We start from the raw sequence: 144,179 nt of genomic DNA, 5'->3' as shown, positions 1-144,179 counted from the left end.
AAAATTTATCTCGATTGTTAGATAATAATATATTGTGTCAAAATGATCTTGAGTTTTAAATGAGATGAACATTTACAGTTACTTGCAAAATGTTTAATTTAAAGACTTTTGTTTGCTTTGTTTAAATCTAAAAGTTGAAGACATGAAATTGTCTGCATAAAAATACTTGAACCAAGTGAAGGAATCGATTCCAATTGATTATAAACACAATAAAACGCTTAAATTGTCGTTCGAAGCAATGACATGTAGTTGTCCTATCAATTATTCATGTAACACAGCTCTGATTTACGGCGGCGCCAATCGGGTTTTATGAAGAATGGGACTACCGTACCAAAGATTGTGCAATTTTTCCACGAAACATGTTCGTATTTATTGTGTCGTAAACAAAACATTGTAGTCAAATGAATGTGGCATAGTTGAATACAATTGCAGGAGTGGTCTGAAAGCAGTACCTTTAAATTTATTGTTATTCGCTATATGAGGAGTGTAAAATGAAACTAGAGGAATGTGAGCTTCGCAAAGCTTTATATTTTATTTCAGCGCTGACTTAAATGGCTATTGAGATTTTAAGAGCATCGTTATGGAAAAAATGGGCTTAATGAATATGCGTAAAGTTCTGTCTCAGATTTGACTGTGCAGTCTACACAGGCTAATATGGAATGACACTTGTTAGACTCTAGTTTTGTTCCTGTTAAGTTGTGCATATGTATTACATCAATCTTGTCCTGATCAACTTCAAAACCGATATCGGTGAATCGATTTTGATCCCTCCTGTTTGAATACCTTATTCTCTCCAAAAGCAGATTATGCCTCTATATTTATTGTGCCAACTACAATTATCTTCCCTATTATTAGCAGCAAAGAAAGCGCGTGCACACGATCTTCTTTTCAAAACCGACACAACTTTGATAATTTAAAAACTATTCACCGGCATAAGTACCAGAACATAAACGAAATTAGAGATTTGTATACTTGGAAATAATTTTCTGCAGTACAATGGTAAATTAATTCATGTACGAAAGACATATGTATTACACTGGTTGGTAATCTCCACTCATCTTTTCCGATATGATCATACGACACATAGGCATCATGTTTTAGTTTTGCAACAATTGCAACTAAATGTGTCGACATTGGCGTAAACGTGTCGTTAATAGTTGACGTAATGCCTCAGTCACGAATAATCCGGTCGCCGGTCGATTAATCTGATCTCCAGGCATCAGGAAGGCTGGAAAAGTCGGAGCCGTCCGCCGTGCGGCTGGAGCATCATCATGTAAATTGGACGACAACCGGTCGACATTCGGACGGCTATCATCGGGGTATCGACCCAGCACGGCAACAATGGCGCAAAGTTTTAATAAATAGAGCGTTGTCCGGAAGGCAATCTTGCGGGCAACGGCCGTGCTCCGTGCGGGCGAAGGGCGTACACCGCAAGGTAAGTGTGTCGCGCCGTTTGGAAAATGAAGAAATGTATTTATTATGCGCGTAGTCCATAGACTTTCAGACTTCAAGGCTGTTGAATGGTCATGAACAGAGAGCAGCGAGTCACAAAGCTGAGGGAGAGGCTAGCAATAGGCAGACACCGCCTCAACATTGTAGTTGCTGATATGGTAGCAGTGGAAGAACCATAGCGACGTCAAAGACGATGGTGGGTCAAGCCTTGGATTCAGAGACGATCCCTCTACGGACTAAACGAGATCCTTTCGCATGAACTTCGTCTCGAGAACCCTGCCTATTTGATAAGCAAATTCTTGGAGGATTGCATTTCTCTTCGCACTGTCTATGAAATCCTTGAACGTCAGGTCATACATAGAGTGTTTTCTTCAAAGAACTGGGTCATTGCTTCAGCTTGCTAAGGATTTATCTGTTGCTGCGATGGCTCTTCTTTCTTTTGGTCATGCTGTCAATCATCGGGCTGATTCAGCTGATCTACTGTTTAGGATATGGCATTTGCCTTGCTGTGACATTTCTCTTTGGTATCTTGACTTGAAAATGGAAGCTGTGGGTGTTTGGCGTAGAATCTAGCCACGTGATCTAACCACGTGCATGAACCGGAATCTTTCGGCCTCATGACAAGCTCCGTCCCGCAGATGTAAATGTCCCGGGGAAATACCTTGATTTTTCCGATACACGTACAATGAATCCGATGTCGGTTGATCGCCGGGCAATAACCATGCGTTGATCGTCCGATCATTTTTCGAACTCAACTCGATTTCTTCCCAGGCCCGACGTCGGGTAGAATTTTAAGTGAGACTAAAAATTAACCGGAGGCCGCCCGATGCTACAAAATGATACGGTGTCTGTGCGATCTTGGCCGGCCGCCATCCTGATGAGCGGAAAAATACCTCGTCCGCTGATCGGACGGTGATCGGTCTCTATTTGTGACTGACTTATAAACAGCACTTGATTTTATGTACTATAAAACGATAGTTCATAGATTTTGTTTAACATTGTAAATCTTCATGGTCTTGTTTAAGACTGTGAAAAATACATATATTTTGGGACGACGACACTTTACGCACATGCATTAAACCCTAATAAGCATGTGCGGACTTTACAGGCTAATTTGGGACGACGACACTTTACGCACATGCATTAAACCCTAACAAGCATGTGCGGACTTTACAGGCTAATTTGGGACGACGACACTTTACGCACATGCATTAAACCCTTATAAGCATGTGCGGACTTTACAGGCTAATTTGGGACGACGACACTTTACGCACATGCATTAAACCCTTATAAGCATGTGCGGACTTTACAGGCTAATTTGGGACGACGACACTTTAAGCACATGCATTAAACCCTTATAAGCATGTGCGGACTTTACAGGCTAATTTGGGACGACGACATTCTACGCACATGCATTAAACCCGTATAAGCATTTGCGGACTTTACAGGCTAATTTGGGACGACGACACTTTACGCACATGCATTAAACCCTAATAAGCATGTGCGGACTTTACAGGCTTATTCGGGACGACGACACTCTACGCACATGCATTTAGCCACGTTTTCACAGAGCGCGACTAACATTCATATTACCCTGCGTTTAACATACAAATATACTTATTCGTTTTAAGTGTATATGAAATCGTTCAAATGTAGTCCCATTTAAGTAATTAAAAACAAGTGCAAATCGCCAGCTCATGAATGGTATTTCACTTTCACTACCAATAAAGAACAATCCTGACAGCCGACAAAAGACATGATAACTTGCCTTAAGAATGCGCCATGGTCTGCAAAATAGCTTGCTATTCCACTACTGGGGAAATACATTTGGGCTTCGTTCTGAGAAAATGGGCTTATTGCATGTGCGTCAAGTGTTATCCCAGATTAGCATGTGTAAAGCAAATAGGCGACTGACGACACTTTCCAATTTAATGGAAGTTTAAGTAAAAAGGAAGTTTTCTTAACGAGCATCCAAATTGGGCAGACAGTGTCGTCCTTGATTAGCCTGTGCGGGTTGCACATGGGACGACACTTCATGCACATGCATTAAGTCCAGTTTTCCCTTTACGAGGCTCATTGGGCGACTTTAAATACAGAAAAAAAAAGAAATAAAAAGAACCTTTTGTCACGCAGTGCAAACGAAACTGTCGTATTTGAAGATCAAACACAAAAATCAACAGCGACTCTTGAACAAATATTGTACCCTTCAGTCGTAATCAAGAAGTGTTGTATGGAAACTAGGAAAATTATCACCAAGTATTCACTTCCTTATTCACGCAAAATTAGCTGAAACGTTGAGAAATGTAAATTTACCTGCAATTTCAGACCAGACATAAATCATTCTAATAGTTAAGTCTTTTGTCGTCGGGTTTGTCACTTGAATAGTCGACAATACATGTAAATGCATAATGTATTATATGACATTGGACTCCCTTTAACTTGTGCAGCAGATTAAAAAAAACATTGCTGAAAGCTGTGGTTTACAAATGATAGAAAGCTTATAACGTACTAGTAAACCAATGCAGAAAAATACTTTACAGTATGTGATCGTTGATTACAGCATATAAAGTAATATAACTGCATGAACTTCCAGTTAAAGGCGAAATGTTTATCGATCAGTGTATTTATGTAGGGAATATAACGTGTTGATCATTTAGAGATGATGATAATGATTAAACTGAAGCTAAATTTACAGAAATATCAAATGAAGACACGAGTGATTATGACTTAAATAAAAACTTAAAACAAACGAGCCGCGCTCTTGGAAAGGGGGCTTTGTGAATTTGCGTTAAGTTTCATCCCAGATTTGCCTGTGCAGTCCGGCAATCAGGGACGACAATTTCCGCCTTAATGGAATTTTTCTTTTAAGGAAGTCTCTTCTAAACGCATAAGTCTAAGCGGAGAGTGTCGTTCCTGATAAGCTCCTGCGGTTTGCACAGGCTAATCTGAGACCACACTTTACGCAATGCATTAAGCCCAGTTTTCCCAGAGTATACATTGTTCGATTGATCGGAACTGGTGAATTAGAGTCTTATCGTAGATCAACTATAACAAAAAGTACAATGTCACAGACAATACAGCAGCCCTCACCGAGTAACTGTTGGAATAAGAACAGGATCTCCAAGATGTCAGAACCCGTACAGCTTTAAGTGATTTCAGGATGCAGAATTTAGTTTTCAATATATTATGAGGGCAATTGCACCACCTCCTTTTCATTCTATATATTTCCTTAGTATCGGGGGCTACCGTTTCCAAACCCCCGCTTTTTCGATAGTGGTAAACAACTGCGTACCGGTAAAGTACTACAGCAATCACAAATTTGGTCCGACGAAAGAAACAGAAATAACGTGCATATTTACAATATGCAACTCAACCTAAATACCCAGTTTAATCAATAAAAAAACAAACTATTTGACTTATCTCAGGATACAGATAAAAAAGTATATTTGTGTTACCAATTCGGCAGCCATAGCAACAACAAAATGGTCTTACAAACAAGTAAAATTATGTGAAAATTCCCCATTTACATTTGAGTTTGACAATGTTTTGAGTTATCGCGCGATTTGAACGACCTGGGGGCCAGGGGGACAGGCATACCCTTAATCCTCTCCGGTTACACCGGTGGGGGACTAAAACGGCAAGTTAATGTTAGTATAAAAACTACACACAGCAGTTTCACTTTACAAAGTTAAGGGTAGACCAATTGACATATTCGACTATACAACTTGTGTTACGATTAAAACACTACCATAAAGAGGTGCAACATATTATTGTTATCATTACGTCGTTATAAAAACTGTCAAATTGAAAAGATAACCCAAAATGTAAAACTAACAACGCACAATGAGTAAGTTGTCTCCCTTTCACGCAAGTATCTTTAATCTTAGATCGCATTGAAATTGCACGCTGCATGTATGAAGATAGATTACTACAAATGAAACTCTTTTTTGTAAACAGGCTAGTGTATGACTGCAGCAATTATCCATCTGGCTTCAAGAAATAAAATCAGTAAAACAAAATAAATGATTTTCCACTTTTTGTTTGTCCAGCCACTTATGGTAACATCCCTTATGACTTGGTGTCCAACTTTTAGAGAAAAGTAAACATGCATTGATTTCATAATTTCCTACTGCAATGTCAAGCCAACTTCAATTACTTACATTTTCAGAAAGAAGAAGAAAAACTTGAGAATAGTTCAATGCAAAAAAGCGCGATTTGACATTTACATGAATTAGTGATGCAGTTCTGGAAGACAAACTGAAAACAGGCATGTTTAGAAAAGAATGTACTTTTTGCACTTTCAATAATTATGTTTTGTGCAAACCTTTTTTCATTGCAAAAAAACTAGACAACAATAATGTGTTATCACGAAATGAAGGGTTAGACTGTAAGTTATGTACCTGGGCAATTAACTTGTAAGAAACACATTGATTTACCTTCGTTAGATAAAATAATATATTTATTATTTTAATATTCTGGTGGTGCTTATAACAAAGTGCTAGGGTAAATGGTATAAGCAAAACACACATGCATCAATCACTAAGTAATATTCAATTAAAGCTTTTCCGCGTAAAGGATGTTGTGTATAAAGCGGTAACCATAGCAAAAACAAATATGGTCTTAAAGTTTTTATATTGTGTTTAAATGCAAAAAAAGTTGTTTCCCCATGTTTGTTCATTTGTAACGGATGTGGCTTTTAAGACATCAATACTTTTCAAACGAAAATATGCACACCATTTCGACAGTGCTTAGACTCTATTACAACACATTCATAAGTATATGTACACAAAATCGAAAATCCCATGGTTTACTTTCATTCATGAATTGGGCAAAAAAGCCCATGGTAAAACAAATCCCAAAGGAAAACCAAAAATCCCATGCGAAAGTATAAAAAAAAACAGTGGAAGGCCAAGTTTTCAGGAAAAAAAATCAATTATTGATAATATAAATTCATTTTATAGCATTATTTATTAAATAGAAATATATACAAGAAAAAGGGTAAATTAATTGGGGAAATTTAGGGTTCGCAAAGTATTTTCCGGTTAACGTTAATGGCCAAGAGACGAATATGGCCCACAAACTTAATAGGATATTGTAATGCATGCTACTATTTGGTAATGCACAGCAAAGAATAAATAACTGACAAAATAAATTTTAAATTCATCCCATCAAAGCATTCCACAGAAACGACTTTGATATTTGTCAATTGTTCTTTTATCTGATTGTTTATGCTTTAAAACCAATGACAACCTGGTACGGCATAAATATTGATGCAATATTAAAATGACAATATTATTTTTTGTTACAACTGCATAGAATATAGTTAGTTTGCTTATAGTTTCCCTCGGCGTTAATTATATTTACTTGGCTACCAATGCCAATACTTGCTATGTATTCATCATAGTCGGTCGTAAAAGTATTCAGCTCAACATTCTTTCATTTAAATCCCACCAGTCCTGTACGCCATTCCCGTCCATGTACATCCGCAAGGCTATTTCCCATAAAATATCTTGCTGGCGTTCCTCTATTTTCTTCATATTTCTGTCAGTCAAATCAAGGCCCAAATTCTTATCTGTACACAGCTCTCTTCTTATCATATCTTTTAACTGAAGCAGTTCAAGCTCTGTCCTCATTTTGCTGTACCATTGCAAGGGTTGCTTGTAAGAAATTATGGCTTTTCTTATTTTCATGAATCGCAGTAGTAGTTTTGGCCCTTCATTCATCATTTCAGTAATAGTTTTTACCCACGTTTGCTGCTGTTCATCATCTAATCCACAGTGTGCCATCAAATTTCTCTCAGGTATCATATAATATTGTAGTTGTCTAGAAGAAACAACTGCTCGTAACTCGCTCAGCCCTTCATGAAGCCAGTGTAACAAACTCCTTTCATGAAACAAGTATTGTGGGTTGCTCTCCGCTTGCCATAGCACAATATCCTTTACAACGTACGACGACACCTCTTTCTTTTGGGGCTTAAGTACCTCTTTTACGACCATTTTCAATAAAACATATATTTTAACCTGTGTGTCATTTAGATTGCTCACTAATTCATTCTCGCCAGTGTTAAAGCAAATTCTGAACTCTTCGTCTTTATGTTCACTCCCTTTAAAACCTGTCGGGACTAAAAAGGCTCCTTGTGAAACGACTTTCTGAACAATCTCCGTTGGGGGCCAATGGCGTGGTTGTCTTTTTGCCCACCTTTCCAGTATGCTGGGACAGTAACAAGGTATTGCGTGTACCGTATCTTGATGGTACGCTCCAACCGAGACGGGTATTGAGGGCCCCGCGCGTGGATAACTTACGGCAGATGGCGGCATTGGGGCCTTCTGGAATTCAGTAACAAGTTTAAGATTGCTAAAAATTCTATTTCCACTTGGATCCACGACAATAGAATTGGAAAATGCAGGGTGGTGTCCTGGAGCTATTCTCACTAGGAGTTGTTTACAGTGACCTGCATAGCATGATCTAGTATCCATTTTGAATATTGAAATATTGTTTGCGATTGCGTTAGGGTCAACACCGGTTTCTAGACACACAACTCTGGAATGTAATATAATACAGTCCGTGTCACTTTCAAAGAAGCTCGTAAGTCCTTCTAATTTGCTCCCAACGGTGACGCACATTACTTTGTCTTTGCTTTCGCGTCTATTCAGCACTTTATCCCTAAATCTGTAACTCTCTCTGCGAAACCGTCTGATATCTGGTCCATATCCTAGACAGTTCAGAATCGTGTTCACCTCCACGGAGAAATTCTCATTCTGAAATTAGAAAAATGGTAAGCGTTATTTATTAGCGGGATATTTTCCTTTATTAAATAGGCATTGATCACTTGCCTTAAATACAGACTTAAGTCAACATTTAAATCATTGTCTGATATTGTTGTATAATTCATTTTTATATTTTAATTTAAAACTAATAATGTATGACCTTAAATATAAAAACATATTTTAAAAAGACAATTGTTAATATTTATAAACTTATAAACACTTTCATAGGGTAATCATGGACGACACTTTCCGCCTTAACTGGATTTCGCATAGAAGAGACTTCCTTTAAGAAAAAAATACCATAAAAGCGGAAAAGTGTCGTCCCTGATTGCGCCTTTTTTAGGCGTAAAACAATAACCTTTACTTTTCATGTTCACTGCAATTTGTCAAAACCATACGACTTACTTGATAGCGATTACTGTCAACGCTGTTTTGCCTCTGAAATCGAGAAGACATGTCATGGCTGGAACCACATTCCGCCATTTCGTTTGTTTCTGCACGAAAGAATGTAGCATTAATAAAATGTTATATGTTGTACAAAATGTTTTGCAACAGTGATTTTTATGCCTTTTTTCCGACACATGCTGCGATGGTATTATTCATTTAACACATTAAGTCTAAACGCCAACGTAATCATCAACGATTTGAACCTTTATTATGCTACTGATACACATTTTTAACGTAGCATACGAACGACTGTGAAAAAAACCCACACACCTTAACACTTCAAGTACTTAGAAATTTGAACGGAAAGTATAAAAAAAATGAGTGCATATGCATCTTGAATTATACTTATAATTCAGTGATAAGCTTGAACATAATAATAACTCAATAGTCAATATAAGTACTGTTCCTTAAATCCAAATACCGATAAAAAGGAAAAGTCTACCACGGACTTACATTTACGCGCTATACCAGATTTTCAAAAATGCTTAACACAGAGGTCCAGGAATTGATTGCAGTTACTTGTATATAAACCAGAACACACTTAAAAACAGCGAATAAACAAATTAAAGGGGCCTTTTCACAGATTTTGTCATGTTTTGAAGTTTGTTATTAAATGCTTTATATTGATAAATGTAAACATTAAATTTTAAAAGCTCCAGTAAAAAATCAAAAATAAAATTTAAAAAAGGAAAAAAAGTAACCCGCAGCAGGGCTCGAACCAGTGACCCCCGGAATCCTTAAGTAAAAACGCATTAGCCAACAGAGCTATCCTGCCAAGCATACATATGCTGCGTATATTATACCTTATATAAGCAATCTTCGTAGTTTCACAAATTTAAACGACAACAACAGAACTCTCCAAATTTTTCAATCGTTTCCCGTTGCAACGCTTTATAATGTTTACGTTTTTTAATCGTCAAAAGATGCATATAATGGCTATAAAAGACCATGGCAAATGTTCAGTAACACTCTTTACTCACAAATATCATAACTAAACCGAAAATTTGCGAATATGAAACAACTTTTTTCAATTTTGTCAATTTACCAAAGCGTGAAAAGATCCCTTTAAAGAGAACATTTCATGATTGAAAACCGTCCGTCACGCTTGTAAATTGTAATGAAATGTATTTCAACGGGTCAATAGATTTACATAATGGTATTTATCAAAACAACAAACACAAATTTAAAGATTTCGTTTAAAATAGCATTCGCATTCAGATCAACTAGTACATACATATTTAACGGCATATACTTCGTGTTTTTGCATGAAAATCCTTGCTATGTAATACTTGTATTTAATTGTATTACACGTAATTGCATTGACAGTTTACACAAACGGAATAATTAGAAGTAACAGTTGCTGTTATGCACTTTCGATTTCAATTTACTTGAACGTCCGCAGATAAAACGTAATAATGGAACGAACCTCAATAGACGAAAAATGTCAATATTCTCTTTGGAACGAATTAACGTTAAGACAAGCATATTCCGTTGAAAGCATCGATGATTTGTATATCCTGTATTATACAATGTGTATTATTGTGTGTTAATAATATAATTCCAAATCTAAAAGATTACACGCAGTGCTATTGTTTTCACAAAAGGCCGTGAATTCCCTGTTACTGCTAGTTGTAAGCTTTGTTTCGATGTGCGAGTAGAGTTGTCGTTGCATGCTCTCATATTAACACTCCTGCCCATTTACACAGTCGGCATTCCGCTAAATTTGCTAATGTAAACAAATGTACAAAGTAAGTGACATAGTGCATTGCTTATACGTATAATAAGTAGAGAGAAGCGACGGGAAGTTTTGTTGGAGTTATCGATAACATTAAGTTCACCGTATTGTTGTTTAACTAGTTGTATACAGAAAGAGCAGTGTTCTCCATTTAATACTTAAACTTCCTGGTAAAGAATAGAATGTGATTAAATCTGTTGTAATGATGACAGTGATTTAATATAGTTTAACTATAGTAGTAGTCGTTTGCACACGGACCAATTGGTGTCACAGCAGCTTTCCGATGGTTTATAAAGAAATAACAGTGAATTACAACTGAGATGTAAATGTTTAAAACAGTGAATTATCGATAAATTTCATTGTTTTACCGGAACTATTTTTAGATATCTTTTGTGTCCCCAGTTTGACCCCCAATTTTACCAATGACAACTACTCTGCATTAAATGTTTATAAAATTAGCATCCTTTGAACATACATGTCATATTATGTCGGGGCGCCCTACGGTGAATTATATTGTTCGGAATTGCAAACATACAAACATAATCTTCTGTATGCACACAATAAGAGAACGTTTGTTGGATTTGGAGGAATACTCACGTTAATTCACTCGTGATCAAACACAAATATTTTTTTCTCTCGTGGCTGCGCCACTCGTACAAATATCATTTTCTATGATCACTCGTGAATTAAAATCGATATTCCACCAAATCCAACAAATATCCTCTATGCGCATGTAATTGTGACTGTTTATAGATCTATGGTAAATGCCAGTACAGGGAAACATACCCATGAGGTAAACCTTTTAGGAAAGGTGCACCCAGTGCGAGGCTCGAACTCACTACAGTTGGAACATTATAATGGTTATCTACCAATATAGCTAGTTTGCTCATGTATACTACACTACTTCGTTTAACCGACATCCAGAAACTACTGCCTTTTATTTCAGACAAATAACAAGTAAACCCAGGACAAAATGTGCACTCAGTGTCGGGCTCGATTCCTTGACTGCCAGAAAACTAACACGCCACTTTTCCAGCTGATTTAACCGAGTGTCAGCTTGTTACCCAAGTGTAAAATGTGGCATGTCAGATTCAGCTGCTGAACAAGGGTTATTTCTGAGTGATTATGTGTCAACCATATAATAAGGGCAGGAGAATCATAAAGAATTATTGTTGAAAAATGCGATATTTTGGATGATCAAACATACTACTTTTGACAATCAACAGGCGCCCATTGATACTGTTCGTGGCTTTTGTCTTTCTTCTACACATCAGCTGCAATTGGGCATTACAGTGATTACATGGATATGTACAAAGATTGCAAACATCCATGATTATAACGAATCTGGGACCCATACGTTAAAATATGAGGTAATCTGCATGAAAATTATTACGCAGTTCTACTAGAGGTAGTGCTTCACAGGTTTTGTACAGATATTTACTTTTAGCGGAACTGTTCACAGACTTAGATTGGAAAACTATATCATTTTTATCTGACAAGACGCATGTAATTGTATTGGCGTTTCAGTATTTGTTTCGCATATTTTAATTTTTGCATTAAACAATAGTTGAACAAGTCCCTTACAATGGTAGCATACTTGTTTGGATATTAACAGAGTCAAATAAAGACGTGGATTTATGTGGACGGTTCAGGAATCTAACCGTACGTTATCAGATTTATAGTCCAGAGATCCTCCCAAGGAGCTTGCCGACCCGTATCTTGGAAGCGTTCACGGTGCTTTTCTGTGTAAGGTGTATCTGTATAACCCTTTGCATGCTGGGAAATTTGTCGTCTGCTAAAATGTCGTCTGCTGAATTTGTAAAATAAGCATTTTCTTCATTTTTTTCAAAGAATACTATCAGAATAGCAAACAGTTTGGATCCAGATGAGACGCCACGTTCTGTGGCGTCTCATCTGGATCCAAACTGTTTGCAAAGGCCTTTAAAATTCGGTTCCCGCACTGAAAGGGTTAACGGAGCACTGATAATAGCTCATATTGTAAACTGCCCATAGGCGAGGCTGGCATCAGACTAAATTAATAATGGCTCTTATAGGCAGTTCAATAATCAACAATTCAGGTAGGCAGCACATTTAACTGAACGGGAATTAAAGCGAATTCAATAATGTACATGTAAAATACTAAATTCAAATATTGATAATATTGCGCAGAGCGATCTTCAATGAAAGTTATAGACCGTTAGGAACGGAAATGTATTTTTTGTGTTTTTATCGATTGAATAACTCTGATTTCTGTAGAAACGTTTAGTAGGGCAAAGAGTCTTAATACTGCTGGTCATAAAGATCAACACCCTTAAATGATGTTATAATCAAATAATTTACAGCCAAATATATATAATAACATTTTTTTTAAACCAATCTATACATTATTGAAAAAAAAACATCTTCCGCCTTGAAAAATAATTATATTTTAATACAATTTATTTTTTAACAATATGATTCATTTGTTTTGAAATATTTAATTTTTGATTAAATGAATCGCGCTAGCGTCGAAACTATTATCTTCAAGCGGATGTGGAAAAACTAAATTTTACCCTTCTATTGCATTGCACGACGCATCTATAAACAAAGTATAAATTTAGCTGCCCCACAAATACAGAAATATTATCATTAAAAATTTTCCTAAAATTATAGGCATTACAAAAAACTCATTTACTAGAACAATAACACTTCGAGTCGAGCGGTTGGATTTAATAAATTAATTCTCCGGAATTACTTGTTAAGTAAAAATTATCCAAAGGCGACTAACACTATGTTTTGGATTAGAAGTGCAGTTTCATTTACTAAGAGTAGGTTGTATGTTTTGTACATTACAAAATATCGCACTGTTATGGAAATAAGCGGACACCTTCCCACTGTCATCAAACGTTTCAAAAGACAAGACAAGAAAAACAGGTAATACAATGCTTTAAGTGTTTTAATCAAGGCATCAAACAAGGTTTTTCTAACAACAGTATTTATCGTAAAGTCAAAATTGAAAGCACTACACAGAAAAATGCAATATACACGGAATGAAGATCATAACAAAAACTTAAGCATACGCATCTTAAATGTTTAAAAAATAAAACATCCAAATCAAAACCAAATTATAAGTGAAAAAAAAAATTATAAAAAGGTATATCAACATAGTCATTGTAATAGGGGAATGGTAATGGCGTGTACATACCTGTGTATTCTATTTGTTGCAAATAATTCTTTTGACGTGCTAGATGTATTATGTTGTTTTGTAACCCTTTTAACAGTAAGCTAGTGCTCAGCACAGACATACCACTTTGACCATTTTGTTCGTAATGGCAGGAATGTAAACACGATGAAATTTTATTATTTAATGTCACTAATAATAGTTCAATAAAACAGAGATCATGAGAGGAATAGGCTCACACTCAATTGTTCGTACTGAAAGTTATAATATCACTATCTAGCGATTAAGCGATTGCAAATTGATATACTAATTATTCGTAGTTTTCAGACTGCTGTTTGAATTCAGAGCGTGTAAAATCGCAAAAAAAATGGATGTATGCTTGGTCTTATTTTAAGCAAGTATATACGATCATCGTTCCACAGTTTTAATAAATGTAGAACGTTGATGAATGAAAAAAATAGAATAAAGGTTCAGAGAGAGTGATACCCGACAATTAACGTAATAAGAGTTCTTTACAATTACAAATAATTCTCAACTGTTAAGTCGAAAACACATGGATGTACAAACGATATGTACACTATAGGGAAATCCCCACGAGTATGTGCAGACACCTTATTGTAAGTTGCAGATCTTTTAATGGCAAGGAATTAATCGTTGTCTAACCCTTTGCATGCTGGGAAATTTGTCGTCTGCTAAAATGTCGTCTGCTGAATTTCTAAAATAAGCATTTTCTTCGATTTTTTTTTTCAAAGAATACTATCAGAATCGCAAACAGTTTGGATCCTGATGAGACGCCACGTTCTGTGGCGTCTCATCTGGATCCAAACTGTTTGCAAAGGCCTTCAAAATTCGGTCCCCGCACTGAAAGGGTTAACAGTGATACAGCTTATAGAGGTTTCGATAATATAATAACACTTAATTCTATCGCTGACTGCCTCTCAATACCGGAAATAATCATACGAATAACCTTATTATACCTTGCTGTCCTTATTTATGACAAAGAACCAATTTCCAAAAGTAAAACAACTTAAAGAGGTTTCAAAATCAAACTTATAAGTAATATAGGAATTATGACCATTTAAATATATAATATTTTATTAACTTAGTCCTTAGTGACGTAGAATGTTTGTATCAGACCCAGGGACTGCTTTAGTTCAACGGTTCCGCAAACATGTGTTAACTATTGAACTTTAGTTCTGCATTTATAAATGGATGTTTTAATCTTCAACTAGCACCTAAGTTAAGGCGTTGTATTCTCCTTCCATTATTTTGTCACAGTCTAACACCAGATTCGAATTAAAAGGTTTATGAAGTGATGTGAATTTGTGCAAACGTACCTTTACACAATGCAATAACAATTTGGAGTATTAAAATGTACAAACATACATGTACCAAAGCATGCTTTCGGAATTTCAATATAATTTTAAGTTACTTGTCGTAACTTTTCATCAGAACAAAGTTTTGAAAGCCTATTTGTTGATATCATACACCACCAATACATCACAAAAACCTTCTCTGTTTTCGAAAGACATAAAGCCTACAACATGATCGACTCGTGAATATGTTAAGGAGTCGCTAGTCTCGCTACCTCTGTGTTCATCCACTGTCAATGCACTTGATATTTATGCATTGAATGATTGAAGAAAACATCTGTCCATTATATACTTATCATGGCATATAAATTGTTTATGTTGGCACGTGTATTACAATTGCGTCAAACATCGCACTTAATTCGTGCATAAAAACATTTACTTTTAATTCCAATACGACTTAAAAATACACAATCTTCATCACAATCATCGTTTTCCTCATGTCGGACGTCATGTGCAGAACAAAAATCAAAGCATTTTAATGCAATACTCGAATATATAGATTTTCCGATCTCCTCTTTTAAAGCCATGTATTCATCCAACACACGGTCATCATAACCGAAAACAAGCTTTATTTCCAAAGGTTGATTCATGCTATTGACTTTGTGCAACAATGCTTTCACACCTTGACATGATAATACGGAATATGTAAAATATGCGAAAATAACAGAGCGCGGTATCGGAATGTCTATATACTCGTCAAATGTAATTCGTAGCTTTTGAACTGTACTAAGCGTTGCTAGTAGGTTTGTTAATTAACCGTATTTGTTGATATGATACAAAAATAGGCGATGTATATTCATGCCCATCAATGAGTCATAGAGACCCTCACTGTCTCCATACGAATTCACACTTAAAACATTACTGACACACATATAAGTTTGTGATTCACTAACTCGTTGTTTAACCGATGCCAAATCTTTTTGTTCGTCTGCGTTGACTGATTGGATGAAACATTCTTCCAATGTTATGTTAACATGATGATCAAATAAGGAGAGTTTCTTGAGCAAAAGACTCAGCCATACAGCCGAAACTGTAATTTTTGCTAATGTTATGTTTTCTATTGACGATGGCAGGCTGGTATCATGACATGCCAATGCAGATGGCAGGTTGATTTCTTGAAAAGCTGTTACAGATGACAAGTTGATTTCTTGATATGCTTTTGCTGACGGCAAGTCGATGTCTTCATTCGCTAGTGACGATGGAAATTGGATATCATGAAACGTTGTTTCAGATTGGTTGGTCCACGGGAATAACATTTCTATCGGAAATGTATCTGTTGCATCGAGACTTCTACTAGAATATCGTAAAGTAAATATTTTCAGTTTCTGTAGCTTTGTTATGACTTTTGGGTCAGTTACAAATACATCCATTCGAATTGGTGTCTTTGTATTCGTTGACGAAGACAATACAATTTTTCTAAACGTTATGTCTAAGTGTTCTAGGCAATGAGCAGATGATAAAAGAATGTCCGTTAAGTTCAATTCTTCTGATAGAAAATGATTGCCAATTTCAGTTACATAAACATCACCAATATCTAACCTTCTAAGATTTGCTTTGTTAAAATCAAAGAGACATTCTATTGAATGACGCATCTGCATAAACTTGCTGCCTTTGTAAATGCTCAATAAGGGAGGAAAACCGTTTTCCATGAACAAAGGATGCAGAATTGCGTCCAAATCAATATCACTGATTTTAAGTTTAATTAAATCTTTAGTATTGTTATCCTTTGCCTCCATGAAACCAGCTATAATTAAATCCTGAAAAGTATAGAAATCAGCAGTAGTCATGCGGTCGTCCATCAAACAAGAAAGCGCATATGCTGCCTGGATGTCTAGTCCGCAAACAAATACAAATGTCTGTGAAATACTAAACAAGTCTTCGGGAAAGTGATCCAGATATTTGGATACGACGTCATCAATGACGTTTTTATTTCGGACGATGTAATATGCTGCTAAGAATTCCTGCATGCTCTTGTTTGCGAATGAAAATGTGGATGACGTAATAGCAACGGCTGACCGTTTTCTTTCAGTTAAAAGTCCAGACGTCAGGGAAAATGTCTTGTGTGGCTCAAACCCGTATCTTGCAATTTGTCTGTCGGTGAACACTAAGGAAAACTCTTTTTCCAAAGAAAACAAGAGATAAAATGCCAACATTGAAATTGCATCTAAATGATCAATATTTTGATGTACGTATCTTGTGTTTTGAAAGCATAAAACTGGTGGATTTGGAAAGAAGCTTACTTCATCGCTGACCTTCTTAAGTAGACCATCTAGCAGAATGCTAAAAAGTTTGCATATTGAACCGTCAACACGTTCATCTTCCGCCCATAACGAAACAATTTTTTTCAGCAACAATGGCTCTGACAACAATTCTTCAAGTTTATTCGATTTTACGTTCTGTTCAAAAAGATCATGTATATAATATGAATTTTTCGGTACCATCCTACAAAGGGTAAATACATCCTTTACCCCATCTAATAGAAATAAACCGTCAATTTGTGAGTCTCGTATACGTTCGTCTGCCAGTTTCCATGACCGTGTTGTTGTTAACAAGGTGCACTGGTTGTGGCACCCCACCATCAACGGTTGGGCTAGTTTTCCTTTCATAGCCGTCCACTCATCAAGGCCATCTTGAACGACAGGACATTTTTCCCTTTCCATTATTCGTTGAAGAAGTATGTAGGCTTTTTCACGGTCATCGTCGAAATATACCATATCGATAATTTGTTCTTTAATCATCTTTGGTACTTCACGCTCACCGATAGAATCTCTCAAAGTGACGAGAAAGACGAAACTGAATCTAGCCAGCGATGCAAAATCATTAAAATCGGTTTCATCTACATCAGTTTTACATGACAACTGAAACACTTTACACCAATCAAGCACTAACTTTGCAACAAACGTTGTTTTACCAGTACCTGCGTCACCTTCTAAAAATATCCGTCCATTTAACTTGCCATTGGTGTCAAAAAGATCCTTGTAAAGACTTATTTCATTTCTCTCGGCTTGCTCATCTTTCTTCTGAAAAATGGATTTAACGTTGTCATGTTTTTTCAAGGTTGGCTTATTCATTCGGATTCGGAATATTTTTGCGGTAGCATACAGGTTATCCAACGTTGTAGAACTATCGAAACTTGGATTTAAAGGCGATAAAGCGACATGCTTAAGAGTATTGTTGTAGTGCTGAACAAGACGTCGACGTAGCTCTGAAATAAAATATAAATGTTATTAACGCGGAAAATATTTATGAAGTACGTATTATTTTCTAATGATATGTTTCTTAATGGTAATATGTCTGTCCTTTTTTGATCAACGTGTAAATAATTTCGAACACTATTTAAAAATAGACTCATACGGTATACTTGAGAAAAAAATATTAATACATTATGTTAACAACGTTTAACTTAAAGCTAATAAATTGATAATCCGTTACAATGCAAATGTTCGAATAGACATAAATACATATTAACATGTATGATATATATTCAATAACCAAACAAACGAATACAACTCGTTATAAGATTCATATTATATTTGTCTAGTATTAAAACAATAGTCATGTATTTATGATGGCAAAGTGTTACCTTCAAGGCCTTGGTCGTAGTGTGCCATTGCAGAATCTATCCGCAATTGCTCGATTCCTTGCTTTGCCTCTTTGACAATGCGTTCCTGAAGCAGTGTTGCCTTTTCATCTAGACTCGTAATACTAACCAACGTTTGAGATTGTATCTTTGTTAGAACTTGTTCGCCTTCTTTTGAAATTCGCTCGCTTGCTTCCAGTTCCCTCTCCTTAATACGTTGAATACATTCTTTCATATGGGTATCAATCTCGTCTAAAACCATGTCCATTTCCTTTGAAAGTGTTTCACTTTTGTCATTTATTTTAACCAGATTTTGGTGCGCATCTTTAAGATGTTCAAGTAGTTCGTCTGGATTTATAATAAATTGTGTGTTATTCTTCAACTGAAAATATAAAAGGTGTATGTGAATGGACCTTTTATTATTATAGGCATTTATTATAAACATTCGTTCGATCCAACGCAATATAGCATAAGACTAATAATATAAAGAACATAATATAACATAAGAATAAAAGTAACCTTATATATACTATTACTGTAAGTAAACAATGCATTTAACTGTTATTGATAATTTTCTTTTTGCATAGGTTGTAGGATTTAAAAAATAAATAAAAACTATCAGTGAGCAGTTTTAAGGATAAATAGAAGGCTTCTAAAAACTATTTGAGAAAACCAAAAGCATACTTTTCCGAGTTTATTTATTGCTGAACTTGCGTTTGGGTCGTTTGCAAGGCTGACTGGATCCGAGATTAGGCTTTGTAATGTGAGAAAGATGTTCTGGAGATCTGAATCTGCGACTCGACAAGTCGAAGTGTGTCGAACGTCTCTGCCTATCTGACGAACCTAAATTAACAATAAATAAATTAATAATTGGCAAAGTCATTATAATGTGTGTTTCAGAAATCAGTGAAAATATTGTATATCTGACACTATTATCATGCATAAAGGATATGAATGTATTCTTTATAATATCGTTTTGTTTGTTATGTATATACCAACTCATTCTTATACTTAAGAATAAAGAATCGACTAAGAGCAAAAAAAAACATGTTCAGCGTTTGAATATATATATATATATATATATATATATATATATATATATATATATGCTATACATCTTGCCTGCTTTGTAAATAAATTATTCAAATAAAAAATTGTGGATAATGAGATATCAAATGTCGCGCCATGATGAACTGAAGTATACTGTTGGAACGCAACAGTTTAAACAATATGCTTTATTTTTAGACTTAAATAAAAAAATTGGTTGGTGAATACGGACCCAATATTTCAGATGGATAGAATTGCATTTATTTGCTCGACCCAATTTGAAAATATACGACTAACTAGACTTAAAAACATCAATCTTAAAGCGAGTTTAATATAATCCTACATAAAGGTCAGATTTATGGTTTAGTTGGTATGATATACTTTTGTCATGCTCGTCAATACAATCTGACTAATAGGCAATGCTTTAAATGATATTATCATGTGTACCTGTGTCAAAATGCATTCCGGACTTGAACGTGGTGCAATACTGAAGGAGAAACAAGTGTCAAAATGCGTGCAGTTAAGAAGAACACATATGACGCCATTGAAGTCAGTGCCCTGTACTGACGCTACATCAATATATCCGTCCGGAGGAAGATAGCATTTGGCGATCTCCCAGTGGTTGGCAGCCCATAACACAGCTCTTGTATTCTTCCAAGATGGATTGGAATACCTGTGATGTGAGGCGATATTTTGTTTCACTTGATCACATATTTTCATAGGACAAGGACGGGGAAGTAGTCCTGGTGCATTGTGGAAGCTACAACTTCTTGCGTTTCTACATACACCAGATGTTGGGCATTGTATTAAGTTCTGTGTCAAGCAATTTCCACAGGCTCTTCCAACATTTGCGTGCAGTTTCTGTATTTCTGAGTCAACGAACTTTTCTAGCCCTTGTTTCGTGATGATCAGTGCGATTGAAGCTTTAAACCAGTTACACGTCTCCTTGTTGCTAAACATATCATCCAGGTTTCCAGCCATGTTCTTACAATCTCTATTCTTTTTGGTCGATTGTAACTAATATTACTTTGCTATTATGTACGGAAAAACAACACGCCATGATTTTTTTATCTGAAATATATTTAATGTCTTGAATTAATAACGTAATAGGAATAATGAAAGCAAAAAAGTTCAGAATATTGAAGTTTGTTTCTCCATCTCGCTCATACACATGGATAATGGGGAGGGGGGTGTATTAAAAGTTATGATTTTTATAATCATTTGAGGAAACCTTCAATACGTAATTTTAGGCATATTGTTTAAAAGCATATAAAAAATTAATTTAATTAGTAATGGGGAAGATTTCGGCCCCAAATATGACCACATAAAATCACTGCTTTATTATAGTAAACTATTGTCACCGATGCAACTTAAGATGTATATATCTAGTAAAATGTTTAACAGAATAGTTATTAATAACTCTTATTTCGTTTTACTGATTACGAGAAATGATGAAGATTTAAAAAACGTTAAATAAATACTTATAAATGCATTTTACGATGATATCCACATTTTAAGCTTGAACAATTTATAGGGCAGAGCTATTTCTGACCGTTTTTAAAGGCCATATGTAGTCGAACAATTACTATATTGCATAATTAATAATATTAAATGACAGAATGCGTTTACATACATAAAGACACATGGATTAAATGCAAAACCGAATATAAAAGCACAATCATTAATTGAACTTAAGACTTAAGATTTTGGTGACAAAATACAATTATCTATCAAACTGCGCTTTCGTAACTGGGAAAAATATCGTTATATCAATAAACTATTCTATTGATTTTTCGTTTGTATGAAGTTCCCTCTAAACGAAAATCCTGTCTCTAAGGAAAACGTCGTCCCTGTTTAGCCTGTACGGGCTGCAATAAGTTATCTGGTTAGACACTTTACGCACATGCATGTAGCGTTGTTATCCCAGAGCGAGTTGTATATCTTTGTTTCCTTATTGACAGCCATATTAATTTCCTGTACGTTATAACTTCCTTGTCATCGTCAGTCGGGCAATTTTCAAATACGACAAAATTTGTGTTTACGGTCCATCGTGCAGACCCTTGTAAATAATATCTTTTGAATTTAATTAAACTTCAATTATGAGAATTTCGCTTTCGATTAGATAACACCATCAGCTATAGTACATATAAAATATTGTTGGTTTGGTATATAATCAATGCAAATTCAAACGTAAGTGATTTTCTCACAAGCATCATTTGACGAAGAACCATTGGAAATACGTTATTTTATATCAATTTCGGACGTCTTTAAGATAAATAATTGGTAACCAGATGGATATCCCCCTCCCACGATTTGTGGATAACATAAGGAATATATATATATATATATATATATATATATATATATATATATATATATATATATATATATATATATATATATAATTATTTATTTATATATATATATATATAACGAATGACGATGCTTCAACAGATCAATTCAATTCTGTGTATTTTAAAATGTATTAGATAAAAACAATAAACAATAAAATACAAAATTAACGCTTAATATACGAACATCGATATGGCCATACATTGTGCAATAAATGAAAGTGGTTTAAACAGTTTTATGCAAAACTAGTTGGCATTGTTAATTTTAATCTTTTTTTTTCTTCCGTGTAACTCGAGCAGCCTCCAAGTTTGTAAACAAGTTGTCCTTGAATTGATGTCAGTAATACACATAGCGTAATACAATATGTAGGAAATGTATACGTTCTTTGTTATCAGAAAATTGTTTTCAACGAAATATACTCGGTATGTTTATTTTCTTCCATGCGCAGGTTTGGAACAGACTTGATATTTTTATTAGAATGTGTATTATGTTCGCGACTGGTTATTCATTAAATTTTACATACAAACTGTATATTTAAGTTGAAAATTCTTAAGTGTTGTTTCGATGTAGTCTCTATTAGTCTCTGTCAGTTACATACAATAAAGAAATTTTTATATACAAACATGAAAACATACACAGTTACATTAAAACATAAGCAAAATACACATTTGGACAACGTATTGCCATTATGATAATGAGAACTAGAGCCAATAATAGTTACATATAACTTGTTTTAAGTTTTATGATAGTTTAACTATGAAACATTAAATTTAATTATAAATTAAGACGATGCAATATATAACTTTATAACTTTATAAGGTTTTGTTTTATCAAGGAAGTGAAGCAACTCAATTTAGCAACAATTTTAAATCATATTGAGATACCACACAAAACTACAATAAAATAAAATAAATCTTACCGACTGAACCCCTACATTAACCGTCCTTTCCCGCACTACAAATAAAGCGAAAACACAAGACACAGTTATGTAATGAGCTAGACAGTCGCGTGACAGTGGCGTAGCTAGAACGTTTAGTACTTGTTAGAAAAGTTCCCGTATTTAAAACGCTTCTCAAGAAACCTTTCTAAATTTTCATACATAAATACTAGTTCAAAAGTTTGTGTCTAATGCATGTATACAATGTTTACATTACAATTATTATAACAGGTCCATATTTAAATTATGCTAAGCGTTGATTGTTTTAAAAGCCATCACTTAACTTTCACTTTCACATAGAAAGTTTTGATCAGAAAATGTCAACTTAAAATTTCCATACGCGACTTTATGCTTACCGGCCCCATGCAAGTCACTGCTTGATTTAAAACATGCAATTTGACTAATTGTAATGCATATAGGTGGAATAGTAAATATATTGTTATCAAACATTTTCACCATGCTATATAAATTTCATGATTTAGGTCAATGCTTATCAAGGCCGACTTAAGCGCAGACAATGTGTGACTATATGTGCATGTATGCATGTTCTTTCATTTGTTGTTAATAAGTATTTAAGTATGATTTAGGTTTTTAGTTTCAATTTTTTGTCTGTAACAATGGCAAACGTTCACAAATAAGTAACATATCCTAACATATACTTACGGCATTACATTTCAATAGTTTCAACAAGTTTTCTTTTTCTTCTGCAAACGTATGTTACCGGTCGCTTTAAAGTATCATTAGTTAATTAGACCAGTCGACGGCTATTGTTTGTCAGAAATATACATGCCAGTTCAATACATTTACTTGTATTCCTCATTTCCTATATAAAGGACCATAGATAAATTTCAATGTAGACAGCTAAGTTGAATTTAGATTGTGTTTCCATGAATATTCTTTTCTTTAAGAAAAGGTAATGTACGCATGAACTCAAAAAAGTTCAAAGCATTCAAGAAGAACTAGTATGTCGCTGTTTATAGTTATTCAAGTTATGTGGTTAAACTTAAAGTATCAACATACGCTTTTTTTTCCTACTTTTGTGTTGTATCAGGCTATTGTTTTTATAAATATAACGAAATCCCTACAGTTGTATTGTGATAAATCTACATTGACATTATGAACGATTTGATTTCTCCAATTCATTGCCCAATTTGCAATGGTGGGTGAGCGCGCATCACGTCCAATTGTGTGTAACGTTTAGATTAGTGAGCATGCGATTTGGTTTATCTGGTTATTAACCGCACTGCATACTATTTTCGGGCACATTCGCATGTTTACGACATTTTCTTTCTTTTGTGTTATTGTCGTAAGCTATTTTTGGGCAGTTGTAACAGTAATGTGGAACATCTGACTTGTAAACAAAAATAGAACTACGCTGGTAGTTCTATAGTCCACCTTGCTCTCGACAGAATACGAGTTCGATCAAAGTATGCGAGTAGCATTTTATCTTTATCAATTTACACCATGTACCAGAGAAACATAATAAAAAATGTCTTAGCGGGTTTCGATAAAAGTTAGTATTAGTATATTTTATCTTCCTACAGCCTTGAGTCTTACCTGCGATATTGTAGAGGTTGGCGGGAGACAGTCGTCAAAGCACCGAGGAACTTTTGCAAGGTGCTCCAGTCGTCTGGATAGTCCACACAGAAGTAGCTTCGCGGTCACATCGTGTTGCGGAAGTGATGCATATTAAGAGGCCAGATACATGTAAAACATTTTAAACCATAAATAGTAACTAAATAAAATGTGTTTTTCATTTAAGGTTTAAAGAGCTTATACAGCAAATATAAAAATGAAAAAAAACAAAACATTTTGACAGCAGTTTACATTTAAAGTAATTTTAGGATGTTAAATATGTTTGAAATAAATTATCTGAAAGCTTTCCGTTTTCTTGGACGTTGGGATGGGCAAACGGAATGAGTTTTTTTATACATGTACTCCCACAAGTATAAAAAACATATTGTGTATTGGAGCATATAATAATGCTTGCGCGCGGCATAAACCATTGAAAAAAATCCAAATACCCAACGCTAAAAACACAAAGTACATTCTTGGCCAAGTACCTATAAGTGAAGCACGGTCGATTACCTGTGTAATACCGGAACAACAGAGACCGGTAGTACATTCATATGGTCCGTACCCCTGTGACTAAACTCACCTTCTAGGCTATGACTATTTCCGACATTTACTACAGGTTGATAAATCGGCATGGTTACATACCATAGATAAACACTGGAGAATGCTTGCAGTGTTGTCATTATTAACCGATTGGCGATCCATATCATCGGTTGAAAATCTCGAAAAATCGGTTGTTTTTTATCCGATAGTGAATTAAATTAAGTGGTGTCACACCGCATTGTTTTTATGAAACATCGTTGACGATTCGTTGGTCTAAAACAAAAGAGCCAATCAGAAGCGTTGTAACAGAAATATTTAACACCGCGCCGTTTTTGATTAAAACATCGTTGACGATTCGTCGGTCTAAAACGAAAGAGCCAATCAGAAGCGTTGTAACAGAAATCAATGTAAATTCAGCATGGAGTCTGCGTGGAAAGAAACGAAAAATAAACCTTTGAGATTTCGGATTTAAAGAGAAATCTAGTTAGAAAGAAAATGACACAGTTGATTTTTCTTCCTGTTTATATTGTTAGTTATTGTTCAATAACTATCTGTTATATTTGTTTTGGTTCTCGTTATCTTTTTTGCGCTGTTTTAGATCGGCTTCGTTCACGATTGTTGTGACTTTTCTTAGTGCCGTTTGTTGTTATGGTCTGATCGCTGAAAAGGGGGTAAGTTTTCCGCATTATCAGAATTGAACTTTCGAATTGTATTCAACTTTTTATATTTTTCCACAATCACCCTTGCTTGAAGTTGTTGTTTTGTAGTTATTACTTTGTTGCGTTTTTTCCCCATATAGATCTAGTTTTAAATTAAGTAAGGATTGAAAGCTTCTTACATTATTACTTCGTTTTGCCATTGTAATGGAGCAGAGGACAAATGAGGAGGACCCCTAGACCCCCGGCTTAATCTGTTGCTTTATTACAAAAATCTGTTGTTCCAAATAATAATGAAAACACTGTGCTTGTCTTATTGAGATACATGCACACCTGCTCAAAGTAAAAGATAAATGGGGACGGGGATTAATATTACCACGAAGCGAAGCAATTGTGTATATGTTATGTGACTTCTGTATCCTTAAATCGTGCGACCCTTATCATCCCCTCCCAGCGTTCGATTTGTATTAACATTTTGGGAAATTTTTTATACTTGTGAGAAAAGTTAGTATGGCTCGGCAAACAATACCTACATATAGCTATGCCTTTCACGTGTTTTCCATGGGATGAATTCAATTTGTAAACCGACTGATTGGATTACAGATATAATACGAACAGGACATAAATACAACGCATAGAAATGTTGAGTCATAGGATAAGTTATACCTCGACACTACCGATCCGAATGTACACAATAAATCGCATGGGGAAAAAACGCTAATGTAAAATAAATAAATCGTGTGTCAAATTAGGATTTATGCCAAATATGGAGTAAATAGATTACATAGAGTCGGCAATAAGCTTAACTACTGGGTAACATCTATATTGCTAAGTATACTTATACGAAAATAGAGCTCGAACATCGAACCCCCCGATCCGTTGGCAAACTCTGTAAAAAGAAGGCCATGGGGAAGGAAAATTAAAACGTTAAAGAGAATGATGATGAAGCTGTCCGGTGAGCGCAGTGGTTGGCTCACGTGCTTTTCACCTAGGCAACCCGGGTTCAATCCCCGTTCCTGGAAGAATGTGAGGTTTGGTTGATGGTCATCACAACGAACTTATTAGGTTTCCTCCAGCTTCCTCCCCCCCCCCCCCCCCCACAGACAACACCACTCAAAAATTGAAGATCTTTCAGTAACAACTAAATAGCTTCAAATATGCAGCTAAAGTTAAAAAATTAGCAAATCTAATAAATTAACAAGGTGGGATTGCGGAGCACAGTCTTCGTCTAAATATGATACAGCCTCAGTGGCGGAAGGACCTCATAAACATTCAAATACACACACACAAAGGGCCCTTACATACAGGCCTCCGTCCTACCGTCACTCTGGGCGAAGATATTGCTCATATATGTCTAAACTAACTCGCACACATGGCATAATCATGCTTTGATTTCAGCATGCGTGTTACTTGTAATATTCTATTTAGCAAGTTGACACTCGATTAGATATAGTTTATAGTAGTTTAATTGACAATGAGTTGACCAAAACTGTTTGTACATTAACAAATATCACCCTGTTTTCATGGAATCAAGCGGGCACCTCCCCGATGTGATCAAATATTCGAAAATATAGGACAACAACAAAGGTAATTAAATGCCTCCTAGTGTTTAAATAAAATGCATCGCAATTTTTTTTCTCAATAATTATGTCGAAATTAAAACATCCAAAGCAAAAGTATTATATAAGGGAAAAATAGTTTTATGTATTTACATTGTATTGTCATTTTTATAGGGGAATGGCATTATTCATAACGGAGTATACATAAATATTTGTTCTTCAAATTGTATATTTGACGATCTAAATGTCTTATGATGTTGTGTAACCCTTTTAACACTAAGCTAACGCTCATTATATACTTGTCAGTTTGACCATTTCCTTCATAATCGCATGAACGCCATCAAAATGGAATTCAATCCTTCAATTGTATTCATAATATTGTCTGTAAAACAGGCCTTATTAGATGAATATGCACACACTGTATGTTTATTACTGTTAAACTTTTAATATCTATAGTAATTTAAACCACTCAATTCTATCCACCGCAGTACTGGCATAAAGTTAAAAAAAATAAGCTTCACGTGTCTAGAGATATAATATTTCACTTCTTTTTTTACTTCATGAAAATAACCTCAAATTAATGGTATTTCTTTATCATCGTGAAAAGCGCATGCGCAAAAACGGATGTTGGCAAATGATTTGATGTTTTGGTTAGGTAAACATGTAATTCGCACGGATCAAAATGGTATGCAATGTTCAGCGTTGGATAATGTATGTAATATTAATCAGTATGCGCCCGCATGTAATTTACTTATATCGCTTACAAAAGTTAGCATTTCTTCACTGTTTACCGACTGCTTTTTAAATTTCAGATGATTAAACTTTACAAAAAAATTGATGAAAGCTGTGTTTAAAGCGAGTGTATACGAGCTTAGTAGTACATTTTGGAATAATAAAACGGTGATGAATATGAACTTAACTAATGGTTCGAATAAGTGGTACCCGACAATGAACGAAAAAATTGTTATATGAAATTCCAAATAATTTTGCTTTTTTTCATTATTAATGCAATTAATACAATCGATTTAGGAACAGCAGAAATAGAATCAGGGGAGAAGTTATTGTCGCAATAAGGTTGACATTATAGTTTAACTCAAGTAATAAATTAATTATACAATACATGACAATAGATATAATACACACATGTACACAGTAAAACGTCATTTGCACGAGCAGGAGAGAAACCTTCAAATACAAGTCCGTACTTTATTTTAGCAGGGACCCAATTTCCAAACAGTGAGAAGCCTTAGACAGGTTTCGATAACACAATAACACGTAACTCTACCACTGAAAGCCTCGGAAGACGTAAAATATGACAATATTGAAATATGAAAGGGGATATAAACTACTGCATCAAGACAGAACAATATACACTTATTTCATGGATGCGCGGTGAACAGTCAAAACTGTTTCCCAAGGTATCAGGGATGACTTTGGTACTGTTCCGAATGTCAGCCCTGATACCGAGGGACAACAGTTTTGACTGTTCACCAAGCATCCATGAAATAAGTGTTTTATTACCTGATCAAATTTCCAACATAGAAATAACAGCAAGCTAAATTTTTATTTACACACAACAGTAATCGATAAAATAAATAATTTTGACTTTTAAACTGTAAAATGACGTCATTTTTTCGACGAAATGACGTCATTATTCCAACGGGCAACAGTTCAAACTGTTGACCGGTCAACAGTTCGATATTCACCGGTAACAGTTTAAAACATTGCAAATTTCTTTTTCGACGAGGAAATAGCACAAAATAATTAATTATCATTTATATAAGACATCAGGTAATAATTCAAACTGTTCAAACTGTTGACCGGTCAACAGTTCGATATTCACCGGTAACAGTTTAAAACATTGCAAATTTCTTTTTCGACGAGGAAATAGCAAAAAATAAATAATTATCATTTATATAAGACATCAGGTAATAAACCAAACTGTTGTACTACCAAAACTGTTGCACAATAAGAAGAGTAACCTTATTGTACGATACTGTCAATTATTGACCTCCAAAATATATCATATTTGATAAATGTTACGTAGTCCTTAGTAACGTAGAATGGTTGCACCAGACCCGGGGACTGTTCAACTTTCCGCAAAAATTATGTAACTATTACAGCTTAGTGAGGCATTTATCAATATATGTTTTAATCATACACTTGACATTCCATGACAATGTATAAATTTACGAACCTCCTCTTGGACATATACAGAGCCACGGGCGTGAGAGTAGATATGGAAACGTTTTAATCAAATCGCGCATACATTTAATCACCAATCTTCTTATTTTAGGCTCATCACATTATTGTGTATTTTATTTTCTTATTATTCTCCAATGTTTTCTTCACAGCCTGCCACCAGCTTCAAATAAATTTATCCAGCGAGAAAACTTTGTGCAAAAGTACCTTTACACGATGCAATAACAATGCGGAAAATGTAAAATGTGAAAACATACCAGAGCATGCTTTCGGAATGTCAACATATTTTAAAGATATTTTTCGCAACTTTCCAACAGAAAAAAGATTTGAAAGCCTATTTGTTGATACCATACAAGTAAAGACTCTGTGTATTCAACCCCAACAAAACATCACATAAACCATCCCATTTTCCATACGACAAAAACCTTTATACATTCCCGATACATTAATATGTTTTGGATTCACTACCTCTGTCCTTATGCACTGCCAAATACGCGTGCTATTTCGCGTTGAATGATTGAAGAAAACATCTGCACATTATATACCTATCATAAAAGTAACGTAAATTCATAATTTTGGCGCGTTTATCATAACTGCATCAACAATCACACTTAATTCGTGCATAAATACATTTATTTTTATTTGTAATTCCAACAAAACATTAACATTAATAACTTTTATCACGAACATCGTTATCATCACGTCGGACGTTATGTGCAGATCAGAAAGCAAAGCATTTTAATGCAACATTCGCATATTTTAATTTTCAAAACTCCTCTTTTAATCCTTTACCACTTAGATACGTTTTTTTACGCATTTGTTGTCCATTAGAAAGTTAAATTTAATTTAAGACCTTTCTTTACAAATTCAAGTTTAAAAGTTTCATTTCCAACCCTTAGATACTGATGAATGACAAACAGCATAAAACCTGAACAGGCACACGTATTTAATGTAATTCGGAAAATCTAATCTTGACATGCTGAATGTCCTCTTCCGTCAATTTGAACGTTCGTTGTGGTCGCCCAGTGGTCAATGGTTCCGAAACTTGGCATATTACATCTGTGGAATCAATCCAAATCTTGTCTTCTTTTCTGGGCCAGCGAAACAGGTCTTTTTTTGTTGCAAAAACGTAACTTCGATGTTCTCATATTCTGTATCAACCTGTAAAATTTTGCCAACGTACCATATATTTCCATACTTAGCCGCTACAAAGTTTCCAACTTCAAATGGACACGTCTGAGCTTCTGGTGTAGTTATGTGTTTGTCTGACTCTGGAATTGGAGTTTCGAGCTCTTGAATGTGAGTTTCTGGTTCTGCAATGAGAGTGCTTGGCTCTGGAATGGGGTATCAAACACTGGAATTTAAGTTTGTTGCTCTGGGTCAATTTGTTGGCTGGTAGAGCTCACAACTATAGTTTGTGGATGCCAATGACGGCAGTTATAGATACAGCAAATACAAATTTCGCAGTAACAACTCTTTTCGCCTACTAAGACTTCGTTATTACATTGGCCAACTACTGCGTGTATTTTCATGGTGCCTTTTATAGTTTTCAATTAAATTTGCTGTTTTGCTACTACTTGGCATTCTTGAGATGACTCAAACAAAAATATGACATTTGCTATTGTGCAATAAGGTAACTGAGTCCAGGCATAAAAGTCCTGTGCATTTTGAATAACGGTCTCTCCGGTTCGGACAGCCTCGTCAGCTAGCCGTTTATTAGTTCCATCGAGGCCATCGCAAGGCCCCTTTCCATGACCTGCCTCGAACAAATTCCAAACAGCTTTTACTCCGAACAAAGCTTCATGGTTGGCTACTGTTTGGAAAATTGACTTATTTCGGTATTGAATTTCAGGACTTTCAGTCCAATAGTGAAATGTTTGGAACATTGGATTTGATGTCGGGTACAATTATTTCCATGAAACATTGAACCGTTGTTGTATTATGGCCCGTTTCATCCGAAACCAAGACTAGACTTCTGTGGTTAATCTGGTTGTCTTCATTTCCCCTGTAATAATAAGCAACAGGATGCAGCGTTACTGCAGACTGAGACCAATATGCAGACTGAACCTCGTCAACACTTCTACAGGTATAATTTTCTGTAAAGTTCATTTGAAGTAGTACATTATTGGCTCCCAGATTTTATTTTAGTATTCTTATTTCAGTATACTGTTTACGCACTCTTTCTACGTGAGCAACAAACTCTTCAGTTCTATTTTTTTCAAATGTTGGGACAAAGTTTCTGTTGACAGTTCAACCTCAACGATTTTTGTCACCATCCTTGTTCTGCCGTTCTGCCTTTATCGCCCACCGTAACGCGTTTCCACTGACTATATTTCAATTTCCCTGTCATGTTCATTCTTACGGCTCCCATATGACTTTCCTCTTTGATAACTGTTTCAGGATTGAATGGAATATCTAATCCAGAAGACTTCAGTGCTTTTAAACATACAGCAACATGTTGGTGTTTTGTACAGAGACAACTACTCCAAGCTGTAAAAGACGTTAGTTTGATGTAGTTTGGTCTGATTCGACAAAACGAAGCAAAAGATAGTTTTACATCTGGATTTTCACCGATATATTTTCTATGTAGGTTTTTCAGGTAGTCGTTGAGAGTTCTTGTCTGATGGGTTTTACCTTTGAACTTGAGTTTTTCTTTCTTTTCCGGGTTCTGTCTAGAGTTGTCATTTCGGGACATGAATTCCATCACTGATGTTCGGTACTTTTCAATTTCTCGTCGCCTTTTTACCTTACATGCTCAGGTTAATGTTAAACTTTGGCGGCTTATGCATGTGTTCTGATTTAATTTTTGTTATGAGTCGGTATTTTTTCAGAAGTCGAATCGACAGCGATCTACTTGACGACTTGGACTTATCTTTTCTGCTTGCTCTAATTTCGGTTAATGCTGTTTTTGCAAGGAGTAGCTGACGTTTGACATGTTGCGGTATCTTAGAAGTAGAACTCATATCTTTGAGTTGATACTTTGTCAAAGATTTTATTGACATAGTGGTGGTCTTAGTATCGATAGATAGCGCTGAACGTTGCATTAGTATTTTCATTCTTTGAATTGCTCTCATTTTGGTATTGTATTTCTTTTCCAGTTCAAGGTGTTCGCCTGCAACTTTTTACACTCTTGTTTCTTCTTTTCAAGAGCCTTCGTTACTCGAATTCTTGCTTCCGCCTTTCGTCTTGGAAACGGCATGTTAACCACAAGTTCTTATAAATATTGAAGGTACACGATCTTCAACAATAGACAAATACATAATATTAATACATGCCATGACCAATGCGTCCCAACAATATATACCAGAGTTCAAGCTTTTTTTTTTTAATATTATAACGGGTATTTGAACATTATATACATACTTTGGAATTTTTACAAGCTTAAGATTTATGAAAATATGTTATGTTAATGGTTTAATAATCGTACGGTGAAATATAAATGAAGTTGTTCACTATTATTTGACATGCATTAAGCCCCATTTGCCCTGAACGCAACCAATATGTACAGATTTCAATGACAAACTGGCCAATGTCGTCGCACAAGCTGTTAAACACTTTTGATTACATACACACACTAATTGTCTGCAGTGCACCAGTGGTGAAGTATAAACAGGCTAATCAGTGTGCACAGGCAGATGCGGCGGTTATCATTCTTAGCGTAGTTAATAGCAGACCAACTTGCAAAACTTGCTTAAATTAACCTTAGTTGTTCGCAAGCGAACAACTAAAAAACCACGTACGTATGCCAAATACTTCTGTTCACAGAACATTATTGTATTTCAGCTAATATGAAAATGATGATGATGATGATGACGACGACGACGACGATGCTTCTGCTGCTGATGATGATGAAGAAGGAGAAGAAGAATAATAAGATGATTATGATGATGATGATGATGATGATGTTGCTGATGTTGCCGATGCTGATTATATTCAATATCACGACCGCAATTGAACATAGTCGGAGAAGTGGACCGCTAAACATTAGAACTGACGTGTATACATGTACAACGAACAAGCATAATAGGCTTCATTTTAAACGAGTGTTCTGGTTAAAAATAAGTAGCTTTTCTTCGCATTGACTGGGTTAGATAAAGACCGCACGAGCACATCGGCAATCGAAATAGAGCGAATTCTGTACCCCGCAAATTCATGTGCTGAACATAACGTTGAGAAAATAAGAACATAGTCATTACGTTATTCTTACACAATTTCTTACGTGTCATAAATTACCAGAAAATTGAAGTCGTAACACCATTATACGTTTGCCTTACATATACGTATCGAAGGCAATTTTACGTGAAGTTTTCAGTGGTAAACCTCAATCATGACTTTGGGCAAAATATGCATTGACAATTTTGGCATTTATACCTGTTTTAACTGCCACGCTTAAAATAATCGCATTACATGAAAGCTTTTAAATGACGACGAAAATGATCACCTGAACACTATTATTATATTAAAGACTTAAATAATCAACTGACATATTCGCGCCTGTAACTAAAGAAGCCTCTTTAAGCAAATATTCAGCAATCAATACAACCATGACCTACTTGAATACAATGGCTGTTTATACAAGTTAACATGGATATAATGTGATTGACAAAGCTACTGAAAAACACACTAAGGCGGGTTGGCGCTAACAAGTAACAGGATACAAGATTGTAACTATAATGTAAAGCCTGTTGTTCATGAATGTTCCTTATTTTTGATCATACAAATAGTTTTCCGAAAAGGCTCGATGTATAATACAACGCATATTGCAAACATTTACAATGGCAGGAAAATAATATGATAGGAAGAAATACGTATTAAATATCCTTGTATAATAACACATCAGACCACCATGACATGCAACTGTTTGTCATTAACTGTTATTCTTCCTGCTGTCATTGACAATTAAGAAACTATATTCAGCCTGCTGGTATGCAAACTATATGAATGTAAAGCAGGCTTGGCTGGGATATTGTTTCATCAGACCGCTATTCCCAGGCGTTGTATCAGATTGCAAAGATACAATGCGTATCAACTGTTTGTTTGAAAACTAAGGGCGCATTGTCATGTTTTCAGCTCTAACATGCACGTAGGTCATGCTTAAGTACGGTATACTTTTTCGCAATGAAATTGAGGCATTGACATAAATTCTTGCATTTATAAGTGGGTTTTAACATGCGATTTAGTTGCAGTTTCATAACATGTAACCGCTGCGTGCTGTAAACATGAAGCTTGTAATATGATCCGCGGGAAAAATCTATGCCTGTTAAAGGGAGCTTACACATTTGAATGATATACGAAAACGAATGAGGATTATTGCCAATATATGAAGGTGTGTTCCCCCATTTACATGTGATACTACATGTTTGTGCTTTGTTATTCACATATCCATAATACTTTTAATAAGTATATGGAAAAGACGATCATATAAAGAACAACATGGTAGATAATAGGACGAGACTTAATGTCATTTGCAGTACATAGGACCGACACATTTTTATGAAAAAAACAACAACAAAAAACAACAACAAATGCAACAGGAATTCAAAACCATAAATAAATATATAATTTAAAAATGTTATGTGTTTCTATTATAAAATTACTCGATTTTATTAGGCTCGTTTCAAACAGAAAATGATAACTCGGCGCACTTAATAAGTTATCGCATCCTGTTACGTGTATATACCAGTAAAGCCTGTCTCATTGGAAAAGAATATAAATACACATCTTAAAAACTTTAAGTGGACTATCAATAACGTAAGTAATGGCCAGCTTGTAGGGGAATTTTCTTGTCGTTTGTTTATTTTAGAGTGTGCAAATCTAGTATCAGTTTAACGATCTGTATGTCCGGTTCCATAAATTGGAATAACTAATTTATAGTTCTTTTTGATGACGTAATACGATAACATGCAAAACAAATTCTCACCCTTCTTCCAAATATGGCCTATTTGCATGTATTTTTAAAACCCGGTAACGAACCTGACATAACAAACCTTTCAGTCAACTACACTAACGAAATTAGGAGAGCGCTCGATTTCACAATACAATGATTTTGTTTAACCGAATTTAAATGGTTAACAACTTAATCTAAATTACATTTAGGTTTATAAGCATGCAAATTTAAGACTTAAGATCAGATTAAGAGTAACGAACCTTTCAATGAAAAGTCAAAATTCGTAATTTGAAGGAACAAACATATATTAATTGCGTTTCTTTGCATTTTTCAAGTTTCTTGTTTTATCTTGACAGGGAATATGATCAGTACGTTCACGTATTTCAAAGTTAAAATATGTATTAATGTATTAAAGAAAGGAACTGTTCCATGCCAATATAATGTAACGAACCTTTCTTCTTATTTACAGACAAACCGTTTTTATATGCTTGTAGCAAAAACAACCATTGTCCCCTTTTTTTTATTTTTTAGGCTATATACAATATAAATTGCGTATTAAAATTATACCATTTTTATAGGTGTACTTTGTTCAATAAAAGTAATGCGTGCGCTTAAACATGACACTGTTGACTAACAACAGTAAGAAACCTGTCAAAATGACATATTTAAGTTTAAACATTGATTTTGTTTTGTTGTGCACCTAAAAAATGTTAAACTTAGTTTCTAGTTAGGTTATGTAAACTGTAAAGCGCCTAGATATTAAATATTCGTTGCACGATTTATAGAAAAGCTCGCCGACATCGGGTACATGAAATTGTATCATGTTATTGAGAACGGGCGATACGTGTAAGTAAAATTTAACCTCTTTTCAACTCAAATAAAACAATAATAAAAGGGAATAAAAACGCACTCAATTTTATTACCATTTAATTACTCAATGGTAGAAAGGAGACCAGAACAACACAGTTACACCTTTTTGAGGAACAATATCATGCAATTACGAACAAGTGTCAACTACATCCCTTCTTTTTACAAAAAAAAGGTTAAAGAATATAACATCATATAGTTAATACTTTAGATCGTCATCATGCAAAAAGATCTACAGGAAGAAGCAGCAATATTGGGTGCAATAAAAAATATTGCATAGCTTGGTTGTTAATGTGACTGCAATATACTATGAAAATAATTTATAAGAAAGTGAGTGTTATACCTAAAAAGAATAACCGTATAGAATGAAGCGATAATTTATCAAAACATAACATAACATAACATAACATTTATTAGGCATAAAACAGCATATTGCAAATTTATAGCCTATACACGGTATGTGTTTGTGAGAAAGCAACATTATACTAGTTATGATAAGAAGCTGCGTGATCTATACACGCGTATATTATTCAAAGTAAACAAAAAACCGTCGGAGACGGGTGATGCTCCCCAAACGTTTTTTGTCACAATATTGCACGATATATTCAGATAAAAGGAAACGTCTTGAGGGGCATAACTTTGGACAAAATAATACGATGGATGGTTTAGCAACTTAAAAATTTCAAAGGGCCATAACTCTCTAAATAAATCACCTAACCAGAACCCACAAAAAACATGCGCATCTCCTCAAGGTAGTTAAGCTTCCATTAAAGCTTCAATGAATTCCAGTCAGTAGTTGGGGAAAAATAGCCCGGACAAGAATTGCACTATATGTACAGTTTACAGAAAATTTCAAAGGGCCATAACTATGATGGGTGGGAAATTTCATTAGTTCAATGCAAGCGAGATAAGAATTCATAAAGCATTATCGAGATTTAACCTTATAAGAGCTAAATGCAATTATTCGACAGTTACAGCAAGCGATGTTCACAGACAATACTTCGAAAAATTATAAACAAACAATAGTCAAAAATAAGAAGAGCGGATATGAGTTTATTGTTTTGATGTATACATTCCCACCATGATTTGCATTGCAATATAATAATGCTTTCCTGTGTTCAGTCGTGCAATCTTAACAATACTCCATTTATATGCCTAGAATGCAATAAGCTATCCAGTGATTACAAATGTCAATTTTTTTTCTCATTATTTAGACATGATGTTTGAACATTTTTCAACTTATGTGCCGATTTTGTTAATTTAATTGTGAAAAATATGTAATTACTAAAAAAATAACGAACTCTCAAATTTTGTTTGTAAAAGAATTAAACGTGTATTTTTTTGGCAAAGTCCCTTATTTTCATACAAGTACATTCTCTTGATAAAAAGCGAAATGAATGAGGGTGGTTGAAAATTTAGCAAACTGTAAAAATCACAAAACATTAATGAGGGTAGTCAAAACTTTCACAAGCTGGTAAATCGCAAAACAATTTAAGAGACTTAAGACCTGTTGTGTACATCGATTATCGATGTTATTGTGTGTATATTAATAGTTATTATTGCCGAGAGTTTTTTTGTTTTGTTTGCGCTCACTGGTTTATAATCGATCTTGCAGGTTAACTAACATGCATGTGAGAAAAAACAATATGTTGTAATTGTAATATTATTATCACTATGAACTGTAATAAATTCCATAATATCTGAGATAAAAGAAGAAAAAAACACATAGAGGATATTTTTTGGATCCGGTGGATTATCGATTTTAATTCACGAGTGATCATAGAAAATAATATTTTCAAGAGTGGCGCAGCCACGAGTGAAAATATATATTTTCTTTGATCACGAGTGAATTAAAATCGATAATCCACCGAATCCAACAAATCTTCTTTTTATTTAATGCATTTTGCACAGTTTATATACATTGTTCAAGAGTTTAACTAAAGAATTTTGCTGGGATAATGACGTCATTTCACAGTAAACAATGAAAATTATCGATAATTCTCACTGACAATAGTAATCCTACTCCAACCGATAATGTGCGATTTAAACTGCGTTGCATACCACCAGACTTTATGCAAAATGAAAGGGTGGCAACAGCTATTATTTCCATCATCTCACAGATCGAAAGTGCACGAGAAAACCAGGAAGATATAGACTCGATATATAGCAATTTGTGTAACGCCATCACAGACGAAATGAAGGCTCATATTCCAACCTATAATGCCAGTAAAAAAACTAATAAACGGCGAAAAGTGTCAAAGCCATACTGGTGTGACGAGTTACAGCAATTATGGGACGTTTTGCGCATCAAAGAACGCTCGTTTGTGAAGTACAAGGGAAATAATCAACAGAAATCGATACTTCGGTTAGATTATGTTAATGCCAGAAACAGGTTCGACAAACAATTACGACAATCAGAACGCGTATATAGAGCGGCACAAGCATTCGAAATAGAGGATATGTCATGTAACAATCCTACGGAGTTTTGGCGAAAAATACAAAATCTTGGGCCTAGAAAAGACAATTCCATACCAATAGAAATAGTGGACAATGGTAACATAATAAGAAATGAGCGAACAGTGTTTGAGAGATGGAGATTGGACTTTAGTAATTTGTACAACGGGGATAACAACGGCGATTTTAATGAGGAACATTATGACCGAGCGAAACTTCATAAACATCTATTGGAAATGAACATGCAGGACCCCCTATATGTATCCAATGAACAAATGAACCGTAACATAAGTATTGAAGAATTAACGACTATTATTATGCACGCACGGTCTGGTTCGGCGTGTGGTCACGATAACATACCATATGAAGTGCTAAAATTCCAGGCGGTCATAGTTACATTGCAACACTTATTTCAATTGATATTTGATAGCAGTTTAATTCCATCCTGCTGGAGAAAAGCCATTATTTGTCCTATACTCAAGGACCACAACTCTGATAGACGTGTGCCGCTTAACTACCGAGGAGTAAGCTTACTGACATGCACAAGCAAACTTTATAGTGCTTTCTTGAACAAAAGAATTACAACATATCTGGATAACGATGATATATTAGCGGACGAGCAGAATGGATTCCGGGCTGGGAGATCTTGCGAAGACCACATTTACACTTTGAACAGCATTATAAGGAACAATAACTCGGTATTTGCTTCTTTTATTGATTTTAAAAAATGCTTCGATTTTATAGACCGCGATATGCTGCTCTACAAATTGCTGCTACATAGAATTGATGGAAAGGTCTATAACTCCATACGAAATATATACACAAGTGCCACATCGTGTATACGTATAAATAATAAATTAACAGACTGGTTCAGCTGCGATTCAGGGGTCAAACAGGGGTGTTGTTTATCGCCGACTTTGTTCGCTATCTTTGCTAATGACCTTGTGAAAGAAATCAATGACCTTGACCTAGGTATTTCAGTGGGAGAGGCAAACGTGTCCATTCTTATGTATGCGGAAGATATTGTGCTAGTTTCAAACAACGAGGAAAAGTTACAAATCATGCTTAATACCCTCCACGACTGGTGCAAACGTTGGCGCGTGATAATTAACACCAATAAGTCGAAAACCGTTCACTTCCGGCGGGGCAGAACATCTCGGACGGATAAGGAATTCCGAGTTGGTGAAAACATCCTGGAAACAGTAGCGCAGTACCGATACCTTGGAGTGATTTTCGATGAACGAAACGACTTCAGTGCGAACTGCGAGGCGTTGGCAAAGGGTGCAGGTCGGGCGCTTGGAAGCTTAATTAGCAAGATTCATAACATGAAACACTTCCGGTTCCAATCGTTTGAAAAACTATACACCGCATGCATTACACCAATTCTTGAATATAGTGCTTCGGTGTGGGGCTCTAAGACAAATCAATCACTTGACAATGTACACAAACGAGCATTAAGATATTTCATGGGCGTGCATAGATTTACCCCACTACCGGCACTTTATGGAGACTCTGGCTGGAAACCAACCTTGTATGGAAGATGGGTATGTGTCCTCAGGTTCTGGAATAGGCTAATTAAAATGGATGACAATAGACTCACCAAAAAAGTGTTTAATTTTGATTATACCAAATGTGTGAATAATTGGTCAAGCGACGTTAAGCAGATACTATCAACGTTAGGGATTATCGATCGGTTTCACGCTAAATCATGTATCGATCTGGATGCAGCAAAATCTTTGATGACCCAACATTATATAGTCAAATGGTCACAAGACGTGTTGAACATGCCAAAACTGAGAACATACACAACATTCAAATCGGAATTTAAGTGTGAAGACTATGTGAGGATGAACCTCTCAAAACATGAACGCTCATTACTATGTCAGTTTAGATCGGGAATATTACCACTGAGAATAGAGACAGGAAGATACGCTGGTGAACCAGTTGATAATCGAACATGTAGGTTTTGTGATCTAACGACCGTAGAAGATGAGAAACATTTCCTACTTGTATGTGATTTATATAACAATATCAGGAACGACGTGTTTGGTGATATTCTCATAAATCACGACTTTATCCATCTTAACCCAGAACAAAGGTTTTGTCATATATTAAATGTATACCCAAGGAAGACTGCAAAGTTCATTGTTAAAGCATATTTGCTCAGGCAGTCCGTAATGTATCCACTGTAAATTTGAATCTGTATCAGTGCTGTAACTCTTATTGATAAAAGTATATTAGCTTTTTGATATTACAGTATACCCAATTGTTTTATGCTGCTTTTTCTATGAATAACTATAATATTTTAAACATTGACGACATAATCGGGACCACTTGAAGCTGTATATATTTGCTGTATATATGCTATCTGTTTTCTCAGTCCCACTCGTACATCACTTGTTATGACATAGAACTGTATATATATGCTTTACGTGTAGATTGAGCTTAACAGCTAAGGTGACTTATAGGTCCAATGGGCCGGGTGCTTTTTTATATGTATATATTATTGTTTATACCATACGAAATGCACATGTCACTATAATAAACTATTTACTTACTTACTTTATTTTGCGAATGTATTTACAAGACGAGAATACGAACATGTGTAATGTCTTTTGTCTGTTGTGAGGTAATAAAAAAACAAAAACAAGATAAAATCAGTTTTAAAATGTATTGTTTGAGTTATATACTCACGATATAAATATTATATGTGGACATAAACACAATAAAACAGTTTTTGTGAGCACTAAAACTAGTAAACAATAGATGCATTTTCTGAAGGTAGGCGTACATGATGAAAAGGACAACAATGTATGAACACTTTAAATATAACAAGATAACCGTGAGCACATTGTGTATTAGCAAAACTTTTAGGAATTGATAAACACACCACCTCGATTAAACACCAAATGCAACAAACACGTGTGAGATCAATATTTAATCAACAACTATATTATAAATATCCTAAGCAACTTATTACGCTGCCTAATTTGATAAAAAATATATAACTAGTTCACAACACTTGGATTTGAACAAACAAATATGAGATGAATATTTGATAAACAATTATTACATAATTAATATCTAAACACTTATAACTTGTTTTGACAGTTTATATCAAATGCAGAAAAATTGCACAAAATATGTACAAGACAAAAGTGTATTTGAAAATGTTAAGCAAAAAGTTTTAAATAAAATGTTTAAAATTTTTAGTATAACTAATTAAAGCAAAATGATTTTAGGAAAATAATTTTACATATGAAAATAATTTTAAGAATTTGAAAGTAAAAAAGAAGAAAAAGTTGAAAGGAAAATATTTGTTAAGGTGTATGTTTTAGAAGAATGTTTTTGAAACTAAGCTTAGAAATTTATTTACGAGTGAATTATTTTTGTAGAAAAGCAATGTTTTAGGAGAAAGTTTTTGAAAATAAGTTAAAGATTTTTTTTCTGAATGAAGTGTTATAAAAATGTTATGACTAAGAAATAGTTTTAAGGAAAAATATTTTTGAAACAGTAGAAAAATGTTTAGGAAATATGTACACAAACAAGAGTTGAACTTATTTTAAGGTGAATGTTTTTTTTTTAAAAAGTTAAAGAAATTTATTTAAAAGTGAAACGTTGTTTAGAAAAACAATATTTAGGAAATTTTATTTCAGTGTGAAAAGTTTTTTTAGAAATGTTATTGAAAAATCTATTATAAAAAAGTTGTTAAAAGTATTTACAGAAGAAAAAAGAAAAGATTTGCAAAACAAAAACCCAATATCAAGAAAGCATTAACACAAAAGTTATTTAAGAGTGAAAAGTATTATAAAAATATTTGATAGAAAAAGGTTTGATGAAAAATAGTTTGAAGCAGTAGTTTATCTTCGATGTTGTTATATTTTCAGCCTTCAGAGGCTGGTGGCGGTATTGTGTTTTTATTATTATTTTAAGAAACCTTGTTTAAGACCTTTCTTATACTTAGATTCTTAAACATCCTCTGTACTTATAAAGTAAACGTGTATGTTCATCAATTGAGAATTCTGCAGGTTATACTAAATTTTTACAGACCATTATCTGACAAGCTGCCTTTTAGCATTATATCATTTGTAAACCACAGCGTTTTGCCGTATTTTTCACATCTGCTTGCGCACCATATGGAGTGTCAATGTCACATTATAAATTATGCTTCTATTGAACAAACAAAAAAAATCAAATCACTAAAAAAAAAACAGTCGACAAAAGACCGAACTATGAGAATAATTTCGGTCAGGTTTGAAATTGCACGTGAATTTTACAGTTCTCCGTGTATCATCTAATTGTGCGTGAATACGAAAGTGAATATTTGAAGATAATTGCGTAATTGCTCGATCACACTTGTTGATTTGAACTGAAGAATACAATATTTGTTTAAGAGTGGCTGTTGATTATTTTCAAATTCGAGAGTTTCGTTTGCACAGCGTGACAGAACGCTCCTGTTATTTTGCTTTTTGTCAGTTCTGTATTTGAAGTCACCAATTGAGCCTCGTTCTGGGAAAACTGGACATAATGCATGGGCGTTATGTGTCGTTCCAGATTAGCCTGTGTAGCCCGCACAGGCTTTTCTGAGACGACACTATCCGTATATACTGGTTTTTCGTTTAGAAGAGACTTCCTTGTCACGGAAAATTCAATCAATACGGAAAGTGTCGTCCCTGATCAGCCTGTGCGGACTTCACGGGATAATCTTTGACAACACACGCAATAAGCCCAATTTTCCCAGAACGAGGCCCAAATGTGTTTTCTCAGTTGTGGAATAGCAAGCTATTTGCAGACCATGACACATTATCCAGTCGAGTAATCATGTCTTTTGTTGGGATTCAGGGACGACACTTTCCGCTTTCATTGTCTTTTTCGTTTAAATGATTCGTTTACTAGCGAGAGCTCTGTATGAACGGAAAGTGCCCTACCAGATCAGCCTGTAAGGACTGCTTACGGTAAACTGGGACGATACTTTACGCACATGCTTTAAGCCCAGTTTTCCCAGAACGAGGCTGAAATGAATAAACACAAAAGTAACATGCTTACTCTTTAAACGATTATGAGGCGAATGTATCAGCGCAGCCCTTCCGTTATAGCGTGTAAGTAAAATATAATAATATGATTTCAAAGCTTTACACACGCAAACAAACGAGCTTCTTTTAAATTCCGTTATCATTAAAGCTTTTTTTGCAGTTTGTAGTACTTTAATATCATTTAAAAACGCATATGTTTACGTGTCTATAAGCATAAAACGACGCCTGTTTCAAATACAATTCAACGTTACTAAGTCGTGTTTTTATGACTAAACTGTAATTTTTTTAAATTTTTTTTAATGTTTTTTTTTAACACGTCAGACACATTTCTTTTTCTAAATCAGTTGTCATATAGTTAATAGATAACATTGCACCACAAATGTTATTGGACAATGTCGAACGAATTACTCAAAACCTGCGCATGTTGAGAAAGCTAGAAAATATATTATTTGTATGTCTTTTTTTTTACAATCTCAAACCAAACCACGAAAATGAACAAGAAATAATAAATAAAATAAACAACAAATCTCGTAATGGTACAATAAATCAAAGGCTGTTTACGACCATGAAATTTTAAATGTGAGCCGATATCGAAACATTAAGTCGCATTTGTTGCAGAACGAAAAATTCTATGTGTCGTATGATCATATCTGAAAAGATTAGTTGTGATTATCAAACAGTGTACATGTCTTTCGTACATGTACATATATACATTTTCGACCGTACAGTAGAAAATTATTTGTAATTATAAAATTCTAAATGAGTTGATATTCTTATACTACATCTTCACAACTGTTATTCCATTTTTTTGTTCATCAACGTTTTATCTGTTTAAATAAAAGAGATCGTATGTACTCGCCTTTATTGCTGCTAATAATTGGATACATAATTGGAGCTGGAACAATACATTATAGAGGCTCTTGTAAAAATATAAGGTATTTAAACATGAGGAAACCAAACCTATTTACCGATATTGGTTTTGAAATCGACCAGGATAATATTGTTGAAATACAAAAGCACAACTTTGCATTAACAAACAAAATGCAGTCCCCACAGGCTAATCAATGGCGACACTTTCCGCTATGCAGTCCCCACAGGCTAATCAATGACGACACTTTCCGCTATGCAGTCCCCACAGGCTAATCAATGGCGACACTTTCCGCTATGCAGTCCCCACAGGCTAATCAATGACGACACTTTCCGCTATGCAGTCCCCACAGGCTAATCAATGGCGACACTTTCCGCTATGCAGTCCGCACAGGCTAATCAATGACGACACTTTCCGCTATGCAGTCCCCACAGGCTAATCAATGGCGACACTTTCCGCTATGCAGTCCGCACAGGCTAATCAATGACGACACTTTCCGCTATGCAGTCCCCACAGGCTAATCAATGACGACACTTTCCGCTATGCAGTCCCCACAGGCTAATCAATGACGACACTTTCCGCTATGCAGTCCCCACAGGCTAATCAATGGCGACACTTTCCGCTATGCAGTCCCCACAGGCTAATCAATGGCGACACTTTCCGCTATGCAGTCCCCACAGGCTAATCAATGACGACACTTTCCGCTATGCAGTCCCCACAGGCTAATCAATGGCGACACTTTCCGCTATGCAGTCCCCACAGGCTAATCAATGGCGACACTTTCCGCTATGCAGTCCCCACAGGCTAATCAATGACGACACTTTCCGCTATGCAGTCCCCACAGGCTAATCAATGGCGACACTTTCCGCTATTTTGGTATTTTTCATTTAAGGCAAGTTTCTTCTTGGCAAAAATTCAGTTTAGGCGAAAAGTGTTGTCCTTGATAAGCCTGAGCGGACTGCACTGATTTATCTGGGACGACACTTTACGCACTTTCATAAAGCCCTTTGTTTCCAAGAGCGAGGCTCATATAGTTTTCCCAGTAATTGAACACTGTCGAAAGAAAGACGAGACGCGTGCCCATCGTGCATCTATTGTTGATGGACATGATACCAGCAAATTGGAGCTTAGTACTTATCATTTAACGAGCGCTTGTGAAGGCTACATAAAATACAGTCCACTCTCGTAATCTCGAAGTCGGCGGGAACAAGAATAAAAATCGAGATAACGAGAGTTAAAGATATCCGATTAGGCGTTTTCAAAGAAAAAGCAGACGAAAATTTACCTTGTTTTTAACATCTAAATACCTGCTTAGTGGTCTAACTAAAGCCGCCGTCACCGTGTGGCATAATACTCTCTATCTGATATATACGCGTTTTTACGAGACACGATTAATTTTGCTATTTAAATGCTTAAAATGACGTTTTAAGTATTACAGAATTGCATGAACACATGCGGTTATATTTTTTCTAAACTGTCGAGTAAACATCCGGTAATGCTGCTATTTAAAGTTGTGATGCAATTGACGTCCAATCAAGAAGATTTTTCAATCTGAACATGCGTAAATCCCGTTCAGGAAAACTGAACTGTACATGTACATCTTGTATTTGAAATGCAAAGTTCAATCGATTATTAGTACAGGATCAAATGAAAATGAAAAGCCATTTTGAGTCTTGTCTTTATTATCTTTATTACTCAACATCCCCAGATCTAGATACAGGCTGTGTATTAATTGTAGTAAATTGATGTTAAAGTGACAGTTAAAGTGATAGGCCTTACTCAAGTGTTTAGGGCTAACGACATTACACACGTGTGATCATTGATGCAATTAACGGATCAATTTCCTACCGCACAGTATCGGGAGCAGCCGGGCGAAACGGGACGGTGAAGTATCAAAGAAAAAAATTCTCACCTTTTGCCGACACTGGAACAGTTATTCGCACTTCGAGATAAACTACAGTAAATACATGTAAAATCGGGACTCAGGACAAAATTTTATATCGAGATATCGAATTATTCGACATAACGAAAATCGAGATATGCGATGTTTATTTTTTTATAGATAAGATGGAAAATAGTTGGGACATTGAACTAACTCCGACATATCGAGAATATCGAGATATCCGATTTCGAGATAACGAGAGTGGACTGTAGTTATTTCATTATTTAACTGAAAAAACCATTTTGCTTATGGCATGCATATCTGGAAGTGTAAATTGTTTAAGCCTCATTCTGGGAAAACTGGGCTTAATGTATGTAAAGTTTCGTCACAGATTAGCCTGTGCGAACTACACACTTTTCGCTTAAACTGGATTTTCGCTTAGAAGAGAACCTAGGCTAATCAGGGTCGACACTTTCCGATTTTATGGATTTGAAGGAAGTAACTTCTTAACGAAAACAAAAGTTAGGCGGAAACTGTTGTCCCATATAAGCCTGTGATTACTGCACAGGCTAATCGGGGACGACACTTCACGCACATGCATTAATATGAGAATTCCATGAACGATGCTAAATATCTTCAATTCTAGTGTTCCTCGTAAAAATGTAATCACAAATGTAGATGTAACAACGTATATGAATAATTATGTAAATTTTAATCCCCATGTGTACGCAACTGTTATTGGTGGATATAAAAAAAAAGTTGTTGTAAGTTTGCATTCCTTGAAATTAGAAAATTTGCTAAATTCGAGTAGGCTTTTAATACGCCCGCAGCATAATATTCTCAACAAACCCAAGTCAGAGCGATCTTAGTCACCAACGCTGAAACATCATACATCTTGGCTTAGCACGCATTTCTGTTGTTTAATTATTCAAATGGAAACGATGTAAGGGTTTTGATTATAATTGACTGCTGTACATAAACATCTGTTCATACGCAGTAAAAATACACGCATCATATAGAGCATTTCATTGCATTTAGTTTAAAAGGTACTTGTTTCAGACCACTCCTACTAATTTATTCAACCATGTCACATCATTTTACTACAATATTTGTTTATTACTCAATTTATACGAACATGTTTCGCGGAAAAAAATAATAGCATGTGCAATTGGACATTCTCTGGTACGATATTCACAATCTCCATAAAACTCGTCTAAGCGCGGCCGTAAACCGAGCTGTGTAAAATGAATAATATATAGGAAAACTGCATTTCGATTCTGCGTACGACAATTAGAAGCGTTTGATTGTGTTAATAATCAATGCGAATCGATTACTCTGTTTGGTTAAAGTTATTTTATCTAGACAAACTCATGTCTGATTGACTTTTTAATTTAAACAACACAGAAATAAGTCTCTAAATGGAAATGTTTGCAATGTACACACAGAGAAGTCTGTTAAACAGTACTTATGTATAGAACATACTCTTAATCAGAACTTATCTATAGAATATACTCTTCAAAGTACTTTTACCCAGAGCATACTCTTAAACAGAACTTATCGACAGAACATTCTCTTAAACAGTACGTATACACAGAGCATACTCTTAAACAGAACTTATCCACAGAGCATACTCTTAAACAGAACTTATCCACAGAGCATACTCTTAAACAGAACTTATCCACAGAGCATACTCTTAAACAGAACTTATACACAGAACATACTCTTAGACAGTACGTATACACAGAACATACTCTTAGACAGTACGTTTAGACAGAACATATTCTTAGATAGTACTTATACACAGAACATACTCATAGACAGTACGTATACACAGAACATACTCTAAGACAGTACTTATCCACAGAACATACTCTTAGACAGTACGTTTAGACAGAACATACTCTTAGACAGTACGTTTAGACAGAACATATTCTTAGATAGTACTTATACACAGAACATACTCATAGACAGTACGTATACACAGAACATACTCTTAGACAGTACGTGTACACAGAACATACTCTTAAACAGTATGTATACACAGAACATACTCTTAAATGAAAATTTTACGTAGAGCATTTCACTCGCTACAAGAACATTAAATGACAATGTGTGTCGTGCATTAACTTACATATCCACGATGACTCGATAGCGTGATTCGCTGATGATAATCATCTGGCATATTTCGTTAACAGATTTTTGTTGGTCGAGTAAACAACTTAGAATAAAAGCTTCATTCTTTACGGTCTCGAAAGATGATCATATCTTTTGTAAAGTCTCATTTCAACGATTTTTCACGAAGATGAACTTAAACAATACACCGGTTGGTGTGGATATCTATTATAACCGAATTGTTGACCTTTAGAACGCAACCGTTATATTTATTTATCTGTTCACATGAGGTAGCTTTTTAAACGTCTTAAAACAAGTCCTTAATATTCGCTTACAACAAACATGTTCACTTATACTATCCAAGACTTATCAAATATGTATAATTGAATACATGTTGGTATGTTCTACATGTTTTAACCAATCTGGGGGAACAAACAAAGCTGATCCGTTAAACATGGGGAACAAACACAGCTGATCCGTTAAACATCCTATCAAATCCACATACAATATGAGCCTTTCTTAGGGAAAGCAATGCTAACCCATTTATGCCTAGTGGACTCTCTCATCCTTCTAAATTGGATCAATTTATTTTCAAAATTAGGGATGTCTAGTATACTTATTTCTATATTTAGAATATATCTTACAGAAATTCCTATAAGCAAACAGCGTAGACCCGGATGAGACGCCGCATCATGCGGCGTCTCATCTGGGTCTACACTGTTTGCAAAGTCCTTTTTTCAGGACGCTAGGCATAAATGGGTTAATACATGTACGCAGAGTGTTGTCCCACATTAGAGTGTGCAGTCCGCACTGGCCAAGCAGCGACGACACTGTTCGCTTTTAAGATATTTATTGTTAAATGGAAATCTCTTCTTAGCGAAAGTAGTGTGGACGGAAAGTTTCGCCCCTGAATGGAGACTTCTTTAAGAAGAGATTTCCTTCAATCAAAACATACCATAACAGCGGAAAGTGCCGTAGCTAATTTTCCTGTTTTGAGTGCACCGCATATGCATTTAACCCCGTTTTTTCCAGAACGAGGCACATTTTTTAATGCGCAATGTCACAAGCGAATGGATATGTTAACACCTGTTCTGCTCAGTATTCACCTGCTCTGATCAGTTGAACAAGGAAACGTGCAGTGCAAATAACCATGTGACAAAACCCGTTTAGCACGTCTGCCAATGACATAAGCGCTACCCGCTTAATTAGGACACCATTGTCTACCTACTGTTATTGGCAAAATATTGCTCTACCCGTTCAATGAATTACCTCAAGTGTTCGTATCCAAATAGTTAAATGTTTCAATACGAGGAGTTTTAACTCTACCAGGGGTAATTGTCTAGTTGCTGATGCGGTATCAATTTTGAATGGACTTAAATAACAAATAGAAAGAAAATTATTTCTTTTTACTTGTGGCAAATAAGCGATTTTCAGCTTTTTTTTTGTTTTCATTGGAATTTAAACTGTTCATTTTCTCTTGAATCTGGATTTGTTATATAATATGACATTGACATAAGAAGGGACTGTTTCGCGCTGAAAATGTTGACGCCGGTTTTACTACTCGGAGTTTCTATGCTGGCTGCGCTTGTGGTTCCCACTAATGCGCGTAAGTATGACCACTGTTATATTAACTGCATTCTGACAACACCGGGCTATTATGCATGCGCATAAAGTGTCGTCCCATATTAGACTGGTAGTCCATACACGCTGATCAGGAAGGACACTTTCCGATTATATGGTATTTTTCGTGAAAGACATTTCTCTTCTTAGCGGCAATCGAGTTTAGGCGGAAAGTGTCGTCCTTTATTAGCCTGTGCGGACTTCACAGTCTGATCTGGGACGACACTTAACACACATGCAATTAGTCCGGTTTTCATAGAGCAAGGCTCATATCATGATCAACTGATGTTAACATCGCATGTTCCTATTAGTATCGACATAATTACCATCTTCTCGTTTCAGTTATCATTCTGATGCTTAATGTATTTAAAATAAAATATTGTAGCATTATTATCTTGCAAATTGTGCAGACAAATTGAATGGGTGTCAGTTGTTACATAATGTGCAGTAATTTAAGCTAAGTTTAAATTTCAGTCAAGTCTACAAACAGCTAACTTATTAAAATGATTTATGTCTGATATAAAATTACATGAGTTGCGTATCTCACAATTTATCATAAAGTTTTGTCACTGATTTTGCGTGATATAAAAGTGTATATTTGCAGATAATCGTGTAATTACACTATAGCACTTTTTGATTTGAACAAAAGGTTATACAAACAATAAATTGCCGGTTTTTTTGTTGATTTTTGTTTTTGATCTTCAAATACGAGAGTTTGATTTACACATCGTGACAAAACGCTCTTTTGTGCTTTTTTCGCTTATGGATTGTCTGTCAATGTCAACAAAAATGTCGTCAATGACAATCGATTTAGCACTTCCGCATTTGAAAGAGCTATTCATACTTGAATTGGTTTGTTTAAGTGAATGGTAACTATCCTTATGTCGTGTCCACTCTAAACTCGAATAAAACCTAAATATTGTTGGAGAAATACGTAAAACTGAATATTTGCAAAATCGCATTTTCATTTCAAGAACTAAACACGTAAACAACAAACTGCTGATAAAGCCAAGACATTTTTTCATGATACTTTTCTCCGGTTATGCCTGTATATTTCAAATGTTTAGTAATTTGAACATACAGCAGTCAAAAATAAAAATGGATGCAGGTATATCATTATTGTTCTGAAAATGTATCCGCTGATTTTGTTTTAATATATACATTAAATGATTTAATTTATATTTAAATTTGTTTAGTAATGTTGATTCTAGAACAATGACGCGAATTACGTAAACATTGATTTGCCGGAACCACGCATAGGGCGTGTTTCCGGTCGCGCATGCGAACAGAAACTTCAATCGCGACAAGATAACTGAATATGTGTATCGTAACAGCAAAATATTTGAAGACAATGACACATTATTCAGTCGAGTAAACATGTCTTTTGTCGGGGAGTCTAGATTGAGCCCATTGTTTCTTATCGATCGTTAAATGCCATTCAAAACCACATTGTCGTGCATAGTTTTACATAACTCTGATTTTTTGTTTGCACGTAGAATTATTTAAATGAGTCGATATTGGTATGATTTGAAAATACAATACATTTCATTATAATACTCAATACTCGAGCATGCATAGTCTAGATAAAAACTGAAGTACTATATTTAAACACATCGTATTAGCAATATATAACACATGCATTAGTACACGTTTCTGTTCAACGTATGCGAATTTAGTAATTTTTTACGCAAAACGCATTTTCACTAGTGCATTTAAATGAAATTTTAAACGCGGTCGCAACAGAAATCGCGTTACTAATTAGCAGCTTTGGTTAAATTGGGCCAGGCTTCAGTCATGTGCGTTCCCAGTTTAGCGTTCTATCAGAGACGACACTTGCCGCTTTTATATAATTTTTCGTTTAAAGAAAGTCTCATCTGAATCAAAATCCACTCGATCTAGGCCGAAAGTATCGTCGGATTGCACAGGCTAATTTAGGACGAGATTTAACGCACACCCGTTGTTTACGCGCGGTGTAATTTAAATCCTTCAGGATATTGTGAATTGTAAGAAGGACCCGGACACACGAAACAATTCCACGTAATATAGTCACGTTTTTTTATCCGGATAGTGTTTCAACACGCTATAGAAAATATCGCATTCATGTCATTGCGTAAATAAAAAAAATAAAGCCGGTGTTTTATGGGAACATTAAGTGCGCATGAGTCAAACCATGCGCATGAAAAATAAGTTTTAATTGCTTCTAATTATAGCGCACGTAATTATCGCTGTAACAATACATGTTGAGCCTATCTGCTTTTTGAAAAGAATTATGCATTCAATCATGAGGGGACAATATTGATCCATAGATAGTGATTTTGTCATCGACCAGGATAATTTTGAGTACATAAATAAGCACAACTAAACACGAACAACACTATATTGAAATTTGAATTCTAGCGAAATTAACATCCGGCACATTATTGTTAATAAAGTAACTGGATGGTGACGTGGACCTCTTTCCAAATTAGACATTTGTACATATTGGCCTATTGGTATGCAGGTCAACGTGTTTTGAAAAATATTATCTTTGATAAGTATTTATTGTTGCGTGACGAGTATTTTTTGTTCTAATAAACCTTTAGATGAATATTTAACTGAATTGTTATTTATACAAAGTACATGAATTACTATCGATGACGGGACTGCTGAGTTGAAACATTACAGAGACGCGCGCGTATTTTGTCGGCGTTTCATAAACGCTATTAGGGATGGATAAAAAAATATTAGCCACATTGTATCTTTTTTCCTAACGATTTCATATGCATTTAATATTGGTACTAAGTTTTAATCAAAGTACTGACAGTACTGGTGTGACGATGCTTTTGAGAGGATGGATATAAAAGCATCAAGTTAAGTTTATCTACATCACCACAATCACCACAATTGTGTATGTTGGTACGAAAAAAAAAGTTGGTACCAAAATTTTGCGAAAAAAATTTGGGTATGAAAACAAATTTGGGTACGAAAAAATATTTGAGAACAAAAAAAATGGGACCGAAACAAATTTGGGTACGAACACAAAATTGGGGATGAAAAAAAAATGGGTACGAAAAAAAAAATTGGTACGAAAAAAATTGGGTACGAAAAATTTTAGGTACGGAAAAAAATTGGGGGAACGGGAAAGTAGTACCTGTGGGGAACTTGACCCACACTCGCACATTTTCGGCCCTTTCCGTCAAACATCAGATAAGTTCCTCGAAGGCAATAGCATCAATACACATTTCGGAAGCGGTAATGCGGTCCTACCTACGAACGTCAAAATGTAAGCGAAATATGTACACAAGTCTGTCAGGAAAGATTTAATTAACGAAGAAAATCGTGTATTGATGTAAGTTTTTTGAAGAAATGTGCAGAAAGTATATTAACCAAGACCTGTGTTTGTGAAACACAATGCCCCCTGCTGCGCAGCTTTGAAGCCATATATTTTACCTTTGACCTTGAAGGATGACCTTGACCTTTCACCACTCAAAATGTGCAGCTCCATGACATACACATGCATGCCGAATATGGAGTTGCTATCTTCAATATTGCAAAATTTGACCTTTGACCTTGACCTTGAAGGATGACCTTGACCTTTCACCAATCAATATGTGCAGCTGTATGAGATACGCATGCACGCCAATATTGAAAAAGTTATGGCCAATGTTAGAGTTTTCGGACAGACAGACAGACAGACGCTTTATATTTGACATTTGACCTTGAAGGATGACCTTCACCTTCACCTTTCACAGCTGAAAATGTGCAGCTCTATGAGATGCACATGTATGGCAAATATCAAGTTGCTATGTTCAATATTAAAAAAGTTATGGCCATTAAAGTTTTCGGACGGACGGACAGACTGACACACTGACTGACTGACTGACTGACAGTTCAACTGATATAGGCCACCCTACCGGGCGCATAAAAAGCAATGGCGATATTTTTCTCAGCCACATAAGTGTTAATAGTTTGATATCACAAAATGAAAGTGAAAGTAGAACTGTCAAAAATGACAACCTGTCAACGTGTTGTTTTTGCTGGCACGAGAGGGTGATTACACTCAATGTGTTCACATTTTGACCATAGGCTTTGTCAATGACCTTTATAGTATGGGTAGCTTTGATATTATTTATTGCTATCATGTAACTGCATGATTGTGTATATGTTTACAATACACAAAGCATAAATAATGATATAAATATACTGATTGAGCTTATAATAATCTGATAACTATAGCCAGGTCAATTAAGGACTTAACATACAATTTTGTGTCCTGATTTCATGAAGAAATGACCATGCATGTCCTAGATTTCAAATTCAAGGCCCTGGTGTGACACATTGGTAGCATTACCGTTAAACTGTTACCAGGCTTATGAAATTAGTTTTTATTGAACTATCTTAGGAAATCTAAATCAGGCACTGATTATTCTTGTTTTAATACAGTCATAGATCAGTTGTGGCCTCTGGGTAATGACCAATTTTTGCTTACTTGTCACACCCTTAAAACTTTCCACACGTCTATAATAGCAAATCTGGATTTAGGTGATCTTCAATGGTACATTTAAACTTTAGCTCTGTTACAAGAGTGCTGATAAAGTCCAGTCACATATTTAAATCTAGGCCATGTCAAAATCAAAGTGTCAAAGACAAATGAAAGATGCGTTCATTTATTATTGTCCAGTTGTTTACTACTGCTGTAAGTTTTAATATAATATGACTGATGAACATCATGTGAGAGAAATTTCACATTATCATTGTATATCAGGTTTAGCAGCCTTTTAGATAACAAAGTATGCTAGTTTTCAATGTCGCTTCTGGGGATCAAACCCGTAAGGCTTTTAGGAAGATTCTGAAATGTTCGATCCCTCGAGAGCAACCAAACCAAAAATTAAGTCAAATATTGCCGACTCGGTTTTTTGAGTCGGTTCATGAGGGATAATGGAGCTTGATTGGTCATTGTCGGCTCTGGTACTACTTACATGTACCCCGGGTACTCTTAAGTATACTTACATGTACCCTGGGTACTCTAAGTATACTTACATGTACCCCAGGTACGGTAAATAAACGTAATTGTACTCGGTCTATATTAGACTGTACCCGAGTTGTATTCGCGCCCAAAATCCGATGTCGTAAAACGCGCAACCGATTATATTTAACACACTTCTCTTCAAAAAACACTGCATCAACATGCTTTTTGAGTATGTGTTCCGATAATATAGAGGCCATTCTACAGAAAATTGACATAAATGTGTATATATAATTATTACAAAAAAAATAGTCGACAACGACTGATTTAGGGTTAAATTTCCCGGGTACATTTTAGTATATTTACCGTACCCGGGATACATGTAAGTATACTTAAGAGTATCCGGGGTACATGTACGTAGTACCCGAGCCGACAATGAACAATCGAGCGATACTGGAAGGTGCAACATCTCTCACGCCCCCTAGAATCGCCTTTAGCAGTATTCAATTCTCAACAGGAAAGTGCTGGAGTCATTGATCCCGAGGGACAAGAAAAACAATTGATTAATGTTCGAAATAAATAATTTGATTAATGACAATTCTATTATTTGAGCCAGGTCACAGGAAAAGCGCAGTCAAATCAGTATCCAATTAAATTATTTGTTATTGTCAGAAAAACGCTTTTAAGCAAACAGCTTTCAAGCGACTGCAGGCTGATCTAGATCCAAACTGGCAACAATCGCCTTAATGTCTCTTTTACTGTGACACACTTCATTTAACTTTAAAATGATAAAAAGTACTAACACTAAGAAAGAGTACAAACCAGTAAAGAGTTTGAAATCAATGTTGAATTTCAGGACAGCTTGGTGATCTGCAAATCCCCGATGAAATGTTGATATCGGGTTTCATAGTCATTCAATAAGTCGCAAAATGCTCGAATACAATTTATAAAGCACAATGTGACTTATATTGATAACTAAAAATACCAGTATGCCAGTTTTGCCGTGTCAAGCTGTTACGATCCAGAAAGTCCTTCATTCACATCGAGTATATATCCTTCGAATTCCAAATATTGTTGTCATAAGCGGAGTTTTAGTGAATAAATAATTCATATATCCTAAATGACAGCTTCTAAATAGCGAAACAAGCCAATTTATGCAGTAAGAAAGTTTTGAATCGAGACTCTCATGGGGGCGGCCATTGTTGAATGTTGAAACACGAACGACAACTCTGCTAGGAGAATGTTATCAAAGACGAGCAATCTCTTACGCAGTGGCGAATGCAAAAGGGAAGTAACTGAAAAATCGAGTTATCTCAATCGGACTGGCACGGTCTTTTACATAGGTCGCCATTGTGTTTTTTTTTTATGGTAATCATACCTTGGACGATGCTGTTCCAACATCGTCAAAAAGCGTGGAAAAGTAATTGTTTTAATACGTGTCGCTATAAAAGGAATATAACGTCGATATAATCCTTTACACAAATCTAGACTAATTTCTTCGACTAGTAAATATAGTACACAAAGTTACATTATCGACTTATTTGTAATGGAGGTCGATCACTTAAAAAATAACGCTAAACTTAAATTTCCCGTTCACTTAATAGCATCGCGGTAAAATACAAATTCATTAAAATGTAATTAATAATGAACAGTACGTTGGTTTGCAAAAAAGGAATCATCCACATGATTTTTTTTCAAGTTGAGCCGAGTCACAACTTTTGGGCACGAGCCCTTGTAAAAATTTTAGTAAACTAATCATAGACCTTGCCACAGATATCTATTGTTTTATCTTAAACACAGGAACGATAACCTTACTAATTGTTCTGTAAATAAGTTACTTAATTTAACTTCGGACAAGAATATAACCATCTTGTAAGGCATAACTGTTTGCAATATAATTTATTTAAAGAGACTTGTTCACAGGATTTAGCATATTTTGAAATATGCCAATTTTAATTTCTAAACATGAACATTTAAATGAGCCTTGGTAAGGGGTTTATGCATGTGCGGAAACTGTCGTCATAGATTAATCTGTGAAGTATGCACAGAACAAAATTGGACGACACTTTTCGCTGTTATGGTATCTTTTATTTAATACCATACGCATATTCATTAAACCCGTTTTTTACAGAACGTGTCATATAGTGTTTATTTTCTGCAGTGTGCGTAATAATTCTATAAACTATAATGCTCGCAGGGTGATACATTCATCGGATCAAATATATTCGGTTAAATTTCTAGTTAATATACGATCACAAACGTTTCATGCCATTGTAATCTGTTGCACATGCATTTGAATGGAACGTATATTTATGGCGTGATATATACACTTCCATTTCGAGGAAGCATGTAAATCACAATGCAACCTGAAACTTTTGTGTACATTGTTTGAAATCTCCATAAAACCCGTCTTTGCGCGTCCGTAACCCTAACCTTAATCTTATAAATAAAAGATATGAAAACTTAACTTCAATAGTTCGTATTGCAATTAAACGCGTTTATTTTGTTTTTAATCGATTGGAATCGATAACTTGATTTGCTTCACGTAATTCAATGCTGACATACTATACCGGCTGTAAAACAACCAACCATAAAATGCCAATCCAGGTCTGGGGCTATTTTGAGTTAACTGTAAAATATAGTTTCCATTTTAACTGCAAAAGTCATTTCACAGTTAATTTTTTTATCGAGAAAAGTTGATTGTTGTTTATTTGAGATATTGGTGCTTATCTACAAAACACAAACCTTTATTGTTCTGAGACATAGATATTAAACAATTCGGGCGATCGACTTTTTTTGTAGTTCTGTTTATCAGTATAAGCAGATTTACATTTTTATTTACCATAGCACGCAATTGATATAACGTGTTATTACATGTGCACGCGATAGCTATTTTATGCTTACGCTATTTGGATGACGTGTATACGCAATAGCTGAGCAATGGGTACACGTACTGCGTGCGAACACAATGGTTATTGAGTGGAAACGAAAGCTATTACCTGCGCACACAGTAGCTGATCAGTTATCATACAAATAAGATCATTGGCCAGGTATTATTTGCGCATGTTAGAGCTATATCGCGTAGCACATCATAGATGCCGCTGAATAAAATATTGCATATTCATTCTTTATGCCACAGTACATGTTCAGATAGGTTTCATCAAAATAACCACGCACATATCATAATTATTTGTTGACCTGACATTTTAATCTTGTGATATTTGTGTTTCAATAAAATAGACTAGCGTTGTGGTTTGGTGTAAGTTATATAAACAATAATATCTTAATTTGATTGTCTCATTCAAAAAAGTGAAAGTGGGACATTATACAAAATACTAAAATGATACAAAAATAAGACGAACACGGAAAAGACACAGATATTAAATTAACATACCATTAAGTTACTTGAGAGATCATTTGTATGTACTTAATATATTTCCAGAAAATACTTCTCTTAAACGGTATTTTTACAGCAGAGAATATCACGAAACAAAGTATTTAAGACAATTTAAAGCTGGTATTCAATTACATATACACGATGACCAAATAGCGTGACTAGCAGATGCTAATTATCTGAACTGTTGTGTTGACAGCTCGGTGTGTATCGAGTCAACGCCTTTCAATATAAGATTTCATTCTTTATTATCTTTCTTTAAGATCGCGATGGTGATTTTATCTTTTCTTAAGTGGCTCAATTTAAAGATTTACAAGGAACAGATACCATGCTGGGTATGCGGATACTTTGATAACAGATGGCACTTCGATACCAGATAACAACAAAAGCCACGCGCGAGAGGTAAGTTCATCAGTTTTTCTCTAAAGTTATAACACAAAGATTAGGTTTTTTAGACAAGGCACATGGTGAGTTTATAAATGGTGTATCTGTTTCTATTGCAAAGAAAAACATCACGGAAGAATGGCAGATTTTTCTCCCAAAAATAGAAAATTCGGTCGGAAAACAACATAAACTGGATAAACAGTAAACCTTTCTAACACAATAAAACTACTTAGAAATACATGTACTGCAAAAAAATTGTTTGATATTCCAGCTTGTAGAGTTATCACTGTGCTTCAAATACTGAAATTCTGATAGTATTCAATGAAATATAAACGAAGATAGAGCATGTTTAAATAGATCGTATGCATGAAGTTGCGGATACTTTGATTCCCGATATAGGGCACTTCGGATAACAGAGACTTTCAACAAATTGGGCACTCTGATAACCGAGTTTTATCTTTTACCTGAAATGCATTTATGTGTATTATGACTATTCTTACTACACATTTTGAAGTACGAATCAATTTGCATTGTCAAGCTCGATACATTCGGAATCTATGCATAACGTAATTACATATACATGTAAAATATAACCAATGGCGTTGTTCGTTTTCATAAATCTTATAACAATGACTTTACATAATTAATATTATAAGTGCACATTTTAAATAAGATTCATATGCTTATTTCTGAAGTAATATATTTCAAGTACGACCGAAAATAATTGTCTAAATAATAAACTTATTTTTAAGTGGTAAAATGAGATTAAGAGTTTTGAAAATACAACGGATCATATGGATCAACACGACTGTGTTCAATTGAACTTATAGCAGGACTCTAGATAAGGGGAGCAATGGGTCTTAAAGCGGCCAAAACACCTCATAAAATCCTTTGTCACTGGTGCTCATTAGAATCGCATCATGAAGACAATACTTATGCGTAGTCACAAAATTTAAAAGAGATTGGATAACTCCCTTAATATTGAGCTTTACACTTCCATTTCCCTTTTAATGTCATATTCCAAAGGGATAAGAGCATGTTTTGGTAATTTGTTTTTAACTAACGTCAGTACATACATTTTTATTTATTGCCTGCTTACTAAAGCAGTATTCCACAGCGAATTCTGCATTTCTGATTCACTAAATAGAGTGTGCTATATCTGGTAAAAAGTGTCGAGTTATTTGGAATCGAAGTGCCATTGTCTTTGAGATGATAGTTAAAAGAAGTGTCCATGAAAATTTGGCATCCGACTCTTAAAACATTTGAATTTCCTCAAATACGTTATTCAACTAAAATGTAACATGCTGTAACATTAATGGACATATTGATCTTTTATTTCGATTAGTTGGCACGTTCTTGATTTATTTCCAAGTATTTTTATTTTGTTGAAATACGTACTGATCATCGATTTTTTCACGACTTTCTGGTCCGCAATATGAAGTACTATACCATTATTCGACCAAACAATGTTACGTGTCTGAAAACCAAATGAACAGAACATAAATGCAAAAAAGCTGAAGAACTCAACTCTCGCGCGTGGCTTTTGTTCTTATCTGGTATCGAAGTGCCATCTTTTATCAAAGTATCCGCATACCCGGCGTGGATACTTAAAAGGTAGCTAATCGTAACTTAACGTATTATCATTTTTTGAAACTAATTTATAATCGTTAAATTTTATTTTCAAGTTTTATTTGATTTATATCAAGACACAGTATTTTCCCGCATGAATACATGTATAGTTGGTCGATTAAGAAAAACGTTGACTGCTGTTAGTGGCACGCGTGATGTTTATGATTTTGGGGAAGTGCTCTCGTTAACTGCATATGTAGCGTCTTTAGTTGTTGGCAGGCATTTCTGTTTTTGCTTTTGTATTGGCAGCACAAAATCTATCTTAGAATTGAAGGGCTTTGATAATTAAATTAATAGCTATAATGAACGTTATCCGTTTGGTGCAGCCGTGGTTTGTGTTGTTGTAAGGGCTAACAGAAAGTGTCTTTTATTTCCTCTAACATTTTTCGTTAGCATTTTAACCGTTGCCAACTCAAATAAGAATTCGCAATGACATAACGAAATGGCCACATAATCTCTTTGTTTCATTTATTGTTTGTTTATTTAAAGTTAATTTAGCGAATGTGAAAGAATCTAGCAAACCACAAAACATGTTAAACCAAAAACGTTTAAAGTCGACACAAAAATATGGTCGTCGGGTTAGTTTATATAAACAACGTTTTCGCCTTACTTATATTGGAATCTACTTTATTCGTACATATACTGTTTATGGAAGATAGTTATTGAAAACAATAATGATAAATGTTTGATGACCTACTACCAAGACACACTATCTTTATCGAAACATGTGCATGTTATTTATGTCTTCCTTTAAGGGATGAAGCAATGATAATTTAGTCATTAATAACAACTCTTAAGGCACTGACATGTTTGCTATTTTGCAACATAGGACACACCTCACTATTAAAACTTAGATGTGTATATACACTCAAGATTTAATTACGCATAAAAAACACGGTCAAACACTGGTTCCGAAGGATTCCTATAACGATGTATTTGAAATGCCCATTCATAATGACTCGGATGACTTGTTGTCTGCCCTCTGTCTTCAGTGTTCATCTTTGTGTCTTTGTAACGTTCTTTCGAGGTTTTAAATCCAGTAGCTAAATTAAATTGATAAAAAAATATATTAAGTGTGTTTCAGTTTGGTAATTGTAAAGCAATTATAAAACATGCCATGCACGCTTATTTTATTTTGTGTGTTTCAAGAATGTGGACAGATCAACAACTGTACCCAATGTTTCCTTCAAGCTGGAGCTTACAAATGCATCACGTGTCACGATGGGTTCGCAATAAATGTCGCGCAGACAGCTTGTTGCAGTGCTGGTACGTATAGATATTGCTTGAACTTATTTTTTTCTTTTGGCATCTATATTATTCTGATATCTTTGTATTGCTACAAAGTACGTTGTCTTCAGCATGGCATACATAAGAATCGGTAGTCATTGACTCCCGAAGGAAGGGAATACTTTTAAATTATTTTTATCTTTTATATATATTTGTTAAATTGTTCATTAAGATCCTGTACTTTTATAAGCAAAACCAAAATACATTTTGCAACAAAACGAAACTTGAAGACTTATTGCTCTCAAGAGACGTGGAATGTGTGTTAAAGAGCGGAGTAATAAATGGCTAAAATATAGACACTTTATGCAGCTTCTGTACCATACAATAAACACAAAGAGTATTAGTTCTGCATTTTGTTTAGCAATTTGTTTATTACGACAAAGTAGATAACAGTTAATATTTATTTCATTTCAAAATAATATATTTGTTTGATAGTTATTTTTGACACACCTTGAGCACGCCATGTTCGTATTTTACACACAAAACAATATTAAATATAGTTTACATTTAAAATAAACATACATAAAAATAACAGCATTTTACACTTAGTTTACATTAAGCCTGATTGTCTATGAGTTTATAGAAAACACGCACATTCAATTTAAATAAAGTACTCTATAAAAATATTATCAGGTTGCTATAAGGACTCTTACGGATTTGTGGCCTGTAACGTCAACCAAACCTGTGTCTACGAAGGGTGTAACACCGGTTTCCTTGGTCCCAAATGCACTCCATGTCAATCATCAATTCCGGTACGTATCTCGTTTTCCTTTAAAATATAATTCATAAAAATATATATACAGGTGTGTTTTGCAATAATATTGTCCTAATGCACGTTCAAACGAGATGATAATACATTTAAAGTCGTGTTATTTAGGGCTTAATATTGTTTGTTTTATTTAAAAAGTATTTAAGTAATATAACGTTTTCCGAAGCCAACTACATTGATACCGATTTCATATACATGTTACCATTTCAAATCAGCATTGTGACGACTGTCGTGCAGTGGCTGGATCTTCCAAGGTGGAATGTTTAATTTGTGCCACGGGATATAACCGTACAACAGACGCGACACAGTGCTGTATCAACGCAGGATGCGATGTGTGCACTGGGACAGATAGTGAGTAAATTATCATACGGAAAACTTAACTAGATCTTCACCTGAATTTAAAAATATTAATGTGGTGAAAACGAAGTCAGTAATATTTTTCGACGCCCATTCGCGCATAATCTTAAATGATAGCGGAAGTAACAACTCGCTAAAGTTAACAAAAGCAAAAGCAACTAACAAAAGAAACAGTATATTTAGTTTTACAAATTTTAATTTATTTTGTGGGGAAAACTGTATTGCTTTTTTATAAAAGCAATGGAATTTATGTGACCTTTTACTTAGACATATAACAAAATTGAGCGCCATTTACAGCCAGTTTGAAGCCAGTTCCAATCGTTTAGTGGTAAAAGTGTGTATATATATATATATATATATATATATATATATATATATATATATATATATATATATATATATAAACCAAATGAAACTTGGTATACTGATCATTTTATATCAAACTGTCTGAACACGCTATGCAGTCTTCTGTATAATATGAATACAAGAATATTAGCATAAGTTATTACAGTTGTTACTTTTAATTAATTAAAGAGAGGCAAGATCAATGTACATGTGTATTTTCAAAGGTTTTTGTTTGGTTCAAATGGTTCCTAAATTAATTATAAGATCGAACAGTTGCTGATTTTTAATTGTTTGGGCGCATGTTTTACCAGTGCTATATGGCATTCACGTAGTATATGTGGAAAATCGCTTCAGGCTCCACATAGCTGATATTGTTTATAGATATAAACAATCCTTTGGACATTCAGTAATCATTCAAGTCCAGTTTACATACTGATGTCTATTAAAATGTCTTTAATATTTATATTTGGAATGCATTATTCTGAATATTAATCTGCTGTGTATTAAATATTTCAGATGCCGCTTGCTCTGTCTGTAAGCCAGGTTGGTTTCTCTACCAGAACACATGTGACCAGTGTGGCACCACTTGTGTATCACCACCCAATGGAACGGCGAGGTACGTTGTACATTCAAATATGATTTATTTATCGTTTGCACATAAACATAGTAGAGCTTGTAGCTTCTTTTACAAACTATTTTCATCTCTTTAAATATGTCTAGCTTATCACTATCTACAGCTTATCTTCTATTTTATAATATGTTTGTATATTTGCAGATGTGACCCGGTTACAGGAAGTTGTTACTATGGATGTCAACCAAACTACCACGGCAGCAAGTGTCAACGACTCTGCAACCTTGCTAAGTATGTATAAGAAACACAGTCACAGAGACGTCAAACAAACGATTGATGTTTAGTGTTTATTCCGGCAATTTGGTAAAACTTGTTTTCAATTTTGCACAATACTCAAATTTTGAAGACGCCGTACTCCAAATGAAAATGAATCGAAAAAAAAAACTTTCAAGAAACGAGACAAAAATTATATTTATACACACTTGCATAATGAATGCCTATTTAAATTACATTTATTTCAAAATTATCATTTAAAATATCACCTAAGTTACTCTACCGTTTAATTAGCATGTATCCATTTATCATCATCATCACGTGACTAGACCTTGTTTGAAACGCGTTTTCAATAAGACAAGACTCGTTCAAAGTTCATCAATTTTATAGGAACATATTCTTCATTTTGTTCGATTTAAACTTCTTAGTTTAAATTTTGCGCCGAACTATCACGAGACGGTAAATAGCTTTTAAAAGAAAAGGAAAGCTTGGGATTTTGAAAAATGCCACATAACGGAGGCGATTCGCAACGTTTATAAGTAAATTATCACTCACATGATGGTTTTATGAACCATATTGTTGTTGTCGGATGAGCAATGCTTTGGTATCAATTTAAATGCGGATTTAAAGTAAATAAAGTGAAATAAGTAAAAGTTAATACAGAGTCTATATATGCCTTACATTGGCTTTAAATACATGCATGTCGATAAGTGGCAATTGTGTTTTGTATTGAAAGAAACTGATAGTTGGCATTTAGTTAAGTCATGCCGGCATTTTGTTTTGAGTCATGTTGGCATTATGATGGGTCAAGTTAACACTTTGTTGGGTTTATTTAAGATATATTGGGTTAAGTTGACATTATAGATGGGTTGATTTAACATTCTGATGGGTTAAGTTGTCATTTGTTGGGTAAAGTTGACATAAGTGAAGGTTAAGTTAAGATTATGTTGGGTTAAATTACATTTTGTTACGACATCAAACCGATATACCGGTATAAAAAATCGTACACTTTGGGAAGTTAGCATGTAAATATACAGTGCTTTAAAATATACAACATGTGCGTAAAGTGTAGTTCTATATTTGCCAGTGCAGTCCGCACACTCTCTTCCTAGACTGGACTTTCGTTTGGAAGAGACTTTCTTTAAACTACACATTCCAAAGCCGAAAGTGTCTTAACTTATAAGTCTGTGTACAGGCTGATCTGGGATGACGATTTAAGCACATGCATTATGCGTAGTTTTCACAGACAGCGTCTCATACGCTCCTCGATTCCCTTACAGCTGCAACACCTGTAGCTACAACGAGCCCTCTGACAATCTGACATGCGCTGTCTGTGTTGCTGGAAGATACGGCCCCTACTGCACACCATGCAACAGTAACTGTCTGAAAGACACCGGAGACATCTGCATTCACAATGGTGAGAAAATACAACGCTTAGTCAAAGCGTGCTAGCTCTAAATCGCGAATGGCGCCACAATAATAAACAGAAAATGCGCTTTAATGTACGTAGATTGTATTCTTAAAACCTATTTCTTGTATTGAGTGTTAAAATAATGGGCATACGTAAAAACTAACATGTCGAAGCAAGTATTGAAACAGACCTTACTACTATAGACACGTTATATGTATATTATATATATATTATATATGAAGCTTTTTAATATCTAGGTACATGCTTAGACGGATGCAGACCCGGTTACCGGGGAGATAAATGTGATGTTTCATGTGCGGCTTCAGTCGATCTGGCAAACTGTGCCGTGTGTGACAGATACCAATTTTCGTAAGCACTTGTGTTGTGAACGCTATATGTAAGACTTAATTTCTGCTTACGCAATCAGTGATCTTTTTACTCCAAGGATTTTGGTTTACTCAATTGTATTACTTTAAGAATATATTTTACCTAAGTTACTGATTTATTTAATAAAATACATAAAATTATTAATGAAACGCTTTATATTGGAATAAACAATATATTCAACAATATTGATCAAAGAGAATAATACATAATATGTTTTGTAAAGTTAAAACGTGCACGATCCGATTAATTATGACAAGGGAGCGAAACGTGCATATGTTTGTTAAGGATTGTTTTTCTCAAAATTGTAATAGAGAGAAAGACTTACATGCATTCTTGATAACTCTCATCCACATTACAATTCATAAAGCCAGTAAAAACAAACCATGCACTGCTTACCTTTCTTTTCAGATGCACTGTTTGCAAGCCCGGGTTTTGGGGTCCCAAATGTCAATCCACGTGCGGCGTCAACTGTGTGGAGTTCGGTGGTGCAAGATACTGCAATATATCGGTATTTCTTCCTGAATATTTTACGGATAATTCATACCAAACTTTAGCAGAATAGTCAACAAATGCCCCTACTGTAATCTCAATAATGCAAAAATGATGTGAGGGCATGTGTAAATCATGTTTTTTCTGTTTCTTTTATAATAAATATTCAAATCTGCGTGAAGTTGATATAACTGCACGTTTATTGTTTTTGTTTATGTTTTAAGAATACATTTAGCTAAGGCACGAAACTATAAATATGTCAACCTATTAGAAAATTAAGTTATTGCACATATCTAATTATATATATATATATATATATATATATATATATATATATATATATATATATATATATATATATATATATATATATATATATATATATATATATATATATATATATATATATATATATAATATCGATATTTGTTAATATATATATATATATCTATATATATATATATAATATCGATATTTGTTAATATAAGAACCTAGTATTTAATAATACATGTATTTATTTAATGTATTATAACTGTGTTTAATCATAAACTATTTACTTTGTAAACCCTGAATGCTTACTATGTCCACTTGGGCTTTGCCCTCCTGGATGTATTGTTTAATAAACTTGTTATCATGCACTTACTTGTGCGTGATATTGTGCTATATTTTTTTACGAACAGGACGGCACATGCAGAGACGGTTGTATGCCTACCTACTTCAAGCATGACTGCAGTGGCTCATGTCCTAACTGTGCAAACAACGTTTGTCATAGAACCACTGGTATGTGTGAAGTTTTATACGATGTTCTGTTTGGGCCATTCTGTGTATGATATTGTCGACCTCTTGTTCGAAACGGCGAGTACTCAAAAACAAGACACAAAGGAGCAAGATATCGACACGAGATCATACTAGCAAATCAAAAAGAATTTGATTCGAATATCGCTCATTGGGAAGATTTCGTTCAGTTCTGGTTACATCATCTAATATGATTACGTGCATGCTGTCCATTCCTGCATTGTTTGATAATAGACTTGTTTGCAAAATCACGTCTATACGCGAAGACTCAAACTAGCTCGTACATGTTATCGATATGATTATCTACATAACTATGTAATATCGTGTATGGGTGTATTTGAATATAACATTAGCGAAAGAAAATGACAAAAACTGTGTACAATTGTACACAGCATGCCATTAACGAAACTAAGAGTCATGGGATTATACCAAACTACCAATACACATAAGCTGTCGAATTACATCAATCACGATACCCCTGACCACAGGCTTGCGACATGTCGAATAAACCATTAGAAAAAACTAATGTGTATCCTTTATTTACTTCCACTTCAGGTACCTGTTTGGACCCCATCTGTGACAGCGGCTTTTTCGGAGAGACCTGTAACCAGTCCTGCCCTGCTTACTGCGGTTTGGATCCAAATGGCCTCGCTTACTGTGACTTCACTTCCGGAGATTGCACGTATGGCTGCCGGGACGGCTACTATGGAGCGAAATGCACGCTCGGATGTTCCAAGTTCTGTAAAAGAAGCCCCGCAAATACAGAGAAGGGTTCGTGTGTTTTTTTTAGAAAGTGTTCATAATGTCATAAATCTGCAACATATGTCATTTTAATGTCCGCGATTCATTTTTTAAAATCATCGCCAAAAATGTTCCTCCTTTTTAACACTCGTATTCTCGTATATGCTCGTACATAGCTGTCGATTAACCAATGGACGTTTACCTATTTGAAGGTAATTGTCTCCATTTTTCCTGGCTAAGATTATATTATAATATTTACATATATTAGTTTATGTCTTATGATTTATTTTCTTCATATTGTTTAGTTTAAGTCAAAATGCTTTGTAGCGCAACAACAACTTTGTATTTTGTATATACTGGTTAAACATCTTATTAAAATGGATGAATCCGATGTCGACGGAAAATTAAGTCCGTTCTATGATTCCCGCTGTTTTTCCAATGTCATAATGATATTATGGCGGGACAGCTTTTGGCTTATACTGTCTTCATAACACAGCATAGAAACAAGTAGACATCTCGTTCTATAAAAACAGTAAAAGGGCGACTTCATCTGAAAATAGGTTTGTTAGTGTATACAGTAACATATATGTTAACCAAGTCTATTGTTTATACGAGTATATATCAGTATTCTGACTTGCGCTATTTCAGATTACATGTCATATACCATCCACTAGACTGATACAATATTGTGCAATTATTGACTAGCCAAATATTCAGAACAGGGCCTCTTCCAACAGCTTCTACCCCCCTCCCAAAACCCCCTAAAAATTGCCCATTTGGTCTACAAAAATATCAAAACCAACAAAAGTGAGTCCACATTTTTTTTTACTTATATACATATATAAGAAAAAAATCGACTTACTATTTTGTTGTTAATATTTTGTATCACAGATTGACCATTTTAAGGGTTTGGGAGGGGGTAGAAGCTGGGGGAGAGATGAAGCAGTGGGGGGGGGGGGGGTAGCAACTAATGTCGAGTGCCTAAGATATTTAGTATATACTTATCGGTGAAATGATTATTTCTTTGCATATGAAAGGTCCCCTCTGCTATCAAGCCACTGGAAATTGCCTGTACGCTTGTGAGCCTGGCTTCTACACGCCGACATGCGGCGCGGTCTGTCGGTCAACATGTGTCGACAGAACATGCGACATCAACTCTGGAACGTGTGCGGAATGTGATAAGGGCATAAACGCGGGTGTCATGTGTCCAACCGGAAGTAAGTTGACATAATGATGTAATAAGCGCATCATTTCAATTTAGATTCATTCGTCTTATATGCTATAAAAATGATATATACTTTGATGGAATTACGCAATAATATGTTGATCTAGGTCTCAATGGCGATAGCTTCCTAACACGTGGCTTTGTTGTGCGAGCTAGTTTAGTCGTGCTTGTTTATGTTGTTTTGATTTTCTGATATAGAAAACAATGTGATATCACAAAATATAGAAACTCTAACTCTAAATTGGAATAGGTTTTCAATATAACTATGTTTAAAAAGATAAAATAATAATTAAGTAATTCAGCTTAAATATTTTCATTGGACATAAATAACAAAGACTCTACGTATACATACTTAAATTGATCCTTATTAACGGTATGATTGTAAAATATGTCGTTGTTTTTTTAATTTTTAATCGACACTCATACACATGTAAAGGTTAACACTAATATACCTCCGTAATGGTTAGATAACGTTGCTTGAGTTTTGCACACGCTTTCACGATGTCTACGCTATACCTTTGGTATTAATTAGTGGTGTGTAACCTAGAGTGCTTCCTAACCCTACACGTGTTTTGCTTCCGATAGATCACCGCTTATTAACAATATATAATCATAACACATTCTCTTCGTGGTCTTTCTTCCTTCCAAGCAATCCTTAAATATCCCTCATCGCAATAGCATACGACCAGTATATGAGCACAAAATCAACATTCGTAAACGAAAAGTATATTGATCTATTTCTTGACGTAAAATATTCAATTCTATAACAAATACTGAATCTAAAATGTTTGCGTTGCTTCATATTTATTTAAATACAACTTGTATATACAATGATTTGTAATTTATTTATGAAATTTGTAGTTCCCGGTATCTGCTTAAAATGATGTGTATCATAATATTCGACCTATAATATATATATATATATATATATATATATATATATATATATATATATATATATATATATATATATATATATATATATATAATATAGTGGATCGCGTCTTACCTAAATAAAAACAACTATCCCACTTGTTCCGTCTTGTCCCGTCTTGTTCTTTCCCGTTCTGTCTTTGCATCCATCACATTTCATCCATCAGTTCTTTTGAAATGTCTTTATGTACTACACGAACAGCAAAAACATTAAAACAGACTGTTAAACAAACCACCAGCCAATTAAATGCAACAACACGTGGTACGCAGTTTCAATGACGTAATACACATATGATCAGTGCTTGGTAATTACCTCTACACACTTGTGATGTAATGACATTGAAACTATCAGTAATATTCAACACCAAAATACGTTTATGTTTGGTAATAAAGTGTCAGTATTCCTATGTCTAAATGTTTGTTATCGTTGTCAGATAAAATCTGTCCTGTTATTGCGATATGAAATGAAAGTATGACTTTGTCACCGATGCGGAATGGTACACATGCGCGGAACCAGTAAATGCGCATAGACTGTGACTTCCTGTTAAATGGTGCAAACAAGGTAAGATTATACTGCTATTTTGCGATATTGTAATTTTTTAACGCATGAAAGTTATGTTTTTCATCTGGTGTGTGGTTTTGTATGATTCAGGATTTTATTAGACATGATAATTTTGCTAAACATGTCCTTAATTTTTTTGGGGGTGGGGTGGGGGTGGGGGGGGGGGGGGGTACTTTTTATTGTATCATGTTAACCTTCCTAAACATAAAATCAAAAGGCTCACGCGCCATAAGGGTTAGTGCTTTTATGTTTTTGAAAGGCACTTTTACTCAGCCGCTGTTTGTTTTCGTCAAGTCTATCCCTTAATTAGCTGGCACAGGTGTTAGACTTTTCATAGCACATAGTTGTAGATCGTTGTTATATTGCAATGCAATTGGTTTTATATGTATACTTATTTATAAAGTCCCCAGCGTATGTGTAATACCTTTTAAAATTGCTTATGAATTGATGGAATGTATAACATATTGAATAGTATTACATCATGTATCTGTTTGGTTTCTAATATAAGCATAGGTTATGTTGTGTGTAGACAAGTATACAAGTATATGAATTTATATAAAGCTCCATACTGCATGCGTCTTGAATTTCTTTGATTTATTATGCTGGTATTATTGTGAATGAAATTTTTGATTGAAAATACCTACAAGGTAAGCGTCTTTATGCTTTTTGTCTGTATGTATACACAATATCACTCGTATTCTATGATCAACATTCCTTAAGAATGGAGAGTATTAACTTCGTCGGCGGCTACAAATGGTTTGAAACAGTAACACATTTTGATGTAATACTATGCATTTGCGTTAAAGTGAATTCATTTAATAGGCACTTCTACAGTGTTGCACAAGAAAATAAAATTATTAATAAATTAAAACAAAGTTTACTCACACTTGCGCTAGTTATTGTCAATGCACAGAAACCAGTATATGCGTACATACAATTATACCGTCGAAACTGTTGTATAATCCTTTACGACTTATATACGTATATTAACGCATGTGTGGTCCCGTAGAAAGTTGTATTTATTTAAAGACCTTTCTTACTAAATTCAAGTTTTAAAGGCTTCATTTCCAACCCTTCGATACTGATGAGCAGCAAACAGTATAAAACCTGAACAGCCTGCGAGTTACTCGTAGGTTGTTCTTGTTTTATGCGGGTTGCAAAAGCCATTTATATTATGCATTCAACCATGGGGTTCAATCAATCTGACAGCATGTAACCTTCGCTTCAGGACTTACGGTTTGAGCATGTGTAACCTTTAACATTTATCAAAAATATATTTTGAGTTTTCCGTTTTTTTAATGACCTCCCTGTATTTCTTCAAAATAAACAACTTTGAAATTTGATATTGCAAACCTTTTTTTCCATACTGGGTCTTACAAGCCATATCCATTAACACATATTCGTCGTATAATGATCGTATTTAGTAAGTTTTAATATTCGTATACATTACTTCCTTTATGTAGACATAATCCATATTCAATCTCGGTAATTTTTCTGAATACCCTTTTTTCACCTTTCCAATTTATTGTTTATCTTCTTTTCCGCCGTGTCAGTTAAAAGTGATGTATGAAATTAACGACGAATTTCGGTTTAATGAAAGCATACGGATACTAATGGGTCACCCAATATCTCATGCAGTAGCACATTATGAAGACTTTGATGACTGTGAACATATGCGTACAACTCAATTCTACCAAACATGATAACTCCATTTAATATGTTAGCTATTATATGCAAAGAAATAAAAAAGGACTAATATAACCACGTTTACTGATTGCTTGAGGCTGGGATGAAATGATGTATAGTGTTAAACCATATGTATCCGCTAGAAAGCATAATAAAGCCTGTACCCATAGATGATGTATTTCTAAAACCATTCAGCGCTTTTAACAACACTAACTTATTATGATATCACGAACACATTAACTTCCGTATATATTCATTAAAATTTTAAAAACTATCCTAGTGTCATGTTTTTATCTGAACATGAGCATTTCATAACAAATAGATGTTCTGTTATATTTGTGAAAAACGTAAACACGATTATGTGAAAAAAAAATACAACAATACACAATGTCAATTATGTAATCATATTTTTTCATTATGTAATGCTCATAATTTATTTTTCCGAATCGCGCAAAGATGATAAAATAATATTTAAAATAGTCCGAATACACTGAGCCCTGAATTCGCTCGAGTTTAGAAAAACTAATCCCTCGGTACAAACAACGCTGATCCCATTATCAACCAATGAAAGCTTGATTTAAATAATGACGGTCGATACGTTGTGTGATTTTGAAAGGATAATGAATGGGTCAGCTTTATTTATAACAGCAGATTAGTGGGTTTTACCAAAAGGTTGTTTTTTCCGGGACACATATATTACCTTTGCGTTCTATATGTTTTTACAGCCTTGTACACATAGATGTATGTATAACTTATTCATCCGCAAGACCCCACGTGTTTTGATAAAGCAAAACTAAAGCGATATTTATTTTATTCTCCAAGCAGAAGTATGAAGAACAAACGATTTAATATTTATTTTATTAAATAAACGCGATAATTTCATTATTTGAAGTAATGTAAATATGATTTATTTTAAATTTTAAATTTACTTTTTTTCTTTTGAATAACACATACGATTAAAAACATTATTTCATACACAGTCCAGCTAACAGAAATTAATATTTTAAACATAAATGGTAAATATGCATAGTTAACTATTTTCCAGAACAAGATAACTCGTACTCACTCTTTATATTCAGCTAGAGTACTTTCCCTTTACCGGATATATTAACATAACTATGAAACGACAAATTATCATGCGAAAATAAAATTATTCAGTTATCATATATTCAAGCAACATCCATGTTTTATATTTAACGAATTAACTTATTTGTGCAGCAAAATAACAAAGCACGCGATGTAAGCGTAATTTTCTATATTAACATCGAACAACGGCAACAGATCTAATACAATAGTATTGACCTAATTAACTCATATGGATAGCTCGGTAATTAACAGCGTAAGGTGCGTCACTGATAAATTAACAAAAAAAAAGGCTCCGACTATAACACATTTAACGCGTATTGCAATCATGACGTTTTTGCTTTTCAGCGTGCAATGTTGGTAAATTTGGGACATTCTGTAGCGAAGACTGTCCCGGCGGCGTTCAATGTAGGAATCTAACCTGCAACCGCTACACCAGCACCTGCATTGGGTGCGTTGTGTTCAGATGGGGCGACATCTGTAACCGCACGTGCCCCAACTGCGTAAACGGACTGTGTGAACAGAGTACCGGATTCTGTCAGCTAGGATGCGTCAATGGTTACTATGGCGACAATTGTAACTACAGATGTGGCGACCGATGTACGGCGTGTAACCGAGTGAATGGGACCTGCGAGGTTTGCAACGTTAGTACATTCGGTGACACGTGTCAGCGTAACTGTAGCGGCAACTGTGTTTCTGACCCTGGGCAGAGTTTCATCACGTGCGCGAAAGAGAACGGTGACTGCACGAGCGGCGTGTGTAAGCCCGGGTTCTTTTCCCCACACTGTGCCCTAACATGCAGTCCAACATGTGCGGAGAGAGGCCCCGACGTGCAAGTGTGTAAAATAGACACCGGGGACTGCCTGCATGGATGTGACGACGGATTCTATAATCCCACGTGCGCGCATCCGTGCAGTAATACGTGCAGGAATAAACGATGCGTGAACGCCGGGAACAACTGCGTGGATGGGTGTGTCGCTGAATACTACAACTTTCCGACCTGTGACACGCCTTGTAATTCAAATTGTGTCAACTCCACGTGCGATGACATAGGTGGCGCCTGTAGTTACGGATGTCGCGTCGGTTACTATGGAAACCAATGCCAGTTGACGTGTCTCTTGAACAACACGTGCGTTAACAACACGTGCGACAGAACGCTTGGGTATTGCAGAGAATGCGACCTCCCTAAACCCGGATTCCAGTGCAGAGAGGCTGGTATGTGTAAGAACGGGTATCAGGAAAATAAATCGCTGTTACATTAGTGCTTGCTTGACGCTTACTTAAAAATCGGCAACCACGCTTGGTTAAGCTCACTAGAAAGCTTAGTGTGAGATGTGTTTTATGTTTTCTGTTTATTTAACCCGTTAACCCGTTTAATAGCTTAGCATGACATTTTATTATTTTATCTGATTGTGTTTACTCAATATATGTTTTGTGTATTAATCTTTTACCTTATACTTCCAATTTTAGTACAATTAACTTACTTGTATTTTACTAATCGTCATTAATCTCATAGCATTCCATTAAGTATATTGATACCACATATAAATCACTATTTCAGTAGAAAAGCTTAAGCGTAGAAAACACCTTATGTTTTATTAAATATGTAAACAATAAAACGGAAAGAGGCTCTTGGCTAGAAACATCAAACTTTAATTGGCATAAACCATATAGATTAACGTCTTAATTTTGTGGAGATCGAAACATAACCATACGCGCTTCAATATGATACGTTATACTTAATACACGTATGTCTACCCTCAATACATTTTTAAATTCACAGACCCAATATCATACCGTATGAGGTCATTTAGAAGCTGTGTTACGAATAATACATTTTATCAAAATCTATTTAGTGCTCTCTCGATCTTTACGGTATCAATGTCAATTACAGATAAATGCCTTGTATAGTGTGTGTTTTTTATGGTTGAAAACTGTAATGAGTACTTCTTTGAAACAAAACATTAAAAACATCATGACCAAAACTTAGTAAATATCTTCATTAATTAAATCCATTTTACACAACCATCATTCAATTATACGACAAAACGTTCTTAGCATAGTTAGTTGCTCATTTTTAGGTGAGTCCAAATTACTATAAACTAAGAATCACCGTTTTCATTGAATCTATTATCGAAGAAACGTCCACGTCTAAACCAAACCAGACGGGAGGACATCACTTTAGCAAACAAAACATTACACAACAAAACACATTTCAAACCTTCAATCAGTATTGAATATAAAAGCTGGCCATGCCCTGGTCTGAAACTGTATTGGTATTTTGCATACCAGTGAATGGTTACATAGCCATCCGCGTTTATTTTTCGTCGTGTGGTCGTGAAATATGTCTGTCCGTCGAATCTACATCTCATCAAGTTGTCAACCAATATGACGTCATCCATGTGACATCATCAATGTGTTGTCATCGTAACTGGACGTTCGATGGTGTGCGCTAACACTAACAGCGAAACATCCTCAATGCAATGCAAGGTAATTTGCACACAATTAACATTCATTATCCGGCATTGCAGTGCCGGCTTTGAGACAATAAAAATATGTATGTAGCTACGGTGTACATTTAATAAAGTTACAACAAGGAAAATATCACACATTCTAATTATATTTAAAAAAAAAATGTTTAACTTGATGTGTATCATCGTACCCGGCACTGCCATGCTTCGTGTGTGTCCATTCGATTGCTCATAATCATTAATAATCTATTATTTTCTAATAAAACATTCTGAAATAATGATACAACGTTGAAGAGAAAAGAAAATAAAATATGAGGAGAATCAATCAAGCATTATATATAGTTTAACTACTATTTCCTAGTCCGTGTATGAGTGTCGAGTAATATAAAACAACTGTCAGTCCGAAATTTAATCTAGAAACTTCAAACCGCTGCGAAAGAGCGCAATATGACTGACACGCGTCGTGCAAAAATGGGTCTTATTTTACATGCGGCCTACTAAGCTCTAGAACATCCGCACTCTGGAGTAACCCTTTCCGCTACATTCATGCAAGGTATCATGGTCCATTATGACCAGACTACGAGAATGCAGCGGCTAGGGTTGACGTACGCTGGCCGCATACTGGATACGACCCATTTTCGCACGACGCGGCTCCATTGTTTTTTTCATTTCATATATATATATATATATATATATACACATATTTTTTTGCACTCAGACATCTGCGAATCGATATTTGTTTATGTGTCGTCGTTTAATATAATACTTATTAATAAGTCAGATACTTATCTGCGTGTTTATGTGTATAACATATTTGTTTTCATGTCATCTGCATTAATATGCTGTTATACAATATTTTTTAAGCCTAAACATTTGTTAATGAGATGAACATTGTTAACCAGTCGCACGTACTTCAAATGTAATCTCCATTCTTACTTTATTCTTTAACAAAGCGGGAAGCACCAAGAATTTTTAAACCTTGTTAACAGCTCGCACGCATCGATACTGCTGCAGTAAAACAAATTAAAAGTGAGCCTCGTTCTGACAAACATTGGCTAAATGCATGTGCGTCAAGTATCGTCCCAGATAAGTCTGCGCAGACCGCACAGGCTAATCAGGGACGAAACTTTCTGCCTAAACTGAATGAATGTAAAGGAAATATTTCCCTTGAACTAAAATTTTCCTAAAAACTGAAAAAGTCGAACCAGATAAGCCAGGGTGGACTGCACGGTATAATCTGGTGCGACTTTTTATGCACATGTATTAAAAAACCAGTTGTCCGAAAACAAGGTTCGATTTATAATAAGCCATAATATCCGATTATGAGTTTTGCCTCCGTTTATCAAAATTATTAAATTGCTATCATGTAAACGATGTTGAATACCAGTTATTCCTTGGTTTCAGCATGTGATGTCGGTTTCTATGGTAACTTCTGTGCCATGCCCTGCCCAGGGGGTAGCAACTGCTCAGGAAGCACATGTGAGCGATACACGGCGAGGTGCAAAGGGTGTATCAGCGGCCGTTATGGCGACCACTGTGAGAGAACATGCTCCAACTTTGCTAGTGGCGTCTGTGATCAAACTTTCGGTGTTTGCCAAGGCGCATGCGTGGACGGCTATTTCGGGGAAAAGTGTGACACCCGTTGCGGCAATCGATGCACGCGCTGTGCGCAGTTTACTGGAGCGTGTCTGGTTTGCAATGTCGGAGCTCACGGAACTTCTTGTGAATTCAATTGCAGTAACCAGTGCCTCCCGTTGTCGTCAGGTATCATTTCCTGTAACAAGGTGAACGGGTACTGTGACAGCGGCGCATGCGTGCCATGATTATATCGACCCACGTGTACCTCGTCATGCAGTTCGAATTGTAAGGATGACGTCTGCGAACTTCAGAGCGGAAACTGCACAAACGGTTGCAACGTCGGCTGGTTTGGAAGGTTCTGTGACGGTACATGTAGCGCAAACTGCGTGAATCGGAACTGCCTAGGTTCTGCTGATAGCTGCCTGGAGGGATGCGTGCCCGAAATGTATGGTCCCCAGTGCAACATTCCGTGCAATTCTAACTGTTCGACAGGCGTCTGTAATATCACCGGATACTGCACCCGCGGATGTCTTCCCGGGTGGTACGGCGACATGTGCGACCGGATGTGCAACGCCACGTGCACGGATGGGCGGTGTAGCAGGACGCTGGGGGTTTGTGAAGAGTGCAGCAAGACCAATCCGTCACCGTTCTGTAGAACTTCCGGTAAGATGTGATTTTATGACGTCAAGTCCATATGTTACATCGTCCGTTTAAACGAAATATATGTTTTCATAATACAAGAATGTCTAAATACAAGGTTTTTGTACATATTTAACAAACGGCAAACGGGTACACATGGACTAGATATTTTTTATTATGAGGAACGAATATATGCTTAATCCATTTCGGATACGCTTGACTTGTGTCTTCTAAACACAAAACCTTTTAAACTGCAACAATAACGCAAGCTTGACCAGCACCAAAGAAACACAATTAAAACCAAATTTGCGTATTGTTTAGTAAATTACGATACAAAACAAACATACAATGTCTGAAGAATGGTCACAACAAAATTTATTCCTCTTTTCAGTCATTCTATATACATGTATCACTTTGCATTTAATATTAGCAGCGCTCTGAGAATACGGGGCTAAATGCATGTGCGAACCGTATCGTCATAGATTAGACTGTACAGTCTGCATGTATTGTCATCTCAGTTTAGCCTGTACAGTCTGCATAGGCTAATCAAGAACGACACTTTCCGCCTTTACTGGATTTTCGCTAAGAAGATACTTTTTTGATAAAAAATACCATAACAGCGGAAAATGTCGTCCCTGATTGGCCTGTACGGACTGCAAAGGCTTATCTTGGACGACACTTTACGCACATGCATTAAGACTGGTTACCACAGAGCGCTTCTCAAATACTAATATTTTGTAAATTTATTTTGTCTTCAAATAATACTCACATCAAAATGTCATTTGGTTATTCCTGATCTGTGTGTCAATACTAAATTAACATGGAGTAATCACGTTTTCTAACACATACTGGGTTTATTTAAATAACATTTTGAGATTATTCTGTTCGCATTACGTCTTAATATTGTAGAAACTAGTCTTTTTAGTGGGCGTTTTTGTTGTGATACTTAGGGTATATTTGTAATTTGAAAAATAAAGAGTGTTATTAAAAAAATGTTCATTACTTGTGTTTGCTTTGATGTTGGTATCCATGTGTGTGTACGTATCTGGATTTTAACCCTCCTGAATCAGTGCGATGATGACATTTCTTTGGTAATAGCATGTGCTAATAATTAGATACTGACTTAAAGAACAGTCGTCTATATGGCATAGGTCGTGGTGTTGACTTATGTGTTTCTTTCCTATGTTTTATTTACAGCTTGTCCCGCCGGACTGACCGGAACCTTCTGTAACGTATCATGCAGCAGCAGTTTCTGCGCCGAAAATAAATGCGGCCGCTATACCGGAACCTGCATCGGTTGTCTCGTCGGTCGCTATGGCGACCAGTGTGAAAGGCAATGTGACACCTGTCTGGCGGAAACCAAGTGTCAACAGGTTGACGGACGGTGTGATGATGAATGCATGCTGGGATATTACGGCTCCTTTTGCCGACAGAGCTGTACCACGTGTATCACGTGCACTAAGTCGACCGGTCTACGTACAACGTGCACCCGCGGGCAATACGGAGAGTTGTTCCAGTACAACTGCAGTCGCGCATGCGTGCCGGTAGGGAGCATCATTTTTGTGACATCGTAACGGCCGACTGCGCGTCCCGTCAGTGTACGGCCGGTTACTGGGACACGGACTGTTTTTCGTTCTGTAACCCGAATTGCGGCGGAAGTAACACGACGGGTCTGGTTTCGTGTGACTTCCTGACTGGTCGGTGTAGCTCGGAGTGCGTTTCCGGTTGGTACGGGAGCCACTGTGACAGGAAGTGTGAATCTCTTTGTTATGACGGCAGGTGTGACCGGAACCAGGGCGTCTGTGTGGAATGTCTGAAGCCAAACCCTGACTTCAACTGCCCCTCCGGACGTGAGTATTACACACATCAGGTCTTAATATATAGAGGATATTTGTTGGATTCGGTGGATTATCGATTTTAATTCACGAGTGATCATACAAAATAATATTTTCACGAGTGGCACAGCCACGAGTGAAAATATATATTTTTTATGATCACAAGTGAATTAAAATCGATATTTCACCGAATTCAACAAATTTACTTTTTATTTTATGCTTTGTTTCACAGTTTATATACATTTTTAAAGATTTTTAATAAAGAATTTTGCTGAAATAATGACGTCATTTCGTAAAAAAAATGACGTCATTTCACAGTAAACAGTGAAAATTGTCGATAATTTTCACTGATAATTTTCATTGTTTGAAACAGTGAAATTATCAGTTTTAATTTACTGATATTTCTCTATAAACCACCGGAAGGCATAAAATAAATAAACAAAATGAACCACACACAGTCAGACAAACACGCACGCGCACGCACGCACAAACACACAAAACAACTACTTTACATTAAAATGTATACATGCTATTTTTTTCAATTTTATTAAGATTTTATTCAGATACAGCCTTTAATAATATACGTGCATACAACACATGCAATATTAGCGGTGTGGAAAAACGCCCATAAATCAACCACCTCACACAAGAGAACACACGACTCTACTATTATGAATGAATTTTGGAATAAATAACATCTGTATTGATTCGAGCTAATTCTCATTGGCGTTGTTTGTATGTCGCATCAGTGGGTGTCATATTGGTGTGGCCGATGCAGCGTATGTGTTAGCATGCAACATAGCGAGTGTGCATATCGATATATTTTCCAGACTGGTCTATCTTAATCAATAAAGTTGCCATTGCACAATTCATACTTACATTATTGCACTAATGACATCCTAATTATATATATTACTGCACTGTTCATAATGAATGATATTTGTAACGCATTTCAGGGCACATTGATAAGCTATGAAATAATGATTTCGTTGTTTCTTGTGGTTTCTTTGCACGAATGTTGGCAGGTTGATTAAAATGTACATAATGGAATGTCGGAACAGCTTTTTGGGGGTAATTTAACTGTTCCTCAGTTATATTAATCGTATTAAGCCGCAGTCTGGGAAACGGAACTTCCGCACATGCTCATCAATGACGACACCTGTATGATATTTGTCGCTTAAAGAAAGTTTCTTTTTAGCGAAAATCCATATAAGGCGGAAAGTTTTTTTCAATGATAAGCCTGTTCGGACTGCACAGGATTATCTGTGACGTACTTGCATTAGGCCCTGTTTTCAGAGAACGGGGCTGATATTTTTTTCCTTGTTCCAGTTTGCACAGAGGGCTACTACGGCCAGAGCTGTCAGACCCTCTGCTCCACGGGCTGTGTACGCACGTGTGACCGGTACACCGCCAAGTGTGCCAACTGCAGGGACGGGCTGTGGGGAGACACGTGCGACAAGAACTGTACCGCCACGAACTGCAAGGTAAACGGTCTTAACTAAATACCGTGGTCTCTTAACCTTTATGATCATGGACTCTTTTCCATTATGTTAATTATAAAAAATCAATGTTATAAATAAACTATTTATCATGAATCAATGCCATCGGGTCCTAATCCGATACTGCTAGACCGTTAGCGCATATTTACATCAAGACTTCCATAGAGGTTGTGCTAAAGAAGAAATTAATTGACCACGTTGACCCATTGATGAAACGGTTACATTTCATTCCATACGAAACTCGCTCTGGGAAGACTGGGCCTAATTCATGTGCGTCAAGTGTTCAGTCCGCAAAGGCTAATCAGCGACGACACCTTTTGACTTAACTAGGGTTTCTTTAATAAACAGACTTCTTTTAAACGAAAAATACAATGAAAGTGGAAAGTGTCAGCCCTGATTAGGTGTGCGGACTGCACATGCTTATCTGGCACAATAATGCGCGTGCATTAAGCTCAGTTTTACCGCAAAGAGGCTCATAAGTTTATTTGTGGTTTGCAGGTATGTAGTCAGTCTACCGGGCAGTGTAACGAATGTGCTGCAGGCAAATGGGCGCTCAGCTGCTCCGCGGATTGTGGACGATGTTCGCCGGAAGCGTTTGGTATCGTCCGATGTGACAAAAACACCGGGATATGCAGCACTGACTCTTGCGTACCGGGTTACCATGGAAACGGGTGTCAGAACACGTGCGGCTTTACCTGCAAGGATTCCACTTCCGGTGTGAACGAATGCAACCGCAACACGGGGATTTGCACGAACGGTTACGATATCGGGTACTACGACGTCTACTGTGACAATAATTGTAGCGACAGATGTAGAAACAGAGACTGCGCGACGACCGCCAACGATTGCCGCCAGGGATGCGCGTTCGGTTACTATGGCTTCGGCTGCCTGACGGCCTGTCCGTCAAACTGTGTGGGTTGGGATTGTGACGGGAACACAGGCGCTTTTAATATCGCATGCGCGGATAGTTTTTATGGCGCGCAATGCACGAATCCGTGTATAACCACGTGCATTGACGGTAAAAGCGACAAAAATACGGGCTTTTGTTTAGAATGTTCGCAGTCAACGCCCAGGCAGTCGTGATACTGTCGTACATTAGGTAAACATTCTTTATTTTAAATAGAGTTTATGTGAGCCTCATACATGAGCATTGTTTCCTTACTATGTTATCAGTCATGACTGATTTCTGTCTAATTTATTTCATTGGTTTGTCTTTCTTATTTTTCATCCCGGGGTTTTCTTCATTACCCCGTTACTGCACATGTAACACGCGTGGAATAAGGGTTGTTTATAATACGACTCTGCTAAAGTGACTTGCACGTTTTCTTCACGCACTTCACTTTTGCTTGAGCCTCGTTCTTGGAAAACAGGGTTGAATGCATGTGCGTAGTGTCGTCCTCAATTAGCCTGTGCAGTCCGCAAAGGCTAATCAGGGACGACAATCGTCGTTAAGAAAGACTTCTTAAAAACGAAAAATTTCATAAAATCGTCCCTTATAAGCCGTTGTGTAATGAACTAGCCAATCTTTAACGACTCTTCACACACAGGCATTAAGCCCAATGGTTCCAGAACGCGGAGTCCTTGTCTTTAATTTACAATGGCGTGTGTCTAAAATCTGGTGGCTATTTTTGTTTCTATAAAACAAGCTAGAGTAACATGTCACACTGATTAATTTTAATTAATATATCCCAATAAGCTAATAAGCCCGATATATATGAAAGGTTTGTAAAATTAAGCATGGACGTGTGTTTTTTTTTGAGTACTTCATAATAGCTGTGCAATTTAAGTTTTGTTGTTTACAAAAATAATCATATAACCCCATCATCATATTATTAATGATATACATGTAACTAAAATTGGCCATTTACCAGCTATGATATGTATTAATAATGAAAAAGAAGAAACTGTTATTAAAATACAAAGTTTTGCATAGTCGTATGGTGTGAATGGCGTTGATGAGTGGAAATGTAGTTGTAGTTTAGAGCTTGTATATAACACATGGGAAATTGAGGGAAAACGTAGATGTACACGTAGTAGCTGTTGTTTGATAAACAAATGATGCATATAGAAACAATAACCTTGAATAAGTATGCATGATATAGAATCATATTAAAGAGGACTAATGAAACAAATTATAATGAAAAGCAAACATTATTTGGTATCTTAATCGAGACCACTGTCTTATTGAAAATTATGAGTTATTTCTTATTTCCACTATATAAAATCGCAAAGTGCGCAGTAGACAATGATCTTTCGGTAGGCTAGTGGCATAACTTTACAAACAATTATAAACGTCTTGACAATTGTACTATTAACAACAGCGAACAAAAGTAAACATATACAATATTTTTATGATATTTCGACCGTTTTGCTGACTGTATTTACAGCTTGCCCAACTGGTACATATGGACTTTTCTGTAACCAGTCGTGTGCTGCCGGATGTGCGGGCACTTGTGACAGATACTCCTCTGTTTGCACCGGATGTGACGATGGTACGTCATTATTTACGCTATCATACAGAAGATTTAGTTTCTAGCGCGTTATTATTGCAATGCAATAATAATAATATTATTATTATTTTATTTTAATACTTATTTTCATTTTGTATCCAGGTTCCTATATGATACATATCTAATTTAAAAAGGATTGGTTAAACTCGCTTGTTATGTGTCAGTTTCAGTCGTATGAAGTTACTAGCAATCGCTGTTCTTATTGTCCCCTACCGGTTTCACCGGAGGGGACTTGTGGTTTGCGCTCTGTGTGTCTGTCTGTGTCAGTCCGTCACACTTTCCTGGATCCTGCGATAACTTTAAAAGTTCTACTTTTTTTTTTGAAACTTAAAACATGGATAGATGGCAATATGAACATAATGCACGTCATTTCATTTTGTTCCTACGTCAAAAATTATGGTTGCTATGGCAACAAATATATAACAAAATCTGACAATGGTGGATCCGGTAGGGGACATATATTGCTTGTCAATAGTCTTGTTATTCATCCTATTTTGGTTTTAAGGTTTTAAAATACTTACTGAATTACGTTACATTGCATTCATTAAGATATCATTTTATAATGCAAATACAAACTTGTAAGTATCAGATTGTGCGATAATAAATCGACTGGTTTGATTATGTTCGTTCAATTCATTTCCAGGATTGTACGGACCACAGTGTTCGCTAATCTGCGGAAAATGTTCTCCAATTAGATGTGACCAAAACACAGGCTCGTGCAGCGTCTGTCAGAACGGTTACTACGCCGGCGGATGCAACACCCCGTGCCTGTTCGCGAACTGTGACACTTGCAACAAAGACAGCGGCCAGTGCAGTACGTGCAAGACTGGTTTCTACGGAACCCGGTGTGACCTGAGTTGTAGCCCTAACTGCGCCGCTAACATCAACGGTGTGATATCGTGCAGTAAAGATCTCGGGCTCTGTGATGAGCAGAGATGCAGGCCGGGATACTGGGACACCACGTGCACTATTCAGTGCAGCGCCACCTGTCTAAGGGACAGCGCCGGTAACCGGATATGCCAGTTCAGCAACGGCACTTGTATCGTGGGATGTGAGGATACCTACTTCGGGTCGGAGTGCGGTCAGAGCTGCAGCGCCGCCTGTGTAGCCAGACAGTGCGGTCGCACAGGTGTGTGCTCCGCCCAGGGTTGTGTAACGGGTCGCTATGGTGACATGTGCGAGTTCTCATGTTTGGACACGTGCAACGACAACACGTGCGGCAGGACTTCCGGTGTATGTGATGAATGCAACAAACTTCCACAGCTGCAGAGCGCGTTATGCAGAACGGCAGGTAAGTCTCCGTCTGTCTGAATGTACGTCTTGTTTGCGTTTAGTAGATGTAGTAACATGTTTACGTTCGTGCTGTACGAAATTTTCGCGCGTTCCTCTTTTTCTCAGCCCGCATGCGACTTTCTATTGTATTTTGAGCCTGGAACCAACAATGTAGTCGTACACGTAGACAGCGAATCGTTATTTGTTGTCGCTATTTTATAAAACTATTATGTAGCTGGTGTTAGTGCTTTGAAAAGAAATTGTGTACGTTAACGTAAGTAATAAAATGGAATTGCAATCCGATATTTCATTGACCTGTTTTGCTTTGGGCAAGGTTGCCGTAGTTTCTTTACTACAAATATTGAATTATCGTTTGAATGATTTCATTTGTTTGCTTATTATTCAAAGTAGATGTTTTAAATGAGTCTTTCTAACACATGGCGTAGTGACATTGCAATATGATTTATACAATTTAGCGTGATTAATTTCTCATTAGAAATCTGTATTGTATTCAACGTTGAATCAATTATGACAATAAAATTTCCTGATATGATTATGAACAATGTCTGGAATGTTTTCGTGCAGACATATACGTACATAATTATGCTACTGTTATGATGTTTTATTTATACACATGCTTTGCCCTAATTGTGGCTTAAGCTTCTTTGCTTTCTGCTTTATGATATATAGCATGAACCATTTGAACCGCATTCCTTTCTCATTTTCATATGAAAAAAATTCAAGAAATTAAAATAATAATATTTTTTAAACAGCATATTAAAGAAATAATTTAAATCTATCACCATATTAATAAACATACATATTGCTTTAAAACTAATTTTATTGAAATGTACAGTAGTTACGTCTGTTTACGTGTAAGGCTAAAGGTTGACCCGTGGATTGGAATGTTATGCGCAAGTATGAGTCTTTATGTGCAATCTATCATCATTATTTTTGTGATATTTAAGGTGGCAATAGTTAGGTTGAACATGTACGATGCTATTGCGTGTCCAATCACCTAGTACAACCCTCTTTCCCGACAGCGTGTGGCTGTTGCTTTGGTTGGTGGTAATCATACCGGAACGGTGGCGTTTGTTCCGGATACTCCGGTTTTCCCAACATCTCACCACCACGCCAAACATTAATATATTTCTGTAAGTGAAAACCTCTTTGCACGAAGATGCAGCTATGATTTGAAATTCGTCCAAACTTTCGCGGGTCTAGTACGTTAATTCGGTAAAAGTGATAGGGTGCACTCCGGGTCCACGTATAATGTAGCCTCTGGCTCGGAAATGACGTCGCAAACTTCAGTATACAAACACAGACAAAAGATGGAAACGCATTCTTTAAAGTTGTATGATAGTCAACGTCAGCATGGGCTTATTCCCCGTTGTTTTTCAGTGATATTCACACTCCGTTTGAAGGTCACAGGTTTTCCTGTGGAGACAAAAACTGTTGCCATTAAAGGCGGTTTCCACATCATTCCAGATGTCCGTCTTTCTTTACAGGGCTTTAAAATCACTTCATAACATACAACAGCGTACTAAAATACATACAGTGCAGTTTGGCCTCCTTTATTTTTAAGTCTAAATCAATGCATCAAATATTGTGATTGTATTTTTTAATATGAGGATTTATTTTATGATTCCTTTTTTATCAAATGAATTCAATTTGATAAAAAGTTTGTCCTAATCAATAAAAGCACAACTTTGTATTTACTTATGTATCCATTTCCTATATCGTCTACTGAATGTAATAACTAGGGTAACTGACATTTTGTGAATTTTTCAGGAATGCGTATTTTCTGACATTTTCTGAAATACAGTAAGAGCACTTACGTTATATTTTGCATTAAAATATTTCAGTGTTGAAATTATGGTAACTGCTCCTTTCTTAATTTGTTATTGTTTTAAAAAAGACATATCAATTTGGCGTTTTGTTTCGTTTTTCAAGTGTTATTATAATACTCATCAGAAAATTTGAATTCGAAAAAATGTTTATAATTTTAATAAAACAGTTTTTTGTCTCTCCTGAGCATTTCAAAAAATGTCAGTTACGCTACTTTTAACAATCAGAAAATGACATGTGTTTGTAATGTCAATTTCAAAAATTTAGTAAAAACATTATTTTTACCAATAAGGTTGACTTAATATTTTAACAGTTGATGTATGTCACTTTAATAAACACAAACATGGAAACAAAGTAAAAATGTATAAAAATGTCAGTTTCATGAATTATTACATTCAGTAGACGATATGATATTGCTACACGTTTAAAATTCATTATACAATATAAATTTTATATTATCTTTAAAAATTATGCTAAACTTTTATACATGAAAGCAGCCATTGTAATAATTTTATAAATTTGCACTAATATGATATCAAGACCATGCTATGCACCTAGACATGGGCCTTCTCAATAAATTCTATTAAAATTCATAGAAGACTGTTCGCGAAGATTGGCGTCATCTCGCATCAAGCAATGAATGCTCCATTTAAATTTTAGCGGTTAAATTAAAGGCGATTGAAGTTTTGTCTACTTCGATGTCGCGAAGACAGAGATAAATAACGTTCATTCCAATTTAAACATATCATATCATATTCATTTATATTGTAACGTTATATAAAGCTTAAGCGACTACATAATACATATTTAAATGCACTAATGCACAAAAATAAACACGGGAGAAGGGGGGATAAACACAGGGGGTGGCGCACAGCAATATTATTTGAAAAGTCTCCATTAAGCACATTTACTTACAATTTCCCACAAAGTCTCTCACACACCATGTTACGGTCCGCTTTCAGAATGCGGAGCAGGCCTTACAGGTTTGTTTTGCAACGTGTCATGTCCGACAAACTGCCAGGGTGTATGTGGCCGCTATACGCAGAAATGCACCGCATGTCAGAGCGGTTACTATGGAAACACATGTCAGAGCACGTGCGGGAATTGCGCGAGCAGAATCTGTTACCAAGAAAACGGAACTTGCGTTGAGGCGTGTATCGACGGATATTATGGCGACATGTGTAGGACCAGTTGTAATTATATGGGATGCCAGACGTGTTTCCGTGGAAACGGGGAGTGTGACATATGTGAGCAGGGACGCTGGGGGACCACTTGTTCGGCGAACTGCAGCACCGGATGTTCCCCCTCGGCTGACGGGAGAATCTACTGTAACAAGAATTCCGGTGTATGCGTAGTTGCGGCGTGCTCACCGGGATTCTACAATATCGACTGTACCGCGAGATGCAACGTGCACTGTAGGACGGATGGGAACGGAAAACGGAACTGCAACTTTCTTACCGGAGTTTGTCGAGACGGCTGCGAGGCCGGGTTCTACAGCGACTTCTGTGATAAATCTTGCGGAGAAAACTGCCAGGGAAATGTGTGTGAGCGCACCGGTCAGTGTTTCCGCGACCTTGGTTGCAGGCCTGGGTTCTACGGACCCACTTGCAGCCTCAACTGTACTACAACCTGTACTGACGACGCTTGTAACATAGATGATGGCATGTGCGATGAGTGCAAGAAGGTCGCCGAGTTACAAACACCGCTGTGCAGATCCGCTGGTAAGTGTCAATAGAAGATTCAAGGTAAATCTTTTAAATTTTTATTTATTATAAACCGCTTTTTCACGAAAATAAATACCGTTTATTTTCCACCATGTTAGACAAATAGTAAATGCATGCACTTCAAAATCATTTTCATTCGTTGGACAAATTTTTTTGTTGAGTTCGTGGGTTGAGCGATCAACGAATTTAAATAAACACATCGGACGCAAATTCGGTCTTCGTTTTCGAGAATCACAAATCCAAGAATGTAGGTGTCCAGTTAAACCACAAAATGTCATGCCAACGAATATCAATCATTTTACCGCATTTGTGTGTGTGTTTATTTCAGTGTGCTATCCCAACGCTACAGGCTATTTCTACGAGACAAACTGCGAGGTACGTTGTCCACTGAACTGCGTAAGTTCCTGCCACCGTTATTCGGCGAAGTGTGACGTATGTCCTGCCGGCTACTGGAATCTCACCTGCAACAGCCGATGTTGGCATTGCTCCATCAACGTATGTAACCAGACCACCGCCGTTTGCCTTGGAGACTGCAATCCCGGTTACTATGGCGACACGTGCAACACGTCATGTCCGTTCCCAGGCGCCGCAACGTGTGAGAGACTCAGCGGCGCGAGCGTAACGTGCAAGCCGGGTCTGTACGGTCAGAACTGCCTGTCGAATTGCAGCAGGAATTGTCTCTCTTCATCGGGCGGCCAGATCACGTGCAACAAGTTGTCGGGCTCGTGCGACTCCCAGCAGTGTGCCGACGGATTCTACAACCCGTTCTGTACCGGGCTATGCGAAAACACTTGTTTGCCAGTAGGTAGCAACGCGTTTGGAGCTTGCAACGTCACTTCCGCTGTTTGCCTGTACGGGTGTAAGGCAGGCTTTTATGGTCCGTACTGCATCCAAGCGTGCAATGCTAACTGCATAACAGGCACGTGCTCAAGAGAGGGATTTTGTGATGTCGGCTGCAAGACAGGTTTCTATGGAGACAGTTGTTTCAGGACATGTACGACAACATGCAACGACGGGACATGTGACAGAATTACAGGAGTCTGCGCTGAATGTTCGAAGCCCGCTCTGTTACAGACGCCTTTGTGTCGAGACGCAGGTACAGTCTGCACGTGACGGAAAGTGACGTCACTGTTGATTTGTATGACTTTATCGGTGCGTGCCATCATAGCATGTTTTATATTGTGATGCTGTGTGCATGGTGGGAACCATCTATGAGCATGCACTAATACTTGGAATTTTGAGAGTATGTCGTACAGTTTTTTTTGACGCAGATGTAACAGCACACATTACTGACGTCAATTGTGACGCATGCGATAATTTAAAAATTATGTTCGACTTCATTTCACCACGAGATTTTTTCTTTAACACGAGAGATACACGTTTTATGTTGCATGTTGGATGTGGCTGTTTTCAAAGCAGGTTGCTTGAAATTAGAAGACATATTGTGTACAAACCTTAATCGAGAAAATGTAACGCATGTTTTTGGTTTGTTTGTAATTTGACAATTTGGCTCAGCTTTCATCGAAGTATTTATCGTGGATTTGTTTACACATGTTTTTTAAGTATGAAATTGGTAAAGGTAGTCTATGTTTTATAAAAATATGGGAAAAAACACCAAAAGCAGCGATTATATATATGCACTTTAAGCACTTTACATTCACTTATAACACACTACATGTCCAGCAGAACATTTTACACTGTTACTGGTATACGACCAGTTTTCCCCGTTTTCTCAGCCAATCAAGCCATAATTATGTTTCCTTGCATAAAGCACGTGGCTGCTAAACATTCACTTAACAAGCAGGGCACTTTAATCGACCACCAAATCTTGTTCATTAACACATAGTCCGCTGTTAATAATATTGACGAATATTGTAGTTTTTTTTCAAATAACATGATCTTATTTGGCATTTGAGTGTGCAGTGTGTTAAATCTGAGATTGGTTTGTCATTCCGTTTACATTTATTTAATTTTGTTAAGACTCACTTTAAATTATGTTGTGATTTGCAAATGTGTGTTCACCGCATGCACTGTTTCCTTTCACGCACGCATGTACTTTTGTTTAATAAAATAATTGACCTTAGTTGTTTCTTTCTTATTTGTTAACGTTATTCTTAAATACATTCGTTTCTTAGCTCTTGCTAATGGTTTTATACTTAGTCGTACATATTAGTATTTTCTTGGTTAAAGAACACGTCTATGTAAGAGGTTGCTTTGTTTTTGTCAAAGTTAACACTTCAATGTTACCTTTTCCCTTTCGCTTTGCATGTTTACTTTCTCTACATCCTGTTTGGGATTTCAGCCTGTCCTGTAGGCAAACACGGCCTTTTTTGTGAATACAACTGTTCAAGCACGTGCAGTAACACGTGCGGACGCATGACGCTCATATGTGACTCGTGCAAACCCGGCTACCATGGTAACATGTGCGAGTCACGTTGTCAAAACTGAGATCAAGGCACGTGCGCACAGTCTACGGGCACGTGCGACCTACGATGCGTGGACGGGTTCTACACAGACACGTGCTCGAAGCCATGTTTACAACCGGGCTGTTTGTCATGTGAAAGGCAAAGCGGACAATGTGTCTCGTGCAAGACGGGCCTGTACGGAACCAACTGTGACCTCAACTGTAGCGCTCAGTGCCTTCCATCTAGCACGGGGATAATCTCCTGCAACAAACTAATGGAGCGTGTCTCATGGCAGCTTGCAAACCAGGTTACTATGTCAACGCCTGTGTGACCCGTTGTCCTTTTAACTGCCTGCCTAACGCCAATGATAATTTAGTTCGCTGCGTCTTCACTTCTGGAACTTGTACAGAAGGATGCATCGACGGACGGTTTGGACCCATGTGCGAGCGCCAGTGCAATCAGACCTGTGCCGGAAGTGCAAAGCGCTGCCAGAGAGACGGCGTGTGTAGCGACGGTTGCATTAATGGTTACTATGGGGACTATTGTCAGCACGCGTGCGCGGATACCTGCACGGATAATACGTGCGACCGGAAGTCAGGCATCTGCGCGGACTGTCTACAGGATCGCACGCCCCTCTGCCGCGACGCAGGTATGGTATCCGAAACCGGAATTATGGTTAACCTATCACGACACCCGCACCTTCGCCCATGATATAATGATGTTCTGTTCCATATACCTCGCAGTCATATCTACTTATGTATACATACTACCATGTCTTGTGTGTGACGCCTCTCGTTGTAGTTTTGTCTTTTGCTCGGGCAATCTTGCTTTTCTAACGCATTTCGATCTAATATCAGTAACCCATTTGCTTACTAGTTTTATTTATAATTGTAATAACATCAAACTATGTATGTACATACATAATTAACGTGTATTCTTATGTTACACTGTGACGCACCTTGATATTTGTTCCACGTACTATTTAATGTAGTTGCAGGTACATCGGGTATGTTAATCATCTAATACATTGGCATCGGGAATCTATGGAGTTTTAATTTAATATATGCATTCATTCCATGACATATTTCTTTATATAATTATCGTGAAGATGTTATTTTTATTACTGAGGTTTTGAACATATCCAGTCTGATCCATAAATATTGTATTTAAGTCAATCAATCAAGCTCCGTTCTGTGTTTGACTGGCACGTTTGTACATTTGAGTCTCGATATGTGAAAACGGGGTTTAATGCATTTGCGTAAATTGTCGTCCCAGATTAGCCTGTTCTAATCAGTGACGACATTTTCCGCTTAGACTCGAGTTTTATTTAGAAAAGACTTCTTTTAAAAGCGTAAAGTGTCGTCCCTGATTAGCCAGTGCGGACTGCACAGGCTAATCTGGGTCGACACTTTACGCACATGCATTAAGCCCCGTTTTCCCAGAGCGAGACTCAATAACATTAGGTAGACCGGTTTAAATATGCGACGTAATGCGCCATGAAGTATTGACAACTAAAATCACAACTGATGTTTTATAAACATGTCCATCAACATCATTCGTGTTCATGTCAATTGGTTAAATTATAGCTTAATCGAACAAGATGTTTCTATTTAAAAATCTTTATCATATATGTGAAACAATTTTCGTTTTAAGATAAACTATATCAATGGTTATCTAGAACATTTGCAAAAGACACTTTTTCTCGGATCGTTCTGCAAAGGTTACATCGCATTTTTTAAATATTATTATCACACGTTATGGTAGTATTAAAACGTCCGTATGGGAAGTTACCGTTGTTGACACCAAATTCGCCAACCAAATGTTTATGAATTATTGCTATACATCCTTTATATTGAAAATAGGAATTTATAGCGTAAATGTATAATTGGTATATGCAGACATTATAATAATGCTATACTAAAAACGTCAATGTCCATCGCAAATACAAATGATTCCCGTTCTGGAAAAACCGGGCTTAATGTGTGTGCGTAGATTGTCCTCTACGATTAGCCTGTGCAGTCCGCATCAAAAGCGACATATTTCGCCTAAAGTGGAATATCGCGAAGAGAAGTGCTCTTTTAAATTAAAAACAACAACAACATAAAGGCAGAAAGTATCGTCCCTGATTAGCCTGTGCGAACTGTACCGGCTAATCTTGGACACTTTACGAATAAACCTCTTTATTCCAGAGCGCGACTCAAATGCATTCGAATTGCTGTCGTGTAAAATGTTCGCTGTATGTTTTGTCTCTACCTTTTCAGTGTGCCCCGCAACAACCACTGGACTCTACTGTAACCAGACTTGCCCTCAGAACTGTCTCAACGGCCTCTGCAACCGCTACACTGCCCGATGTGACGCATGCGCAAACGACTGGTGGGGCGCAAACTGCGCCTCAGTATGCGGAAACTGTAAGGGCGACACGTGTAACCAAGATACGGGTGCCTGTGCGAGCGGATGTGACGACGGGTATTATTCATTGACCTGTACAACGCCGTGCAGGTACTCCGGTTGTCAGGCGTGTGATAACCTCGGGGAATGCGTCTCTTGCAAGCAAGGCAAATACGACACCCTATGCAGTCTGAACTGTAGCGACAAATGCCTTCCACGGGCAGCGGACGGACGCGTGTACTGCGCTAGGGAGAATGGAGTCTGTAGTGAAGGCCAGTGCGTCCCTGGTTACTTCAGATCAACATGCACGGAGCGATGCAATGGCAACTGCGGTATGAACTCCCTGTCTATACGTTCGTGTAATATCGACACCGGACGTTGCACAGAGGAATGCGAGCAGACATGGTTCGGACCCAGCTGCGACATCAGTTGCCCAGTGAACTGCGCTAATCAAAACTGTAACAGGACGGGGGAGTGTCGCCAAGGGTGCAATGCCGGATATTGGGGTGCAAGGTGCGAGCTGACATGCGCAGTAACGTGTAACGATGGAACCTGCGACCAAGCACTCGGGTCTTGTCTTGAATGCAGCAAACCCAATCCTACCCTGCTGTGTCGTGATGCAGGTACAAATACGAATACCGGCTCTGAATGACTCACCGAAAATTGACTTAACTTTGATTCGCCAAAAGAATTCAAATTTAAATGAAAGCAAAGGTCAAAATACAAATGAATGAGTTGCAAATCGAAGAGCAGTCAAACAAAAGTATTAAACCTATAAAGTCTTAAACATATACTTAAACGCCGACAAAATAACACAACTAAGAATTCATGCCATACCTACCAAATAAACGTGTTGTGTTTTATTTATAAAATTCGACTTGAGATATTTCTTGAGATAAGAAACTGGATACACCTGCTATTAAAATGATCAAAGCTGTTAATTACTATATGCCTTCAATATAATTACACATAACACGTTACTATATTAATAATTTACTTTAGTTATTTGTTTATTTCAGGAATAGAGAAAAACACAAACATGGTTATATGAGCGAGCTTCAATCGATACAAAAAATAATAATTCATCGAGTCATATTCCATTTCATCAATTCTATTAATCAAATAATTCGAAATTCATTTTCGCCATCGTTTCTATCTTTTACTTTTCTATCACGCTTTTGAACTGAACGCGAGGTGGGAGGGATGTTAGCAAAACCTCCGCTATCAGTAGTGTTCGCACTTAGAGTTTAATGTACGTTTGCAAACGTTTTCCGCTTATTGTTACTTGTAGATTTGCGTTCAATTTACGTTGCCTCCCGTTCTTTGCAAGTAGATTTGCGTTTGAATTTTGCTTTTGACTTTACACAAATAATTAACTCTTGTTGACCTTCATGTCGCAGTTTGGCTTGCAGTTGTAGAGTTCAATGTCTTGATGTCTATATAGCTATGTCCAGTGATATATAAGTATGAGGTATACACTCCGAATCGATGTACTGTTTAATTTTAAAATGAAAAAGTATTTAAATACATACCCAATCGCTGTCTGTTAACCAGTGTCCGATGATAATATTTGTACTATAATATTTTGAAAACCTACTGCATATACTAATGAACACAGTGAAAAATGTTTTGTACTAAAGCGCATATGAAAGATAAACACGTAAGCTTTTTACCTGTTAAAAATATTTTTTGAACTTAAGACTCGAAATTTACAATTGAGTCCCGTTCTGGAAAAAACGAGCTTATTTTATGTGTGTCAAGTGTCGTCTCAGATTAGCATGGAGGGAACTTTCCGCCTTGTTTTCGTTCAATGGAAGTCTCTTCTTAGCAAAAATCGAGTTTAGGCGGAAATTGTCGTTCCTGATTAGTTCGAACAGATTAATCTAGGACGACACTTTTACAAACATGCATTAAAACTCGTTTTCCCAGAGCGAGGCTTATGTCTATTTAGAATCATTGAATGTCAAAATTAACAGTTTTCTATTTGATCCAGCCTGCTCACCCAGGAACCAATGGGGTGTGTTCTGTAATAAGCCATGCCCGGCGGCATGCGGTGACGGTACATGCGACAGGGACACAGGGTTCTGCAGGTCATGCGCAAACACGTTCTGGGGTATCACGTGCAACCAAACTTGTCTGAACTGCTACAATGACACGTGCTTCCAGATAGGCACCATTCATTTGAGCCTTGCTCTATGAAAACAGGGCTTATTACATGTGCGTCAAGTGGCATCCCAGCTTTAAAAATGCGCTGTTTATCAAATATCTGTTAAAAGTAAGTTTGACATAATGTTGACGTTATTCTGTTAAATACTAACAATACCAAACATATCACAATCAAGATGATGTCTATTATGTTGGATTTTGGGAAACACTGCTATTTGCTATGTGGAATAACGACTACTTTGTCTATTACACTATGTCAATGCCACTTTTCCATTTCAATACATTTTTACTGTCGCAGCATTACACTGGGAGAGGGGGTGAAGCGCATTTATAGAGGTTTAGTTTATGCTGTGCTTATACATGTAACATGGAGGAAGGGGGGGGGGGTATCTCCAAAACACGTGTGCCCAACCGAATCTCAAAATGCACTCCCATGTTTCAGAGTAACGGACAATGCATCGCAAAGTGCAAGGACGGATATTACGGATTGCAATGCATCACTCCATGTCTCCATTCAGGGTAAGCATATCGATAGCTTTACAACTTGTGTTATGCGTAACAGTACGTGACAATGTCTCTTTTGAAAGAATGGCTACTTTTGAAACAAGACATCTTAAATAAAATGATTAAGGAGATTAGTTTGAAACATAATTGTCATAATTAATTCTTTGTTAAATGTATTGAATATAAACGCATGTCGCACGGCTATGGTGTGCCTTAGGCCTGTATTCGCACACATGTCTACGGGCCCATCTCACCCCATAGTCGAGTTGTAACCTATTTTTTACATTCCTTCAAGATACATGTTTCAAATCAACTGAATGTAAACACTTTATTATTAACAAACTTAAATGTAACGTACTTGTCATGAATGTTAGTACACAATATTGCTACTTGTTAAGTGCGCCAAAATGAGTTACGTCATCTTTAGTTTACATTCATACCGGATACAGAATATTAAAGCTGAAATACGTTGTTTATTGATATTTTTCTTCAGTATACTTCTTTGCTATATATTTTGAAAAATGCGCTCGGCAATACAGTAATTTACAAAAATATACCGCGATATTGTTCCTATTAACGACGTACTGCGAGAAGTCATAGTATGTCATCGTATCTAGCACAACAGAAAGTCGATAAAAACACACATATCGGCAAACCTTTTGTGTACGCCCTACCTTTTTGAACAAACATCGTAAGAAATATCAACGTTATATTGTAACTAGTTTTGCAAGGTATGTAATCATTTGTTGTATTTATTAAGGTGCTTGGAGTGCTCTCGTGATAATGGCTCGTGTATCACGTGCAAGGCGGGGCTGTATGGCGACACCTGTAGTCGCAGCTGTTCCGAGGGTTGTGCCACTGACGTCACCGGGGTGATCAGCTGTAACACGTTTACTGGTGGGTTTCTTTGTGTAGCATGAATTTCGTGCAGGCATTGGTGTAGAATGTCATCCAAGATTAGCCAGTGCAGCCCGCACATGCTTATCAATGACGCACTTTCTGCTTTTATAGTAGTTTTTGTTTAAAGGAAATCTTCTTAATAAAAATCCAGTTTAGGCGGAAAGTTCAGTCCCTGATTATCTTGTGCCGACTGCACATGCTACTCTGGGACTACACGGAAAGTTCAGTCCCTGATTATCTTGTGCCGACTGCACATGCTACTCTGAGACTACACTTTACGCACTTGCTTTGAACGAGGATTAAATAATGAATGTAACGTGAACATCTCGCTTCAAACCACCATAATTGCTCTGTTAATTTCATGTGAAAAAAAAAATACGAATTTTAACGTATAAGGGCTTCTGATTGTTTTCAATTTTAGATCTAAAAGTACACCTATGGCAAAACTAATTAAACATAATTGACACGGGGATAATACGATTAGAATTATGTATTTTATTTTTATTGTGTCAACATTTTGGTCAGGAAACTGCAATGCTGGGAGATGCAAAGACGGTTTCTACAATCACCAATGTACGGATAGATGCAGCAGCTTCTGTCAAGGGGCAACATGTTCCTTTGAGCTTGGTAATTGCGCCCCATGCGACCTGGGGTGGTACGGACAGAAATGTGACGCTGCCTGAAGTCCGAACTGCAAGAACAACAACTGCGTGAATACGAGGACTTTCTGTTCAGAAGGTACGTCTGTTGTTCTGCACTTCAACTTATGAGACAGAATCTACGGCTTAGTTATTGTAGTAAAAGTCACCGATGTGAACTTCCGATGCGATTTATAATGCATTGTAAATTAAAGAAAAATATGGCTAAACATGAAAATCTAACGCAAAATTTAAAAAAAAATGGAAACATCAGGTGAACCTCAATACAACCACTGTACTGCTTATAATTTTAAAAGCACCGCAAAGTGCAGAAAGTATTTGTTTGAGCAAGAGCGTTTTCCTAAACATTTGCGTTTAATTTCCGAAAACAATTCGCAACATTAGACTCCGCCCATGGTTGTGTCAGAATAATCCAAAGCTTTATTTTCATAGTATTTGGAAACAAAAACTTTCGCGGGTTAAACGTCAAAAATCTGCTGATATAATTATAAAAGAAATTATTCAGAGTTAAACATGTTGAGGCCATACTTCAGCCACAAACAGCCTGGTTAACCTAAAGCATTCCGCAACATTATACACATCTGCCTTTCTTTCGCAAAATGGCCCTTAATAAGGTCGCACAGGCTAATCAGGGACGAAACTTTCCACCTAGACTGGATTTTCTCTAATAAGAGACTTCTTTTTAACGAAAAATACCATATAAAATTATAAGAGGAACGTGTCGGCGCCGATTAGCATGTGTGGACTGCACAGGCGAATATGGGACGACATTTTACGCACGTGTATTAAGCCCCATTTTTTGTACACGAGGATCACATATTTTTTTTATACCTTATGATAAAATTTGACATTTCTGCAGTGAAATAACAGCATTGAAAATAAAGAAATTGTTATTTTCACCGGTGAAAATAACAAATTTTCGGAACTACTTTTCTATTTTAGATTATCATAAATAACTTTATATATATTTTCTATGATTTCGAGTGAATTAAAATCGAAATTCCATCGAATCCAACAAATTTTCTTTTTATTGTATGCTTTTTACCGTTTATTTACATTTAAAAAAAGTTTAACTGGATAATTTCGCTGGTATAATGACGTCATTTTGTCACACTAATGACGTCGTTTTGTGTTTTGAAATGTATTTAGGCACGCCACGGAAGAAATGGTAACTTTTCAGCGATAGGAAAACAGCTGTTAATTATTATTTTGAAAAAGGGGCATAAAAGAAACAGAACATTTGTTCATGTCAGTGTAAGATCGTTTGTTATTTCACTCGTGATCATAGAAAGATAATATTTTTACTCGTGGTTTCACTCGTGGCAGCGCCACTCGTGAAAATATATTTTCTATAATCACTCGTGAAATAGCAAAAGATCTTATACTGACATGAACAAATATCCTCTATATCTTAACCGGTTGTTACTTTTGTTCTTAAAAGGTTGCGCAGATGGATTTTACGGAAGTGACTGTTCTTTGTCCTGCAATAACAACTGCGTCAACAAAGCATGTAAAGTCACTACTGCGGCTTGCACGTTTGGTTGCCAAGGCAGCATGTACTATGGGCCCACATGTAACAGCGCTTGTAACGCGAATTGTCTGGGCGGCATCTGCAGCAGGGCCGGATATTGTCTGTCAGGATGTAACGTCGGTTTCTATGGCGACCAGTGTCAGCTAACGTGCCAATCGGTATGTGTGATGTATTACAAAAAGCTTTATGAATGTTCTTGCTTTTAGTACTTTTGAACATAATTTTAAACATAATATGATTATATCACATGCTATACCCTGTTTCCCATGTAATACAACCATGACATATTTTTTTTATTTCACATGATTGTGTAATACAACATTTTCAAGCGTTTTCATTGGCTTAGTTTTCGTTTATTGACCAATCGGATTTTGTTATTTTGCGGAAATGACGAAATGTAGACAACATTCGGGATTTATCATTATGTTTGCGAAAATATTTATTTAATTTGCTCATTTAAAAGCATGTGATAAAAAGATCTGACACTCGTTGTCATATCATGCCATATTTTATTAACCTCGTCCAGGAAATTCGTTAGTAAGCTCGTCAAAGGCTCGCTTACTAACAAAATGCCTGAACTCGTTTAATAAAACATGGTATAATATGACAACTCGTGCCAGATCCTATATATATTATAAAAAGCTTTGTATAAAAAACTGCAATATAGCCAATATTCCTTGGTGGCTATCTTTTCTTATCATTATCCAAGGAAAAATAACTGTAAAAGACGAATGGAAAAACATAATTGATAGTGAAACATTAAAAACATGACAAAATCAAATCCAATTAATGAGCCTCGCTCTAGGAAAACGGGGTTTAATGCATTTGCGTAAAGTGTGGTCCTGATTTAAAATTTAGCCTGTGCAGCAGGAACGACACTTTTCAGTTTTATGGAAGTACTCATTAAACAGTAGTATTTTGTTAGTGGAAATCTAGTTTAGGCGAAAAGTGTCGTCCCTAATTAGCCTGTGCGGACTGCACATGTTTATCTGTTACGATACTTTACACACATGCATTAAACCCCCTTTTCACTGAGCGAGGCTGAATTATATTTAATGATTTTTTTGTCTGTCACGACAGAGCTCCAAATGCAATGACGGTATTTGTGGTCGTGTGTCGGGCATCTGCGACGACTGCCAAGTCTCCCCACCCAGCGTCAATTGTCCGTCAGCTGGTACATACGACATTTTTTTTTTAGCAATTATTACAAGATAAACACAGTATTATGTTCCAATAGAAATATGAGCCTTGCTGTTGTTAAAAAAATGTAAAATACATGTGCGTAAAGTGTCGCCACAGATCAGTATGTGCAGTCCGCACAGGCTATTCAATGATGACACTTTCCGCTTTGACTAGATTTCCGCAATCAAGATACATTATTTAAATACCCATGAACATTCAAAATTAACAAATATTTCTTGAAATATTTCGTAAAATAAAGTTTAAACAATAAAACAATTAATGTTTCTTGTAGCAAAAGCCACAATATAAACGCGAGATGTGTTAAGGTTGCATAGATTTAACGAGCTACAAAAATGCTCGTTGTTGTTATTTGTGTGACAATGTATTCCATGTGAATTCACCGCGACGATATCCGAACAAGCGACGTTTTTAGAACTGTACACTGCATGGATTCTTTGGATAATAATGTTAAGCTGATGTTTACATAGTAATCCGTTTTGATTTGACGGATCTAATAATAATTATTATAAAAAAAATGGATTCTTGATAAAAACTGATTGCAACATTTTCCATGATGTTTCATTTTAGTCTGCCCAGCGGGTTTCGCAGGCGACGCCTGTACCACCCCCTGTCCGAGTAGACTGTGCCTCTTCAACAGGTGTGACCGCTACTCCCCCAACCACTGCACAGCCTGTCCGCAAGGGTCTTATGGCAGCTTCTGTAGCATGACCTGCCCCAACTGCAAGTCGGGTAAGTTTCTCTTGTTCATGATTAAGTGCCGAAAAAAACAACAGTATACAAATCGTTTTATTGGCTGTTCCGGATTTTAGTCCATAGTAGTTTCCGTTTGTTTGTTTTGTTTGATATTTCGCCCCGTTGTCAACAGTAGTCTAGTCATCAAGGCCGTCAGTTAACCAACTAACACTTTTCTTTGGAAAGCTGGTTCACCAGTACTAAGTGCACATTTTTATTCCAGTAACTGACAACTGTACTTATTCAATGATACAAGGGGTAAATGGCCGTAGTAAGGATTTCATGCCCAATTTTCACCCAAGTTATGTGGCTTGACCGGGGATCTACCAATTGAGCCAGCCGTCCTCATTATTTGTGTTATCCGAAGTGTGTTTGTATACGTTACATTTATGCACATTTTTGTTTTTCAGGCTGAGGTTATGATTTAAAGTTGAAAATGCATTCTGATTGGTTTACTGTTTTGTTGTTCTCAGGCTGCAATCAGAACACGGGTGTGTGTGATGACGGTTGTAAGGATGGATGGTACGGTCAGACGTGCAACCAGCAATGCAGGAGTGAATGTGCCTCGTGTGAACGGAACGTAAGTAGAAATGATGATACAATTGTTATTTGTTACCAAAAATATCGAGACAAAGAAATAGTTATGCTGGTTGTTCTACAGCGAACCGTTCGGAATTAATAATAAGCATGTTCTCTCACACGTTTTTGATTAGCAATATCTTTAAATGTAGTTTCATAATGCGTTGTTCGTTGAAATAATGACGCACACAACTCGATGACATATTCCTTGAAATATAGTTGCTTTTAACACGACGTTTTCCAAGTCTACAAACTATACTCATCAGCAAGGTACATACGGTAACTTTCCTGTTCCTTAAGTTTTCAAGTCAGTCTAACGAATATCGATGGGAGCTCTGTAGCGAATGTCCCATAGCTGTAAAAAAATAAGTTCATCGTCTTCCGCTGTCTAAGTGTACGTTAACTTTCTCACATAAAATTGAGCAAGCTTTTTAATGAAAGGGCCGTATGATGTCATTTGATTGTGTAATCACAGCAAAAGTTGTATAGGAACATAAAAAAAATTAAAAATAAACGTGCGTGGTTTTTGGCGTCGCTCTGGAGAGCGGCGACTAGTATGTAATGCATTTTTTTCGCTTATGGGAGGAGAAGTTATTTTACGGATCTATGTATATATTTTTGTATAGTGGTGATTTGTTGTGCAAATTTGTGTAAATAAGTACTGCATTTGTGCCTATTACATTTATTACAACATTGATTGCCAATAATGCAAAGCTAATTGTTTTAATTAATAACTGATCCACAACTGACACGGGGGAAAGATCACAGGGACTGGGCAAATACGCGAAACTTTCTGGTTTTGTATAAAAACAAAACATAATCAAAATATATTTATTCCGCGGTTTCTCTAATTTGCATATTTAGTGGAGAATCAATGTAGTACGATATTTGACGACGTATCGCGCAAGCAAGTTTATTGGAAGGCTTAGTGGTACGAAAACGTACAATGTATTAGTTTATTAATAGACATATAATAACGATCGCTATACACAACTTTACCAAATAGCAGTACATTAATGATTTCAGCCGGAATAGCTCAGTTGGGAGAGCGTTAAACTGAAGTTGTATACGCAACAACCATCTTAAGGCCCCCGGTTCAATCCCGTGTTCTGGCACGAACGGAACAGTTCGGCGGCTGACAATTTTTTCAGTCAGGTTAATAAATAAAATAAAGCTTTATTTTATGTAGACATTTTAAAATCCATTTTACTACAATTAGACATTTTTATTAAAATTAATGGATGCCGCGTGGCGACAACGTTAATTAATATTTCTAACATCACTTAAATATCTTATAAAAAATACACGTGTTTTTATATTAACAAATAAATGCAAACAACACATCTATTATCCGTGTATTTTTATGGTTGTCTATCATAGGTCCTAAGTACTATCCCTACCACATATAGAGCGCGAAGCGCGACACGTATTATTGATTGTAACAATGAGTTGCGAAAAAGGAAGAAGCCGCTAATCAAGGAGGAGCTGTGCCCCAGCAACCCGTTTCCCTAGAGTCAAGCACTCCTCGGATTTTTTTTAAGAACCACATATAGAGCGCGTGTGTTTTTATATCAGTATTACTCGAACCCTATTGAAAATGATGAATAGCGGAGAAATAAATCTATTATGATCTTTTACTGAATTTCAAAGTATTGTGAAATGCAGCTTCTTTATGCAATTTATAGTTTTCATTCATTTTTTTTCAAACTTTTACATTGTTTTCATATCAATGAGTACTCAACCCCTATCGTAAATGAGCAACGTAAGAATAAGTTCATCTCCCCTTGAAGTTGAGAAAACTATGAAATTACGCTTACACGATGAAGCAGATTTTTTAAAACCTACACAAATCTGTTCCATTAATGAAAACTGCACACGGATGCCAGTAACAAAAAGGAAACCAATTAAATAAAATGAACTATGAACTATTTGGGGGTTACAACACAAAATCAAAGATAATGGTCATTTGGGGGTTATAACACAACATCATAAATAATGGTTATTTGGGGGTTATAACACAAAATTATAGATAATGGTTATACCAGTATCTTTTTCTATTTTGTTTAAAATAATCGGCCAATATATTAATATTTACAGTACAAAAAAAATCGTTCCATGTAACTACATTGAGTGCCTTTTACACTGAAATTCCCGACGCCCTTTGATGCTTTGCATCAAAACTTATCTTGTATATTTCTTAATTAAAGTTTATGCCGTTAAGTGTACAATTGATAATAAGCCATAGCTATAAACACAGTTTTTTTTCTGTAAACGATGTTTACGATGTATGCTTACGGAAAATTCAACAAAGTGTATCAACCCAATAAAACTTGAAGCGGAAATAAGAACCGAATCCGCCACCCCGCAACCCGAAAACCCTTTCAATTGTTTGTCTTGCCTGTTGTTGAATATTATGTGACTTGTCTGTCATGTTTCACCGGGACATACGTGTCAGTGATTCGCAAGAAACAAAGAACTTCGTGATAAAAATAACTGTTTTCGACTGCTTTGCTCAGCTCGATGTTCTTTGTTTTGTAATAATGACCTTCTTGTCGCAGTCCGGAGAATGTGTGACTTGTATTGCCGGACGTTGGGGCCTAAACTGTCAACAGAGCTGCAGTGCGTTCTGTCAAATGACCGTCGAGCAGGGTGTCAACATGCTATACTGCGACAAGACCACTGGCGCATGCAGGCAGGGGGTGTGTCAAGTTGGGTACTGGAGGGCAGACTGCACTCAGGTATGTTCACAGACAGGCAGGCACGGGTGTGTCAGTCAAGGGGTGTGTCAGGCAGGGAGTGTGTCAGGCAGGGGTTGTGTAAGGTAGGGGTGTGTCAGACAGGGAGTGGGTCAGGCAGGGGGTGTGTCAGACAGGGTGTGTGTCAGGCAATGTGTGTGTCAGGCAGGGGTTGTGTCAGACAGGAAGTCTGTCAGGCAGGGGGTGTGTCAGGCTGGGGTGTTTCTGGCAGGGGGTGTCAGGCAGGGTGTGTGTCAGACAGGGTGTGTGTCAGACAGGGGGGTGTCAGTCTGAGGGTGTGTCACGCAGGGTGTGTAAGGTAGGGTTGTGTCAGACAGGTATAAGGTCAGACAGGAGGTGTGTCAGACAGGGGGTGTGTCAGGCAAGGGGGTTGTAATGGCAGGGGTTGTGTCAGGCAGTGGGTGTGTCAGGCAGGGGTTGTGTCAGGCTGGGGGTGTGTCAGGCAGGGGTTGTGTCAGGCAGTGGTTGTGTCAGGCAGGGGGGGTGTCAGTCAGGATGTGTGTCAGACAGGGGGGTGTCAGGCCTAGGGTGTGTCAGACAGGGGAGTGTAAGGTAGGGGTGTGTCAGACAGGAAGTGGGTCAAACTGGAGGTGTGTAGGACAGGGGGTGTGTCAGGCAGGGGGGTTTCAGGCAGGGTGTGTGTCAGGAAAGGGGTGTATCAGGCAGGGGGTGTGTCAGGCAGAAGGTGTGTCAGGCAGGATTTGTGTCAAGCAGGGGAAGTGTCAGGCAGGGGATGTGCCAGGCAGGGGGTTGTCGGGCAGGGTATGTGTCAGGCAGTGTGTGTGTCAAGCAGGGGTTGTGTCAGGCAGAGGGTTTGTCAGGCAGGGGTATGTGTACTGGCAAGGAGTAGGTCAGACAGGAGTTGTGTCAGACAGAGGGTGTGTCAGGCAGGGGGGATGTCAGGCAGGGGTTGTGTCAGGCAGTGTATGTGTCAGGCAGGGGTTGTGTCAGGCAGGGTGTGTGTCAGACAGGGGTGTGTCAGGCTGAGGGTGTGTCAGGCTGAGGGTGTGTCGGACTGGGAGGGTATAAGGTAGGGGTGTGTCAGACAGGGAGTGTGTCAGACAGGGTGTGTGTCAGGCAGGGGTTGTGTCAGGCAGGGGTTGTGTCAGGCAGGGTTGTGTCAGGCAGAGGGTGTGTCAGGCATGGTGTGTGTCAGACATGGTGTGTGTCAGGCAGGGGATGTATCAGACAGAGGATGTGTCAGGCAGGGTGTGTGTCAGGCAAGGGGTGTGTCAGGAAGGGGTGTGTCAGGCAGAGTGTGTATCAGGCAGGGGGTTAGTCAGGCAGGGGGGGTGTCAGGCAGGGTGTGTGTCAGGAAGAGTGTGTGTCAGGCAGGGGGTGTGTCAGGCAGAGTGTGTGTCAGGCAGGGGATTAGTCAGGCAGGGGGTGTGTCAGGCAGGAGGTTTGTCAGTCAGGGGGTGTGTCAGGCAGGAGGCGTGTCAGGCAGGGGGTGTGTCAGGCAGAGGGTGTGTCAGGCAGAGAGTGTGTCAGGCTAAGGGTGTGTCAGGCAGGGTGTGTGTCATGCTGAGGGTGTGTCAGGCAGGGGTTGTGTCAGGCTGTGTGTGTGTCAAACAGGGGTTATGTCAGGCAGGGGGTTTGTCAGGCAGGGGTATGTGTACCGGCAGGGAGTAGGTCAGACATGAGGTGTGTCAGACAGAGGGTGTGTCAGGCATGGGGGATGTCAGGCAGGGGTTGTGTCAGGCAGTGTGTGTGTCAGGCAGGGGTTGTGTCAGGCAGGGGGTGTGTCAGACAGGGTGTGTGTCAGACAGGGGAGTATCAGGCTGAGGGTGTGTCGGACAGGGGGTTGTAAGGTAGGGGATGTGTCAGACAGGGAGTGGGTCAGACAGGAGATGTGTCAGACAGGGTGTTTGTCAGGCAGGGGATGTGTCAGGCAGGGGTTGTATCAGGCAGAGGGTGTGTAAGGCATGGTGTGTGTCCGACAGGGGGGGTGTCAGGCAGGGGGGTGTCAGGCAGAGGGTGTGTCAGGCAGGGGGTGTCAGGCAGGAGGTGTGTCAGGCAGAGTGTGTGTCAGGCAGGGGGTTAGTCAGGCAGGGGATGTGTCAGACAGGGTGTGTGTCGGACAGGGTGTGTGTCAGGCAGGTGTGTCAGGCAGAGTGTGTGTCAGGCAGGGATTTTGTCAGGCAGGGGGTGTGTCAGGCAGGAGGTGTGTCAGGCAGGGGGTGTGTCAGGCAGGAGGTTTGTCAGTCAGGGGGTGTGTCAGGCAGGAGGTGTGTCAGACAGGGGGTGTGTCAGTTAGAGGGTGTGTCAGGCAGGGAGTGTGTCAGGCTGAGGGTGTGTCAGACAGGAGGTGTGTCAGGCAGGGGGGTGTCAGGCAGGGGGTGTGTCAGGCTGAGGGTGTGTCAGGCAGGAGGTGTGTCAGGCAGGGGTTGTCAGGCAGGAGGTGTGTCAGGCAGGGGGTGTGTCAGGCAGGGGATGTGTCAGGTTGGATACTGGAGATCAGATTGCACTTAGGTTTGTTCTCAGAACCGCTTTTGACATGCCATCTTCAAATTTATAGGAATAATTTAGCTCCGAAAACATAACAAATACTCTAGGATCAGACGCCCTCGGTGTTTTATCTTGTTAACTTTGGTAAGTGCCCAATAGTCTGATATAAAAATCGAAAGTATTGTTGTATATAATCGAATCTGTACTTTTGATGGTATCTATTTTTAGCTCTACTGCCAAAGGCAGAAGAGCTTATAGGATGGCAGGATGTGTGTGTGTCTATGTGTGTGTGCGTGTGTTAGACTTTTCTTGTTTATCCGATAAAGTCATCCGATTCTTTACAATTTTGTTCAGTGTCTTTATATTAATGAGGACTCAAGCCCTATTGATTTTCAGATCACTGGGTCAAAGGTAAAGGTAACAGTGACTCGAAATAGTAAAATGGTTTCCGGATGATAACTCAAGAATGCTTAGGTTTAGGATCATGAAACTTCATAGGTACATTGATCATGACTTGCTGATGACATCTTTTCATTTTCAGGTCACTAGGTCAAAGGTCAAGGTCACAGTGACTCAAAATAGTAAAATGGTTACTTTTTCTTGTTTATCCTTTATGACCCCTATTGATTTTCGGGTCACTAGGTCAAAAATCAAGGTCACAGTGACAAGAAAAAGTAAAATGGTTGCTTTTTCTTATGGGATCGCAGGGTGTCTGTGTGTCTGTGTGTGTGTGTGTGTGTGCGTGCGTTAGACTTTTCTTGTTTATCCGATAAAGTCCACAGTTTTCATCCGATTCTTTACAACCTTGTTCAGTGTCTTCATATTAATGAGGACTCAAACCCTATTGATTTTCAGGTCACTTGGTCAAAGGTAAAGGTCACAATGACTCAAAATAGTAAAATGGTTTCCGGATGATAACTCAAAAATTCTTAGGTCTAGGATCATGAAACTTCATAGTTACATTGATCATGACTGGCAGATGACCCCTATTGATTTTCAGGTCACTAGGTCAAATGTAAAGGTCACAGTGACTCGAAACAGTAAAATGGTTTCCGGATGATAACTCAAGAATGCTTAAGCCTAGGATCATGAAACTTCATAGGTACATTGATCATGACTGGAATATGAACCCTATTAATTTTCAGGTCAAAGGTCAAGGTCACAGTGACTCAAAACAGTAAAATGGTTTCCGGATCATAACTCAAGAGTAATAAGGCCTAGGATCATGAAACTTTATAGGTACATTGATCATGACTGGCAGATGACCCCTATTGATTTTCAGGTCACTAGGTCAAAGGTCAAGGTCACAGTGACAAAAAACGTATTCACACAATGCTGCCACTACAACTGACAGCCCATATGGGGCATGTTTTACAAATAGCCCTTGTTTTAAAAGAGCAATAACGAAGCAATAATTCCAGAATGACTTCCCCTTGAATATGAGAACATTTTGGAAATCCCGCTTGTTTACGCAATTAATTCCACAGTTTTCATCCAATTAGTTCCACATTTGCACAGTATCTTTATATCAATGAGGACTTGAACCCTATTGAATATGAGCAGTATCGAAGAATTAAGTACACAATAATCTCCCCTTGATTTTGAGAAAATTGCACGATTAAGTACACAGTTTCCATCTTATTCTTTCCAAACTTGCACAATGTTTATAGCAGTAGAGCGATTCGGGCCCTCATGGGCCTCTTGTTTTAACAAGGTAGACGTTCTATATAGACTTTATATGCTTGTTTAAAAACTGGGCGTATTTAGGGAACACATTCCTGATGAACGGGCGGTTGCTGTCGTGATCAATGCTGGCCGCTGAATTTTCCAAAATGTTTGATAATAAGCCCGCCGACCAGAGGCACTTCTAAATGATTACCCTTGACTTATGAAATAGTTGCAAACTCAATATCGTCTACCTTAAACCCAAATTGTGCAAGATCGTCTACCCTTAAACCCAAATTGTGCAAGATCCACTACCCTTAAACCCAAATTGTGCAAGTCGAAACACAATAACACTTGGCGACAATGTTTCTGCGCATTAAATCTCAACCAATTTCCAAGTTTGATACGTCTTAACCATTTTTGAATTATTTCCTTTGCATTATTGAAATTTTGCCAATATACCCTAGATCTAGCCGGCTTATTTTGTGACAAGATATGACTCTTGTTCGTGTATAGGGCGAAAGTAAAGATGACCACCCATAAAAGTAAATCGGCTAAGGTAAGAACGAAACTTGGTTGTCAATGCCATAGCGATTCGATTACAGTTTATTTCATATTTTTCAGGCGTGTCACACACACTGCCTGACCGATAACAACGGTAACAGAGTGTGTGAAATACTTGACGGTAGATGTACATTCGGATGTAAGGACACTTTTTACGGCACCGTATGCAACGAAACGTGCAGTATTCGATGCAAGAATAGAATGTGTAAGAATTACGCTAACAACTGTGACCTCGGCTGCGCTGATGGTTACTATGGCGACAGTTGCAGCGGGACATGCAGTTCGCACTGCGGAGGTGACAAGAAATGCTTCGCGAACAATCGAACATTTTTCTCAAGGATGTGAACTGAGTTACTACACCCCAAGGTAAATGTATTTCATGTCAGAAAGTAAAGTAACTTTATAATTCAGAATTTTTGCTATAAAAGGGTTGATTTCGATTGCTTAATTCAAACAAGGTATCTACTATTCTTTGTATGACTCCATGTTGTCTATTATAAATATGATCATATGTCTTCGTTAACAGGGTTTTTTTGCTCGAGAAAATCAGCATTTCACAGAATGCAAACTTTGTGAACTCTTTATTTAGTACTAAAGTTTTCACAGCTTTGAACACACTTCCAGACCACGTGACATAAGACATCCGTTATACCGGTTTGCCAAAAATATGTGCTCCAGTTGCTATTGAAGACAAGATAGTAAATCATAATTAACTGTGGGGCATATATTTTCGTTGATTTCGTGGGTTTACTGATCCACGAATTCAACACAAACACATAGGAAACGACTAACGTAATTTTTTCCTCTTTTTTTTTCAAAAATCAGAAATCAACGAATTTAGGTGTTCGCTAAAAATTATTGTCTTTACACCACGAATTTCCATGCGGACAAATGTACATGATTTTAAAGTAAGTTTTTTTGTTCTTTATATTGTTAAATGTTTGTATGGAACATATACCGTCCCGTGACTATACTGAATGGGTCTTGACGAAAAAAACACATATAAACGTTCACTACACCTAGACGTGTGTATGTAAATCTGGCACATTCTCATTTTCGCATTGAGTCAGTTCTTCTTACAGATGTGATACACCATGTGCTAACACGTGCTTGGACGGTACATGCGACGCTACTGGGGGTTGTCCGGATTGCAAGAGAAGTCCTGTGGGACTGAACTGTCGAGTTCAGCGTATGTAAAATATTTAAAAGGATACCAAGGGAAAGACCCCCGATAATGTTGTAGATCTTTAGGTCTAACCCTTTTCTCATTATGTGTGTATGGACCAATTGTATAAATTTGTATAAATGTCATGCTTTTGGAAATAAAATGTTTAAAGTTTTAAAACAAAATAGATACCACAAGAATTTGCGTTGATGTTAAAAAATATGCCGGAATAATGTGTGTTGTTGTCTGTATTTCAGTTTCATCTGCAGGACATTTTCATCAAGAACTTAATGTCCGCATATTTTCTGATCAAGACATCCGAATATTCGTGCAAATCGGATTTTTTTTATTTCAGTATAGATTAAATCATATAAGTATATTATACTCCTTTTAAAAAATTTCGGATGTTTTCAATGTCGTGATATATCTTGTGAAAGAGTTGCAAAAGATATATGCAAAATGTGCGTTCGGTCATTAATTCTCGCTAGTTTGCGACACATTGTCCGGTAATGACGGTTTACATGGACGGCCCAACTATGAACAGGAATGGGCCAAACTTTGGAAAATTCATACACAATTTGTTACACGCTGCAGTTATAAATACGTTATTTAGAATGCAAATCTAATAATTTAATGTTAAAAATCTTTTATTGTTTCGATTGTTTTATCTTTTGTGGCACCTATAAGTGACACGGTCCCTTTAAATCAGTCGAATCCGCTCACAGGACCAAGTCTCACATACACAAGTGTCATTATTCATATTACATCAACCTATGTCTTCAACACATACACCATTTCTTCCTGTTATTCACGTTCTTCCTATGCACTCTAAATAATGTCTGCTTTCTACGAATTTTTTGCTGGTATCGTTTCCCTTTTTGTTTGCAGCTTTTGGATTTACATACTGACTTGATAAACAAATATCTGTTTTTACTATTGTAGATATATCCTTTATTTGTTAATGTATATTTGAGTCGTGTTCTGAGAAAACTGGGCATAATGCATGTGCGTAAAGTGTCGTCCAAGATTAGCCTGTGCAGTCCGCATAGGCAAATCAGGGACGACACTTTCCGTGTTTTTGACATTTTTCGTTAAAATGAAATCTCTTCTTAGCAAAAAACCAATTTGGCGGAAAGTGTCGTCCCTGATTAGCCTTTGCGCATTCCACAGGCTAATCTAGGACGACACTTTACGCACATGCAATATGCCCAGTTTTCTCAGAACGCGACTCATTTGTTTTCTAGATGAAGCAGTAGATATAAATTTTCGAACATTTTAGCAAAAACGTTCACTCGTACCTTTTCGTCTATTGTGAAACACGTTAAGATCATCATCGCGTTAGTTGTTTTGATAAAATTAATTAGTATGAGCTTTATAACAGAAATCGATTTATAAATATAAACAGTTGTGCTGAACTTACAATCGCATAGATTTAAAAAGTCAATTTATTGGAGGTTGACATAAACAGTCATTCAAATATTTTCTGACGGGTGTGGGGATATTGTCATTTATTATTACCATGGTTACAGAGTGCACACCGGGGTATTACGGAACCACGTGTGAAAGCAGATGTCCTGGGGCGCAGTGCATAAACAACATGTGTAACCGTCAGAATGGACAATGTGATAACGGATGCAATACCAACTATCACGGTACGCTTTCCAGAATAACAACATTTATTTTATGCTTTCCGGTGGTTTATAGAGAAATATCAGTGAAATAAAACTGGTTTTAAACAGCGAAAAATAACAGTGAAAAATATCGATATTTGTCACTGTTTTACTGTGAAATGACGTCATTTTTTCAACGAAATGACGTCATAAATCCAGCAAAAGTATCCAATTTAACTCATTTTCAATGTAAATATACGGTGAAAAAAGCATAAAATAAAAAGAAAATTTGTTGAATTCGGTGGAATATCGGTTTTAATTCGCTCGTGATCATAGAAAAAATATATTTTCACTCGTGGCTGCGCCACTCGTGAAAATATTGTTTTCTATGATCACTCGTGAAATAAAATCGATATTCCACCGAATCCAACAAATAACCTCTATATCTCGCTTAATTGGGGCTTAATGTGCGTAAAGTATCGTCCCAGATTAGCAGATTGCAGTAAACCCCATTTTCTCACAGCGAGGCTCACTTTTATTTGACAGCGAGGCTCACTTTTATTTGAGCCGTGCTTGGTGAAAAAGGGGTTTAATGCATGTGCGTTAAGTGTCATTCCAGATGCCTTCTCAAAATATTTTATATGATTTCATAGAATACTGGAATTAACATCATATTTAACGACGGGTGCTCGAGTATATTCATGTCTATTGATTATCACATTGCATTCATGTTTGCAGTTATGTAGTTAATTGAGTTCCTTGACCATTCCAGATGGTGTGTTTTTAAATATATGCATTTGTGTTTTATACAGGTGTTTAATTTAGTTTTATTTCTTTGATATGAAGGTTTTTATTGTACGGAAATTTGTCGATGTAACGCCGGCGGTACGGAGAGGTGTGAGCAGGCTGACGGCTCATGTAAATGCAGGACGGGATGGACCGGCAAGTTATGTGACAAGTTCTGCAATGAGGGATGTTTGGGGTACGTGGCCGTGATATGGACTAGACGCCTAAATGAGCCGGGCTTAATTTCATTTCATTTTTCGTGTAAAGGAAGTCTCTTTTAAACCAAAATCCAGTAAATGCGAAAAGTGTCGTCGCTGATAAGCCTGTGCGAACTGAACGGTTTAATCTGGACGACATTTTACGCACATGCTTAAGCACCGTTTTCTCAGAGTGAGGCTCATAAAGATAGAATTGCAGCTTTAAATCGGCCTTAAGATTTGTTTCCGCTCTCGCTCTACAATCAGTTTATCGTTCTATGATATCGGTTTAAATCAATCAATTCGAACCGACACTTAAAAAAAAAAAGCAATAACAACTTACCACTTCCATCATTCTTAGAAATACATGACGGTTCAAATGAGACAGGTTCGTCGTCATGTGGAAAACTTTAGGTAGCTATCAATAATACATTTTGATGTAGTATCCAACGATGTACTTAAGGAAATTTTTAATGAAGATGTCTGCATTTTGGAAGAAATAGTTAAAATAGTCAATATTACAAGTAAGCCTCGTTTTGAGAAAAGGATTAATGCATTTTCGCAAAGTATCGTCCCAGATTATCATGATCAGTCCGCTTATCAGGGACAACATTTTTTGCTATTAATTTAGTTTACATTTACAAGAAGTCTTTTCTGAGCAAAGTCCAGTTTAAGCCAAAAATAATGTGCATTAAACCCCGTTTTCACAGAACGCAACTCAATTGTTTGTCATTATGATGCCGTCGGGCGTAAAAAAATAATGATTAAAACACGGTTCTCCAACTGGTACCCCGTGACTCTGTTACAGATCACAATGCACACAAGATGGCACCTGCTTTAATGGCTGTAAACCCGGTTACTATGGCAGCGACTGCAGTGGGACATGTGACAACTGCGTCGGAAGGAACTGCAGTGGAAGCATGGGGGTCTGTACCAACGGCTGCGTAGCTGGTTACTATAGCAACATGTGTAACCTGGCCTGCCCGGCAGAATGCAAAGAATGTGGCAGTGCAGGTAATTCATTCATGCTGTTTTTTAATCAAATGTGCTGTTCTTATTTACATTTTTGATATAAAGGCAGATGCGAAACGATAAAACGGGATTATATGTGGTCGAGATATGCGTTAGAGATTTTCTTAGCTGTCAGACATTTTGTTTGTCTCTTAGGAATCCAGAATGCGAGCCGTTGAGTAATTTGTTTCAGTATTATTTATCCACAAAGTTGTTTCAAAGCTTGTGTTGCCATTACGTTGTCAAAATTGTTCATTCAAAGCTTGTGTTGTCATTGCATTGTCAAAACTGTTGAGTCAAGGCTTGTGTTATCATGGCGTTGTCAATTTATTTTTTGGGGGTCAAAGCTTGCGGTACGATTGCGTCGTGAAAACGTTTAAACCGTAGTTTGTGTTACCATTGCATAGGAACCTGCACCAAGTGTAAAGACACCCACTATGGACTTCCTGCCTGCAACTTGCCATGTAGTGATAACTGTGTGGTCACTTCATCCGGTCGCGTCTGTAACGAGATCAGTGGGACGTGCTTAGGGGATTGTAAAGCAGGCATCTTCGGTGCACAGTGTCAGACAGTATGCAGCGTGCAGTGCGCTACGGTAAGTTGCGACCGTGGAAACGGGGCGTTTACCCCATGTAAGACGGGATACAGAGGGGCAAACTGCACGGCGACTTGTTCTGGGAATTGTAAGCCAGCGAATAACGGTCGAACATGTGGACAGTTAAACGGCTTCTGTGACAACGGCTGTAACACCGGTTTCTATGGGGACGACTGCGTTTTGACCTGCCCGACTAATTGCGCAAACAAGCAATGCGACGCTAATGGGCTTTGCACGGGCTGCACTGAAGGTTATTACGGCAGCACTTGCGCCAACCAATGTAGCGGATGTTTTGAACTTCAGTGCTCCTCAGTGAATGGAGACTGCAAAACAAAATGCGTGGCTGGAAAGTACGGGACTAAGTGTATTTCAAACTGCCTGGAGACTTGCAATGACAGCACGTGTGATCAGACGAAAGGAAAGTGTGAAAGTGAGTGGAGTCATAGCATTTTCATTTTTTAATTTAACAATTCAAATAGTTATATAATTTTTTCATTTGAACTCTTATCTGTCATATGAAAGCTTGAACGTATAATTTTCACATGAAATACTGTAACTATATTATTTATTTCTGCAAATTTTCTATAAATTATTTTAGTTTTCAAGTAATGATAGCGGAATCAACTTAATAATAATGTTTTTTTGAAATAATATCGCGTGTTTCTTAATTGTTAAATAATTGCAAAGAAAGTATTTTAGTTTAGTGTATACACTATGCGTATTAATACTAGTTGCCGACACGTATATTGTTGCATTTATGTGACAATGATATAAAAATGTATATAATACTTCATATAGTTATTTTACATACGACGTAGTTTAAATCATATGTTTATGAAATTTATTTTACAAAATATCGGAAACTGAGGTAACATTCAAAGTTTTTTTTTTCATATTGATTGCTCGTTCGTTGTCGTTTTAATGTAACTCGTACAAGGTTTTGTTTTTTCACAGACGAACCATGAAAGAACAACAAACTGACTGTTAATAAATGTTATCGTAAAATAAAAGACTCTTTGAGCACATTTAATCCAATTTTTGAGAACTCATTACATGTTTAGGCGCACATGTTAAGCTTTATTGGTCACACAGTGTATTGACTGCACATTTGTTGTACAATTTTCACATTGGTGTCACTAGGTCAAGATTATATATGTATTATATAGTCATTTGACTATACCAACATTTATTTTAAAGATAATTTTAAGCACAACTATTCCTGGACTGTGTAATTGTCTACAAATGCAAAACTGGTGTAAACAAGCAAACATGAATTGTCAAACAGAAATTATGTCAGTGTCATTATTATGCAATTCTTAACCCGTTAATGCAAACTAAAACAACGTGTCCAAGAATAATAATTTCGACACGTCTATAGAAGAAACAATCGTGGAATCGTGTTGTATAAATGCAATGAAAGCCGACATTCGTAGCAACATTTTATTGCCATTCCATACCACATTGTTTCCACATCGTCAAGACGACCCGACATGCTCTTTTAAAACACGCAAATCAAACCATGTTGCCGTTCCATTAAATATGCAATGTAAAAAAACTCATGTCAGATTCGCAGAGTTCGCGGTAGCCTGATTGATGGATACTGTTCCTGAAATGCGATCAATGAGTTATAGGTTCGGTCCCCACTCTAGAAGCGTTCTTAAGAAGCCACCAAGTACTCATTCAACCTGAAAAAAGAATTGATACTTTCTCAAAAGGCCACAGGTTTTCAATGTTTTCCAAATCAAATAAATAGGTTTAACATGTATAAGCATCCCTGTGGGAAAACTCTGCGTAATGCATGTGCGTAAAGTGTCGCTTCAGATTAGCTTGTGCCGCCTAATCATAAACGACACATTGCGCTTTTATTGGTACAAACCCAGCTTACGCGGAAAGTGTCATCCAGGATTATGATGTTCCACTGCACAGACTAATTTGGGACGACACTCTACGCATATGTATGAAGCCCATTTTTCCATATCATATCCGTGAGATTCGTCTTCTTTCAGCAAAGGTCACTTACCCTACCCTGCCCCCGGCAGCGTCCACAGCGGATGATGAGGAGCTGAGTACCGGCGCCATCATCGGCATTGCCGCCGGTTGCTTCGGCGCCCTCGTCATCATCATCGTCTTCGCCTTCTGTTGCTTCTATCAGATGAGGTTCGTATAAGTAAGAGTTTTCAGTGTGGGAAACTGGGATTAACGAATGTGCGTTGAGTGTCGTCCCAGATTAGCCTGTATATGTAGCGAACTGCACAGGCGTATCTGGGACGACACGTTGCGCACATGCATTCTCAGAGCACGTATTCAATGTTTACTTCCATGGAATAAACGATGAATTGAACATTTCACAGATTTAAACATTCAGTATAACGTTCAGTATAACCTGATAAGTGGTTTCTGACAATCTGTTCATGTTGTCAATTGACTTATACTTTCGTCGCGATGCGTTTTACATGGTAGTTCATATGATTATCATATGTTATCATATGACCGATAGAGCAGAAAGGTTTATAACAGTCGATAGTGCTGTGCTGTGCTTCTTTTAAAATAAGAATAATGGTTCGCAAACTGGTGCTGTACGTTGATATACGATGATGAACGATGCTGCATGATGATGTACGATCATGCAGGATTAACTTTCAAATCGATATTTTTGTGAAATATGCATATTATTGACATATATTTAATATACATTATATTTATTTCTGCGTCTCTCAGGAAACGTGAGAAGCGTTTGCACCTTCCACCCTCTATAACTATCTGAACACGTACACCGTCACGCCTGTGTCACTCATGTTTCCATCTGGTTTGTGACGTCACGTTGGTTCGCATATGAAATCATATTTTAGCGATACATATGACACTAATGATAATGTTTTCGAAAACAGCTAGATCTAATTCAATGACATCGAGTAAAAATGTCTTTTAAAATTTAGTACATTCAAATCGCTCAACATGATGTAGTTTTCGGCATAGCTGTTTATTATTGATTTGAGATTTTTTAGATTAATTATTTGCCAATGGAACATTGACTGAGAATAGAATTTGCGCCATTGGTCATGCTTTAGGACATTCATAATTACAACAACGGTGCATACCACTTACTGCTGGAGACTTAAGTAACTCGTTTCAGTTAGCAGTTAAACTTTACTCAACAACATATTTTTACATATATTTTATATATTGCATACCTGAAAATGTGTTCACTGCACTTATATTTTTAATGTGCAGTGAGTCAAGAATCTTGTAAAACAGCAACACATGTACTTTTTATACATTTTAAGTTTATCGTATGAACCAAAGAGCTATACAGAATCAAATTATGATGAAACAATGTAACTTAGACGAATATCGAAACCGTGTATGTATTGTGCTGAAATTACAAGCCGAGTTTATAAGCCACCCCGCCCAGTGTTATGGTTTAATATGTAAAAATAAATAAAATAATGATTGAATGGTACCGTCTTTCGTTGCCTAATACAGAGGTGAATGGAATGAAAACTTGGTAAAACGACATCGGTAAATGAATGCACCTCTAATGAAAAGACAAGCGAATAATGCGTATAATATAATATTAAGCATAACTCGATCGAAAGTGTCTGATCTAAATTTTCATATACTCTCGATAATATTTTCTTAACATTTTAATGTGTTAAATTTGCCTAACAACTCATAGATCACGTATGTTAACGAATTTAACTGTAGTAGATTTAGTTTTTTTACTTATTAATATATTTGAATGTTTATGATCGCATAATTGACGGTACAAACATGATTAAGTTTATTTCAATTAATTATGTCCATGGTGTCCAAATAATCTAGTCTTCTAGAAGTCTAGTTAATAGGGCATGTGTCTAAGAAGACACATACTCATGCAAATTTGCATTGCTGTTATACATTTAGGACAACAAAGTTTATATAATTAATTGTTGTTAAGATTTTTTCTGTATTTGGCTAGATGGACAACTTCCTACTAAACCGGATTAAATTGGGGCTTGTCATGTTTCGTTACTGAATTGACACAAATATGTACTCATGGCATCAGGTGTTATGATTTCCTATTAATATAATATATATGCTAGTATCTGTTTATTCCGCTCTTTTGGTTGGTTTTCTAAATATGCTGTGCCACACTGTGACGTCGTCACTGGCGCGTGCTATGTATGCAATGTCACATAATGGCGTATTCACTTGCGCGTGTTATGTATATTATGTAACATAATGACGTATTCAAAGGCGCGGGCTATGTATGCTGTGTCACATAATGACGTCATCACTGGCGCGTGCTATGTATGCTAATTCACAAAAAGACGTCATCAGGTTGTATGTTTGCTATATAACATAATTACGTCATCACTGGCGCGTGCTTACAGGCGCGCGGAGGACGCGAAGAGCGAGATCCACATACCGGAAGACATTCTCGAGCGCCTCTCACACAAGGGTTACACAGCGCAAGTGTCTGCACGTGACCTCCACAGCCAATACTCGACCAGCCTTCCCAACCCAAACTTTAATCTAGACGGAGATGATGAGAAAGATTTTGTTCTTTTTTAAGAGAAGCAAAGCGTGTCATGCACATGCTTTGAAGTCATTTAGAAAACCACGTTGAGACACAACACGTTTATGTTTAAAACATAGCATTGAATACATATTATTTATTTAAGGGACATTTTCACAGATTTTGGCAATCATTGAAGTTTGCCATTAAATGTCTTAAATTCTATAAATGTAAACATTGGAACTAAATAGTATTTAAACCAATCGGCCACCCGTGCTCATACAGTGAATGGTGTATTCAATACTTTATATATAAGCAATTCTCGTGATGTCAAAGAATAGAACGATAGCAACATGACTCCCTAAATTATTAAATCGTTTCGGGTTCGTAACGCTTTATATTTTTCAGGTTTTTAAATTTTCAAAAGATGCATATAATGGATATTTTAGAGCATGGTAAGTGTTCAGTACTACTGTTTTCTCGCAAATGTCATTACAACATAACTATAAAATTTGCAAACCTGAAACATTTATTTTTAAATTTTGTCAATTTACCAAAACGTGAAAAAGTCCCTTAACAATTATGGGTTAACGACACGAACAGCTTCGTTCTGTTTCAAACCCACGCATGACATACACACCATTTGTCATAATTTAGGCCGCCATTTTTGCTCTGTGTTAAGCCATGTATGGCATACACCACAGGTGTAGGGCGCGTGGCCAAGTCACTTTAACACTATCAATTTGTCATAAAACAACATTTTTATCATATTGACAAAAACAAAAATATTCTAAAAAAAAATATTCTGATATGATATATATGAACAAGGTAGGTATCTCATGACACAGAATAATCACCTTCATCAACATTTTAAGCGATTAATTGCCTAAATGGCGGTCGATTTTCGTAAACTATGTACCATTTTGTTGGGAAAGGTTGCCTCGTGATGAAAAGTGACAACAAACAGCTACTTGCTCACATAAACAATAAGAAAATGCTTCTCGAACTCGTAGAAATGCTTGGTCGGCGTCGATCTGACCGATAGCTCAATGCCGATTTTACAAGATTAAACTATCGAAATACGCCAGCTACCGAACATAATCCGTATAAGTACAATGCACGACTTCAGTATTTGCATGCATGTTTATAATCTGACGTGTATTAATTAGTTACTGACATCATTCTTGATTAACTAGATAATAAACAATGTATTTGTATTCCATTTTCCCCAACTATTGGTGGTACGGTTTTGCAGGATAAAAAATATGTTATCTTTTTTCCTATAGAAAATGATACAAAGTTTGTTTAGTGACGACTCAGTTGTTTGCATATATATATGTATGTATTATATTTTGTGATGCAGCTTTATTGTGTCGTGTTTGCGTTTTATTTGTAGTGTTGTTTTATGTATACAATGTGTTCTCATTTTGGTGTTAGCTTTACCTCACACAGATATTGCTCCATATATTTGCACCTGACTTATTCGACTTTTGAATAAATGTATACTTGTGTACATGTTGATACATGTATTTGTAAATGCTACCTGAATAGAATGCTAGTGACGTTACTTAGTTACTAACAGCCACATACGTAACGACAAACTTAATCCAGCACGATCGCAAAATATGGCTTTGTTTAACATTTAAATCTAGATAAAATGCAAAAATTGTACGATAGCTTCTCGCGTGACAGGCGTTCAAAAGAGTTCGAAACTGAATCCAATAAGGAAGATAAAAAAGAGCAGGTTTTAGTTTTTACGGACGTTTTTTAAGTTTTTTTTAGACGAACTATGAACAACCGAAATGTTACACAAACAGAAGACACGTTTACTAGCAGTTTAAGGGCATTTAAGATCACTAATAATAAAGTGTTTATCAAAATATTCAGATTCTACGACATGGAAATTGCTATTATAAAAGTTGCCTTGTTTCTTATATTCGACGTCACTGCTTTATGCTCATCGCGTTTGTTTTTCACCGATAATGAAAACATTTGCGGATAGAAAGCTAAACTCAAAGAAACTTAAAAACAGACTATGGGTACACATTGATCAGAACTTATCACACAAAACGAACGTTAAAGGCAGCCTAAGATAAATAGAGCCTCGTTCTGGGAAATCTGGGATAACCTTGCGCAGTCCGCACAGTCGCGCGTCCTTATTGATAAATACAATTTAACTGACTGGACGTTCAAAGCATGTATGGACAACACCACAGTTTCAAATCGTTTCTCTGCGTATAAGGCATAATTACAAAGAAGATATATAGCAAATCTAAGAAACAACTTAATAATGAATACAAATTCTCAACTCGCGTCTCTGTCTCGTTTCAGAAACGCTGAGAATGCCAAGAATGTGATTTTCCTACCCAGTGATATTAGAAGGCCTGTCTAATCACCATAGCGTACACGATCTCCATGAGCACGAGTCCACGTCATATCCGGTCGCGCGCGTCGTAGGTGACGACGAAAACGATTTCGTTCTATTTTGAACATGTCGCATTGTTCGTGAAAGCGCATCGAATAATGTGGAAGAAAAACTGATAATAGCTATGTTAACTGCTGTAAAAGTTGCCAAATTATATTACATTTTTAATCACTTTTTATTTAAATAGTGCGTTGTGACCTTTTAAACGTTATGTTTCAAGTTTCAAGCAAATCACATTCGTCAATGTGTTGAGGGGACCAACGAGCAATAGAGCCGCGTTCTGTGAAAACTGGGCTTAATCCATGTGCTTAACATGCCTTCCAAGTTGAGCCTCCGCAGTCCGCACAGGCTTATCAGGGACGACATTGTCCGATGTTATGGAATTTTTCGCTTAAAAAAGTTTCTTATCAATGAAAATCCAGTCTAGGTGGAAATTGTCGTCCCTGATTAGTCTGTGCGGGCAGCATAGGCTAATAGGAAGACAATTTACGCACATGCAATAAGCCCGGTTATCGCAGAACGAGATCAAGTTGAATTCACGTGTGTAAACTCATACAATGTCGATCGTGCTGGTATGCCAATTCTTATGATGGCTGTTCGATCAGTTATGTTGAACGTTTTGATTGTGTTAAATAATTACAAAACTATTACATTTACATTGCAAATTTTTTATTTATATACTTTTTTGCTATTATATGGATTTTTAAATTTTTATGTATTACGATTTATTGTATTGGTTTACTGGTATTTTGTGTATTTATATCTGGTATTTTCAAATTGTATTATTGTATTGTATTACAAAATGTGACGGACGTTGTTTTTTCGTGTTTTTCTTCATGATAAATGAATTTACAAATGACCTTGGCGACGACTAGTTGTTACAGAAGTTGGTAATATAGTAGTGAGAAATGATAACACGTATAACAACATATAAAACTATTAATTACTTTTCACTATAAAACGTTAATATGGTTTTGTTTAGTGTTGACAGGAATACATTACAAGACTTTTGTATTTTTAGTTATGTAAGTTGGTACCTACTTTGGACTACTCTACTATAGGTTTATTTTCTTAAAGGATTTCAATAGGAATTTTTGTTTGCTTCATACATTGTTCTGGAAGCATTATTAAGTGAATACATGGTATGGATTAAAAGTTTACAATTCTATTTACATCTGTACATTTGTAAATTTATGCATTAATACGAACGATATAATTGTGAATTTCATCTCAGCTAATTATCTTAGTATTAACATTTATTGATATAGTGTACTGTTTTATGGTTTTCTTTTGAAAAAGTATATATATATATACTTAATGCAATGACGCAAGCGCAAAACCAACGCGGGATATGTTTGTGTTTTTGTTGTTTTGTGGTGTTCTGCGACATGAGAAAAACGAAACATAAACAAATCATGTCCTTTGACTTAGCTAGGGCTTAAGTAAAAAATTGTATAGCTAAGTCGATAAAAGATCACCTCTATTATCTAGTGCCATGACGCGAACACGCATGAAACTTTGTACAATGTTCTTTCAATAGTTCATTCACTACAATAGTTATTTGCAAATTTACAGCAGTTTTTCATATATTAACATATTTTGTATGTACGATGCTATTAGATTTTCAAGTTGTATGTGTTTCATTTATTTTTATATTACACTTAGATACAAAACGTTTGGGTTTGTTATTTTTCTTCAGATACAAACCAACATATACACGAATATGTTAACATTAATACAAATCCATTAACTTAAAACATTATGTTTACTTTGTTACTAAAGCAGGTACAGAAAGATAGATAACAGTATTGCAATAGTTATTCATCTTTAGGACGATCGTATTGAATATGAGATTACATGTTCATCAAACGTCATCAAACGTTCAAAGAAATAAGACAACAACAAAGTTATACAATGTTTTAAACGTGTTTTAATCAAGGCATCATACAAATGTTTTTCTTACAACTGTAAAATAAATATGGAAAGCACTACACAGAAAAAATGCAACATAAAAGGAATGAAAATCATATAAATATAACAATGACTAAAGCATACGCATCTTCAACGTTGTTATAAATAAAACATCCAAAGACAAACCATTATATAATTGAATAATATAAATATATATCAACATAGTAATTGTAATAGGGGAAAGGTATTCATTAATAACTTCATGTACATACCTGTGTACTCTATTACTAGCAAATTATTCTTTCTAGATGTCTTTTGTTGTTTTGGAACCCTTTTAACAGTAAGCTCGCGCTAAGTACAGACTTGTCAGTTTTACCTTTTCGTTCGTAATGGCAGGAACGCAAACACGATGCAATTCCATTATTTAATTTCAGCCACAATATGGTCAATACAACAGAGTTCATGATATGAATAGGCTCACACTCAATGTTTCATACTTAAAGTTATAATGTAAATACCTAGCGACTAAGCGATTACAAATTGATATAATAATTATTCATAGTTTTCAGACTGCTGTTTAAATTAAGGACGTTTAAAATCGCAAAATAATTGAACGGATGCGTGGTCGTATTTAAAGCAAGTTTATACGATCATCGATGCACATTTTAAATACATGTAGAACGTTTATGAATAAAACAAACTAGAATAAAGTTCCAAAGGCAGTGATACCCGACAATTAACGTAATGCAAATAATTCTCAACTGTACAGTCGAAAACACATGGATGTACAAAACGATATGCACACTATAGGGTAATCCCGACGAGTCAATGCAGAAAAGACATCTTATGTTTAGATGCGGTCCTTTTTATGGAAAGAATCGTTATAGTGAGACAGCTTATAGAGGTTTCGATAACAAAATAACACTTAATTCTATCGCTGACTTCCTCTGAAGACGGGAAGAGTTACCTTATTATACCCTGCTGTCCTTATTTATGGCAAGGAACCAATTTCCAAAAGTAAGACACCTTAAACAGGTTTCAATATCAAAATAAGAAGTAATTTAGAAATTTCGAACCTAAAAAAATCAAATTTTTTAAAGGCCTAGGCGTAGTCCTTAGTAACGTAGAATGTTTGTATCAGACCCAGGAACTTCTTTAATTCAACTGTTCCGCTAACATGTGTTTATTATTATACTTAAGTTCTGCATTTATAAATGTATGTTTTTATCTTCAATGTGGTACCCCAAAATGATAAATAAATTCACCAACCTCCTTTTAGAAATATACAAAGCCGTGGACAGCAGAGCAGATATGAAGGCATTTTTTTTAAACGCGCATATGTTTATTCACCTAGCTCCTTAATTAAGGCTATGTATTCTCCTCCTATGTTTTCATTACAGTCTGACACAAGCTTCAAATTAAAAGGTTTATCCAGTGATGTGAATTTGTGAAAACGTACCTTTACACGATGCAATAACATTTTGGAGTATGTTAAATTTACAAACATACCAAAGCATGCTTTCGGAATGTCAACATATTTTTAAGTTAATTGTCGTAACTTTTCAACAGAACACAGTATTGAAAGCCTATTTTGTTGATATCATATAAATATAATCTTATGTGTTCAAGCCCACCAATACATCGCAGAAACCTTGTTTGTTTCCGAAAGACATAAATCCTACAACATAACCGATTCCTGAATATGTTAAGGTTTCACTACCTCTGTGTTCATCCACTGTCAAATGCACTTGTTCTTATACATTGATTGATTGAAGAAAACATCTGTCCATTATATGCTTATCATGGCAGTCACATAAATTGTTTATGTTGGCGCCTGTATTATAAATGCGTCAACCATCGCACTTAATTCTTGCATAAATACATCTATTGGTATTTTTAATTCCAATACAACTTAAAAATTCATAATCTTCATCACGAGCATCGTTTTCCTCATGTCGGACGTCATGTGCAGAACAGAAATCAAAGCATTTTAATGCAACATTCGCATATGTAGATTTTCCGATCTCCTCTTTTAATGCTTTGTATTCATTCTCCACGTCGTCATCATACCCGAAAACTAGCTTCATTTCCAAAGGTTGATTCATAGTATTAACTTTTTGCAACAATGCCCTCAAACCATGACATAACAAAACGGAATATGTAAAATGTACGAACACAACAGAGCGCGGTATTGGAATGTCGATATACTCGAAAAATGTGATTCGCAGCTTTTGGACTGTACGTAGCGTTGTTAAAACGTTTGATAATAAATAATATCTTTTGATATTATACAAAAATAGGCGATGTATATTCATGCCTATCAATGAGTCATAGAGACCCTCACTGTCTCCATACGAATTCACATTTAAAATATTGGGGAAACAAACATCAGTTTGGGATTCAATATCTCGTTGTTTAACCGATGCCAACCCTTTTTGTTCATCTGCGTTGATTGATTGAATGAAACATTCGTCCAATGTTATGTTAACACAGTGATCGAATGAGGAGAGTTTCTTGAGCAATAGACGCAGCCATACAGACGAAACTGAAATTTTTATTAATGTTATGTTTTCTATTGAAGATGGCAGGCTGATATCATGACACGCTGCTGAAGTTGGCATGTGGGTATACGGACTAGCTTTTGAAGATGGCAAGAAGATATCTTGATACGCTGTTGCAGGTGGCAGGTTGATTTCTTGATACGCAGTTGCAGAGGGAAGGCTGATATCTTGACACACATTTGAAGATGGCAAGTGGATGTCGAATTGGTTGCTCCCCGGGAATAACATTTCTATTGGAAATGTCTCTTGTTCATAAGAACTTCCAAAATATCGTATTGTAAATGATTTCAGTTTCAGCAATTTAGTTATGATGTTTGGATCAGTTATAAATACATCAAGGTGTTTTTCCATGCAACTTTGTATTTCGGTATTTATGTACCATGCATCTATCTCAAAGCCTATTCCTGAGTGTATTATTTTCTTGGTTCTCGTTAATGAAGACAATACAATGTTTGTAAAAGTTATGTCTAAGTGTTCTAGGCAATCAGCAGATGATAGAAGTATGTCCTGTAAGTTCACTGTTGAAAGTAACTGATCACCAATTTCAGTTACATAAACACCGTCAGAAATGACCAACCTTCGAAGGTTTCCTTTGTTGAGCTTAAGGAGACTTTCTAAACAATGACACTTCTGCATAGCAGTAATGCATGCTGCGCCCGAACAGGAGTGAAAGCAGTCTTCGATGTTCAAAGGATCTAGACTCATGTCGAAATCAATCTCACTGATTTTAAGTTTAAATAAATCTCCATCAATATTGTTAGCCATGGCCTCAATGTAACCCGATATAATCAGTTCCGGATACTCATAGAAATCAGCAGTAGTCACACGGTCGTCCATCACACAAGAAAGCGCATATGCAGCCTCATTGTCAAGTCCGCAAACGAATTCAAATGTCTGTGAAATACTGAACATGTCATCGGGAAAGTTGTCCAGATAATTGGATATGACGTCGTCAATGACGTGTTTATTTCGGACGATGTAGAATGCCGCTAAGAATTCCTGCATGCTCTTGTGTACGAATGAAAATGTTGATGACGTTATTACAACGGCTGAATGTTTCCTTTCAGTTAAAAGTCCAGACGTCAGGGAAAATGTCCTGTGTGGCTCAAACCCATATCTTGCAATTTCTCTGTCGGTAAACACTAAGGATATCTCTTTTTCCAAAGAAAACGAGAGTAAATGCCAACCTGGAAATTGCATCTATGTGATCAATATTTTGCTTTACGTTACGTGTGTTTTGAAAACATAAAACTGGTGCATTTGGAAAGAAGCCTACTTCATCGCTGACCTTCTTACGTAGACCATCTAGCAGAATGCTGTAAATTTTGCACATTGAACCTTCAACACATGTATTAGCCACCCATAACGAAACGATTATTTTAAGCAATATTGGTTTTGACAACAATTCTTCAAGTTGTTTCGATTTTACGTACTGTTCAAAACATTCATGTAGATGTGACTCTTCCGGAACGAGATAATCCATTACCTTCCTACTAAGGGTAAATACATCTTTTACTCCATCCAATAGATACAACCCGTCAATTTGTGAGTCTCGTATACGTTCGTCTGCCAGTTTCCATGGCCGAGTTGTTATTAACAAGGTGCACTTGTTGTGGCATTCCACCATCAGCGGTAGTATTAGTTTTCCTTTCGTATCTCTCCACTCATCAAGGCCATCTTGAATGACAAGACAGATTTTCTTTTCCACAATTCGTTGAAGAAGTATGTAGGCTTTGTCAAGGTCTATATCTGAATATAACATGTTTATAATTTGTTCTTTTATCATCTTTGGTACTTCACGTTCATCGATAGAATCTCTCAAAGTGACGAGAAAGACGAAACTAAATCTTTCCAGTGATGCAAAATCTTTAAAATCCGTTTCATCTACATCATAATTATATGACGAGTGACTTACTTTGCACCAGTCTAACACTTACGTTTTTTTACCAGTACCTGCTTCACCTTGTAAAAATATCCGTCCATTGAACTTGCCATTAGTGTCTAACAGGTCCTTGTAAATACTAATTTCTGTACTCTTGCCTTGGTCATCTTTCTTTTGAAAATTTGAGTAACACGGGTCATCTCTTTTCAACGGTGGCTTATTCATTTGCACTCGGAATATGTTTGGGGTAGCATATAAGTTATCTAAGGATGTAGCACTATCGAAACTTCGATTTAACGGCGACAAAGTGACGTGATTAAGTGTATTATTGTAATGCTGAATTAAACGTCGATGCAGCTCTGAAATAAAATGTAGGCTTGCTATTTACTAGCAATATATTTCTACCTTACATTACAGTTGGTGTGTTATGATAGTAGAATTTTTTAACGCACATTAGTATTTTGACAAAAACAGTTTTATTTTCTTAACGCACAACTTAATTCAAGAAGTGTGCAGTGACTGTTGTTTCTATATTGTAATGTGGCTGTCATTTAGTTATCCAAATTAACATACTATTACAAAATATAAAACAAGAGTACCGCATAACGGGTGCCACGCTCGGCTGCGAAAGGTTGTCAGAATGTGTTATTTTTAGAGGTCACAGTGACCTTGACCTTTGACCTAGTAACCCACAATGGGTGTGGCGTGTTGAACTCATCAAGGTGCATCTACATATGAAGTTTCAAAGTTGTAGGTGGAAGCACTTTGATTTTAGAGGCAATGTTAAGGTTTTTGTTAAAGTTTTATATTAGAAGTCACAGTGACCTTGACCTTTGACCTAGTGACCAAAAAATGGGTGTGGCGTGTAGAACTCATCAAGGTGCATCTACATATGAAATTTCAAAGTTGTAGGTGGAAGCACTTTGATTTTAGAGCCTATTTTAAAGTTTGATATTAGAGGTCACAGTGACCTTGACCTTTGACCTAGTGACCCAAAAATGGGTGTGGCGTGTAGAACTCATCAAGGTGCATCTACATATAAAGTTTTAAAAGTGTATGGAAGGACTTTGATTTTAGAGCAAATGTTAAGGTTTTAGCACGACGCCTACGACGGACGGCGGACGTCGGACGGCGAACGAGGTGGCTATGATAATAGCTAGGGTTTTCTCCGAAAACAGCCTCGCTAAAAATAGCTTAATAAGTTAAGCTTGAGAATATCAAAACAAATCATTAATTAATAGGTTCTTAGAAAATCCGTTAGATTGTAAATCATTTAGAAATCAAATGTTTCATATATGAACATGTTTGATATATACAGCCATTATACAAGCAACAGAATAGAACCTATTCTAAGATCCATGTTATTTTGTTTGATCATAAACATAAAAAACTGCATTTATAATGGTTATGTCAAAGTGTTACCTTCAATATCTAGGTTGTTATTTGTCATTTTTGTTTCGTTCAGCTTTTGCTCAATTATTTCAATGTTGTTTCCTATTTCTTGTGCTTTTTTATCTATTGTCAGTGTATGTTGAAACACATTTGCTGCGTGTATTTCAACATTGTGCGCTGTGTATTCTATTTCCTGAGCCTTCTGGTGTACTTCCCGTGCTGTTTTTTCTGTTTGTAAAGCCTTTTGTTTAACTTCATTTTCTTTCTCTGTAATCATTTTAGCGCTCGCTAACCTGCGAGATTCTATGTGTGCTAATACTTCTTTGCCTTCTTTTGAAATTCTCTCCCTTGCTTCATTTTCCCTCTCCTCAATTTGTTGAAGGCATTGTTTCATATGGGTATCAATCTCTAATAACACCGTATCCACTTCTTTTGAAACTCTTCACTTAGGTCATTTACTTTAACCAGAATTTGCTGGGCATCTTTCAGATGTTCAAGTCGTTCGTCTGGAGTGATAAATTGTGTATTATTCTTCAACTGAAAGTATAAAAAGTATCTTTTAATAGACCCGTAATTATTATAGGCATTTACTGTTAACATTTGTACGAATGTTAACGCAATATACCATAAGAATAATAATAACCTTATATATACTATTACTGTTCGTAAACAATACATTTAACACACAGAATAACATTACTAGCGTATGTTAGGCATATGGGATTTATTCTGATCTGTTATTGATTTTTTTCATAGTTTGTAGGACAAAAAAGACCTTGCAATTATATGTAAAAATCAAAACTATCAGTGAGCAGTTTTAAGGATAAAAAGTTTGCTTCGAAAAGACTATTTGAGAAAAACAAAAGCATACTTTTCTGAGTGTATTTATTGCTGAACTTGCGTTCGGATCGTTTGCAAGGCTGACTGGATTAGTGAGATGGCTTTTTAATTTCAGAATTATGTTCTTGAGGTCCGAATCTGCGACTTGACAACTCGAAGTGTGGCGAACGTCTCTACCTATCTGACGAACCTAAATAAACAATGAATGAATGAGTAATTGAGAAAAACAATTGGCACACCAAACATTTTAATATATGTTTCAGAAATCATTCATAATAGTAGAGATTAGTCCAACATTAGCCGCCATTTCATATGCATAAATAAATGGATTGAATTGATCCTTGATAAGGCTGTTTTGTTCGTACCACCGAAAGAAAAGCCCGTAACCACCATCATTATATTAGAATAAAATATACAGAATATACTTAAAACAAGGAAAATACTTCAACATTTAAATACATAACGGGCCCTCGGGCAATTATGCGGCTAGGGCCAATTTTAGACGTCCGGCCCAGCTCTGCCGTGTGTAATCGTTTATATCACATAATTGTATCATACATTTTTGGTCCTTCACTAAACATTACACAGGACCAGCCTTCCGTACTTTTATTTTCATTCAATTGATTACGCAATTTATGACGTACCTCATGTGACGTAATTTCAATGACGAAACTACCTAGACTCTCTGTATTTTATGACAACAATTCGGACGTTGAGGGTTTTTATTTAACAGTTTTATATTTTTAGCCCGATTTTTTTCGAAAAAATCTCGGCTTATAGATTGATGTTGTCGGGCGGGCGGGGGGGCGGGCGGGGGGGGGGGGGCGGGCGGGCGGGCGGCGTGCTCGAAAATGTTAAAGTTCTTATTTCATGGTATAACTTTGGTATGCTTGGACCTAGAGTCTTCAAACTTGACATGAAGGTTGGCCAGGATTAACAGATGACCACTGGTCATTTCAAGGTCATTCATTTGAAGGTCAAAGTCACTGTGACCTTCAATATAAAAAATGTTAAAGTTGTTATAACTTTGGTATGCTTGGACCTAGAGTCTTGAAACTTGACATGAAGGTTGGCCATAACTAGTTAGTAACCACTGGTCATTTCAAGGTCATTCATTTGAAGGTCAAGGTCACTGTGACCTTGAATGTAAAAATGTTAAAGTTCTTATTTCATGGTATAACTTTGGTATGCTTGGACCTAGAGTCTTCAAACTTGACATGAAGGTTGGCCAGGATTAACAGATGACCACTGGTCATTTCAAGGTCATTCATTTGAAGGTGAAGGTCACTGTGACCTTCAATATAAAAATGTTAAAGTTGTTATAACTTTGGTATGCTTGGACCTAGAGTCTTGAAACTTGACATGAAGGTTGGCCAGAACTAGTAAGTAACCACTGGACATTTCAAGGTCATTCATTTGAAGGTCAAGGTCACTGTGACCTTGAATGTAAAAATGCTAAAGTTGTTATAACTTTGGTATGCTTGGACCTAGAGTCTTGAAACTTGACATGAAGGTTGGCCAGAACTAGTAAGTAACCACTGGACATTTCAAGGTCATTCATTTGAAGGTCAAGGTCACTGTGACCTTGAATGTAAAAATGTTAAAGTTCTTATTTCATGTTATAACTTTGGTATGCTTGTACCTAGAGTCTTCAAACTTGAAATAAAGATTGGCCAGTACTAGAAGATGACCACTGGTCATTTCAATGTCATTCATTTGAAGGTCAAGGTCACTGTGACCTTAAATGTTAAAATGTTAAAATTGTTATAACTTTGGTATGCTTGGACATATAGTCTTCAAACTTGACATGAAGGTTTGCAAGCACACTTAGATGACCACTGGTCATTTCAAGGTCATTCATTCTAAGGTCAAGGTCACTGTGACCTTGAATGTAAAAATGTTAAAGTTCTTATAACTTTGGTAGGTAAAAATGTTAAAGTTCTTATTCCATGTTATAACTTTGGTATGCTTGTACCTAGAGTCTTCAAACTTGACATAAAGGTTGGCCAGTACTAGAAGATCACCACTGCTCATTTCAATGTCATTCATTTGAAGGTCAAGGTCACTGTGACCTTCAATGTTAAAATGTTTAAATTGTTATAACTTTGGTATGCTTGGACCTAGAATCTCAAACTTGACGTAAAGGTTTGCAAGCACACTTAGATGACCACTGGTCATTTCAAGGTCATTCATTTCAATGTCATTCATTTGAAGGTCAAGGTCACTGTGAACTTAAATGTTAAAATGTTAAAATTGATGGAAACTTCAAACAATATGTTACTAATTTGCTAATAAAAAAATTGAGATCAAACTTTCCTAATTGTCAATTCAAGTTCATATTTGTGACCTTAAATGTTATTGTTGTTCATGTATATGCATGCATTCAAAACATAACACAAGGTTTGCTCATGCCTTGAAAAGTACTTACATTTCATTTTGACCTTTGAACAATATTTCAGTAATTTAAGTATTGCATTGACAAAAACACGAAAGGTACTTTCCTGTCATTTAAATCAAAAATCCGGCTTCAATGCGGTCATCTCCGACCGCGGAACTCTTGTTAAAGCATAGAACGATTCCAACACGTATTTCGGATTTTGTGTTTGTCATGCATAATTGGGAGCTTCGATAGAAATAAAATAATATAATCGCTTCAACATTTGATTTCGTAAATCGTGTTTAAGGTGACAGTGTTTTAAAGCATTCGATGCAATCGTTTAAAAGAAAGTGTTATTTAAAATCAAAGTAGATAAACGGATAGAACAACAGAAAATAGAATTACAAATCTTTGTTATTTTATTATTATAAGAATCGGATTTAAGTTGTCGTCGAGGTATGTGTGTCTTTTTCTATAAATGTTACTGATTCACAGTGTTTGGTGAATCTTGTTGAAACACAAATAGAGGCATAAATTAATTGTACAGATGAGTTTCAGTTTCAATCAATATTTGTATTATCCAAATTGTGTGCTACGTGTCATTATAATTATATTCGATTCTTTCGTTGAGTTGTGGCTTAATTTTATTGATCACCGTTGGATAAGACTGAATGTGGACGCCATTTTGTTCAGTATAATCCGCGCGATCCCATTCTTTTCTGATATGAAAAATCGGCCCGGCTCAGCGGGCTGATATAATTTATATTTGCCCGCTAGATACGAATAACGGCCCGATCGCGACGTCATTTTGTTACTATTTATAGTAACGATATGTGATATAATGTTATTACACAAGCGGTTCAATCATTTTCTGAAGATTTAAGTCTAAGTATTGGTTGGTGAATACGGACCCATTATTTCAGGTGATATTATTGCATTTATTTGCTCGATCCGAATATGAAAGAATATGATAAACTAAACTTTTAAATCAATCTTAGAGCGAGTTTACGATACTCCTGCATAAAATTCCGTTTAGGTTTGATTTTGGTTTGATATACTAAATTTTGATATACTAAATCAACTTATGGCAGTCGCGTTTTTGCCTATTAAGAAAATGACACATGGGCAATGTTTTAAATGACATGTGTACCTGTGTCAAAATGCATTCCGGATATGGAGAGCTTGGGGCATTACTGAATGAGAAACTCGTGTCAAAATGCGTGCAGTTAAGAAGAATACTTATGACGCCATTAAAGTCAGTGCCCTGGACTGATGCTACATCAGTATATCCGTCCGGAGGAAGATAGCATTTGGCGATCTCCCAGTGGTTGGTTGCTCATAAATCAGCTCTTGTTATCTTCCAAGATGGATTGGAATACCTGTGATGTGAGGCGATATTTTGTTTCACTTGATCACATATTTTCATTGGACAAGGGCGGGGAAGTAGTCCTTGTGCATTGTGAAAGCTACAACTCTTTGCGTTTCTACATACGCCGAATGATGGGCATTTTATTAAGTTCTCTGTAAAGCAATTTCCACAAGCTCTTCCAACATTTGCGTGCAGTTTCTGTATTTCTGAGTCAACGGACTTTTCTAGTCCTTGCTTGGTGATGATCAGTGCAATTGAAGCTTTAAACCAGTTACACGTGTTCTTGTTGCTGAACATATCATCCAGGTTTCCAGCCATGTTCTTACAATCTCTCTACTTTTTGGTGGATTGCAACTACTTATAAGGTGCTATTTTGTACGGAAAAACAACACGCCATGATGTTCTATCTGAAATATATTTAATTTATTGAATTACTAACGTAATAGGAATAATGAACGCAAACACAAAAACAATTCAGAATATTCATAAAGTGTGTTTCACCATCTCGCCCATACACCTGGATAATTGGGAGGGGTGGGGGTGAATAAAAAATTATGATTTTTTTTAATTTTATGAGGAAACCTTCAATATGGAATTTTAGGAATATTTTTTTAAAGCATATAATTTAAGATGTATATATCTAGTTAAATGTTTAAACAGAATAGTTATAAATAACTATAATTTCGTTCTACTGATTAAGATAAATAATGAAGATTTTAAAAAAACGTAAAATAAATACTTATAAATGCATTTTATGATGATATCCACATTTTATGATTTAACAATTTAGAGCAGGGCTATATCTGACCGTTTTTAAAGGGCATATGTAGTCGAACAATTACTATATTGCATAATTAATAATATTTTATGACAGAATGCGTTAAAATACATGTAGACTTATGGATTAAATGCAAATCCGAATATAAAAGCACAATCATTAATTTAACTTAAGACTTAAGATTTTGGTGACAAAATACAATTATCTGTCAATCTGCGCTTTCGTAACTGGAAAACTATCGTTATATTAGTAATCTATTCTGTTGGGTTTTCGTTTGAAGGAAGTCCCTTCTAAACGAAAATCAATTCTCGGCGGGAAACGTCGTCCCTGATTAGCCTGTGCAGACTGCAAATGCTAATTCGGTTACATTACGCACATGCATTAAGCGTTGTCATCCCAGAGCGAGTTTAATATTTGTGTCTCCTTAATGACCGCAATATTTCTTACATGTAGGTGATAACTTCCTCTTCATCGTCAGTCGTGTTATTTTCAAATACGACACTATTTGTGTTTACGGTCCATTGTACAGACCCTTGTAAATAAAATAAGTAGAATTTAATTAACCTCCCATTTATGAGAATTTCGCTTTCGACAAGATGGCACCATCGGCCATATAACATGTAATACAATGTTGGATTTGGTAGATAATCAATGCACATTCAAACGTAAGATATTGTCTAACACGCATTATCAGGGTGCAGAATCAACGGGGTTTTCAGGGGTTAACATACGAGCTGGACAGAATGTAAACACTCCGTTAAAAACTTTATTTTTGCAAATATCTCAAGTTATTGAAATTCATTTGAAAAAATCTGACGTGCTTAAAAGACGGGTTTTCTTGCAGTTTGTGCAACTGGTGGTGTATGGGATATACACCCTCAGTTATGCCGATATGATAGGCTATAAAAAAGGCTACATATAGCTGCTGGTCGTGTCATTTATCCCATGTTTAACTCGTCACAAAAATGTCTTTTAATTTAAGGATGGGGTTGCATTACAGAGCAAACGTGTGATCATGTGTTATATGATAACTAGCGGCACGTTTTTAATTCAAAGTAAGAAATCCAACACTGATCTACATGAAACGAGCTACACCATACACGAGTCTTCATCTTGCCGATAAGTAAGAAAAAATTACAGCATACACATAAAAAGAAACAACTATGAAAATTCATTTATGTGTTATTGCTTTACAAAATAAGTCAAAAGATATGAGGAAATATTACCAGTGGTTTTATTTTGACTTAATCCGGCGACACCCGAGTTCATCTCTGAAGAGGTCATTCTTAACAATGAAACTTTATATACATTTTCATTGTCTCCTTGTTTGTTTTTAGAAATGGTACATATACAATATACCAAATAAGAATTACATATAACATTGATACATCACATGTATACCCACATATTGAAAGCACAATTTTGTACCACCTGATCAAAGATATACAATAAAACTCCACTTTTGCTTTGAAAAAAAATGAGATTTTTTTCTTATATGTATTGCTTTTAATATTTAACCGTTTTAACAACTATTTTATGCACACATTTAACTAACTATCACATCAAAAACGCTCGTCCTGATAAGTTGACACTGAAACATCAGTAAACCAGTTAATGTGTCGGTTCTGATATAATTTACGCCCGAATGTCTAAATTTCAAGCTTAGTAAACATGAGAAGGGTATGCCCACTGAAGATAATTTGTTATTCGTGGAGGATATGATATGTATTAAGATACATAGATATTTGTTATGCGGAAAATGACACCATCTAGACGCAATATGACACCTGTATAGCGTTTGTGTCTAGCAATATGTGTAAAATTACATGTACTGCGCAGTCGAAAGTCACGTGCATATGCTTGTTATTACTTGATATAAGGAATATAGCAGGTATAATACTCTGAATTAAAGAAAACTCCCAACGTTCACATGTTGCCTGTAGTATGTTACATGATTGGAATGACTATCGAACAGTTTAAACAAATATCGCAGCACATCGTATGAGTTCCTTAAAACGTAGACGCGGTTTATACAATTTATCACTCTTTTTTATGATGGACTTCAATCTGATTGGATAATCCTGTTTGATGGGAGTTGATTGTATCAATTGATGCCAGTTTGAGTTTGTGATTGACTATTCAGATGTGTTTTCACGATTGATAATTTCATGTTAAGATTACATTTTCAAACGTGGAGACAGTCGTTATCGTGGGAAACAACAATTACGAGTGGGCCAAGATAAGACTAGATTTGTGGCTGTTTGTCTCGATTGACGACTAAATCATACCATTCATTTTGGGATATTAATTTAAATTTTGAAGAATAAAAAAGAAATATGTTTAATATGACGTCAATGCCCGGGAATGACCATAAGGTCTGATCAGGTTGGATCTTTCATCCAATGTATTCACCAACTTCAGATATGGTGCGATTAGTTATGTAAGACTCTTGCATTTCGTGGCTAACAGACGTTTGAGAATAAACTGTGAATCATAATATTGATTACCTTACTTGAATCATTTCGACTTCAAACAATTCATTTAAATGTCATTATCCGAGTATTTAAATTGCTATTATGCCAGTATAAGACAGACACATCTAATTGTAGTTAAAGGTCCGTCAACCACGAATTACGAAACAAGAAATCGGTGACAAAAATTTCACGTTGCGTGAATCATAACCGTTTAAATGAATGCACTACATATATAATTGTTTAACATGAAACATTCTAATTAAATAAAGTAATTCTGATGTATTTTACATTGTCATAAGCAGCATAACAATCTGTCTTTTATGCACTTGTTGAAATTCTTAAGAAAAAAAATGTTTTAAAAAGTTATTCGAACAAATCACCTCTTATCGGTTCCCACAAAGTCGCGTGATACTGCACCCTGATTATTTTGCAAAGCAACAGTTGAAAATATGTTCCTTTATATCAATGCTTGGCGTCTTTAAGATAAATAATTGGTAACCGGATGTATATCCCTCCTCCAAAGATTAAATAAAAAATAACAATGAAATGGCAAATCAACACTTTATATATGAACTTCGATATAACCTTACATTGCGCTATTGATGGAACATGGTTAAATCAGGTATACACATCACTGTTTGAATTGTTAAATTATAGTCATGTTCTTGTTTTTCTTGCGTTTAACTTGACAGGTCTCAAAGTTTGTAAACAACTTGTCCTTGAATTTAAGTAATACATAGCGTAATACAATATGTAGGGAATGTATACGTTTTTTGATATCAAAAGATTATTTTCAACGAGATAAAGGTTTAATTTTTCCGTGCGCAGGTTTCAAACAGACTTGATAGTTTTATTATTATATGTTTTGTTATGTTCGCGACTGGGTAATCAATATATTTTACATACTGACTATATATTTAAGTTGAACAATCTGAAGTGAAGTTTGGATGTAGTCTTCATTAGTCTCTGTCAGTTACATGCAATTAAACAACTTTACATACAAACATGATAATGTATTCAGTTACATCAAACCATAAGCAAAATAATCATTTGAGCAACCTATTTCCAATACGAAAATGAGAACAAGACACGATAATAGTTACAGATAATTTGTTTAATGTTCTGTGATGCTTAAAGTATGAACCATTAAACTTAATTTTAAATTACGACGAGGAAAAATATAACTTTAACATGGTTTTATTTTATCATGGAAATAAAGCACCTCAATTTAGCAACAATAGTTTAACAAGATTGAGATCACAAAAAACTACGCCATTTAATAAGTCTTATCGACTAAAGCCCAACATTAACCGTCCTTTCCCACACTACAAATAAATCGAAAACACACATAGTAATATGATGAGCTAGACGTGTTCACGGAGTCACGTGACGGTCGCGTGACAGTGGCGTAGCTAACAAGATTAGTAGTTGTTAGCAAAGTTCCCGTAATCAAATGCTAATCAAGAAATCTTGGTGAATCCTCATAAATAAATAATATACCCAAAGTGTGTGGCTAGTCCATGTATACAATTTTTTATATGCGTTGTCTGTTTCAAAAGCCATTACTTCACATTCACCTTCACATAGAAAATGTTGATCAGAAAATTTTTATGTCAACAGTCAACTTATAATTTTCGTACGCGGCTTTGCATATTGTCCCCATGCAACTAGGTGGTTATTTTAAAACATGCAATTGGACTATTTGTTGTGCAGATATGTGAAATAGTAAACCTATTGTTATAAAACCTTTTCACCATGCTATATATGCTCCATGATTAATTGTAACGGCATTGTTTATTAACGCCGACATAATCACAGACAATGTGTGACTCATGTGCAACATGTCGTTCTTTAATTTGTTTTTTTATAACTTCAGTTTTTTAAAGTATGATTTAGGATTTTAATTCTAAAGTTTACGGTAATACAATACAATAGTTTCAACAAGTTCGCTTTCTTTTCTGCAAACATACCATAACCGGTCGCTTTTAAAGGGGCCTTGTCACGTTTTGGTAAATTGACAAAATTAAAAAATGAAATAAAGTTATGATATTTTTGAGGAAACGGTAATACTGAAATTTACCATGCTTTAAAATATCCATTATATGCATCTTTTAACGATTTAAAAACCTGAAAATTATAAAGCGTTGCAATGCGAAACGATTGAATAATTTGGAGAGTTTGTTTGGTGTCGTTGTATTTTGTGATACTACAATGATTGCTTATATAAAGTATAAAATACATCACTTGTTGTATGAGGACGGATGGCCCTAGTGGCCTAAGCGGTAGACTTTACCGGATTACGGTAAAAGTTATTAATATTATATTTTATCTTACTACAGCCTTGAGTCCTACCTGTGATATTGTAGAGGTTGGCGGGAGACAGTCTGAGTCCTACCTGTGATATTGTAGAGGTTGGCGGAAGACAGTCTGAGTCCTACCTGTGATATTGTAGAGGTTGGCGGGAGACAGTCTGAGTCCTACCTGTGATATTGTAGAGGTTGGCGGGAGACAGTCTGAGTCCTACCTGTGATATTGTAGAGGTTGGCGGGAGACAGTCTGAGTCCTACCTGTGATATTGTAGAGGTTGGCGGGAGACAGTCTGAGTCCTACCTGTGATATTGTAAAGGTTGGCGGGAGACAGTCTGAGTCCTACCTGTGATATTGTAGAGGTTGGCGGGAGACAGTCTGAGTCCTACCTGTGATATTGTAGAGGTTGGCGGGAGACAGTCTGAGTCCTACCTGTGATATTGTAGAGGTTGGCGGGAGACAGTCTGAGTCCTACCTGTGATATTGTAGAGGTTGGCGGGAGACAGTCTGAGTCCTACCTGTGATATTGTAGAGGTTGGCGGGAGACAGTCTGAGTCCTACCTGTGATATTGTAGAGGTTGGCGAGAGACAGTCTGAGTCCTACCTGTGATATTGTAGAGGTTGGCGGGAGACAGTCTGAGTCCTACCTGTGATATTGTAGAGGTTGGCGGGAGACAGTCGTCGGTGAAATATGGAACTACTGAAAGGTGCTTCTGTCTTCTGGGAAGTCCACACACAGAAGTAGCTTCACGCGTGCATCGTATTGCGGAAATGCTGAATATTAAGAGACCAAAAACATGTATAGCATTTTAAGTCATAAATAGTAAATACACAAAATGTGTTTTTCATGTATGGTTTTAAGACGTTATACAGCAAAAATAAGAATGAATAAAACATGACAAAAGTAAACATTAAAAGTATATAAGGATATTTATGTATTAACAAAATTATCTGAAAGCTTTTCCGTTTTCCAGGGCGATGGGATGGAATGAGCTTTTTGATACTTGTACTCACACATGTATACCGAACATAGTGTATGTTGGAGCATGTGTTTATGCATACGCGCTGCTTAATATAAACCACTACAAAAAATCCAAATACCCAACGCTAAAGTAAACAAAGTACATTCTTGGTCAAGTACCTTTAAGTGAAGATTGGTCGATAACCTGTGTAAAACCGGAACAGCAGAGACCGGTAGTTCATTCATATGGTCCGTAACCCTGTGACTAAACTCACCTTCAAGGCTATGACTATTTCCGACATTTACTACAGGTTGATAAATCGGCATGGTTACACACCATAGATAAACACTCCGTGAATGCTTGTCTTATTGAGATACATGCACACCTGCTCAAAAGTAAAAAATCAAAGCGCTGAATGCACTGAAGTTGTTCGCTGTTGTCGTCCTTGATTAGCTTGTTCGCATTGCAAAGGCTTATCAGTGTGCACAGGCTAATCTTATTTGAGATGCATCAAGCCCCGTTTTCCCTGAAAGCAGCCAATATGTACAGATTTCAATGATAAACACTAGACTGGCCAACGTCATCTTACAAGCTGGTAAATATACTCACTACAGTAAGTAGAGCAGACGCTCCTAAGCATTCGTCGTCTGTAGTGCAGACAGGCAGCGGTAATCGGTCCTAGCATAGTGAGTTACGGTTAATAGAATAGCTAAGACTTCTTAGCACATACTGATTTGCAAAACATGCTCTGTAAATTTAGTCGTGAGCTAACGACGCTCACAACTAAAAAGTTATATGGGGACGCAAATTAATCTTCCACGAAGCTCGGTGTCTTCCTGTTTACGATACTCAATACGGGTTTCAACTGTGCAATTTAATAAATACTGTTTTATGATACTTTTTGGTAAGAAGCATATTTTGAATAGAGGATGGTTTTATAAATGTTCGTATGTTATACGACTTATTTATGCTTAAATTGTGCGACCCTCATCTCCCCCATCCCCGTATTCGATTTGTATTGGAATTATAGGATATTTTTCTACTTTTGAGAAAAAGTAATATGCACCGGGAAACAATGACCACATTTATCTACGCCACTCACTAACTTTTTAATGGGATGAATTTGTGGACCGTCTGATTTGGGTTACATATCTAATACGAACAGGACATAAATAGAACACCTAGACATGTTGAGTCATAGGATAATTTATACCTCGACACTACCGATCCGAATGTACATGATAAATCGTATAGGATAGCACGCTGTTGTAAACCCGATTAAACAGGTCTGAAATCAGGAATTGGGCGAAAATATTAAGTACATGAGTTACACAGAGTCTGATCTACTGGGTTTCATACCTATCGCGTAGTATACTAAAACTTCAATAGAAGCGTGTCTCATGAAAAATACATAATGTAAAGTCGTATAATATGATTTAATTTTAGCTTCTCAATTAATGGGCTAATCAGAACATTTTACGAAATAACATCTTTCACCTAATTCCTACCCGTTATGTCGGGTACCTGGCAGGAAGGAAATCTGTATCCCCCGATTTGAAAAGTTGCTTGATAGGCCGCCGGTCCTGTCAGATTGTGCCCCTTGTAGGTTCGAACATTCGACTACCCGCTCCGTAGGCAAACGCCGTAAGAACTAGACCAGGGAGAAGGAAAATTTCAGAATTTCGGGGAAGGATGTTGACACTTAGGAACCGTAAGGCAATATCTTTCGTTTCTCATTTCAAAATTCGACAACCGTATAATTATAACAAATCCATGTCTTTATACGCATGAACTTTGTTTATTCAACCATTTTTATAAGCTTCGAAATTTAAGCTGCGCCAGTAATCAAAATTAATATATTATAATAATAATAATAATAATAATAAAATCTTTATTTAAAGAAGATAGACTTGTTAAGAAATACATCAGATGAAATTACAAATTATGCAATTTATATAATACATTTCTTATTTTCAACAAGGTCTTCTTACAAGAAACAATTTACAACAAATACATCATATTTCATCTTGAGCAATAAGAACAAAACATAAAGAATCATATATGCATACACATATAATGATATATATTATAATTAAAAACAAAATGACAGACATAAAACTACAATAACCATTAATGCAAGAACAGTATTCAAACATTAAACTAATGTTATTTACTAAAACAACATGAAGCATGTTCAGTTTATTTCATAAAGTGTGGAAGAAAGATAAGCTTTTAATTTTTTCTTAAATGTAATTAAATTGTTTGTTTGACGTATAGATTGGGGTAACGAATTCCAAATTGTTTTGCTAGAAAATTCAAACGATTGTTTGAAATAGTTTGTTTTTGGTATTCGCACTAGCTTTAAATCCCCCTTTTCGCAAGATCGCAAGTTATAGTGAATATTTTGTGATGGTGTCAAAAGGTCACGTATGTATGTTGGGGTTTGATTGTGAAATGCTTTAAATACAATAACTGACGTGAAATAGTGATTACGCTGTTCGAAAGTCAACCATTTTAGATCTTTAAATAGTGTTTTTGAATTTGTGCTGTACTTTTTATTTAAAATATGTGCACCACAACGCTTTTGTATTTTGACTATTCTATTAATTTCCGTTTTGGCTGCTGAACTCCAGGTAACGCATGCGTAGTCGGATATAGGTGAGATATAACCATTATAGAAGAGCTTACGCATTTCAAGGGTTAAATATGGTTTTATTTTTTGCAAAAGAAACATTCGTGATGACATTTTTGAACAAACGCTGTTAATGTGTAGTTTCCAAGATAGAGTATTGTCAATATAAAGGCCAAGAAGTTTTTGACAATTTACTGTTTTGATCACTGTATCTGAAATTTAAAGTTTTAGATCTGTCATGTTTTGGGCTTTCCGTTTTGACCCTAATACCATACAAGTAGTTTTTAGTGGATTAATAATCATGTTATTAGTTTGGCACCAATCATTTACAATTGAAAGATTTGTTTGTAGCTTATTTTGAAGTGTTTGAATATTTGTTCCCACAGTGTGCAATGTTGTATCATCAGCATACATTGCAGAATCACATGTAAGATCTAGCGAAAGATCATTAACGTAAATAAGAAATAGAAGAGGTCCTAAAATAGATCCTTGGGGAACACCAGCAATGATGCTTTTACAAGTAGAGGTAGTGTTTTCTGCTTTGATAAACTGAAATCGATTGCGGAGATATGAAGAAAATAGGTCGCATGAACTATCATTAAAATGATAAAGTTTTAATTTGTGTAAAAGAACACTATGGTCCACAAGATCAAATGCTTTTTTAAAATCCAAGAAAATTGTACCTACCAGATTTCAATTATCAATTTGTTTAAGCCATGAATCAACTATATTAATCAATGCTGTTTGACAAGAATGATATTTGCGAAAACCCGACTGGGTTTTGTTTAATAGACCTGTAGATTCTAGATATATATGCAATTGTTTAGCTATATGCTTTTCAAATATTTTAGATATAGTAGGTAAAAGTGATATTGGTCTATAATTATTGGGATCTTCTACCGATCCACCCTTGTATAAAGGTATTACGTTTGCAATTTTAAGCATGTCGGGAAAGGTTCCATGTGATATACAGTTATTTATAAGAGCAGTGATTGGTTGTATAATGAAATCTTTGCAAAGTTTAATAATGCTGGGTCCTATACCATCAGCCCCAGCAGATTTGTTTGAATGAAGTTGATTAATTAAAGTACTAACTTCTGATGTGGTAATAAACTGAACAGAGAAATGCTTAGACTCTAGCTTAGCATCCAGATATG

General features: G+C 36.4%; 7 protein-coding genes and 1 pseudogene across 8 annotated transcripts; 6 read left to right on the top strand and 2 right to left on the bottom strand.

Moving 5' to 3' along the window:
• Positions 1 to 5,922: 5,922 nt before the first annotated feature.
• Positions 5,923 to 10,396, bottom strand: LOC127869397 (uncharacterized). 2 transcript variants are annotated; one of them, XM_052411944.1, is made up of 3 exons: positions 10,093 to 10,396; positions 8,625 to 8,713; positions 5,923 to 8,210 (listed from the first exon to the last, which is right to left on the bottom strand). In XM_052411944.1, exons 2-3 carry the CDS (start codon positions 8,700 to 8,702, stop codon positions 6,873 to 6,875), a joined length of 1,416 nt encoding a protein of 471 aa, XP_052267904.1. In that variant the 5' UTR covers positions 8,703 to 8,713; positions 10,093 to 10,396; the 3' UTR covers positions 5,923 to 6,872. The 2 variants fall into 2 exon arrangements, with proteins under 2 accessions (XP_052267904.1, XP_052267905.1); XM_052411945.1 differs by lacking the exon at positions 10,093 to 10,396 and having other exon boundaries at positions 8,625 to 8,885.
• Positions 10,397 to 13,318: 2,922 nt separating this feature from the next.
• Positions 13,319 to 22,920, bottom strand: LOC127869388 (uncharacterized). Its single transcript, XM_052411930.1, has 5 exons — positions 22,833 to 22,920; positions 20,009 to 20,632; positions 19,199 to 19,357; positions 18,518 to 18,896; positions 13,319 to 18,139 (listed from the first exon to the last, which is right to left on the bottom strand). Exons 2-5 carry the CDS (start codon positions 20,540 to 20,542, stop codon positions 15,687 to 15,689), a joined length of 3,525 nt encoding a protein of 1,174 aa, XP_052267890.1. The 5' UTR covers positions 20,543 to 20,632; positions 22,833 to 22,920; the 3' UTR covers positions 13,319 to 15,686.
• A 44,152-nt stretch (positions 22,921 to 67,072) lies between these two features.
• On the top strand, positions 67,073 to 79,277 carry LOC127870184 (multiple epidermal growth factor-like domains protein 10). Its single transcript, XM_052412840.1, has 8 exons — positions 67,073 to 67,129; positions 67,700 to 67,826; positions 68,941 to 69,102; positions 73,723 to 74,589; positions 76,422 to 76,450; positions 77,250 to 77,609; positions 77,675 to 78,034; positions 79,260 to 79,277. The coding sequence occupies exons 1-8, from the start codon at positions 67,073 to 67,075 to the stop codon at positions 79,275 to 79,277; spliced, it is 1,980 nt and encodes a 659-aa protein (XP_052268800.1).
• A 319-nt stretch (positions 79,278 to 79,596) lies between these two features.
• Positions 79,597 to 83,879, top strand: LOC127870183 (cell death abnormality protein 1-like). Its single transcript, XM_052412839.1, has 4 exons — positions 79,597 to 79,912; positions 81,227 to 81,381; positions 81,895 to 82,495; positions 83,784 to 83,879. Exons 1-3 carry the CDS (start codon positions 79,597 to 79,599, stop codon positions 82,477 to 82,479), a joined length of 1,056 nt encoding a protein of 351 aa, XP_052268799.1. The 3' UTR covers positions 82,480 to 82,495; positions 83,784 to 83,879.
• On the top strand, positions 83,343 to 86,986 carry LOC127870182 (scavenger receptor class F member 1-like). The gene is made up of 4 exons (XM_052412838.1): positions 83,343 to 83,363; positions 83,822 to 83,888; positions 84,550 to 85,197; positions 86,970 to 86,986. The coding sequence occupies exons 1-4, from the start codon at positions 83,343 to 83,345 to the stop codon at positions 86,984 to 86,986; spliced, it is 753 nt and encodes a 250-aa protein (XP_052268798.1).
• Positions 86,987 to 88,227: 1,241 nt separating this feature from the next.
• On the top strand, positions 88,228 to 97,883 carry LOC127870181 (multiple epidermal growth factor-like domains protein 6; annotated as a pseudogene).
• Positions 97,884 to 99,151: 1,268 nt separating this feature from the next.
• On the top strand, positions 99,152 to 111,975 carry LOC127869400 (multiple epidermal growth factor-like domains protein 6). Its single transcript, XM_052411947.1, has 8 exons — positions 99,152 to 99,461; positions 100,384 to 100,477; positions 101,074 to 101,235; positions 101,712 to 101,818; positions 104,376 to 104,555; positions 109,311 to 109,616; positions 110,333 to 110,439; positions 111,945 to 111,975. The coding sequence occupies exons 1-6, from the start codon at positions 99,162 to 99,164 to the stop codon at positions 109,593 to 109,595; spliced, it is 1,128 nt and encodes a 375-aa protein (XP_052267907.1). The 5' UTR covers positions 99,152 to 99,161; the 3' UTR covers positions 109,596 to 109,616; positions 110,333 to 110,439; positions 111,945 to 111,975.
• A 1,400-nt stretch (positions 111,976 to 113,375) lies between these two features.
• Positions 113,376 to 119,168, top strand: LOC127870180 (multiple epidermal growth factor-like domains protein 11). Its single transcript, XM_052412837.1, has 6 exons — positions 113,376 to 113,422; positions 113,817 to 114,022; positions 114,427 to 114,614; positions 114,918 to 115,044; positions 116,621 to 116,771; positions 118,988 to 119,168. The coding sequence occupies exons 1-6, from the start codon at positions 113,376 to 113,378 to the stop codon at positions 119,166 to 119,168; spliced, it is 900 nt and encodes a 299-aa protein (XP_052268797.1).
• The last annotated feature ends 25,011 nt before the right edge of the window (positions 119,169 to 144,179 follow it).

Source organism: Dreissena polymorpha, chromosome 2 (assembly GCF_020536995.1).
Source record: "Dreissena polymorpha isolate Duluth1 chromosome 2, UMN_Dpol_1.0, whole genome shotgun sequence".
NCBI lineage: Eukaryota > Metazoa > Mollusca > Bivalvia > Myida > Dreissenidae > Dreissena > Dreissena polymorpha.
Note: the sequence above shows the minus strand (reverse complement) of the source record. Positions and strands in the feature narration are given on the sequence as shown.

Excerpts from the sequence above, each read along its gene's own strand:
- LOC127870183 (XM_052412839.1), top strand. The coding sequence starts at position 79,597 with ATGCGTGCCGGTAGGGAGCATCATTTTTGTGACATCGTAACGGCCGAC. Across the intron at positions 79,913-81,226 it reads CTTCAACTGCCCCTCCGGAC|TTTGCACAGAGGGCTACTAC; the intron begins GTGAGTATTACA and ends TCCTTGTTCCAG. Across the intron at positions 81,382-81,894 it reads GTACCGCCACGAACTGCAAG|GTATGTAGTCAGTCTACCGG; the intron begins GTAAACGGTCTT and ends TGTGGTTTGCAG.
- LOC127870182 (XM_052412838.1), top strand. The coding sequence starts at position 83,343 with ATGGCGTTGATGAGTGGAAAT. Across the intron at positions 83,364-83,821 it reads TGGCGTTGATGAGTGGAAAT|TCGTGTGCTGCCGGATGTGC; the intron begins GTAGTTGTAGTT and ends TTCTGTAACCAG. Across the intron at positions 83,889-84,549 it reads TTGCACCGGATGTGACGATG|GATTGTACGGACCACAGTGT; the intron begins GTACGTCATTAT and ends ATTCATTTCCAG.
- LOC127869397 (XM_052411944.1), bottom strand. The coding sequence starts at position 8,702 with ATGGCGGAATGTGGTTCCAGCCATGACATGTCTTCTCGATTTCAGAGG. Across the intron at positions 8,211-8,624 it reads TTGACAGTAATCGCTATCAA|AATGAGAATTTCTCCGTGGA; the intron begins GTAAGTCGTATG and ends TTCTAATTTCAG.
- LOC127870180 (XM_052412837.1), top strand. The coding sequence starts at position 113,376 with ATGACGGTTCAAATGAGACAGGTTCGTCGTCATGTGGAAAACTTTAG. Across the intron at positions 113,423-113,816 it reads CGTCATGTGGAAAACTTTAG|ATCACAATGCACACAAGATG; the intron begins GTAGCTATCAAT and ends ACTCTGTTACAG. Across the intron at positions 114,615-114,917 it reads GCAGCGTGCAGTGCGCTACG|TGCTCCTCAGTGAATGGAGA; the intron begins GTAAGTTGCGAC and ends TTTGAACTTCAG.
- LOC127869400 (XM_052411947.1), top strand. The coding sequence starts at position 99,162 with ATGAACAAATATCCTCTATATCTTAACCGGTTGTTACTTTTGTTCTTA. Across the intron at positions 100,478-101,073 it reads CGTCAATTGTCCGTCAGCTG|TCTGCCCAGCGGGTTTCGCA; the intron begins GTACATACGACA and ends GTTTCATTTTAG. Across the intron at positions 101,236-101,711 it reads CTGCCCCAACTGCAAGTCGG|GCTGCAATCAGAACACGGGT; the intron begins GTAAGTTTCTCT and ends TGTTGTTCTCAG.
- LOC127870184 (XM_052412840.1), top strand. The coding sequence starts at position 67,073 with ATGACTGCAGTGGCTCATGTCCTAACTGTGCAAACAACGTTTGTCATA. Across the intron at positions 67,827-68,940 it reads TTCACTTCCGGAGATTGCAC|CCACTGGAAATTGCCTGTAC; the intron begins GTATGGCTGCCG and ends TCTGCTATCAAG. Across the intron at positions 74,590-76,421 it reads ATTCCAGTGCAGAGAGGCTG|ACTACGAGAATGCAGCGGCT; the intron begins GTATGTGTAAGA and ends CATTATGACCAG.
- LOC127869388 (XM_052411930.1), bottom strand. The coding sequence starts at position 20,542 with ATGGCTGGAAACCTGGATGATATGTTTAGCAACAAGGAGACGTGTAAC. Across the intron at positions 19,358-20,008 it reads CGGAATGCATTTTGACACAG|GTTCGTCAGATAGGCAGAGA; the intron begins GTACACATGATA and ends TTGTTAATTTAG. Across the intron at positions 18,897-19,198 it reads CAATAAATAAACTCGGAAAA|TTGAAGAATAACACACAATT; the intron begins GTATGCTTTTGG and ends TTATATTTTCAG.